General features: G+C 45.3%; 3 long non-coding RNA genes across 3 annotated transcripts; 1 reads left to right on the top strand and 2 right to left on the bottom strand.

Moving 5' to 3' along the window:
* Window positions 1-43311: 43311 nt before the first annotated feature.
* Window positions 43312-109145, bottom strand: LOC310694360. The gene is made up of 3 exons (XR_014519620.1): window positions 109038-109145; window positions 56415-56517; window positions 43312-43908 (listed from the first exon to the last, which is right to left on the bottom strand). It is a non-coding gene; the product is annotated as an uncharacterized lncRNA (long non-coding RNA).
* Window positions 109098-110342, top strand: LOC310694433. The gene is made up of 2 exons (XR_014519697.1): window positions 109098-109230; window positions 109529-110342. It is a non-coding gene; the product is annotated as an uncharacterized lncRNA (long non-coding RNA).
* Window positions 110343-120514: 10172 nt separating this feature from the next.
* LOC310694429 lies at window positions 120515-122913 on the bottom strand. Its single transcript, XR_014519693.1, has 2 exons — window positions 122794-122913; window positions 120515-121322 (listed from the first exon to the last, which is right to left on the bottom strand). It is a non-coding gene; the product is annotated as an uncharacterized lncRNA (long non-coding RNA).
* Between the last annotated feature and the right edge of the window lie 21266 nt (window positions 122914-144179).

Genomic DNA, 144179 nt, shown 5'->3' with positions numbered 1-144179 from the left:
CTATAATTCCCACTACACCTGCTCAAGGTTGACCCACCTTAAGGTAACCAGTAGGGCTGCCGTCATCCAGCATTTTGCTCTAACATGCAGCTCATGTCAGTCCTGAGGTTGAGGAAAATCATGTCCTGAAGCAGGACAGGTTATAATTCATATGACTCATCAATGGAACAAAGATAGCATCAGCTTCTCTCTCTCTCTCTCTCTCTGCATCTGTCAGGAGTGTGTGCAGGAGCCAGGCCCTGTGACTGGTAGGGCCTCACAGAACTGGGGCCTTCATGAGTTTGCACTCTGACGTGCTTTCGAATTGCTAGGTGGGCAGGAGCAGGGACTGAGCAATGGGAGCTCACCCCGTCGCGGGGATTCAAACCGCCGACCTTCTGATCGGCAAGCCCAAGAGGCTCAGTGGTTTAGACTACAGCGCCACCCGCGTCCCCGTAGAAATGGTCAAATCTGTTCATTTCTGGTTCTCAAGTTGGCGTTGTGTATAGAGAGTCAGGCTGAGAACAGGGAGGGACCAGGGTTCAGATTCCCAATCGACCCCCTTGCTGGGTAGTTTCGGGGATTAAATGAGAAAGAGGGGAGCTATGTACCTCACCTTCAGCTCCTTGGAGAGGAAATAATAATAATAATAATAATAATAATAATAATAATAATAATAAAATTTATTTATATCCCGCCCTCCCCAGCCGAAGCTGGGCTCAGGGCGGCTAACAACAATCAAAATAGCTCAACATTCTAAAACATTCATTATAAAATTAATTAAATCAAATTAAAATCAAATTAATGGCAACCATCAAGCAAAATTTTGTGCAGCTTGCCAGAGGAGGGGGTCAGGCTGTGCCCTGACCAAAGGCCTGGTGGAACAGCTCTGTCTTGCAGGCCCTGCGGAAAGATGTCAGGTCCCGCAGGGCCCTAGTCTCTTGTGACAGAGCGTTCCACCAGATTGGAGCCGCGGCCGAGAAAGCCCTGGCTCTAGTTGAGGCCAACCTAACCTCTCTGTGGCCTGGGATCTTTAGGGTGTTTTTATTTGCAGACGGTAAATTTCTCTGTGGGACATACCAGGAGAGGCGGTCCCGTAGGTACGAGGGTCCTAGGCCGTATAGGGCTTTGAAGGTTAAAACCAGCACCTTAAACCTGATCCTGTACTCCACCGGGAGCCAGTGCAGCTGGTACAGCACCGGATGGATATGATCCCGCAGCGAAGACCCTGTAAGGAGTCTCGCTGTGGCATTCAGCACCCGCTGGAGTTTCTGGATCAGTCTCAAAGGCAGCCCCACGTAGAGCGAGTTACAATAATCCAGTCTGGAGGTGAACGTCGCGTGGATCACAGTGGCGAGGTCAGGGCGAGAGAGGTAAGGAGCCAACTGCTTAGCTTGGCGGAGATGAAAAAATGCTGCCTTTGTTATAGCTGTAATCTGCGCCTCCATAGAGAGGGAGGTATTGAAGATTACACCCAAACTCTTCACGGATGATGCTGGCACTAATTGCACCCCCGCAAGAGACGGGAGTTGCCCCCTCAAACCCATATCGTCCCGTCCCAGCCAGAGGACCTCTGTCTTCGAAGGATTTAACTTCAACCGGCTCCCACGTAACCATCCAGCCACAGCTTCCAGACATCTGGTCAGTGTATCTGGGGCCGAGTCAGGATGGCCATCCATCAACAGATAGAGTTGGGTGTCATCGGCATACTGATGGCAACCCAGCCCAAAACTCCGGACAAGCTGGGCGAGGGGGCGCATAAAGATGTTAAAAAGCATCGGGGAGAGAATCTCACCATGAGGCACTCCACACACCAAGGAGTGGCGCGATGACAATTCCCCCCCAAGCGCCACCCTCGGTCCCCGATCGGAGAGAAACAAGCGCAGCCATTGAAGGACTGTGCCCTGGATCCCCACGTCGGCAAGGCGGCGGTCCAGAAGTTCGTGATCGACTATGTCGAAGGCTGCTGAAAGGTCTAGAAGAGTCAGCAGCCCCAACCCGCCTCGATGCAGCTGCCTGCAGAGATCATCTGTTAGGGCGACCAGAGCTGTCTCGGTCCCATGGCCAGCACGGAAGCCGGACTGGAATGGATCCAGAGCCGATGTTTCATCCAGAAACCTACCAAGCTGTTCAGCAACCGCTCTCTCAATCACCTTACCCAGGAATGGAAGATTCGAAACCGGGCGGTAATTGGATAGATCTAAAGGATCTAATGATGTTTTCTTTAAGAGCGGACGCACCACTGCCTCCTTCAGTTCCCCTGGCAATATCCCAGTGCCAAGGGACAAATTGATGATATCACCCAGGGGGGCCCGCACCTCGTCTGGACACGCTCTAATCAGCCAGGACGGGCACGGGTCAAGAGGACAAGTGGTGGGCTTTCCAGCTTGGAAATAGCTTGGAAAGATGCAATAAGTAATGAAATTCTATGATTCAGCTGTTCTTGCTAGGCTGTTGCAGTACTCATCCTCCCATCTGCTTTGTAGACTATGTTGCAACCGCCAAACTTCATTTACAGCAGCCACCCAAGAATGTCAGGATATGTACAATTTTATAACATGCAGAGAATAATATGTGCAGAGAAATCAGAGAGTGGAGCTGAGGGAATTCCCTGGTGGTGGGGGGAAGTGAGGGATGGAAGGGGGGTGGGAAAGGAGGGGGAATAATGTATTTGATTATTGATTTGATAATTTGTTATGTTGAAATTGCTGAATAATTTTATTTTTTTTAAAAGGACACAAGGAGGGGACCAGGCCAGAATAAACTGTAATTAAAATATGCAATAAAACAATCCAATTAAACATTAAAAAGAAAGAATGTCAGATGTTTCCAGTTGCTAGTCGGCACCAGCCATCAAGGTCATTGAGCCTTCATCAAATAAAACTGCAAGGCCATTCTGCATGTCCAGAGAGGGTGATTGTGACATCACATGAAATTAAAGGGTCCTACAAGGAGAGAAGTGCCTCTAATTTGGAAATAATGGCAGACCCAGCGGCAAAAGCAAGCTCATTGTCACCTAGCAATTATAACCCGAAGATCAGAGCTTACAGCCAACAAATCTTGGCTGGTAAACAATTGCATAAACCCTTGAGAGCATTCCTGCGCTGGCTTCCTTAGGGTATAAAAAGGGCTCCCATCAAGCAGTCCCTCCATCAGTTGCTCTCTCAGCATTCAACCACATAATCTCTCGTCTTCTGCTCTTCAGAGAACAGGTGAGCTGGAAATATTTCATTTTAATTAAATATAAAAACAAGTTCAAATGGGTTCAGAAAAGTGCAAGGGAGATCACCAAGGTTCTGGAGAACCATGAGGAAAGGTTGAAGTGACTGGGTTTGTTTCACTGGAAGAGGAGAACAGGAGGTTGGTAGGTGGAACATGGTAACATCTGAAGGTTTGTCCCATAGACAGCACTGAACATTTGTTCTCTGCTGGCCCACAAGAAAGGTCTGGATGTCAAGAGTTGTCCTACCCAGAGGTGACCCATTTAAACAATGGACACAGCTAACTACCTTGGAAGGTAGTAGATTTTGCTTCACTGGAGGTCCATTGGGCCCAGTTGGCCTACTCAGAGAAGAAATTATTTTTATACAACCCTTGGATTCCAGCTATTGTTTAGACCAGTCTCAACTTCATTGCTTCTGCTCTGAAGTCAAAACCGAAGAGTCTTCCACCCAGGCTGAGTTTGTAGGTTCCCTTCATTCAGCCTCAAATCTAATGATGTGAGAACGTTCTGCATCTAGTCTCTGTCGTGTTCCTTGCCTTTTGGTTAACCGGATTCCCTCGCTTGCTCTTTCAGACCCCGACTCATTGCAGAAAGATGACTTTCGGCTACGGACACTGCGGCTTCACTTGCGAATCGCAATGCCCCCCGCACCATGTGTGGATCCAGCCTCCCCCCTTCTGTATCTGTGTCCCAGGACCCATCATGAGCTGTGCTGATGATTCATGCGCCGTGTCAACTGATGCACCTTGCTGTGGCTATGGCAGCTATGGGGGCTATGGCAGCTATGGTGGCTGGGGAGGCCATGGGGCCTGCGGTGGTTATGGGGGCTGGGGTGGCCGTGGAAGTTGTGGCAGCTATGGGAGCTGGGGCGGCTGGGGTGGCCGTGGCTATGGCAGCTGGGGTGGATACGGAGCCTGGGGTGGCCGTGGGTGCTGTTGGTAAGATCCTGCCCAGACCAAGGCCAGATGGAGCCCATAGAAACCCAAGAAATGACCCGGCAATGAATTTTTGACAAAGTTCTGCAGCTGAGCTTCTGAGCCTGGTTCTCAGAGACGACGAGTGCTCACGATCTCCAAATGAGGTTGATCGTGGCTTCTCTGAGCACGTCTGAAATCCAGGTCTCCACACTCCCTTACCCTCCATTATTATTATTTTTTGAAAATTCTCTTTACTATGCTGTTCTTCAGATACAAACCATGGTTGCATCTAGATCTTCCTTTATGTCTCAACATATTCTGACACTCTGTGCATATGTTTCAATATCATTTAAAAAAATGTGCTTCATATCACCTGTGTTCTGGTTTTGATTTTGCTGGTGTATGGGGTAATCGCTAAATAGTAGCAAGAAGTGCTGCAAAGCAAACAAACCCACAACCACATTTATCAACAGAATTGTAAGATTTGGAAGGGATTTCATAGGCCATGTCATTCAGTCTTGTTCCTGTGACTAGTTCTTGTTCTTTTCCTTTAGTGTGCCTTGTGTTGATTCCTTAGCATGCAAATAGGTCTTAGAGGTTGATGGGGACTGATAGAATGGTTTATGATTTCAATTAATCAATCAATCAGTCAATCAATCAATCAATCAATCAATCAATCAATCAATCTGTATTATGGTCCAGAGACTCAACAAATCGTCACAAAGCAATGCAAAATTCAGACAGCCTACCTCCAGTTTAAACAAGCATTTTGTTCAGACTTAAAGATAGGGATCATTGGTTCTTGCAACCACCAATTTCAATATCATTTACAACTGAGCTTTGTGTTACCTTAGTTTTTTTAAAAAACAAAACTGGTATAGGAGCTGCTATTTAAGGTAGTAGCAATTTGCACTCCAAGATCACATATATTCATATAATCACAGAGTTGGAAATGATCTCAGAGTTCATCTCCACTGACTCCATAGACATGACTCTGCACAGCATGCTAGTCCTTTCTTGTTTCCTTTAGTGTGCAACATGTTGGTTGCTGGGCATGCATTCCAATGGGGACACATGTCAGGTTCTGCCCATAGGCAGGAAGAACCAGGTGCACCAGATGGGGGACACCTGGCTTACCAGCAGTGCATGTGAAAAGGATCGAGGGGTCTTGGTGGAGCACAAGCTGAACATGAGCCAAAAGTAAAAGTAGTTCTCAAAGTAGCTGTTTTACTACAAAGGAATTTCAGAAATAGACTGGAAAGAGAAGCTGCTGAATTGCAACTCATTACCAAACTTAAAACCATGGAGAGACCTGGTCTGAACAGAGACATTGGATTCTTATCTCATTATACATGACTAAGCCATTTTTCACCTTCTCACCCCTTGCCTTTTCCTGTAAGACCTATTGCAGTCGTTAAGAGTCGTCAACAGGCTCATCTCAGCTATCTGCCAATCTCCCATTCCCACCACCCTTCTAAGTAATACCCCTCCCCACCTTCTCACTATATAGAAGGATCTGGCAACTTCTGTTTCAGTGTATCTGAAGAAGTGTGCATGCACATGAAAGCTCATACCAAGAACTAACTTAGTTGGTCTTTAAGGTGCTACTGGAAGGAATTTTTTTATTTTGACTATGGCAGACCAACACGGCTACCTATCTGTAACATGAGCCAAAAGTGTGATGAAACAGCAAAACAACAACAATAACAACTAATGGTATTCTATTTTTTTAAAAAAATAATATTTATTACTTTTAAAGATTACAAAAAGGAAAAAAAAGGAAGGGAAAGGGAAGAAGAAAGATAAAAAAAACGAAAAAAACAATACAATACAATGTATACACAACACACAACACATCACTAACACAATAAACTAAGCAAGACATAACAAACACAATTTAAAACACACATCAAACCATTTCAATATCATACCTTACATTCACTTGTTTCAACGACCTCCTCACACCTCCCTTTTTGTATTCCACTTCTATTAATTGTTTCAGCAATTCCTTTCCATCTTCCTCTATTTTCTGTCATATAGTTATCTTAACATATCTTAACCTTATGTTCCCTTTAATACTCCAATAATCTACTTGTACTTAATTCCTTCTAACATTTCTACTAAAGCCGTATAGTTTCATTCCAACATTTTTCTAACACTCATTAATTTTACAATATTTCCATAAATGGTCTTTAAACGTTTTCCAATCTTCTTCCACCGTCTCTTCTCCCTGGACTCGGATTCTGCCAGTCAATTCCATATAGTCCATCAACCTGGTAATCTTCTATCCGAGGCTCTTAAGTCTTTTCCAAGTCCCTTCTGCAAGTCTTCTTCATATTTATACATGCACTTTACTTTGTCTTTTACTGATCTTATTTTTATTTTCCTTCCTTTGAGACTGAAGGGTAGATCTCGGGGAAACTCCCACCTAGAGATGATTTTATTCCTTCTCGACAGGGCAGCCACATCTCCGTAGTTAAAACTAAGATCCAAAAGATATTTCGGGACGTCTTTCAAAATTTCTCCAAGTCTGAAGGCCCTCACAATTTTTATCTCTTCTTGACCCAAGTCCAGGTCCCAAAAATCAACAAGTTCCTGTGTAAGGGGATCTATCAAACTTTCCTTCTCCAGTTCAAGTAGAGCTCTGGTCCTTTAAATTCAATCATAGAAGGCATCAACTTATGATCATCAAGTTGCATCCGTAAGGCTGGGACCCTCTCTCTCTCCAGTTGTGTTACTTTAGGTTCAACAACAGCAACTTTCTCCCTGGTCTTCTCCGCAGTTTGCCTTGTCAAAGTAGATTCCTGTATCAATTTCTGAATAGTTTCTGTATTGATGTTCACTTTTTGTCCCAAATTATCGAATTTGGTAGTTACCACATCCACCTTCTTGTTAAGCTGTTCCAGTGAGTCATTTATCTTACTTAATACAGCCACTAAGGCCTCTTCTGTCGACATTCTTAACCAATTCAAGGTCAGTCCCAGGATCTCACAGCTTTTTATCTTGCAGCTGGAAATTCCCCCAGCTCAACTCTTGTAACAGTTTCAAAGGCTTCCTCTAGAGGGAAACAGTTTCTATTTGTACTGGTCCTTTTAAACACAGTCCAAACAATAATATTACTTTCAATTTTCAATTACTTTTACTTCTTTTTAAACGCAGACGGAGACAATGGAAACAAAGTATTTCTCTTATTTAACTAGCTGTCAGTGAACGTTCTAATCACAGTCAATAAGCATTCTAAGGCACGTCAGTCCTACTGGCAGCCCGTTTCCAGGATCGGAGCGGTGGTATTTTAACTCTGTTCGCTCTCTCCTGCAGGTATATTCGGTCCAAAACTTCCCCCCTCTTCTCCTGCCACCAAGGGGGGTTTAGTATTTTTTACCAATGGAAATTTAGTCCTTTACGATAGACTTTCCGTGACTTCTGCTCGCATTCATTGCTTCAATCTATTTACAAAGGGGGAAGGGGGACTTCCTGTTTTGGACCTCCCCGTTTCAACACCAAATTAAGACGTTTAAAAATCCAATTCTCCGCTCTACTCACGGGTAGTTGCTTTAAGATCAAATTGTCCACAGGAAAAAGTCAGCACTCTCCGGCAACAGCTATGCGGCTTCGCTCTGTGGATGAAGCAATCAATTCGAAGCACCGCGTCGCTCACCCCAAGTCGCTCCGGATCCCCGAAACCGGGTTTCCCCGCAAGTAGGGGAGGCGCGAAAGGTGCCAGCCGAATCCCATGTTCACAGGCTTCACCCGCCTGTGATTTTTAGTGGGTCTCCGCCTTCGCCGTGGCGGCCAGACCCGAATTTCCACGAGGCAAATTCCTCCCAATCAGAGGAATTCCGCCATTACCGGAGGCGCCAACCCGGAAGTCCTAACAACTAATGGTATTCTAGGCTGCATCAACAGAGCTATAGTGTCCAGATCAAGGGAAGTCATGGTACCACTCTATTCTGCCTTGGTCAGACCATACCTGGAATACTGTGTCCAGTTCTGGGTGTCACAATTTGAGAAGGACGTTGACAAGCTGAAAGGTGTGCAAAGGAGGGCAACCAAGATGATAAATGAAACCAAGCCTGGCGAGGAATTGTTGAAGGAGCTGAGTATATTTAGCCTGAAAAAGAGGAGACTGAGAGGAAATATGAGAGCCATCTTCAAATATCTCAAGGGCTGTCCCATGGAGAAAGGAGCAAGCTTGTTTTCTCCTGCTCTGGAGGGCCAGACTTGAAGCAGCTGCTTCAAGTTACAAGGAAGAAGATTCTGACTAAACATCAGAAGGAACTTTCTGGTGGTAAGATCTGTCTGACAGTGGAACTCGGGAGGTTGTGGACTCTCCTTGCTTGGAAGTTTTTAAGCAGAGGTTAAATGGCTATTTGTCATGAACGCTTTAGCTGAGATTCCTGCATTCCAGGAGGTTGGAGTAGACAATCCAGCTCTAAGATTCTGTGATTCTATAATAAGTCTAAGAGGTCAGTGGGAATTTGTACAATGGCTGCTGGTGTCTTGATGGCACCGATGGCTGCTTAAAAGTAGAGGGGAAGTGATATTTCTCTGCAATGGAAGTGCCAGTTGGGTTTGTCCTAATCTCCTCACTATGAGACAGGGAGTGTGGGGCCGAAAGCTGGTGAAGAAACTCCTGAAGAAGTGATCAAAGTGGTTAAGATCTGGGACCACAGAAGCTGATCAAAAGAGAGATGTGAAGGTTCTTCCCATGAAAACGTCCATTAGACAGAGTGACATGTGGTGGATTTCCTCAATAAACACGTCACTGTAATGTCTGAGGAGACTTGGTCAGAACAACAGTGGTTTCAGACAAACTCACAAAAGTGGAGTCTACAGGTCTATAAACTACACAGGTTTCTATGAAGGCATTCTTCGGCTCAGCTTTCCACATGCATAGAAATTAAGTTGCGTTCTGGGAGGACAAGCATGCCTGCATTTTCAGAGCTGGATGTCTGATTCAGTGAGAGGGACAGGGTTTGTATTCTCTACCAGGCTAGCTCAAAGCTGAGCTTTTCCTGTACAAACTTTCTTAACACATTCTAATATACATTCAGAGTAAGCAGATTCCCCTACCAACATCCTTTCACACATTATTTTTTAAGTTGCTTCACGTGAAGGCAATCTATCCAAGCATATACTATAATTCCCACTACACCTGCTCAAGGTTGCCCCACCTTAAGATAACCAGTAGGGCTGCTGTCATCCAGCATTTTGCTTTAACATGCAGCTCATGTCAGTCCTGAGGTTGATGAAAAGCATGTCCTGAAGCAGGACAGGTTATAATTCATATGACTCATCAACGGAACAAAGATAGCATCAGCTTCTCTCTCTCTCTCTCTCTCTCTCTCTCTCTCTCTCTCTCTCTCTGCATCTGTCAGGAATGTGTGCAGGAGCCAGGCCCTGTGACTGGTAGGGCCTCACAGGACTTGAGCCTTCCTGAGTTTGCACTTTGATGTCCTTTCGAATTGCTAGGTGGGCAGGAGCAGGGACTGAGCAACGGGAGCTCACGCCCTCGCGGGGATTAGAACCACCGACCTTCTGATCGGCAAGCCCAAGAGGCTCATTGGTTTAGACTACAGCGCCTCCCGCGTCCCCGTAGGAATGGTCAAATCTGTTCATTTCCGGTTCTCAAGTTGGCGTTGTGGATAGAGTGTCAGGCTGATTCCAGGGAGGGACCAGGGTTCAGATTCCCAATCGACCCCCTTGCTGGGTAGTTTTGGGGATTAAATGAGAAAGAGGGGAGCCATGTACCTCACCTTCAGCTCCTTGGAGAGGACAGATGCAATAAGTAATGAAATTCTATGATTCAGCTGTTCTTGCTAGGCTGTTGCAGTACTCATGCTCCCATCTGCTTTGTAGACTATGTTGCAACCGCCAAACTTCATTTACAGCAGCCACCCAAGAATGTCAGGATATGTACAATTTTATAACATGCAGAGAATAATATGTGCAGAGAAATCAGAGAGAGGAACTGAGGGAATTCCCTGGTGGTGGGGGGAAGTGAGGGATGGATGGGGGGTGGGAAAGGAGGGGGAATAATGTATTTGATTATCGATTTGATAATTTGTTATGTTGAAATTGCTGAATAATTTTATTTTTTTAAAGGACACAAGGAGGGGACCAGGCCAGAATAAACTGTAATTAAAATATGCAATAAAACAATCCAATTAAACGTTAAAAAGAAAGAATGTCAGATGTTTCCAGTTGCTAGTCGGCACCAGCCATCAAGGTCATTGAGCCTTCATCAAATAAAACTGCAAGGCCATTCTGCGTGTCCAGAGAGGGTGATTGTGACATCACATGAAATTAAAGGGTCCTACAAGGAGAGAAGTGCCTCTAATTTGGAAATAATGGCAGACCCAGCAGCAAAGCAAGCTCATTGTCACCTAGCAATTATAACCCGAAGATCAGAGTTTACAACCAACAAATCTTGGCTGGTAAATAATTGCATAAACCTTAGAGAGCATTCCTGCGCTGGCTTCCTCAGGTATAAAAAGGGCTCCCATCAAGCAGTCCTCCATCAGTTGCTCTCCCAGCATTCAACCACATCATCTCTCGTCTTCTGCTTCTCAGAGAACAGGTGAGCTGGAATTATTTCCTTTTAATTAAATATAAAAACAAGTTCAAATGGGTTCAGAAAAGTGCAAGGGAGATCACCAAGGTTCTGGAGAACCATGAGGAAAGGTTGAAGTGACTGGGTTTGTTTCACTGGAAGAGGAGAACAGGAGGTTGGTAGGTGGAACATGGTAACATCTGAAGGGTTGTCCCATACACAGCACTGAACATTTGTTCTCTGCTGGCCCACAAGAAAGGTCTGGATGTCATGAGTTGTCCTACCCAGAGGTGACCCATTTAAACAATGGACACAGCTAACTACCTTGGAAGGTAGTAGATTTTGCTTCACTGGAGGTCCATTGCTCCCAGTGGGCCTACTCAGAGAAGAAATTATTTTTATACAACCCTTGGATTCTAGCTATTGTTTAGACCAGTCTCAACTTCATTGCTTCTGCTCTGAAGTCAAAACTGAAGAGTCTTCCACCCAGGCTGAGTTCGTAGGTTCCCTTCATTCAGCCTCAAATCTAATGATGTGAGAACATTGTGCATCTAGTCTCTGTTGTGTTCCTTGCCTTTTGGTTAACCGGATTCCCTCGCTTGCTCTTTCAGACCCCGACTCATTGCAGAAAGATGACTTTCGGCTACGGACAGTGCAGCTTCACTTGCGAATCGCAATGCCCCCCGCACCATGTGTGGATCCAGCCTCCCTCCTTCTGCATCTGCGTCCCAGGACCCATCATGAGCTGCGCTGATGATTCATGCGCCGTGTCAACTGATGCACCTTGCTGTGGCTATGGCAGCTATGGGGGCTATGGCAGCTATGGTGGCTGGGGAGGCCATGGGGGCTGCGGTGGTTATGGGGGCTGGGGTGGCCGTGGAAGTTGTGGCGGCTATGGGGGCTGGGGCGGCTGGGGTGGCCGTGGCTATGGCAGCTGGGGTGGATACGGAGCCTGGGGTGGCCGTGGGTGCTGTTGGTAAGATCCTGCCCAGACCAAGGCCAGATGGAGCCCATAGAAACCCAAGAAATGACCCGGCAATGAATTTTTGACAAAGTTCTGCAGCTGAGCTTCTGAGCCTGGTTCTCAGAGACGACGAGTGCTCACGATCTCCGAATGAGGTTGATCATGGCTTCTCTGAGCACCTCTGAAATCCAGGTCTCCACACTCCCTTACCCTCCATTATTATTATTTTTTGAAAATTCTCTTTACTATGCTGTTCTTCAGATACAAACCATGGTTGCATCTAGATCTTCCTTTATGTCTCAACATGTTCTGACACTCTGTGCATATGCTTTCAATATCATTAAAAAAAAATGTGCTTCATATCACCTGTGTTCTGGTTTTGATTTTGCTGGTGTATGGGGTAATCGCTAAATAGTAGCAAGAAGTGCTGCAAAGAAAAAAAAAACCCACAACCACATTTATCAACAGAATTGTAAGATTTGGAAGGGATTTCATAGGCCATGTCATTCAGTCTTGTTCCTGTGACTAGTTCTTGTTCTTTTCCTTTAGTGTGCCTTGTGTTGATTCCTTAGCATGCAAATAGGTCTTAGAGGTTGATGGGGACTGATAGAATGGTTTATGATTTCAATTAATCAATCAATCAGTCAATCAGTCAATCAGTCAATCAATCAATCAATCAATCAATCAATCTTTATTATGGTCCAAAGACCCAACAAATCGTCACAAAGCAATGCAAAATTCAGACAGCCTACCTCCAGGTTAAACAAGCATTTTGTTCAGACTTAAACATAGGGATCATTGGTTCTTGCAACCACCAATTTAAATATCATTTAAAACTGAGCTTTGTGTTACCTTGGTTTTAAAAAAACACAAAACTGGTATAGGAACTGCTATTTAAGGTAGTAGCAATTTGCACTCCAAGATCACATATACTCATATAATCACAGAGTTGGAAATGATCTCAGAGTTCATCTCCACTGACTCCATAGACATGACTCTGTACAACATGCTAGTCCTTTCTTGTTTCCTTTAGTGTGCAACATGTTGGTTGCTGGGCATGCATTCCAATGGGGACGAATGTCAGGTTCTGCCCTTAGGCAGGAAGAACCAGGTGCACCAGATGGGGGACACCTGGCTTACCAGCATGCATGTGAAAAGGATCAGGGGGCTTGGTGGAGCAGAAGCTGAACATGAGCCAAAAGTGTGATGAAACAGCAAAACAACAACAACAACAACAACAACCACTAATGGTATTCTAGGCTGCATCAACAGAGCTATAGTGTGCAGATCAAGGGAAGTCACGGTACCACTCTATTCTGCCTTGGTCAGACCATACCTGGAATACTGTGTCCAGTTCTGGGTGTCACAATTTAAGAAGGACATTGACAAGCTGGAAGGTGTGCAAAGGAGGGCAACCAAGATGATAAATGAAACCAAGCCTGATAAGGAATGGTTGAAGGAGCTGAGTATATTTAGCCTGGAAAAGAGGAGACTGAGAGGAAATATGAGAGCCATCTTCTAATATCTCAAGGGCTGTCCCATGGAGAAAGGAGCAAGCTTGTTTTCTCCTGCTCTGGAGGGCCAGACTTGAAGCAGCCACTTCAAGTTACAAGGAAGAAGATTCTGACTAAACATCAGAAAGAACTTTCTGATGGTAAGATCTGTCTGACAGTGGAACTCGGGAGGTTGTGGACTCTCCTTGCTTGGAAGTTTTTAAATGGCTATTTGTCGTGAATGCTTTAGCTGAGATTCCTGCATTGCAGGAGTTTGGAGTAGACAAACCAGCTTTAAGATTATACGATTCTATACTAAGTCTAAGAGGTCAGTGGGAATTTGTACAATGGCTGCTGGTGTCTTGATGGCACCGATGGCTGCTTAAAAGTAGAGGGGAAGTGATATTTCTCTGTAATGGAAGTTCCAATTGGGTTTGTCCTAATCTCATCACTACAAGACAGGGAATGTGGGGCTGAAGGCTGGTGAAGAAACTCCTGAAGAAGTGATCAAAGTGGTTAAGATCTGGGACCACAGAAGCTGATCAAAAGAGAGATGTGAAGGTTCTTCCCATGAAAACGTCCATTAGACAGAGTGAGATGTGGTGGATTTCCTCAATAAACACGTCACTGTAATGTCTGAGGAGACTTTACTTGGTCAGAACAACAGTGGTTTCAGACAAACTCACAAAAGTGGAGTCTATAGGCCTATAAACTACACAGGTTTCTATGAAGGCATTCTTTGGCTCAGCTTTGCACATGCATAGAAATTAAGTTGCGTTCTGGGAGGAAAAGCATGCCTGCATTTTCAGAGCTGGATCTCTGATTCAGTGAGAGGGACAGGGTGTGTATTCTCTACCAGGCTAGCTCAAGGCTGAGCTTTTCCTGTACAAACTTTCTTAACGCATTCTAATATACATTCAGAGTAAGCAGATTCCCCTAACAACATCCTTTCACACATTATTTTTTTAAGTTGCTTCACGTGTAGGCAATCTATCCCAGCATATACTATAATTCCCACTGCACCTGCTGAAGGTTCCCCCACCTTGAGATAACCAGTAGGGCTGCCGTCATCCAGCATTTTGCTTTAACATGCAGCTCATGTCAGTCCTGAGGTTGATGAAAAGCATGTCCTAAAGCAGGACAGGTTATAATTCATATGACTCATCAACGGAACAAAGATGGCATCAGCTTCTCTCTCTCTCTCTCTCTCTCTCTCTCTCTCTCTCTCTCTCTCTCTCTCTCTCTCTGCATCTGTCAGGAGTGTGTGCAGGAGCCAGGCCCTGTGACTGGTAGGGCCTCACAGAACTGGGGCCTTCCTGAGTTTGGCCTGGAAGGGCAAGGTGCGGCCACGCAGGTGAGGCTTGACAGGAGACTCGTAGCACCTGGTGGCAAGGGCCGGGAGGGGTGTATAAGACCAGCAGTTCCCTCTGGCTCTTTGCCACAGCAACACGCTACCCACCTAGCTGTGCTTTGGCTTCCTGACTCCTGGTTTCCTGATTTGTGGACTCTTGGCTTCCTGACCCCTGGACTGCTGACCCTGGACTGCTGATTCCTGCTTCCCAACCTCTACCCCAGTCCCAACGTACCAAGCTGGTACTCCAACGGCCTGTAACCCAGACCGTGACAGCATCTCTTAAGAAGAATCAGTGGTGGCCCATCCCATTTCACCACCTGAGAGGAAGTGGGAAGGTGCCACTCTGTGCATGTGTCATGCACCACCCACCCGCCTTGCCCCCACCCCACCAAAGCATCACTTACTGGGTCACACTGCTAAGGGTTCCAGCAAGGTCTCACGAGAGCCCTGTAAGATCTTGTGAGAGAATGCAGAGGTCTCTGGAGGTCTCCTGCGACCTTCCCGGAAAACATGACACCTCCCTCACTTCCGCCTAGCTTACCAGGGTCTCAGAAAGGTCACATGAGACCTCTGGAGGCCTCAGCACAATTTTGTGGGCCTCTCACAAGATCTCACCAGAAGTTGCTGCTTCTCTTTGTTTTTCTGGCAGTGCCAAGGGGCCTCTGTCTGTCTCATGGGTGGGATGGCCCTGAGAACACTAGATCCCACCTCCCTTTATAAAATGCAGAAAACAGAAGCACAATGCGCTCACCATACTGAAAGATACCCTGGAGGCAGTTATGACAGAGAAGAGTCAACTTTGTAGCTGGCTTGGAAGAACATGAGCCTGGCGGCGTCCTGGCTATTCTGACATTCTCATGATTGATTCATCCATCCATAACATTGACATGTCATGAACGGATGAATCATAAGAATGTTAGCTGCAGGGGAGAGTTGATGGGAAGCTATTGATTTAGTTTCCCTAATTCCCCCCTTTCCCTTACATTAAATTCAGCTCACATCATTTTCACATCTTTGCTAAAATGGCCTACATAGTTTATCCTCTTTTAATCCCCCCCCCCCCAAAACAAAACAAAACTCTGTTAGGCTGAGAGGCATTGAGCTTCACGTGGCCATGTGAGGATCAAAGTGGTCAGGAAAATTCAGCAGCAGCTTAGTGCAATTTTAACAAGCATTTCTTTTTGGATTTAATTTTGCACAATATGCACAATTCTCACAAGGTACAGTCTTCAGATAGGGCTGGAAGAGACTTCCTGGCTGAAATCATGGAGAGCAACTGCCACTCAGTGTAGACTATGCTGGAATAGATGGATCTAGGTTTTTGTTCATTCGTTTGTCAGGCAAAGCCACTTGAATAGAGCATGAGGCAGAGTATTGATAGGTATAGCCTGGGGAGAGACACAAGGGCCAGCTGGAGGGTCTGGAAGACCAGATCCAGCATCTTAGTCTATGTTCCCCCACTTCTGCTCAGAGTGGTTATTTGCCCCCTTCCCTGACTGTGGGGTCCTGGACTTTGATCCCAGGGTGCATCACTGGGAATAGGATATGGGGCTGAGGAAGATAGAGGGACAATAGGGACACACACACACATCTAATGAACAACACCACAGCATGGTTGTTAACTGGGTCTAATTGTATGGTCTATGCTTCACCCATCATGGTCAAACTGCTCTGACTGCCATTTTGCTTCCAGGCTCAATTTGTGACTCAGATTCTTGTCTATAAACCAGAGGGGTGGGACTGGATCAGACTAGTGGACCAGATTGTTATCTTCCCCACCCACCGCAGGGCTAATTTGACAGATGAGTGGCGTCACCCTCCTGTCTACCACCCGACATCACAGTGACACCAGGTGACTCTTTTTGGCCCACGTGGCTTGAGATTAAACCATGTGGACAAATGCACAAATGACCCACAAAGCACCATTCAAAATGCTCAGTATGACATGACTGTCAGCTGATTTTCAGATACACTGAAACAGAAGTTGCCAGATCCTTCTATATAGTGAGAAGGTGGGGAGGGGTATTACTCAGAAGGGTGGTGGGAATGGGAGATTGGCAGATAGCTGAGATGAGCCTGTTGACGACTCTTAACGACTGCAATAGGTCTTACAGGAAAAGGCAAGGGGTGAGAAGGTGAAAAATGGCTTAGTCATGTATAATGAGATAAGAATCCAATGTCTCTGTTCAGACCAGGTCTCTCCATGGTTTTAAGTTTGGTAATGAGTTGCAATTCAGCAGCTTCTCTTTCCAGTCTATTTCTGAAATTCCTTTGTAGTAAAACAGCTACTTTGAGATCTTGTATAGAATGTCCTGGGAGATTGAAGTGTTCTCCTACTGGTTTCTCTGTTTTGTGATTCTTGATGTCAGAATTGATGTCCGTTTATTCTTTGGCACAGCTTGTAAAAGAAGAAGAAGAAGAGTTGGGAAAGGAATCCTGGGAGAGTAGCAATTAGTGATCGCAGTCGCACTTATGACATCGTCTTGGCTGAAAGACCACGCCAAATCTGGGTTGCCAAACTTAGCATAGGAGTCTCCTTTCCTTTTTTGTGAGTGGTGGAGCAAGTAAAAGAAAGCATTTGGGTTTTTTTAAAAAAAATATTAAAATGCAAAATAAGATTGGAAGGGTTCTGATTGGGGGTGGTGGTGATGATGGTGATTAATTGATTGATTGCCTTCTACATCACCATCACCATCTCAAGGTGATTTACATATAATATTACTTTTATTTATCACATTTATAACACACTTTTTTCTCCAAGGAGTTCAAGGTGGTATATACATTGCTCTCATTTAATCCACACAGCAACCCTGTAAGGTAAACTAAGCTGAAAGGCAGTGACTGGCCCAAAGTTAAACACTGAGCTTCATGGCTGGGTGGGGATTTGAACCCAGGTCCTAGTCTCACACTTTAACCACTATGCCACACTGGCTTTCAGATGAGGCAAAACTAAAACACTAGCAAGGGACACTCATGCTAAAGACCCATTTGTCCCCCTGGGAAAGCCTATGGAACAAAAAATGTCTTCGACCAGGACTTTTTTCCAGTCGGAATGTGCTGGAACTCAGTTCCCTCATCTCTCAGGCAGGTGCCATTGCCATTATAAGAGAACAAGGGAGGTGTTCATGGTGAGTTCCGGCACCTCTTTTCCTAGAAAAATAGCTCTGTCTTCGACCATTTATGGAAAATTTACATCCAGTGGGCATCTGTTGTGATCTCGACAGGGTTGCTGTTCCACGGAACAGGGGCAGCCACAATCCAACCCAGTGTGACCCAAATGGTTGTGCTCCTCTGGATCTGCCTTGGTCATATGCTGGTGGTAGTTTGTTCTGGACCAGAGCATTGATTATCCATTCAGGAATGAACAGATCAGACTGCTGACCAATGGATCAGTCTATTTAAAGGCTTCATGGGTTCATTTGTAGCACTGTTCCACAGTTTTTCTCCACTGATCTGCAAGAAGCCCACATGAAGATTCCTATTACTGAAGTTTGCTCTATGTGGGACTACCCATGAGGTTGGTCTGGGGGCTGTTGCTGGTGTAGAACCTGGCAACTGACTTACTTGAAGGCGCTGAGGTCCAGCTCCGAGGGTCTTCTGGTGGTTCCCTTCCTGTGGGAAGTGAGGTTACAGAGAATCAGGCAGAGGGCCTTCTCAGTAGTGGCACCCGCCCTGTGGAACACCCTCCCACCAGATGTCAAGGGGCTGAACAACTATCTGACTTTTAGAAGACACCTGAAGGCAGCCCTGTTTAGGGAAGTTTTTAATGTTTGATGTTTAATTGTGTTTTTAATGTTCTGTTGGGAGCCACCCAGAGTAGCTGTGGAAACCCAGCCAGATGGGCAGGGTATAAATAATAAGCTGTTGTTGTTGTTGTTGTTGTTGTTGTTGTTCTTCTTCTTCTTCTTCTTCTTCTTCTTCTTCTTCTTCTTCTTCTTCTTCTTCTTCTTCTTCTTCTTCTTCTTCTTCTTCTTCCTCACCACCACCACCACCACCAGCATATAACACCTTGCTTGTGGGATTTGCGCTACCTGCTGATCTGCTACTGGGTCAGTTTCAAGGATTTGGTGGTAGTGTTCTTGGGAGAAAAGTGATGATAAACCTGGACAGCATCTTAAAAAGCAGAGACATCACCTTGCTAACAAAGGCCTGTATAGTTCAAGCTATGGTTTTCCCAGTAGTGATGGATGCTTTTGAGTTCTGGTGCTGGAGGAGACTCTTGAGAGTCCCATGGACTGCAAGAAGATCAAACCTCTCCATTCTGAAGGAAATCAGCCCTGAGTGCTCACTGGAAGGACAGATCGTGAAGCTGAGGCTCCAAGACTTTGGCCACCTCATGAGAAGAGAAGACTCCCTGGAAAAGACCCTGATGCTGGGAAAGATGGAGGGCACAAGGAGAAGGGGACAACAGAGGACGAGATGGCTGGACAGTGTTCTCGAAGCTACCAGCATGAGTTTGACCAAACTGCGGGAGGCAGTGGAAGACAGGAATGCCTGGCATGCTCTGATCCATGGGGTCATAAAGAGTTGGACATGACTAAATGACTAAACAACAACAACATAAGACTCTAGTCCTCAAGGTGCTGAATATTGGGCTGATTTAAGTAAGAAGCCACTGAGTCAGACCATCAGTCCATCTAGCTCAGTATTGTCGACACTGGCTGGCAGTGGTTCTGCGTGGTTTTCAGGACAGGAGTCTCTCCTGGTCATAACCTGGAGATGCCAGGGATTGAACGTGTGGGCTTCTGAATGCCAAGCAGATGCTTTGCTCGGGGGTAGACTTTGGTCTTTCAGATTTCAGCGGCGCCCTGGGAGAGCCCAAAATTTGGCACCCCCACCTCTCGCCTTCTCTTCTGCTCAATTTGCTACATTATTGTTTGGATGGCATGCGACAGCCCCTAGGCTTGGCACCCAGTACAGTGGAACCTGTTGCGCTGCCCTAAATCTGCTTCTACTCTGCTGCTGACCTGTGACACTCTTCAGAATTATTTGTTTGCTTACCAGTGCTTTACAGAAGGACAATAACTCATTTTACCAAGTGGCATGATGGGAGTGGGGAGTGCAGAAAGAGGCTGAAGGGCTGCGAGGCTTCTTCTAAATGAAAGCTTTCAACCAGCTTCATAAACAGTCATCAAACATTTATATGAGCTCAAATGCTTGGATTGTTTCATGGTTTGTTTATGGGAGATTTCTATACTCTCTGGCAGCATCATTAAGGCGGGGAAAGTAAATGCAACACTATTTTTTTTATGCATCCGCTAATTGGGTCACTGTTTATAGGCGCCTTATCTGGGTATATATTTATCCTGAAATATTCCTCTGTAATAATTGCATTGCTGTTGTTGTTTCTGCTTGTTTACAGGACCCATCTTCCACTGGTCTGAGTTGATGCAACTGAGTTGAATGGGAGAGAAACTGAATTCAGTTTGCACTGAAAGGTGAATTTTACCTAATTCGCAGTATCTGAAACAATGCACAGAACGAAAGCGCAAGGATTTTTGAAATTTGCATTTCTCTGAATTTTTCAATGCAGTTCTCCAACTCCTAAAACTAGGCCCGTTCCTGAATAAAAATGAGTATTTTGGTGAAAATAACATACACAAATACATATTGTTAGGGGATTTGCAAAAATGTGTATACTAAGCAAAATTGCATGCAAAAATGAGTATACCTGGACAATTTTGCACTCAAATTCTGATGAATTTTCATGAGAATTTTTTTTATTATTGCAATTTTTCTCCATTGAAGTCAATGTGACACACACAGTTTCCCCTCTCCTCATTCAATCCCTGCAACAACCCTGTGTGGTTAGGATAGGCTGGGATTCGTTGACCAGCCCCAGGTTACCCAGTGAGCTTCATACCTGAGTGGCGATGTGAACCCTGGTCCCCCAGGTTATAGTCTGACACTCTAACCACTACACCACATTAGCTCTCCAAAATTGTTTAAATGTTGTGGAAATGTGGAGAACTGAGCTGATGGTGGCAGGACTTTCCTGGAAGATTCAGGAAAGCTAAACGTAGGGATTTCTTCATGCAGCACATAGTTAAACTATAGACTCCCACAAGAAGCAGTGAGGACCACCAACTTGGATAACTTTAAAAGAGGAGTGGATAAATTCATGGCGGTTGTCAGGGAAGTGCTATCAGCTCAGAGGCGAGAGGTGGAAGGGCAGTTGTGTTACAGGGAGCCTCCGAAGATCTTGCGAAGCAGTTCTTCCTCTGGCGAGGAGGGAAGCCCCGCCTCCAGTGGGGAAGGAGCGCAGGGATCAGAAGATGCTAGGGAGAGCCTCAACACCTAGCCAGAGCAAAGGGGAGGGGAGGCAAGTCCCCCTTTGCCGGCGCCCAAATTTCACAGTAGGTTTGCGCGCAGAGAGAGGAGGAGAAGAATGGGGGTCACACGACTGTTAGGCTGGGGAAGGTATAAGGACTGCCCACTCCCAGATTCTGCTAGCGACTGAGCAGACACGGACTTGCGATGCTCTGCAATGTAAAATAGTGTGTACAGATAATAAAGCCTGGAAAAGACAGGTTGGAGTCTTGCCTGTTTGCTCTCGAGCAACCACACCACCACCTGACAGAGGTGAAGGCTATTGGTAGCTACTAAGATGACTACAGTGGTGCCTTGCAAGACGAAAAGAATCCGTTCTGTGATTCTCTTCATCTAGCGGTTTTTTCGTCTTGCGAAGCAAGCCCATTGACGGATTAGCGGATTAGCGCTATTAGCGGCTTTTAGCGGCTTATCGGCTTATCGGATCAGCTGATAAGTGGCTTAGCGGCTTAGAAAAAGGGGGGAAGGGGAAAAAAACGCAGGAACTTGCAAGACATTTTCGTCTTGCGAAGCAAGCCCATAGGAGATTTGTTTTGCGAAGCACCTCCAAAACGGAAAACTCTTTTGTCTAGCGAATTTTCTGTCTTGCGAGGCATTCGTCTTGCGGGGCACCACTGTATGTTCCACCTCTTCTGTCAGGGGCAAGATGCTTCTGAATACTAGTTGCTGGGAATCTCAGGTGGACAGTGCATAACTGTCAACTTTTCCCCCTTTTAAAGGGAAATTCCCTTATTCCGAATAGGATTCCTCGCAAGAAAAAGGAAAAGTTGACAGCTGTGGGACAGTGTGCTGTTAAACTCAGGTCCTGATTACAGGTTTCCAACAGTCACCTGGCTGGGCACTGTGAAAACAAGATGCTGGACTAGATGGGTGATCAATCTTATATCCTGATCCTCTTAATGTTGTAGAAATACTAAGATACTAAGAGAAGCACAAATGCATATGTTCCCTCATCCCTGGCTGTATTTCACCCATTGTGTAAAACTAATCTGGCTCTTCCTTTCAAAGGTACTATCCAGAAATAGACATAGGAGAACTGGTATAGATTGGAGGTAGAGTACATGAACCAGGATTTGATCCCTAGCATCTCCATTTAGGCCCGGGACATGCTCATTGTTTGAAATCCCGAAGAACAGCTGTAGATAATACTGGGCTTGATGTACCAGTGATCTGACTCAGATAAGGCACCTTTCTGTTTAAATCAGCCCTTTTTTCATAACCTTGAGAAATCATATTTAGAGGAAGCACCAAAGTGGTCAAGCAGCTTTTGTGTCATGCAGAAAGAACCGGGTTCAATTCCTGACATTTCTAGATAAGTTTGGGAGTGCCTGAAACCTGGGAGAGTTGCTGCCAGAAAGTGGTTCTAGATTCAGGTGGGTAGCCATGTTGGTCTGATGCAGTCGAAATAAATAAATAAATAAATAAATAAATAAATAATTGTCCAGTAGCACCAGTGGATCTAAAGAAGTGTGCATACACACAAAAGCTTATACCCACAACAAACTTAGTTGGTCTCTAATCTAAGGTGCTACTGGACAATTTTTCAATTTTTCAAATTTATTTCGACTGCCAGAAAATGAGCAGACAATAGTGATCTGTAAGGATAAAGTATAGGATTTAGAACAAGTCAATTTCTGGTGTCTATGTTCAGGTTACAGCTGCCCAGCCAAACTCTTTGTAGAAAACACTTGGATGTCCTAGCCAGTCAGGGATTCCTTAAATTCAGTTTCAGTAACAAAACTGATCCATAAAACACATCCCCACTAAATCTTAAAATAAAGAAAACCTTGTCATGGCACAGAGAAAGAGGTGGTGTATTGGTTTCGATGTCAGAATAGGACCTGGGAGGTCCTGGGCTCAAACATTCCATTTAGCCATGAAACTCAATGGGATGGAATTTGGGCCAGAGTCTGGAAGGACAGATCCTGAAGCTGAGGCTCCAATACTTTGGCCACCTCATGAGAAGAGAAGACTCCCTGGAAAAGACCCTGATGTTGGGAAAGATGGAAGGCACAAGGAGAAGGGGACGATGGAGGACGAGAGGCTTGCACAGTTCTTGAAGCTACAGACATGAGTTTGACCAAACTGCGGGAGGCAGTGGAAGACAGGAGTGCCTGGCGTGCTCTGGTCCAGGGGGTCACGAAGAGGCGGACACGACTAAACGACTAAACAGCAACAACGACTCTGTCTAGCCTAGCTCACAGGGTAGTTATGAACATAAAAAGGGGAGGGGGGGAGTCTGCATGGCACCATGAGGTCCTTGGAGGAAAGATGTGATATAAGTGTAAAGTTAAACAACTCAAATGACATCCTTACAGGAATAGGAGACAGACCCACAAACCCAAGAAGAGGTGCCCCCCCGAACTATTTCTGTCTCCAGCAACATCCATCCTGTGACCAATCTAGCTAAGCCTTTTGAGTCAATCCTGGAGCACAATGAGTAAATCTAGGGATCCAGTTACAGATAGGTAGCCGTGTTGGTCTGCCATAGTCAAAATAAAAAAATTCCTTCCAGTAGCACCTTAAAGACCAACTAAGTTAGTTCTTGGTATGAGCTTTCGTGTGCATGCACACTTCTTCAGATACACTGAAACAGAAGTTGCCAGATCCTTCTATATAGTGAGAAGGTGGGGAGGGGTATTACTCAGAAGGGTGGTGGGAATGGGAGATTGGCAGATAGCTGAGATGAGCCTGTTGACGACTCTTAACGACTGTAATAGGTCTTACAGGAAAAGGCAAGGGGTGAGAAGGTGAGAAATGGCTTAGTCATGTATAATTCTTATGGATTCTTATGGATTCTTATCTCATTATACATGAGTAAGCCATTTTTCACCTTCTCACCCCCTGCCTTTTCCTGTAAGACCTATTGCAGTCGTTAAGAGTCGTCAACAGGCTCATCTCAGCTATCTGCCAATCTCCCATTCCCACCACCCTTCTGAGTAATACCCCTCCCCACCTTCTCACTATATAGAAGGATCTGGCTACTTCTGTTTCAGTGTATCTGAAGAAGTGTGCATGCACACGAAAGCTCATACCAAGAACTAACTTAGTTGGTCTTTAAGGTGCTACTGGAAGGATTTTTTTTATTAAATCTAGGGAGTGGGGGTTTCAGATAGGGGGGAGAGAAAGAAAGGAACAGCTCATAAAAGACTTGAAAATTAAAGGATGGTGGAGGGCGGAATCCGCTTGCATTGGTTAAGTCATGCCACCAAATAATTAGCACAAACAAACAGGGTAACAATTACATTTGTTTGGGGTGACAGGAGGTATACAGCCTCTGGATGGGTCAAACACGGTGACATTGCCTGCACATTTGGCCGCCTCAAATTCAGTATAAAAAGCTCCACCGATGCTCAGATTTTCCAACAGCTCCTTTGAGGAACAATCTCTCCAGAATTCTGCTCCTTTGAGGAAGTAAGTCTAACTGAGCCTCTGCAGTGAAGTTAAAGTTTTTGCTTTGCTTTGAAGTAGGTTTTGGTAAGAATGGGATATTTAGGAAGCAAAGTTTGAAGAGGTGTAGGGTGGGCAAAAGGGCAGGACTTGATTGAATGGGCTTAATTTCTGCAGGGGGTGTTCTAGCACTGGCTTTCCAACCATGAACAGGGAGTTGACTAGATGACCCTGATATTGACAGAATCACCCATTCCATTTCAGACCTTCCTATCTCCAGGAAAGATGACCTACGGACACTGCGGCTTCACCTGCGAGTCTCAATGCCCCCCTCACCATGTGGGCATCCAGCCGCCCCCTTTCCTTATCACCATCCCAGGACCCACCATGAGCTGCGCCCGTGACTCCTGTGCTGTGTGCTGTGATGCACCCTGTTGCGGAGGCTGGGGCAGCTACAGTGGTGGCTGGGGCGGCTACGGTGGTGGCTGTGGTGGCTACGGAGGTGGCTGGGGAGGCTATGGTGGTGGCTGTGGTGGCTACGGAGGTGGCTGGGGTGGCTACGGAGGTGGCTGTTGTGGAGGCAGAGGATGGGGCTGGTGAGTTCCTTGGCCAAGGGCATTCCCACGTGGTCATTTTTGGAAAGTCTAACTAGCCGGCAATGGAAACCCACCTTGAGGATTTGTGCCTGAGCCTGTGATCGAAGGTCCCTTCCCCTCCTCTGAGATCTTCTTCCCAAACCCCCTCTTCATGTGAAAGAACCATCTTGAATTCCCTGCAAGACTTCTGGAAATTTCTAAGCAGAGTACAAGCCGAGTATCTAAAACCAGAGCCGCACTCAAAGCACAATGAGATGTGATTTGTTTATTTTTGATTTCTCCTTTGGTTCTGTTGACTCCATCTGCCCTGGAAGTCTTCCAAGCATGCAGCAAGGAGCAGGACAGATGAGGAGGTTGGAAATGTGGGTCTCAAAATCACACCCTGTAACTCAGCAGAACAACAACAACTGCTGTGTCCTTCTCCCACCAGATGCTTTGATGATCTCCCTCTGCTATTGTTGTGGTTTTGGCTGTGAACCTTTGGATTTTCTCCTCTTCAAAACAGAATTCATTCACTGTAAAATCTTGTTTCTCAATAAATTCATGTTGCATTTTACTTTTGGCATCTCGGTTTTTTATTTCAATCTGTCTCCCTCACAGACATGACAACCACACCTGCACACAAGCAAAAGGTTGTTTCCACATCTAGTTCTACTCTGAGTGGACCCTTTGAAGTCAGTGGCCATGACTAACTTAGGTCCAGTGCTTTAAATGGGTTTGCCCTCAGTACAAGACTAGGAATGCATCTGCGAGTTGCTGGATTGGTGCATAAGTGCATCTTGCCTTCAACACCATGTTCCTCCTCAGATGCCCCCAGGAATCCCACAAGGAGGTCATGGAGGGCACAGCCCTCTCCTGCTTTTGTCTGCCCATAGTATTTCGGTCACAGCCATCCCCACGCTCTTCATACTCCACATCACATCTTGGGAAGGACACATAGCTTGGTGGGACTACTTATTATTTCCGTTATAATGCCTCAATGATGCTTCCAGACCAGCATATCTGATGCTTCTGTACCAACCTGAAGGGCAGCACCACATAGAGCACATTTAAGCAATCCAACTTGGAGGTTACCCTTAGTCAGGACGGCTGGAGTTGGTGGCTGCTGTAGCCCCACTCCATAATATCATTCCTGATATTATGAAATCTCAGGAAGCAGGAAATGATATCTGCCAGACACCCTGAGGACCAGCTGCTGGTGGGTGCAATTCAGGGATGTTGAATCTCAGGCCTGGGATTCTCTCATGCCATAATCCTTATCAAAACATCCAGAAAAAATACACAAGGAAGGAGCAGGATGGAACAGGTCCGCATACTCTGGTCCCCATCTTCTTGTGTAGATGGTGGATAGAGAGAGTGTGAAGAAGGAAGCCTTAATTCACAAATGTGACATCCATCTTTGCTGTTCTTCCCTGTTTTGCCTCCTGCCAATGCCTTGCCAATGAGAGTTGTCCAGAAGGGAATACGGCTTTCAAGTTGAAAAGTGTTCTCCACTCGTGGGGAGGGGCTGGTGGCTGCGGTGAAGGGGTGATGAGTGGCACACAAAAGGGCTCCGGAGAGGGGCTGCTTAAAATGGCGGTCACTCAAGCACTGCTGCTGCTGGCACCAACCCCCTTCCTCCTCTAGACAGGGCAGGGAGAAGCCAGGAGAAAGGAGGCGCCGCTGGCGCCGCCGTGTGAGGGAGAAGGAAAGAATGTGTGTGCTGGTGATCCACGCGGCGATTCCTGGACCCTCCATGGACCGGATCCAGAAGGCAGTTGGGCCTGATCCGTCCCGCGGGCCTTAGTTTGCTTACCCATGATCTAAGGCTTCCATATAAAACCAAGACATTTGCTGGTATGGTATTGTTTGCGACTCCTCTTGGTAACATCCATCAGGGCAGCTTGGCCAGCCCTGCCCTTTTCCTGTATTCCATCGTCAGCGTGCAAATATTGGAGGCGGGGGTCACTGATGTAGAATAGAATGTTCTTATTTTCATCTGAGGAATGCTGGAGGGTATCCAGTTGCTCACCAGGTGTCGCTTCGTTCTGGAGCTGACAGAGGCTGGGAATGAGGACAGATGATGAAGAAGAGTTTGGATTTGATATCCCGCTTTATCACTACCCGAAAGAGTCTCAAAGCAGGTAACATTCTCCTTTCCCTTCCTCCCCCACAACAAACACTCTGTGAGGTGAGTGGTGCTGAGAGACTTCAAAGACGTGTGAATAGCCAAAGGTCACCCAGCAGCTGCATGTGGAGGAGCGGGGAAGCGAACCCAGTTCACCAGATTACGAATCTACAGCTCTTAACCACTACACTATACTGGCTCTCAAAGAGAGATAAGAATGCTGGAATGTGAGGGGCAAGGAGGAAGAGCCTAGCTGCCTGACTTCAGAGAACAGAAAACAGGCAGCAGATGGCAACGGTAACCTGATCCCTGAGCATAGTGGGCAAGGAAAGCGGGGCCCGAGCAGAGATACACAGACTGGCAGTTTGAGCTCAGACGCAGGGGAAGGGAAGCCAGGAATAGCCTGCCCCAAAACTCAAAGGCGCGAAAGGGTATGTGAGAGGCGGGAAAAAAACGAAAGTGAAAGGGCTTTTTGCCCTGTTAGAAGAAGACGAAGGGGCAGAGTTTAGATCCGGCAACTGCGAACTTGGAGTCAGACACGGAGTGACGGAGCTCTGGAATGATTTGTGTGTTTAAGCAATAAACCTGAGATAATTACTGCTGGTGCCTCGCTTCTGTGGGAGAGCCAAGCCATTACACCAGGGTGGGATGGCTTGAACATATTACACTGTCAGGGACTGAACAGCAGAGGAGGAATGGTGGAGACCACCTCCCTCTCCTCCTGGGCCTTCCAGAGAAGAGGAAGACAGTGTAGATTTACAACAGTGGTTTGCGGGAGGTCATAGCCCTGAGGCTGAAGAGGGGGAAAGCTGGGAAATAATGAGAGAGGAGCAGCAAGACGAAGAAGCACCAGTTTTGTATAACTCCTGTTATACAAAAATCTCCAAATGGGTCCGAACTCCAATGTCTAAAACTCCTGGTAGAGGACAAGGATCTAGAGATCATGGTAAGGGCGACCAAATTCTGTGCAACTGCCATAAAACTTAGGGAACAAGCTGCACTACCAAAATGATTAAGGTTTTAAATGACAATTTTAGGTTATATTTTAGTGATCAAGATTTAATGTATATTTTTAACTGCTGTTAAATCTGAATTGTCTCCATTGAATGCAATTGCAACTCAATGTATTCCTGTTGTGTTTTATGATTTTCCTGATATTGTAAGTGAGCCAGAACTGGTCTGTGACCGTAATAATAAAATTCAAATTCACCAGGGGAGAGACAAGTGACAGACTCAGTGTCTTGTCTTTAGGAGAGCAGAGAGCTCAGGGGCGGAAGGCGCAGATCAACCATCGTAGGGATGACGTATAATGGGATTTCACTCTGAGCAACACCATTACTACAAGAGGCTGCTTTTCTAAGCCTCTCTGTGAATATTAAATAAAAGACCTTGGTAAGAACTCTCTTTGTTTATCTATTCCTGGCAGCCTACTGAGGTGGGGGTGGAGAATCGGATTCCCTGACTCCTGAGATACACTGATCCTGGCTCAACTGCCCTGGCCAGTTAGTTTCCAGGCCCAATTCACAGTGCTGGTTTTGACCTTAAATGGCTCAGGAGTGCAATTTCTCAAGCACCACCTCTCCCCGAATAAAACAACCCAGACTCTACAATCATCAACTGAGGTCTTTCTTGGTATGCCTCCTTCACAAGAGGTCTGGAGGGCAACAACATGATAATTTGCCTTTTTGGTAGTGGCTCCTTGTTTGTGGAATGCTCTTAACACAGAGGTCCATTGGGCACCTTCATCATAGGTCTTTAGGCACTAGATGAAAACTTTCCTCTTCATCCGGGCTTTGGGCTAACTACCAGCCTACAGTTCAGTGGTACCTCGGGTTACATACGCTTCAGTTTACAGATGCTTCAGGTTAAAGACTCCGCTAACCCAGAAATAGTACCTCGGGCTAAGAACTTTGTTTCAGGATGAGAACAGAAATCGTGCTCCGGTGGTGCGGCAGCAGTGGGAGGCCCCATTAGCTAAAGTGTTTAAGAACAGTTTCAGGTTAAGAATGGACCTCCGGAACGAATTAAGTACTTAACCCGAGGTACCACTGTATATCCTTTTAAATGTCTCTATGAGGAGTGGTGTGGGGGGAGTGAGATTATTGGTAGGTTCCACCCCCCTTTTTTATGTTGTGCTTTGTGGTTTTCTTCTGCATTTTATGCCATGGACCTCCCTGAAATCTTTGGATGAAGGGCAGTGTACTTTTGAGAGCCAGCGTGGTGTAGTGGTTAAGAGTGGTGGACTCGTAATCTGGTGAACTGGGTTCGCTTCCCCACTCCTCCACATGCAGCTGCTGGGTGACATTGGACTAGTCACACTTCTCTGAAGTCTCTCAGCCTCACTCACCTCACAGAGTGTTTGTTGTGGGGGACGAGGGAAAGGAGATTGTTAGCCACTTTGAGACTTCTTAAGGGGAGTGAAAGGCGGGATATCAAGTCCAAACTCTCCTCCTCCTCCTCCTCCTCCTCCTCCTGGTTCTTCTTCTCCTTCTTCTACTACCACTACTAATAATAAATGTAACTGGGGGCTTGCATCATGGAAAGCATGGGTTGCCCCTCTGAGCTTTGCATCCTCCCTCGGTTAGGATGTGGATAATGAAAGCTGGGGGGATGGCTGTGTCCCAGGTACCACACAGGGAGAGCCAAAGGTTCGCACACCCAGGATTCACATGAAGATGGGACCTGAGTGCTTCAACATGGAAAACATGGGTTACCCATCAACCTATGGCTCCTCCTCAATGTTCGGAATGAAAGTGGGGGAAGGGTCCTGAACCAAATACTAGAGGAGTGGGGCTACAGCAGCCACCAACTCCAGCCGTCCTGACTAAGGGTAACCTCCAGGTTGGATTGCTTAAATGTGCTCTGTGTGGTGCTGCCCTTGAGGTTGGTACAGAAGCATCAGATATGCTGGTCTGGAAGCACCATTGAGCCATTAAAATGGAAATAATAGGTAGTCCCAACAAGCTATGTGTCCTTCCCAAGATGTGATGTGGAGAACGAAGAGCGTGGGGATGGCTGTGACCCAAATACTATGGGCAGGCAACAGCAGGAGAGGGCTGTGCCCTCCATGATCTCCTTGTGGGATTCTGGGGGGCATCTGAGGAGGAACATGGCGTTGAAGGCAAGATGCACTTATGCACCAATCCAGCAACTCCCAGATGCATTCTTAGGCTTGTACTGAGGGCAAACCCATTTAAAGCAATGGACCTAAGTTAGCCATGGCTACTGACTTCAAAGGGTCGAATCAGAGTAGGACTAGATTTGGAAACAACCTTTTGCTTGTGTGCATGTGTGATTGTCATGTCTGTGAGGGTCAGATTGCAAATCAAAAACTGAGATGCCAAAAGTAAGGTGCAACAGAATTTTATTGAGAAACAAGATTTTACCATGAATGAATTCTGATTCGAGGAGGATAAAATGCAAAGGTTCACATGCAAAATCACAACAATAGCAGAGAGAGATCATGAAAGCATCTGATGGGAGGGCACAGTTGTTCTGCTGAGTTACAGGGTGTGATTTTGAAACCCTCATTTCCACCATCCTCATCTGCCCTGCTCCTTGCTGCATGCCTGGAAAACTACCAGGGCAGATGGAGTCAACAGAAGCTAACGAGAAATCAAAAATAAACAAATCACATCTCATTGTGCTTTGAGCACGGCTCTGGTTTTAGATACTCGATTTTTACTCTGCTTAGAAATTTCCAGAAGTCTTGCAGGAAATTCAAGATGGTTCTTTCACATGAAGAGTAGGTGGGGGAAGAAGATCTCAGAGGAGGGGAAGGGAAGACAACAGAGTAATGGAGAAAAGAAAATACAAGGCCCAGGACCCAGGTTTCCCAAGGGAACTCAATGAAGAACGTTAGTTCAACAAATGAGATTTTGGGGACCTTCGATCACAGGCTCAGGCACAAATCCTCAAGGTGGGTTTCCATTGCTGGATGGTTCTACTTTCCAAAAATGACCACGTGGGAATGCCCTTGGCCAAGGACCTCACCAGCCCCATCCTCTGCCTCCACAACAGCCACCTCCGTAGCCACCCCAGCCACCTCCGTAGCCACCACAGCCACCACCATAGCCTCCCCAGCCACCTCCGTAGCCACCACAGCCACCACCGTAGCCTCCCCAGCCACCACTGTAGCCGCCCCAGCCTCCGCAACAGGGTGCATCACAGGACACAGCACAGGAGTCACGGGCGCAGCTCATGATGGGTCCTGGGATGGAGATGAGGAAAGGGGGCGGCTGGATCCCCACATGGTGTGGGGGACATTGAGACTCGCAGGTGAAGCAGCAGTTTCCGTAGGTCATCTTTCCTGGAGATAGGAAGATCTGAAATGGAATGGGTAGAATGAGTCAATTTTAGGGTCTCTCAATTTCTGATTCTTTAAGGTTTCCAGTGCGCCACATTCCTTTATCAGTTTATGGGTTTATTTTATCTTTTTTCAAAATAATATTATTAATAATTACACCCACCCTTATGAAAATGTATCTGCATTCACATTCTTGCAAACCCATTTCCCTTAAAAAATAATATATGCATATGCTTCTTATAGTCACTAATATATGAATTTCTTCTATAAAAGCTTTAATTCTTTGTATATACATTTGTGTATTCAGTAATTGACTGGAGAAAAGCATTGCAAGATTTGGAGCACTCTAAATTTCAAACAATGGATGTGTTTTAGTTCACATGCCCCCCCCCCCCGAAAACGATAATTGAGTAGGTTTGCCTTTGAATATGGACTGTAGTGGATTTCTCCACCATTCCTAATCTGAGACCATCAAAGTGAGCATGTCATTCAAGAGATGGCACCATTGCTAGTTATAACAGACGACTGGAAAACAGTGAACACTGAAGTTGTCTCTTTTCCCTACCCTCCCAAAATGCAAATAAGATAGCTGATTGGGTGCTAAAGAACTGAACTATGCCCCATGCACTAAATCCAGAACTGCAGAACAAATACCCGACCAGCCATAGGGAAGTAGATGGACCTTCTAAGGTCATCTAGTTCAGGTATCTTCAACGTTCTCAGACCCAGGATTCACTTTTAAATCCAACATGCATTTGGGAATACATTTCTTAATTTGTTACTATATACAGTGGTACCTCGGGTTACAGACGCTTCAGGTTACAGACGCTTCAGGTTACAGACTCCGCTAACCCAGAAATAGTACCTCAGGTTAAGAACTTTGCTTCAGGATGAGAACAGAAATCATGCTCTGGCAGCACGGTGGCAGCTGGAGGCCCCATTAGCTAAAGTGGTGCTTCAGGTTAAGAACAGTTTTGAGGTTAAGAATGGACCTCTGGAACGAATTAAGTACTTAACCTGAGGTACCACTGTATTTGTACAATGCTGATGGGGTGAGCTCCCGTTGCTCGGTCCCAGCTCCTGCCAACCTAGCAGTTCGAAAGCACGTCAAAGTGCAAGTAGATCAATAGGTACCGCTCCAGCGGGAAGGTAAACGGCGTTTCCGTGCACTGTTCTGGTTCACAAGAAGCGGCTTAGTCCTGCTGGCCACATGACCCGGAAGCTGTACGCTGGCTCCCTCAGCCAATAAAGCGAGATGAGTGCCGCAACCCCAGAGTTATTTGTGACTGGACTTAACTGTCAGGGGTCCTTTACCTCTATCCAGCTTGCAACAGGTCACAAGCTACTAGTGGGTCCTGACCCACCAGTTAATCACCAGTGATCTAGTCAATGCCTGAGCTCTCTGCAAGGGATCCATTGTTTGAACAGCCCCTGCAGATGTCTGCCCAGCCTCCACTTGAATCCCCCCAATGTGGGACCGGACATCCACACTCAAGGTACGTCTAGTTCCACTGTCAAATCACTCTTTCCTTCAAGAGGGGTTCACCCACCAATGCTCGATCCAAGACTACCCTCATGTCACTTAAGCCCACGATACACCTCCTACTTCAAACATTGCTTCCTAAATGCCCAATTCTTACCAAAGCCCACTCCAAATCAAAGCAAAGACTTTAGCTTCGCCGCAGAGGCTCAGTTAGACTTACTTCCTCAAAGGAGAAGGAATCTGGAGAAGTTGTTCCTCGAGGGAGCTGTTGGAAAATCTGAGCATCGGTGGAGCTTTTTATACTTAATTTGAGGTGGCCGAATGGGCAGACAAAGCCACTGCGGTTGACCCATTCAGAGGCTGTATACCTCCTGTCACGCCAGACAAATGTAAATGCCACCCTATTTGTTTGTTTGTGCTAATTATTTGGTGGCATGACATAACCAATGCAAGCAGATTCCGCCCTGCACCATCCTTTAATTTTCACATCCTTTATGAGCTCTTCTTTTCCCTCTCTCCTTCTTCCCCATTTATGATTATTGTCATAATGTCCTACTGTGCTCTGGAATTGACCCGAAAGCTTTGGGTAGATTCCTAACACTATGGATAGCTCTGGAGATACAACTGCGTCACTGGGATCGTCTTTTGGTGGGATTGTCTAACTGTCCAATGGTCAGATTGTGTGATTTTTCACCACCCACCAGGTATAACCACCAACTGGTGCAGCTTTAAAAGAGAATTAGAAAAATTTGTATAAATTCATATCAGTGGCGGCTAGCGATGATGGAGCCTATGCTCTGTCTTCATGGACCATAGAGATGATGAACGGCCTCGGTCCAGTATATCTGAAGGAGTGTCTCCACCCCCATTGTTCTCCCTCAGGTCCAGCGCTGAGGGCCTTCTGGCTGTTCCCTCCTGGTGAGAAGTCAAGTTACAGGGAACCTGGCAGAGGGCCTTCTCAGCGGTGGCACCCGCCCTGTGGAACGCCCTCCCATCAGATGTCAAGGAAATAAACAACTATCTGACTTTTAAAAGAAATCTGAAGGCAGCCCTGTTTAGGGAAGTTTTTAATATTTGAGGTTTTATTGTGTTTTTAATATTCTGTGGGGAGCTGCCCAAAAGGGCTGGGGAAACCCAGCCAGATGGGTGGGGTATAAATAATAAATTATATTATTATTATTATTATTATTATTATTATTATTATTATTATTATTATTGACTGCATTTGTGCATCTCTCCCCTAGTCAGGTTCAGAATCTGAGCCGGTGTGTTGGATCAGGTCCAATCCAGTCCAGGATAACACAGACCTGAGCAGAGCTGGTTTGCAGAACCTTAAGAATTTTAAATCCTAATTTAACATCTGGCTGGGTTTCCGCAGACACTCTGGGCAGCTTACAGCACATATAAAAATACAGCAAATGTCAAACATTAAAAACTTCCTGATACAGGGCTGCCTTCAGATGTCTTCTAAAAGTTCTTTATCTGCTTGTCATCTGGTGGGAAGGTGTTCCACAGGGTGGGAGCCATAGCTGAGAAGGTCCTCTCCCTGGTTTCCTGTACCCTCACCCTGAGAAGGCCCTCTATGTCTGGGCTGAGTGATGGAGGTGGAGACGCTCCTTCTGGTACCCAGGGCCAAGGCGATTTAGGGCTTTAAAGGTCCGCACCAACACTTTGAATTGTGCTTAGAAATGTATGGAGATGAAGAAGGAGACCACAGTTCAAGAAGGACACTGACAAACTGGAACGTGTCCAGAGGAGGGCAACCAAAATGGTCAAAGGCCTGGAAACGATGCCTTATGAGGAACGGCTAAGGGAGCTGGGCATGTTTAGCCTGGAGAAGAGGAGGTTAAGGGGTGATATGATAGCCATGTTCAAATATATCAAAGGATGTCACATAGAGGAGGGAGAAAGGTTGTTTTCTGCTGCTCCAGAGAAGCAGACATGGAGCCATGGATCCAAACTACAAGAAAGAAGATTCCACCTAAACATTAGGAAGAACTTCCTGACAGTAAGAGCTGTTTGACAGTGGAATTTGCTGCCAAGGAGTGTGGTGGAGTCTCCTACTTTGGAGGTCTTTAAGCAGAGGCTTGACAACCATATGTCAGGAGTGCTCTGATGGTGTTTCCTGCTTGGCAGGGGGTTGGACTCGATGGCCCTTGTGGTCTCTTCCAACTCTACGATTCTATGATTCTATGATTCTATGATTCTATGAGCCAGGCTGAGACCCCCCCCCCCAAAAAAAAGTCCAAAGGCAGGTTTATTCAAGGTTAAAAGCCCTAATTAAACATGTGATCAGCTCCAAGGTGTGGTGGGAGGTCAAATGGTAGTCCATGCCTACATTCACACTATACATCTAAAGCACTATGATACCACTTTGAACAGTCATGAATTTCCCTGAAGAATTCTGGGAGCTGCAGTTTGTTGTGGGTGCTGGGAGGTGTTAGGTGGACACCCCCTGCCGCCACCGCCCAATTCCTCTCCCAGAACTGCATTTCCCAGATTTCCCTGGGAAGAGGGATTGGTTGTTAAACCTCTCTGCCATTCCCCTAAAAAACAACATTCCAGTTTTCATGGTTCTGAATTAAATCTCAATTTACATAGAGACGGAGTTGTTACGGAGTTAGTCCATTTGTCTATCTAGGCCTGCAGTTCTCCATTCAAATCATATGCTCTGCAAAATCTTCCACCCAAAGATGATCCCACTGTCTCCAGTGCCTTCCATCATGTTAACAAACTAAGCTAAGGCTTTCAGGTTAATCCCAGAATAGGAGATTCTGAAATAATAATAATAATAATTGGGGAGAGGGAGAGAGAAAGGAACAGCTCATAAAAGACTTGAAAATTAAAGGATGGTGCAGGGCGGAATCTGCTTGCATTGGTTATGTCATGCCATCAAATAATTAGCACAAACAAATAGGGTAACAATTACATTTGTTTGGAGCGACAGAAGGTAGACAGCCTCTGGATGGGCTGTCAAACGCGGTGGCTTTGCCTGCTCATTCGGCCGCCTCAGACTCAGTATAAAAAGCTCCACCGATGCTCAGATTCTCCAACAGCTCCTCTGAGGAACAACCTCTCCAGACTCCTTCTCCTTTGAGAAAGTAAGTCCAATTGAATCTTTGCAGTGAAGCTAAAGACTCTTTGTTGATTTGAAGTGGATCTTGGTAAGAATTGAATATTTGGGAAGCAATGTTTGCAGTAAAAGGTTGTGTCTGTCTGTTTGTGTCTATGTGCATTGGGAGGGCAGAACTCAATCCAATGGGTTTACGTGACAGGAGATAGATTTTGGTTGAACATGAAGCGGGGAAATGCTTTTGATGCTAGTAGGAATTTAACAGTGGAACCAAGCATACCTAGAAGAGTGGTGGACTCTCTCTTCTCACTGGGGGTTTCAAGCAGAGGCTGAACAGACTTTTGCAGGGGACATTCTGCTGCTGGATGACCTGCAGTGTGGAGAAGGGTGGACTAGATTTACCTTACAAGGATGATACTTCATCTCCGAATTTACTATGCTAAGTATAGCTTGCATTTTCTGAGCACATTATCTTTAGCACATGTTAAACTTTCTAGTTAGTCCATTGATTTTTTTGAAGTTGGGAATAAGTCTAGGGATGGGGGAATCTGTCCATTTTGGTTTCTCTCATTGTCTTAGCTTATCAATCTTTATTCAGTTCTCTACATCACACACACAGAGAGAGAGAGGGGGGGAGGGAGGGAGGGAGGGAGGGAGGGAGGAAGGAAGGAAGGAAGGAAGGAAGGAAGGAAGGAAGGAAGGAAGGAAGGAAGGAAATTAAAAAATTGTCCAGTAGCACCTTAGAGATCAACTAAGTTTGTTCTGGGTATAAGCTTTCGTGTGCTTGCACACTTCTTCAGATATGCGAGAGAGAAGGAGGGAGGGAGGGAGAAAAAAAAAGAGAGAGAGAGAGAGAGAGAGAGAGAGATCAGCATTTTAGTAGGGAGCACCCCAACATTTGCATGCAATTTTGCCTAATATGCACAATTTTGGAAAGCTATTCCTCTTTACACAATACATTGTTGAATGTTATTTTAGGAAATGTATACATTCATAAGCACACCTTACCTTACCTTACCTTAGTACATGCATTCTTGTACACAATACTTTGCAGCAGTAATGCATTGCAAAATTCAGGGAAGTGAGAATTGTAAAGGACAGCTGCATTTCCATTCACCTATTGATTAAGAAACTGCAAATTAAGTAGGTCTTCCTTTAAATGTGAACTGAATTGAATTTCTCCCCCAACCCTATAAAATAATAATTACTCCAGGATTGCTGTTCACCAGTCATCCACACCAATGCCAAATGTTGTCCCTAGACTTATTCACACACCCTTTCCATTTCAGACCTTGCCATCTCCAGGAAAGATGACCTACGGAAACTGCTGCTTCACCTGCGAGTCTCAATGCCCCCCTCACCATGTGGGGATCCAGCCGCCCCCTTTCCTTATCACCATCCCAGGACCCACCATGAGCTGCGCCCGTGACTCCTGTGCTGTGTGCTGTGATGCACCCTGTTGCGGTGGCTACGGAGGAAGCTGGGGCAGCTATGGAGGTGGCTGGGGTGGCTACGGAGGAGGCTGGGGTGGCTATGGAGGTGGTTGCTGTGGAGGCAGAGGATGGGGCTGGTGAGGTCCTTGGCCAAGGGCATCCCCACATGGTCATTTTCAGAAAGTAGAGCTATCCAGCAATGGAAACCCACCATGACAACTTGTGCCTGAGCCTCTGGGCCAAAGTTTCCAGGAACTCACATGCTGAATCATTTTTAAATTTCCTCACTGAGTTCCCTTTAGGAAAGTTGGGTCTTGGGTCTTTCAAGTTATTGCATTTTTTTCCTGTGTTCTCTTCCCTTCCTCTCCTCTGAGGTCTTCCTCCCTTACCTTCTCACTCAGGGCTGCTCTATGCTTGATCAATTTTGGTTTGGTTCTTTTGTCCCAATCTGTCTTGGTAGTCCTACCAACATGCAGGTAGGAACTGGGTCAGATGAAGGTAAAGGAATAATAGACTCTGGTATCAAGCTCTAAAGCTGAGCAGAAGAAGGAGAAGTGTGTCCCTCTCTCCTTTGAAGTTTTTGTGATGTCTCTCTGCTATTGTTGATGTGATCTTGGCTATTCATTTTCTCCCTGAAAGCAAGAGCTTTCATTGGAAACTCCTGTTTTCTTTCTCAATAAAGTGTTATTGCATCTAAACTTCAGCCTCTCGCGTTTTACTTTTCTTCCTCAATTGCATGAAATCCACACATGCACTCAAGGTTAGGATACAAAGGAGATTGCTGGATCAGAGCAAAAGTTCAGTTGAGTTCAACGTCTTGCTCACCCTGATGGCCAACCAGATGGAGCCAGGATGTCCACGAACAGATTATGTAGGCTAGAGCTCTCTTCCCATCTTGTTTGCCCCTTATATTTATTTAAGGTAAAGGTAAAGGGACCTCTGACCGTTAGGTCCAGTCGCCGATGACTCTGGGTTGTGGCGCTCTGGGTTGCGGCGCTTCCGGGTCATGTGGCCAGCATGACTAAGCCACTTCTGGCGAACCAGAGCAGTGCACAGAAACGCCGTTTACCTTCCCGCCAGAGCGGTACCTATTTATCTACTTGCACTTGGACGTGCTTTCGAACTGCTAGGTTGGCAGGAGCAGGGACCGAGCAACGGGAGCTCACCCTGTCACGGGGATTTGAACCGCCAACCTTCCGATCAGCAAGCCCTAGGCTCTGTAGTTTAACCCACAGCGCCACCCGTGTCCCTTACATTTATTTACTTATTATTTATTTGTAGCATCTGCACCCTGCTCTTCAGCAGAAAGAGCAGTCTACACACAATCTGTACAAGACAGTCCCTGCCCAGAGGCTTACGATCTAAAAAACAAAGTACCACAGAGAAGGTGGAAATAACAGGGAGGGGAGAGGAAAATCAAAATCAAAACCCAATTTCTAATCAATTGTTCCCTGTAATGAGAAACTGGCATATTTCAAGTGCCTGGTGGAGCTAGGCTTTTGGAACAACTGATGAGTTAAGAAGGGTATGGAATGGATGCTCCCAGACGATGGTTGAGGGCTGTGCTATTTTTCTAGAAAAAGAGGTGCCAGAACTCACCATGAATGCCTCCCTTGCTTTCTTATAATGTCAATGGAGCCCACCTGAGAGGGGCCGGAACTGAGTTCCAACGAGTTCCAGCTGAGAAAACCCCACCCTAGTTGATGGGAGAGGAAGTCTACTAGAGCCTGATTTGGACCACAGACCTCCCCTCACTTGCCATTATCCCCATCCCAACTGAAAGGAGATCCATAGATGGATGGTATGGCCCATGATTTGCGTGGACAGGCAGAGTCCCCCCAACCCCAGGCGACCCCCGGGCGGAATAATGACTCGAGACACTATGTTATGGGATTAAAATTGGCCACAACTTTATTAAAACTTCAGATGTAGGGAGACCTTGGTTTAGGCACTGGGTGTTTTTCCCTCCCAGTCCCCAGCCGGGGAGCTGGGGAACATCAGGGTTATCCAGAATGTGTGGGGATTGAGCTGGCTCTGGAGAACGTCTGTTCAAGCAGAGAGCCTGCCCCACATTTCGCCGCCGTTGAAGGGGAGAGCAATGACAACCTCTTGGCATATGGCCAATGCCTCCCCTCAACCAACCCCTTTAATGGGGAACCCTGGGATCACTACCTCGGGGGGGGGGTCACTTCTTCATGCCCTTCCCATTTAGGGAAGATAGACTAAAGGATTCCACCTAAGGCCTGAAACCGCCAAAGTTGTGACGTTTTGCTACGGGGAAGGCAAAACCTGCCAGTGCAGGAAAATTCATTTCCAGCCCTTGAGAAACGTAGAAAATAACAGGATATATTTATCCAAAAGTCTTCCAACTTTAAAAATTAGGTAAGGAACCAAATGTTATATAATACTGTTTTATAAATTATAATTTATGATCATTTAGAATTTAAATGTATTTTCATGTAATATTTGAGACTTCCAGCTGATGAAGGTGAATACATCGAAACAGGGCCCTGTCCTGATTTCTAATCCATAATTGACTTCTGACTTCTGCTCAATGATTGAGACTAAGACCTCCACGTCGAATCTGGACTAACATGAACTTATCTCTACTCATAAACTCTTATCTCTAATTCTGTAATGAATTATTGTGTTACGAGTTTGAGTTTGTAATCTCTGTTAGAGTTTGTAATCTCTATTTGAGTTTGTAATCCTTGTCAGAATACATACTTTTGAATGGATTAGTTTTTGTTACTATTGGCTATTGATTTTCGAGTAGGGACCACTCCCACTATTGAAACTTACATTGGCCTGAGTTCTGGGTGTGCTTTTTCTTGGTATATTTAATAACAAGAACTCCAACTTGTTTAGGGATAGGATAACTGGAAGAGGTAGGCGGAGACCTCCAGGTGTCCGGCTTGGGGGTGTGTGAAGCCCAGCTGTACTGCCGGGAGCCACATAAGTCCAGGGGGGCTGCATGCAACCATGCCAAAGGCGCCCCCCATTTGATGTGGGGAGCGGTCATTCCCTGATGAAGCCCCCATGTAGCACCTTCCATATAAAGCATGGACAAGGGGGGTCTGTGGACCCACAGATGCTGTTTGACAACAACTCCCATCATTTATTGATTTATTCAATTTATACCCTCCCCGTCTTCCCTAATAATAATAATAATAATAATAATAATATATTTTTATTTATATCCCACCCTCCCCAGCCGAAGCCAGGCTCAGAGTGGCTAACAACAATAAAAGTAACACAATTTGCATAAAATCTCAATCAATTAATTGAAATGCATTCTAAAATCAACTCATTCTAAAATCAATTCAAAATCAAATTAATGGCAACCATTGGGCTAGAGTTCTGTGAGGATTGCCAAAGGAGGGGGTCAGACTGTGCCCTGGCCAAAGGCCAGGCGGAACAGCTCCGTCTTGCAGGCCCTGCGGAAAGATGTCAAGTCCCGCAGGGCCCTTGTCTCTTGGGACAGAGCGTTCCGCCAGATCGGGGCCACAGCCGAAAAAGCCCTGGCTCTAGTTGAGGCCAACCTAACCTCTCTGTGGCCTGGGACCTTCAAGATGTTTTTATTTGAAGACCGTAAGTTTCTCTGTGGGACATACCAGGAGAGGCGGTCCCGTCGGTACGAGGGTCCTAGGCTGTATAGGGCTTTAAAGGTCAAAACCAGCACCTTAAACCTGACCCTGTACTCCACTGGGAGCCAGTGCAGCTGGTAGAGCACTGGGTGAATGTGATCTCACAGCAAAGACCCCTTGAGGAGTCTCGCCATGGCATTCTGCACCCGCTGGGTGACAAACACACAAGCTGAGAAACAACTGAAATATCTAAATAGAGTCACAAACAATTCCATTACAGGTGCAGGCTGGGGAAGATATTTAGGTACTTAAAAGGCTTGCTAAAAGGGGAAGGTCTTCAGTAGGTGTTGGAAAGGCAACAGTCAGCCTCTGGCTATTACTTCACAGAAACAAATTCCCGTGCGTAGGTGGCACAACACTAAAGGAAAGATTCCAGTTATGTGTGAAACAGACCCTTCAAAAGAAGTGGGAGGCTCTGTCTGCTGCATAGCACAGGGACCAATATGGTATATAAGGGAGGCGATGATATTGTTATAAAAATTTCAAGACACACACACATGCAATGGCAGAAACACACTCCACAGAAAACCAATCCTTCACCCTTCAAAAATTAGGAAATATTCCCTGAGGGGAAAATAACCACTTTAGTTGAGTAAACAGAGCAATCTCAAAACAATCTTGGCTCTCTTAATGATACCAAATAGTCTCTCCACACCATGTTTAGTTTTAGATACCTATATCATGTGCTATCATATTCACCTTTTCTCTCTCCCACTGGGAGTATCAGAGCCTGACAGAGTGGCCAATTCCCAAGAGACTGCAATCTACTTACAGAATTAAAAAACTGGCAGTGATCTATCTCCATTTTGGGGGGTTCAGGGGGGTTGCAAATATGCCTCCTGCACGGATCACGTTCGCGACCCGAGCGTCCACTGTAATGGCATTTGGATTTGAGGATGGAAGATAATGTTTGTTTATAGAAAGTGGTTTTGCAGGGTGTTATATTGGAGTGGATGAAGTGAATATTGTTTATATAGAGCGGTCAGGCGAAGAATCAGAAGTTCTTTAATTTCTGAACTTTATTCCCCCCCCCTCTAAATCTCTTGTCTGCTTCTTCCTTATTTCTCTCTCTTGAAATTTTTCCTGGTCTCTCTCTCTCTTTCCCTACGTTTTTATTGTATTTAGATCAATGTTTCAGTTTTGGACAAAAGAGAGAGAGATCTGATATTTGAATTTCTCTTTATGAATCCTAATAAAACTTTTTTTTTTTTTAACAGCTTCAGTTAGGACTGGGAGAGACTCCCTGCCCGAAACCCCTGAGTGTGACTTCCAGTAAGCATATAGACAAATACGGAATTAGGTGGAGCAATGGACAGACTCTTTATATGAGAGCTCCCTGTGATATTGATATATTATGAAGTAGTTCATTTCGCTGTCAAGCAGCTTTGACAAGAGCTCTTTGACAGCGGAACAGACTATTGTTGGCAGTATTTAAACAGAGGTTGGAGGGACATCTGTCAGGGATTCTTAACCTGTCATCCCTGCATTGCAGGGGGCTGGACGAGATTATTCCCGGAGGTTTCTTCCAACTCTACAATTGGATTCTATGAGTTGTATGTAATTCTATGAATTCCATGCAATTCCGTGAGTTCTAGCATAGCCACTTCTGCCCTATGGAGGAGGTGGGGTGGTGGGCTTCATGGCCCCTGCATGCGCACAGAGGCTGGAGCCCAGCCCCCGCGCGATTGGGGGAATCCCCGGCCGTGTCACCCCCCCCAGTCGGCCAATTGGCTGGCTCAGGGAGCGTGGCCTGCCCTATTTAAAGCAGGATGCGGCTGGGGATCTCCTTCTTTGCCACCCATCAGCTGTTCCTGTTTCCCACCCTCCCACCTTATAAGGTTTTCGTTCCTTGACCTTGCTATGGACCTCGGTTGGTCGTCGTTGAGGGGCCTGGTAGGAATTTTCCCACTTGGCAAATTGGCACCAGCCACTTGGTTTTCGCCTACCTTGTAGCAATCTTCACAACTTTCTGGGTATTGGCGGTTAGGCATTGGTATAGTTCTGTAGATGGAAGAGGGGAGGAAGCGCCATCGCCTGCCCCGAATATTGAAGGGTAGTCCGGTAAAGGATTCTAGGGGGCGTGGCCCTGTCCGAAGCCTGGGGAGGTGAGGGCCTAAGGCACACCCCCAGTCGGTGCTCCCGGGGGAGTTCCTAGTTGATGTGCATCAACAGGACTCCCCCTACTGGTGGTTAACCCTTCCCAGACTTCTAGCGGATGGGCTGAAGTCGGATATAGTTGGTTAGGACCAATGCCTAAGCCAATACCGCTCATCACCTGTAACCAATAAAGTTGTGGCCTTATTTAGCCAATTAACATTAATAATTGTGTCACGTGTCATTATTTCCACTGGGGGGACAGCGGGAACTCGCCACGCAAGTGGATATGCAAGAAACATCCTTAGGGTTAGCCCCTCCTGTGCAAAGTTGTCGCTCAAAGCTACTCAGGCAAGGAATGAAAAACCATCATTTTCAAATGTAACCTTTTATTGTTTTGATAACTCAAGCACATTCATGTACAAAATCAAAAGCTGGCTTGTTTGCCAAGGTTTGTTTTAAAGAGAGGTTGGGGGTGTCTCCTCCATATTTAAACCTGACTGCTGCTTACAATTTGTCAGAAGGAATCTGGGAATGAGTGAATGTATGGCTTAAATTCTGTCCATCGCTGATGAACCACATCTACTCCCAGGGGCCTTGGGGAGATTTCAGTTTCCCCAGCCAGACCCCCAGGGGGAAGAAGCGCAGGGTCTCGGGTTGCCCCATCCACCGTAGCCCCCTTGGCCGCCACATCTGCCGAAACTAGCGAAACTGCCGAAACCGCTATGGCCACCCATCCGGCCAGAGCCACCATAGCCACCTCCACAGCTTCCACAACCTCCGAAGCCACCAGAGCTGGCATACGATCCATAGCTGCTTGGCTCATAGCATCTGGGCCGAGACGTCGTCGAACCAAACCAGTGACCGGAGCCTTGGCTAGATGGTTCCCGGCCTGATTGGTTGCCGCTGCATGATGACAGTCCGCACGTCCCGTAGTTACTCATCCCTGGGAGAGCAAACAAAGGCCTGGAACAGACAAAGAAAAGACAAATCCAATGCAGGGAATGTGATGTGAGGCAGGCAGAGAGAGACAGAGAGAGACATACACAGAAAGAAGCATAATAAGAGACATGTGTGAAAAGAATTAGAGAAATGGGGTAAGCAGGTCGGGACAAGCGTGTCCTTAATTCACTTAGACCAGGGGTGTGAGTGCCAACTTGAATAAAATATAGACAATACTGAGGACTCAGCTGTACATCGGCAAATAAAATGTTTTAATTGTGTTGTAAAGTGCAATATACAAATTCAACACTAGATGGCGGCAGTGAGCTATGGGAAATTCAATATTTCCCCCCCCCCAAAATGTTTTAAAAACAAAACAAATGCCAACTAAAGAACAATGGCAAAAGAAGTTGATGAACTATGCAGAACTGGCAAAAATGACAGACAAACTAAGAAAAAGACAATCGTGACTTTGATAAACAATGGGAACCGTTTATATTATACTTGCAGAAACAAAGTCGATAGACTTGATGGCAGGATTTAAATAAACATTCACACTGTTAGTATTAGAAAATGTTCAGAAGACAGAGAAATATGATGGTGCATTTACTTTTACTTTTATGTTTTTAGGTTTGATGTTATGTTATTAATAACTTTTTCTGTTAGGAGGTAGCAAAGTGGGTGAAAGGAGAAATAAACCAGAAGCGGAAGTTGGGGGAAGTCTTGGAGGGGAGGGAGGAATACAGTGGTACCTTGGGTTACAGACGCTTCAGGTTACAGACTCCGCTAACCCAGAAATATTACCTTGGGTTAAGAACTTTGCTTCAGGATGAGAACAGAAATTGTGCAGTGACGGCGGGAGGCCCCATTAGCTAAAGTGGTGCTTCAGGTTAAGAACACTTTCAGGTTAAGAACGGACCTCCGGAACGAATTAAGTACTTAACCCGAGGTACCTCTGTACATAATAAAAGTTAAGACTCTGAGATGTATGTAATGAATGAAAAAGAAAAATGAATATTTTTTTTTATAAAGCAAAGCAAAACAAAACATTCCAACAGCTTTTTTAAATATTTGTGTAGATTCCCCCTGAGCTTGCAGGACCAATGTTCTGGTTTGCTACGATTTCTCGCCAAAGCAGAGAAGGCCCTATGGCTTCTTGGCGATGTAAACATCTCAGTGCCTCATAAAGTTGCTCTTTTTGCTCTGGCGGCCCAAAAGATGAGAAAGAAGACCCTGGACATTATAGCATTGAACTGTAAGGGAGACAGAGAGATCTAAACAGAGAATATGATTTGAGGCACAGCAGCCTTTACTTGTATTTGTTAATAATAATAATAATAATAATAATAATAATAATAATAATAATAATAATTTATACCCCACCCATCTGGCTGAGTTTCCCCAGCCAATCAAGTGTTAAAAACAATACAGCATCAGACATTAAAAACTTCCCTAAACAGGGCTGCCTTCAGGTGTCTTTTAAAAAGAAGATAGCTGCTTATTTCCTTCACATCTGAAGGGAGGGTGTTCCACAGGGTGGGCGCCACCACCGAGAAGGCCCTCTGCCTGGTTCCCTGTAACCTCACTTCTCGCAGGGAGGGAACCGCCAGAAGGCCCTCGGCGCTGGACCTCAGTGTCCGGGCTGAACGATGGGGGTGGAGACGCTCCTTCAGGTATACAGGATTTATTCGGATTTGCCATGGCCAATGGCTAGCACAATAAAGTTATTTTGATTGGGTTTGCTAAGAAGTCGCTTCCCAACTCCTTGTTTAAATTGCCTCTTTAATCAGAAACATAAGGACTACAACCTTGCCATTATTATCTTTAAGGAAAAGGTCAGAGGCAGAGTGGCTGCCTTGCTTGCAGAAGGCTCCAGCCTCAACCTCCAATAGCATCTGCAGGTTCAGCTGGGATATATTCCCTGAAAATCCCTAAATAATAATAATAATAATAATAATAATAATAATAATAATTTATTATTTCTACCCCGCCCATCTAGCTGGGTTTCCCCAGCCACTCTGGGCGGCTTTCATAGAAACCAAAAAACACTAAAATATCATACATTAAAAACTTCCCTAAAGAGGGCTGCCTTCAGATGTCTTCTAAAAGTCTGGTAGTTGTTGTTCTCTTTGACATCTGATGGGAGGGCGTTCCACAGGGCGGGTGCCACCACCGAGAAGGCCCTTTGCCTGGTTCCCTGTAACTTTACTTCTCACAGTGAGGGAACCGCCAGAAGGCCCTCGGAGCTGGACCTCAGTGTCCGGGCAGAATGATGGGGGTGGAGACGCTCCTTCAGGTATACTGGACCGAGGCTGTTTAGGGCTTTAAAGGTCAGCACCAACACTTTGAATTGTGCTCAGAAACGTGCTGGGAGCCAATGTAGGTCTCTCAAGACAGGTGTTATGTGGTGTTATGTTACGAGAAGTGATCGACTAGAAATATTATCTTGTGGAAATAAACTAAATAATAAGAATAAAAAAAAATCAAAAAACCTAAAATTGAAGAAAGCCTTAATGGGATGCCGGTTACAAACCTTGTTTCACTGAACTGTTCAGTTTCCTCAGAAGGAAATAGAAAAATCATAAACCTTAAATGACCAAAATTCAAAAAAGGGGGTAGAACTCCCAAAAATTCTGAAGTATTATAATCCTAGCTTGACCTAGGAGAAGCAAAGCACAGTAATAAAGGATTGAGGACTGAAAGGTACAGTTTCTAATACTGAATTTACAAAAAAGGGTTTGAAAACCTAAATGGCAAGTTTTAGACAAAGCCCAACTTAAAGGAAGCAAAGCACAGTAATAAAGAGTTGAGGATTCAGCTGTGAAAATTCTAGTGTTGCCTTTACAAAAAGCTTTGAAAAACCTAAATGGCACAAATTCAAAGAAAGGAATACAAAATAAGCTGTTTTAGATTTTAAACAAACTCAAGAACAGGTTTGAGACACTCCCGTGGTTCTAGATGTTACTGCTGATGTTAAACACTGTTCAGTTTTAGGTTTTTATATTTTTTCCCTTAAACTTTTTGATTTTTATTATTTAGATTATTTCAACAAGATAATATTTCTGGATGATTACTTCTCGTTTCAGGGATTTTCACGGTATTTCATTTGTTTTGTGCAATTTCTCGGTTCCATGACTGTCTTTTTTCTACTGGGATATACCGTATTTTTCACTCTATAGGACACACTTTTCCCCCTCCAAAAATGAAGGGGAAATGTGTGTGCGTCTTATGGAGCGAATGCAGGCTTTCGCTGAAGCCTGGAGAGCGAGAGGGGTCGGTGCACACCGACCCCTCTCACTCTCCAGGCTTCAGGGATAGCCGCTTGAAGCCTTTGGAGCACAGCGGGAACTCGCGCTGTGCTCCGAAGGCTTCGGGTTCCTTTTGCTGAAGCTGGGGGAGCAAGACTCTCCTGGCTTCAGCAAAGAGGGAGAGCTGTGCAGCGCCCCTTCAGCGAAGCGGGAGGAGAAATGGAAGGGGCTCCGTTTCTCCTGGTGCTTCGCTGAAGGGGCGCTGAGCAGAGAGGGGAGAATTTTTTTTCTTGTTCTCCCCTTCTATTACAAGGTGCGTCCTATGGTCCGGTGCGTCCTATAGAGTGAAAAATACAGTATTCCCTGCCTGAATCCCTGAAGAGCCACTGCCTGTCAGTGTAGATAGATCGATGGTGTGACTCAGTACAAGACAGCTTCCTAAGTCTCTCTCTCTCTCTCTCTCTCTCTCTCTCTCTCTCTCTCTCTCTCTCTCTCTGTAATGCTCAGCTGAAAAATCAAATAGCTCAAGCAAGCACTCCTAGGGTTTTAAAGGCAGATTTAGTCAAGCTGGACTCACCCAAGTCTTCCTCAGAATGCAAAACGAGAGAAGCCAAGAAAATGCGTTTAGCAAATGCCTTGATTCTTGGACACTTTTATACTCTTGCCATGGACAGCTGTGCCCTTACAAAACACCTTCATTGTGCAACTTTCAGGGTAATTATAGGCCCAGGATTGTTGAAGGCTTTGCAGCCAGAAGTATCTCGTTGTCGCCCCCCCCCCTTGTCGCCTCAATGTTTGTATGTGCTTATTAGCTTTTGAACTTTCTTGCTTTGTAGACTTAGCAGACTGCATTCAACGTGCATTTTCTTTACACATTGTGGGGAAGAGAGGAGAGTCCCTTTCCACCACACCCTGGAATAATGAACTGATGCTCGAGTGAACTTGGGCTACGGTTTATTAGCTCCCACAAGATGTGCAATTCAAGACACACGGGCTTCAACGCCAACTCTCTGTTGCCCCTTCAAACGCAAAAACAAAAAGAGCAGTGAGATGTTCAGACCATGTTCAGGACTTCTTATGAGGGAGGCTGCTGAGTCATTAGGAAATCCCCATCCCTCTTCACAGAACGACAGTTCCCAAAGCTGTTCATCAGTCAGTCCCAGAAACTCTGAGATTTGTAGCCCTGTGAGAGGAAGAGGAGGGTCTCCTCTCAGAGCTGTCAACTGTTCCTTTTTTAAAAAGGAAATTCCCTTATTCCAAATAGGATTCCTCGCAAGAAAAGGGAAAAGTTGACAGCTATGTCTCCTCTTAACAAGTCCCAGCACATTTAAGAAATCACACTTCCCATGGTTCTTTGTGGGAAGCCATGACTGTTGAAGGCATGAAAACACTCTTCACCAGGGGTCAGCAAACCTTTTCAGCGGGGGGCCGGTCCACTGTCCCTCAGATCTTGTGGGGGGCCAGACTATATTTTGAAGAAGAAGAAGAAGAAATGAACGGATTCCTATTGAAATATACTCGGAGACGAGTGCGGATTTCATGCTCTTTATTCAGCTCATAGTAGTGAGGAATGAAAGTGTGCTATTTTGGTTAGCCGTGACCCCCGCTAATTGATTTACGAACCTCAATTAGCGATTTATTGATGCCCGGCACGCTTCCACTCCGGCACCTCTCCGTCACGGTTCAGCAGAGCTTCGCACAGCGGTGTAAAACTGTCACCAACTTGATTCAGCTTTCAGACAAACACACGGAGTCCCGTTTGTCTATTTACAGCATTTATTCCAATATTCCCCAGGATCCCCCTGGACTAGTTGCAGCCATCACAGCGCTGCGTCTGTTCCCCACAGCTCACATAGTGGGACTGGCAAACTTTGCCCCAAGCTCCTCCCAGCTTCTAAAGCTGACGTCAGAATGGTGTAGCATCCTGGGAGAAACTTAACCCGTTAAGTTCCAGCTCCAACACCCCCCCCTTGCTGCACCTTCTGACAAGACCTTTTTGAGTTCAACACCTTTCCCTTTGCCTTGTGCTCCTTCCCAGCATCTTTCCCAGGCACCTGTTGAACCCCTTCAACACTCCCAGAATCACACTGTGCGACACTTTTCCACGCACCCGTGACCTGATACCCTACTGACCCATTAGGGCCAGCAGTTGTGTCTTCTCCGTCAGACTCTTCCCCCTCTGACTTGACAACCCTTCCGTGAGCTTTCTCCATTACCGGAGATGAAGCCTCACACCTGGACACTCCTTTCACAACCCTTGGAGATGCCCAAACCTGCCCTGAACCCTGACCCCGGACCTGGTCCCCATCACCGGGATCTGAACCCTGATTCTGGACCTTATCCCCATCACTGGGTTCAGCCACAGCCTCCCTTCTCCCTTGAGAAGACTTTGCACCCGTCACCTGGTGACGTATTTCCTTTTCCTTGAAAAGTTCCTCCAGAGCAGACCCAGTAAACTGTGACCCTCGGTCGCTCTTGAACCCTTGCACCCTGGTGGAGAACCTTAGTTCCACCCCCGCAACCCAATCCTGGATCAGTTGCGCCACCTCCCCCTGTGATTTGAGAGAGAAACTCCAGCCAACCTGGCTGTGGTTACCTGTCAGCGACAGCACATACCTGGCCCCACCCAGACTCTCAGACCTCTTGGGTCCTGACAGATCTGTGTAAACCAGCTCAAAGGGCTCCTTGGTAACCCTCCCAAACCCGGGAAAACCAAGCACCTTTGCACCTTTGCATGCCTTGCACCTTTGGGACCTCCTCCCACCTTGTGTGATTTTACACCCTTTTGTGCACCTGTGCAACTTTTGCACATGACTGGGAACCTTAGCACACTGCGCCTGTGCTTTTTCAGCATTCCCACAACCCTCCAGAGGTGACTCCAGAACAAAGACGTTGTTCTCCCTCTGCATGTTGACCCGTTGTCTCCCTCCTCTGAAAATGAAACAGGTGTCATTTTCAAACCGAGCATTGTATCCCTGCTTCATTAGAGCTGATACAGATAAAAGACAACAATTCAGTCCCGGCACAACGTTGATCTCTCGCTTCTCCTGTGAAGTAGAGAAAAACACGTTAGCCATACCACAGACTGGCTTTTGTGTTCCGTCTGTGAACCTTACAGTCATCCCTGTTAAAGCAGCCCTGCATTTCCGCAGCTTCCCAGCAGATGTCTCTGGAATCAAATTGCAATTAGCAGCAGAGCCAATAACAAAACTTTGCTCTGTCCTTGTCTCTTCCTGGCACCTGGCACGTACACCAGCCTCAGTCCCGCGCCTGGCTGTTTTTCCAGGCCGGTTGCCATGGTAACCCGACTGGTTCCCATGAGAGTTCAACAGTTTGACCTTGGCAACATCCTGCCTTTTCTCTCTGCTCCGGTGGGGGCAATCTCGCCGCAGATGTCCCGGAGCTTTGCACACGTAGCAACGACGAACTCCAGTGGAAAAACACTGCCTGGGGCTCCCAGCTGGCTTGGCCTTCCTCCTTCTGGAACGGCGCCTCCCACCAGCCTCGCCCCCCCTGAAGCCGCTCTTCGCTCCAGCAGGTTTAGTGGAAAACCTTTCAAGCTTGCCTTTGGAACTTTCCGCCCCCCCGGCTTGCTCACTAGCACTCCTTGAGGCTAAATCATCAGAAACAGGGGCTCCAGCCATCTCTAGGCTTCCAGCTTCAATCTGCCCTTGGCCTCCTGCTGAGCCTTCACAGCAAACACAGCAGTACATTTCCAAGCGCCAATAGTCCCTTTGCCCCCCCTCTGGGGCCCACAGCCTTTCCCAGCTGTGCACCGGCTCTCACGTAGGTGATCAGTGCCATCTTGTCTTTCTGTTCTGAAGCAGCCATCTCCCGGCCCTTGCTTTCCGCCTCCAGCCTTACAAACACCCTGGAGCGCTGAACGGCCTCTGGCTTCCTGGCACCCAGAACAGTAGACTTCAGATCAGCAGCCAGGTTGCCCAACTTCTTAAAGTGAGCCTCCCACAGTCCTCCAAGACCTGGCAGCCAGCCATCTTCCCCCGGGGCCCAGCGTACTCACGTAAACAACCAGCCGCTCTTCGGCTCCCGGTTTAGCAGATCAGCTCTCCTGCCTCTCACAATGCCAGGCAGAACTTCAAGCTGGCATCAGCATCGTCGTCAGCTTGCCTTCAAACGTTAGGCACAGCCCCAAGCTCTTTGCAGCGTCTTTCAGCTTGCTTGCCTGCTTGCCTCAGATTCCGGCCTCCCGTTCTCCAAAGGCGCCCCAAGCTGTACTTACAAACGCACCAGCTCCTCCGGCTCCTCAGCTCCATGGAGAAACGATACTGCAGCTGCCCTCGGCTCTTGGCAGTTCTCAGCAACACAGGCACTTCTCTGCGTCTCGCTGCTTGCTTGTTTGCTTCTGTCTGCACCTTCTGCCGCCTCTGCTTGACACCGCAGATTTACAGCTCCCGCGACAGTTTTACAAGCGGTAATTTAGGACCCATAACCTGTGCTATTTTGGTTAGCCGTGACCCCCGCTAATTGATTTACGAACCTCAATTAGCGATTTATTGATGCCCGGCACGCTTCCACTCCGGCACCTCTCCGTCACGGTTCAGCAGAGCTTCGCACAGCGGTGTAAAACTGTCACCAACTTGATTCAGCTTTCAGACAAACACACGGAGTCCCGTTTGTCTATTTACAGCATTTATTCCAATATTCCCCAGGATCCCCCTGGACTAGTTGCAGCCATCACAGCGCTGCGTCTGTTCCCCACAGCTCACATAGTGGGACTGGCAAACTTTGCCCCAAGCTCCTCCCAGCTTCTAAAGCTGACGTCAGAATGGTGTAGCATCCTGGGAGAAACTTAACCCGTTAAGTTCCAGCTCCAACAGAAAGTTCCCCCAAAATATCTGTTTTATATACATTATTTACACAATGGGCTGCATGTGATTGGCTAATTCTGGGATTCTGCTGTAGGCCAATCAGGTTGCGGATTCACTTCCACCCGGAGTTGGATTGGGTGGCTCCTGCGGACCAATCAGACTGCTGCATTCTGGATCCTGTTGTTCTAGGACCAATCAGACTGCTGCATTTTGGATCCTATTCAACTCAGTACGTAACACCTATGCCCCACAAAGAACCCAGAGATGCATTTTAAATCAAAGGACACATTCTACTCATGTAAAAACACGCTGATTCCCGGACTGCCCACGGACCGGATTTAGAAGGCGATTGGGCTGGATCTGGCCCCCGGGCCTTATTTTGCCTGCCCATGCTCTTTACCTTACAGGTACCTCTAGGAAGCCTCTGGGTGGTATTTCATTTCACAACCCAGGACAGAATTTATATCCAAGTTGGCACCTCAGGACAGAACTGTGCACATGCTTGGGAGAACACATCTTTGTTTGAGACTCTCTCCTGCCATGTGATGCCCCAAATCTTCCTGGTGCAATGCACATTGAAAGGCATGGTTTATGGCAGGGGTCAGCAAAATTACTGTGCCTTGGGCCAGTATCTCCAGTGCTGATTGCACAGCGGGAGTGCGTGCGCACACGCTATTTCCAGCACACTTCCAGGTTGGAGGAGCACCAGAAATGGCTTGTGCGCATGTGCACAGGCCTCCTCCGACCTGGATGTGCACTGGAAATAATGCTTGCGCATGCACACAAGCTATTTCCGGTGCTCCTCCGACCCAGAAGTGGGCAGTCATTCAGCGCCGGTAAGAGCGGACGGCGGCTGCGGGGGGTGGGGGGCACTGTGGGCTGGATAAATGAATCCCTTGGACCTTATCTGGCCTGTGGGCCTTAGTTTGGTGACCCCTGGTTTATGGCTTCATGCTCCACTGACTTGGAGGACTTTTATGGAGAGGATTGGACAAATTCATGCAGGAGAAGACTATTGGTGGCTGCTAGTCAACATCTTAAAAAGGAGAGACATCACCTTGCCAACAAAGGTCCATATAGTTCAAGCTCTGGTTTTCCCAGTAGTGATGTATGGAAGTGAGAGCTGGACCATAAAGAAGGCTGACCGCCGAAGAACTGACGCTTTTGAATTTCGGTGCTGGAGGAGACTCTTGAGAGTCCCATGGACTGCAAGAAGATCCAACCTCTCCATTCTGAAGGAAACCAGCCCTGAGCGCTCACTGGAAGGACAGATCGTGAAGCTGAGGCTCCAAGACTTTGGCCACCTCAAGAGAAGAGAAGACTCCCTGGAAAGGACCCTGATGTTGGGAAAGATGGAGGGCGCAAGGAGAAGGGGACGACAGAGGACGAGATGGTGGGACAGTGTTCTCAAACAGACCAGCATGAGTTTGACCAAACTGCGGGAGGCAGTGGAAGACAGGAGGGCCTGGCGTGCTCTGGTCCAGGGGGTCACGAGAGTCGGACACGACTAAACGACTAAACAACAACAACAAAGTCACAATGGCTCGGCTTTGCTTCTGCTACTGGGGCAGTGATGCTTCTGTGCAGGAGAAGAGAGATGCTCATGTTCTTGGGTCTTGCTTGTGCATTTCCCACAGGCATCTTGTTTTGCCTTGTGAGAGCATGACCATGGACCAGGTGAGCCACTGGTCTGATACAGCAGCTGGGCTTTTCTTAGGCTCTTAGGCACGGCATTCAAACAAAACACGGCACAGCCAAGCTCTTAGGTGTGTTTCATGGTAGGTTTCGGGATCTCAGCTACGATGTACATATATTTATCCACCTATAAAACTGAAACATTAACAATGGGGAGCGAGAGGGAGATTTCCTCTGAAGGGAGTCTGTTGAGGAAAGCTTCCAGACTTACTGTAATTAGCTCTTCAGATGTGGGTAGGGTTGTGAAATGTGGGTTTTCCTACAAAACGAAAGTTATACGCTTGGGAAACAAAGAGTGAGGCTGGATCGCTAGACACATCAAAGAAGCATTTTGGTTTCAGCTTTGTAAATATAAACAGGGAAAACAGGTAAAGAAAAACGCGACTCCGCGTCGCCATCTGGTGGCACAATGTTGCCTCGCACATATAACACATATAAATCTGTGTTTGAATTTATAACACTTTAAGTTGAAACACTTCTTTGATGTGTCCAGATCCAGCATAGCTGAATCCTAGGGTTGTTTTTTTAAAAAACCAAACCAAACCAAAAACAAGTCAGTTAGGGAGATCCCTTCCCCATCAACTAATCAAGTAGAGAATTTATCACACTGGTTATTCCACAAGAAGGAGGTGAAAGGTCTGAGACTGCCCCCTGCTGGAATTTAAAGGAACATACATGAGACCAATAGATGCCCTCTCAGATTCTGGCATCTGTCCTCCACTGCCTCATATGTAGCCTCCCTCCATCTGTCATTTGCTCCGGCTTTTAGCTAGGATTTTTTTTTTTAAAAAAATTGGAATTTTATTTACAACATAACATAACCCCCCCATCCCCCAATACACAAATTCACCCTCATTAAATGTGAACGTAACATACAGTGAGCATAACATACAACAATAAAGGTAAAGGTAAAGGGACCCCTCACCATTAGGTCCAGTCGTGACCGACTCTGGGGTTGCGGCGCTCATCTCGCTTTACTGGCCGAGGGAGCCGGCGTACAGCTTCTGGGTCATGTGGCCAGCATGACTGAGCCGCTTCTGGCAAACCAGAGCAGCGCACGGAAACGCCGTTTACCCTCCTGCCGGAGTGGTACCTATTTATCTACTTGCACTTTGACATGCTTTCAAACTGCTAGGTTGGCAGGAGCAGGGACCGAGCAACGGGAGCTCACCCCATCATGGGGATTCGAACTGCCGATCTTCTGATTGGCAAGTCATAGACTCTGTGGTTTAACCCACAGCGCCACCCACGTACCAACATACAACAATACAAACAACCAAATAAAAGACTTCCTTTATCCTGTATCTGGCCTCCATATTTACTTCTTATAAGCTGTTTCCTTTATGAATAATTATTAAGATTTTTCTAATTTTAACTTAAATATCCACAAAGTCTCCTGCAGACATTAATCGAAACAAGTCTAGGCATGTATTTTAGGGCATTGTTTTGTGATTTTCCCCATGCTTTTTGAAACTCTTGTCTAGTGTGATCTCTAATTGCCTCTCTTAACACATCCTTCACTGGGTTTGTGAGTTTCTTCTTTTCCTTAGAAGAATCTTCCCCCTCCAGAGCATATTTGAGTCCCAAGGAGGCTGTTCCTTCCCATCTCCTACTTCTCCTGGCTCAGCCTCTGCCTCCCAGTAAGATTCCAGTCTATTCCTCCTACAGGACACCACACTCTGTCCTTCACAATACGCTTAGAGTGGAAGTTGTCTTTCCAGAACCAACTCTTTCTCCCATTCACTCTTTATACCTCAGCCTGTCTTCTAACTTGTCTCCCTTCTATCTCCCAACCTCTCCAACCCATAACTGTCAACGTTTCCCCTTTTTAAAGGGAAATCCCTTTATTCCGAATAGGATTCCTCGCAAGAAAAGGGAAAAGTTGACAGCTATGCTCCAACCTCAATTCCAACCCACTTCAACCAACCCTCTCAACTCCCTGACTCTCTTCAAATCCTCTCCTTTTAAACCCTCCCTCCTGGAATCACGGCCAATCAGAGGCTGCCGTTCATTAACCATTTGCCGGCAGGGAAAGACAGAAAGTCAGTGGCGAAGCCGCATGCTCCACTACCAGGGGTGGAGAACATGCGGGGATGTGGCTTGCGCTCCCTGGAGGTGTGCCTGTGGGAGTGTGGTGTCCAGTGAGTGCAGGGGGGTGCGTGGAGCGTGCCCGGGGTGGCCGCTGCGATGGCACCCTACCGGAATAGTGGTGCCGGGAGCGGTCCACTCCCTCCGGACTCCCGTTCCTCCGCCAGTGCTTGTTGTTCCAACCAGTCCAGCAAAACCAACCATTTCACCACAGTGTGCAGCACTGGTGTGCACTGAGACATTCTCACTGAAGCCTTAAATACTATCTGGGAGTGCTGAGAACACCTCATCACCTGTGGTTGGGGTCACCTCCCCATGGCCTTGTCTATGTCCTGCAAGGTCATAACAAAGGTCATAGCAAATGTCAGGCTGCAAAGGGATGGCACAGCCTTAATATTCCCAGGCTGCTCTGCTGTCTTATGACCCACATGGGTCTGAGAATACATCACCCCACGTCTTCACTCCTTTCATCAGGTGACCTTTCTATAATAAGCGTTGATTCCAGCAAGCTGTGATTAACTCTTAGAGAGCGCTAATTGACAGAGTGGCATTATTTACTGCGAAATCTAGGTCTCAGCCTAGATGCAGCTTTGAGAGCATCAAAAGGGGAAATTTGCAGGGCATCTCACCTAACTCCTCATAATACAATAGTCTTCTGGATATTCCCTACCTTAATTTTTTGATGAATTAAAGTATCTCTGCATAGATCCAGTCGTATGGTTAAAACTGTGATAGGTTTTGCCAGTGTTCGAGAGGCAGTGTGACCTCCATGGCTAGATAAGATTTTTTAAAAAAGAAAAGCTTATTTAAAAAACGAAAAACCTCTTCTACATAACAACATATAATCTAGAAATGTTATGCTTGCATAGATGGTATCGCTATCCCCGAAATTCAAAGCCAGTCCCTTGGAAAGGCAAGGGGGGAAACCCCGATGGTTAATGTGTTCATAAAAAGAATTAATTACTGTTTCATCTTCATTCAGATCGGGTGCAACCATCGAACCGAGAGTCACGAATCATTGCCGTTTGGGGGGAAATGACCTGTGAAGCAATTACTGCATTTTTTGTTGTTGCTGTTTTCCAAACGAGTCTGTTATTAAATCTGGGGTTATATAATTGCAAGAACAAATTAGGGGCATAACCCAAGATCGCTTGACATGTGCAACCACTAATGAATGCTTGCAAGAAGCACTGAAATCCTTTGCAACAAAAGAACCTCATGAAATCCCCTCCACCACAATGATATCACGATGATTTCTTTCTAACAGATGCACTCTGACAGGGGGCTGGAATCACCAGAATAGGATCACTCCGGTGACCTAAAAGTAGATCCCATTAAACTCAATGGGTTGTCTTCAGAGTTACTACTATTTAGAGCAGATCCACTGAAATTCATGGGCATGAGTAACGCAAGTCTGTTAATTTTAGTGGGTCTACTCTGAGTAGGACTGATTTTGGATAGAACCCACTGACATTTCTGCATAGACCATTATTGAACTGTGCTGTTAGACACCCCCCTCTTATTTCTTTTAAAAGACTAATACAGTGGTACCTCGGGTTAAGTACTTAATTTGTTCCGGAGGTCCGTACTTAACCTGAAACTGTTCTTAACCTGAAGCACCACTTTAGCTAATGGGGCCTCCCGCTGCTGCCGCGCCGCCGGAGCACAATTTCTGTTCTCATCCTGAAGCAAAGTTCTTAACCTGAAGCACTATTTCAGGGTTAGCGGATTGTGTAACCTGAAGCGTATGTAACATGAAGCGTATGTAACCCGAGGTGCCACTGTATTGATTGCAATGATTCTCAAAATAACTGGTGCTGGATATGCCTCATCAAACTCCTTTCTTACATTTGTGTTCTTCTTGGGTAAAAGACATGGCGGGTTTGAAAGAGATGCATAAACTGCTCTCACTCAGGGGGGCCAGCCGCGCCGCCGGAGCACAATTTCTGTTCTCATCCTGAAGCAAAGTTCTTAACCTGAAGCACTATTTCAGGGTTAGCGGAGTGTGTAACCTTTCTTACATTTGTGTTCTTGGGTAAAAGACATGGCGGGTTTGAAAGAGATGCAATGCAATGTTGCAGCATAAACTGCTCTCGCTCAGGGGGCCAGCCAGCTAGCCAAGACTTTTCCAATGGCATGGCAGCGCCTTTGGAACTCCCTGCCTATTGATAGCAAGCAGCCACCCCTACTGTACTCTTTTTGGCAGCTGCTAAAACATTTGTTCGCTTTGACAAAGTTACCCAGCTCTTTAAAAAGTTGGTGCAAGTTTCATTCTGTTTCTAGCCTGTTGTTACGCTAACTTTTCAAAAGTCTTAAATTACTGTTGTTAATTTTTATGGGTGATAATTTTATTGCTTTATCTTTTTTGTAAACTGCTTTGAGTTGTTTTTTTTAAAAAAATCAATTGGTGTATAAAATGTTATGAATTTAAATAAATAGATAACCCACATGGTCGTTTTCCAACCTTCAGACTGTTTTCTCCCTTCCCTTTAACAATTTAAATACTGTTTTTATTTATTTTCATGGTACAGAAGATACATTTTGAGAAAACAGTTGTTACAAAAGTAAATACCAATAACTTGTCTGGATAAAATTACAGAAATTTTTATCATGCCATGTGTTAAAGCTTCATTTGATTAGTTGAAGAGATCACGTCACATTTTCCTGTGAGTGCTGCCACAGTCTGAACAATTTATATATTCAATAATACATTTGCCATGAATAAAAGGAATATGAATATTTCTCAGCCAATGGTGAAGAATCAATGCTTAGCCCAACACTGGTTTTCCAACATCTGGCTAGCTCCATACGGACATCAGTCAAAAGAAAGGCTAAGAGGTCATCTTTAGGATAATCCTGAGCAGACGGGATCCTAAGCCAAAGTAGGGTCCAGAGTTCACCTCCCCATTCCACTAGGACCCTCCTTGAGTCGCTTAGCCCCAATTTACCAACTGCACTGGCTCCCGGTGGAGTACAGGGTCAGGTTTAAGGTGCTGGTTTTGACCTTTAAAGCCCTATACGGCATAGGACCCTCGGACCTACGGGACGGCCTCTCCTGGTCTGCCCTACAGAGGACCTTAAGGTCCTCAAATGACATCACTTTGGAGGTCCCAGGTCGCAAGGTGGTTAGATTGGTCTCAACTAGGGCCAGGGCCTTTTCAGCACTGGCCCCGACTTGGTGGAACGCTCTGTCCCAAGAGACCAGGGCCCTGCGGGACTTGACATCTTTCCGCAGGGCCTGCAAGACAGAGCTGTTCCACCTGGCCTTTGGTTTGGACTCAGTATGACCCTTATGTTTCCCTCCCCTTATGGTTTTGATCTATGGGCTACTATTAAAATGAGGCTGCATTTTAAATTGTATTTTAACCTGTATTTTAAATTGGGTTTTTCCCTCTCTATTATGTTTTTACTGTAATTTTACTGGTGTTAGCCGCCCTGAGCCCATAGCTGTCAACTTTTCCCTTATTCCGAATAGGATTCCTCGCAAGAAAAGGGGAAAGTTGACAGCTATGCCTGAGCCCGGCACTGGCTGGGGAGGTTGGGGTATAAATTATTATTATTATTATTATTATTATTATTATTATTATTATTATTATTATTATCCCCCCAGCTCCTCCCATTCCTCTTCAGGATTTGACCATCCCCTTTCTGACCGCACCATAGGGCTCAGGATGAGACGGTCAGCAAACTGATGCCATCTATTTGCGTCTTCATTCGATGGTGGTGCTGGGAAGCCAGGAAGCAGACAATAGGCTTCCAGATCTCTCCACAAACAGTCATTAGTGTTTTATATGCTTGAAATATGTTGCTGTTATTATTATTATTATTGCCTCTATGGCTTGACACCCAATCTTAATGGGCTCTGATGTTATTTTGGTATAATAGCCTCGCAAGAGGTCATCAACCACAGCAGAATGTGTCACAAGTCTCCCCAGTTTATGTCGTGATGGGTTGGAGGTTGTGGGAAGCTGGAAGGTGGACTTCTTCTGCACTATTTTTCCCAATTTATCTGTGACAGACCTAGCTGGCTAGTAAAAAATGCTAATTTTGTGTGGCAGTTGGGAGGTCCACTTTTTTTTAAAAAAAAACCCTAAAACCAAAAGGTATTAGCATCTCCCCTCCATGTCCATTTCAAGTCCATTCCTGTGTGTTGTCTGAAAGATAATCCTTTGTTTGTGGGGAGCCTTCAGCAAGTATTCCTGTCAATGAACGCCCATTGCCACCAAGGACAGGCTCCAGACAATTTCAGGGGTCAGCAAACTTTTTCAGCTGGGGTCCGGTCGACTGTCCCTCAGACCTTGTGGGGGGCCGGACTATATTTTGAAAAAAAATAATGAACGGATTCCTATGCCCCACAAATAACCCAGAGATGCATTTCAAATAAAAGGACACATTCTACTCATGTAAAAACACGCTGATTCCCGGACCGTCCACGGGCCGGATTGAGATTGGGCCGGATTCGGCTGGATTCGGCCCACGGGCCTTAGGTTGCCTACCCATGATTTAAATGTTGCAGCAGGTGAGCTTCATGCTATCTTCAAGATAGCATGATTACACGTTTCTCAGTAGCGGATTACATGTTTCTCAGTAGCGGATTACACGTTTCTCAGTAGCGATAGTATCCAGTCATGAGAACTGGATTGCACAGCTGACAAGGATCATATATTTAAAACATGGGTAGGCAACCTAAGGCCCGGGGACCAGATGCGGCCCAATCACCTTCTCAATCCTGCCTGTGGATGGTCCGGGAATCAGCGTTCTCTGGGTTATTTGTGGGGCATAGTTCATTTCTTTTCTTCCAAAATATAGTCCGGCCCCCCACAAGGTCTGAGGGACAGTGGACCGGCCCCCTGCTGAAAACATTTGCTGGCCCCTGATTTAAAACGAAAAGAGAATGGAGGTCTTATATGTGTTTAGCTTCTATATGCTTTGGAGTCCATATCTCCCAACATTTCTCTGATGAAAATAGGGACATCCTAGGGAAAAGCGGGACTTTCCTGAATCAAATCAGAAACCAGGGCGGTTTCTGTAGATCTAGGACTGTCCCTGGAAAATAGGGAGACTGGGAGATTCTCAGAGTCTCTGGTTTTGTTAACGCTTCTCTCCCACCTCCACTGGAACACAATTGTTTTCGATTCAAACCATTCTGAGGTGAGGGTTTGGCTGTTAGTTAGTTAGTTTCTTTTACAGTTAGGCAGTATATAATTTTAGCAACCAAGGGGGCGCAAAGGAAAAGACTTGGCGAGGGTTGTAGCTGAGGTGTGAATACATTTCTAAGCTTCATACCCCATGAGGACTGGAATCTTGTTTTGAAATGAAACAAAAATGGGGAACCTCTCGCCAGCCCACCGCACATTCCTAGCTCTGTGTCATATGCTTCGTAAACCTCCGAATTTGCAAGCCAGTTGGTTCTTCCTGCTGGGTTTATGCCTTGGTGATGTTTCTTTCAAATCATCATTGATGTTTCGGCCTTCGTGGTTTGAAACATCACAAAAGCAGCATTTGAACAACTTCAGCAGGAGTTTTAAATCTGATGGAAAACCTAGGATAGAATAAATAATATTAAAGCCAAAATATGCTATAATATGGCGGTTAATAATGGATGAGAAGTAGAAGTAAGGAGTAGACGGGAAGTCAGCTATATAGGAAAAAGTCATTTTAATGTCAAATGTATTGTGAGTAATATTTAATGTTTTGGTGTTGGTGTTTATTTTTATTTCCTTCTTCCTTTTTAGTTGTCAGGAGGTGATATTTGTGTATCTTCATATTTTCTTTTTGTATGTGGTGTATTTTTGTTGTTGTTGTTGTTTAGTTGTTTAGTTGTGTCCGCCTCTTCGTGACCCCCTGGACCAGAGCACACCAGGCATTCCTGTCTTCCACTGCCTCCCACAGTTTGGTCAAACTCATGCTGGTCTCTTCGAGAACGCTGTCCCACCATCTCGTCCTCTGGCGTCCCCTTCTCCTTGTGCCCTCCATCTTTCCCAACATCAGGGTCTTTTCCAGGGAGTCTTCTCTTCTCATGAGGTGGCCAAAGTCTTGGAGCCTCAGCTTCAGGATCTGTCCTTCCAGTGAGCACTCAGGGCTGATTTCCTTCAGAATGGAGAGGTTGGATCTTCTTGCAGTCCATGGGACTCTCAAGAGTCTCCTCCAGCACCAGAATTCAAAAGCATCAATTCTTCGGCAATCAGCCTTCTTGATGGTCCAGCTCTCACTTCCATACATCACTAATGTGGTGTATTAAAATGAAATAAAAACTTTATAAAAGAAAGAAAAGAAACACCACAAAATCGGAACACACACACACACACACAAACACACACACGTGGCATCTGGCCTAGCGTCTTGAGCATATTTTTTCTACATTTGGATGCTAAGCACGTGCCTTTGCCATGTTTTGCTTGTCCCTCAGTGGTGGACCATTTGGGCAGCAGCTTCGGAAGCAAACCAGTCCAACTGCCTGCACTCCCGGTTTGAGTCCGATGGAAACAGTTGATTAAATGGGAAGGAATGAGGCCCATAAATTTATGGAGCAAGCGGAACCATTGGAAACGGATGAGGACGTCCTCATTTTTATTTTTATTTTTAACTCTGGTGTTCCTAAACAGGAGCGCTGTTCCCATACAGCAATTGGAGCTGAGATGCATGTGTGAGTTAAGTATGAGTTAGCTGCTAACAGGTGTCATGCCACGCACATTCCTCCCCATGAGGTGGCTCGGGAAATGGGTATAAAAGCCCTCAACTCTCGGGGTTCCTCCAAACACTCTTCTGGACTTCAGCTCCTCAGAGATCAAGGTAACGTAGTCCTGCTAGAAAACATTCTGGATCTGGATCTGTGCTGTTAGAATTGCAGTTTTAAGAATGTGTTCGCTAGGAGAAAAATAGTTCTAGGAGAAGGGCCACAGGACATAGAGCTATTCTATATACAATAGAGGACTATTCTTATTCTTATTCTTAACAGAGTACTTCCACTGTTAGAGACAATATGCTTCTGTATACCAGTTGCAGGAAACTGTAGGGATGGAGAGTTGCTGTTGCACTCAAAATGCTTGCAGTTTTCTCACTGGCAACTGGTTGTCCACTGTGAGGGCGCAATGCTGAACTAAATGGGGCCCCTTTGGCCTCATCCAACTGGCTCTTCTCATGTTCTTATGGATAAGGCTCCAGGTTCAATTCCCAGTATGAGGACTAGAATCTTTCTCTTAGGGGATGGGACGTGGTGTGTGCTTTTTCATGCAGAAGGCATCCCCAGTAGAGCTGGAAACCCCCCCCCCTATCTGAAGCTCTGGAGAGCCACCATCAGCTGGCATAGACAATGCTGAGCTGGATGACCAAAGTTCTGACTCAGTAGAAGATCTTATGTCAAAGGCTGGGGATAAACCATTAGTGAGCACCATGAGTTCATTTCATTACTTCAGGAAGTAATGGCGGCCACCAACTTGGATGGCTTGAGAAGGGGATTCAGCATATTGGTGGGAAATCAGGCTATCAGGGGCTATTAGCCATGGTGGTGGCTATGTTCTGCCTTCACCATCAAAAGCAGCGTTTCAGGACTCACAAGAGGGAAGGGTGCTGTTGTGCTGAGACTCTGCTTGTGGTCTCCCCGCTGGAACCAGGTTGTCCCTTGTGAGAGCACGACACTGAACTAGACAGGGCTCTTTTCATGTCCTGGTGGTGGAAGTTTAAGATTTTGTGGGTGTTTACTTGGCTTCTCAAGCCATGCCTTGTTTAGCTTGTGCTCCCAGCCTGCTCTGCTTATAAAGCAGAACTAATGACAAGGCATCTCTGGGATTTATAGCCATGCACATCAAGATGAAAGCACAAAAACTGGTTCCTTAAATGTCAGCCTGGGCTTTCATGAGTGTTTGTGGAGTGGGTAGGAGGTTGGGGTAAGAACTTCCTCTTTGGGGTGAGAGGCAACTCAATTGGTTGATGATAATTCAAGGACAGAGATGGTGCAGAGGTCTGACAGTGAACGACTAAAGCCTCGCATACCCAAACACGGCTTCCTACCAGAAACATCCTCCCAGGGGATGTGATTGGCAGAGAGGGTCCTCTTGATAGTTCCTCCACCCCAGAGGCTCAGAGGGTGGCAGCCCAGGAGAGGGCTTTTTCTGTGGTGGCCCCTAAGCTGTGGGACTCCCTCACCACAGAGGTGTGTCTTGCATCTTCATGAAACAGCTTTTGCAGAAGGCTGAAGATGTGCCTCGTTACCCTGGCTTGTGACACTCGAGGTGCACATTTTTAGGAAACACCTTCTATTTTGTTGAAAATCATTTCTAATATTATGTTTTAATGTTGTAACCTGCCCCGGGATCTTAATGTGGAGGGGAGATAAATCATCACCATCACCATAATCACCATGGATTTTCTAGAAAGGGTGAGGAGCTTTCCATGGGCTCCTTTCAAGCATACAGCCATTTCCATGAGTGCTAGAAGCATTATTTATCAGTTTGGTGGCCGAGATGCTTGAATGATCTCTGAACTTTGTATGTGCTCCTTTCAGAAGGCTCACAAAACCCAAACCCTGTGCCTTAGACACCCATAACCACTGGGACCTGGAAGGCCGCAATCTCATTCTCCCTTTAGGCCTGAGGTTCCCCACTGTGGTGTTTGCCCGTTCGTTTGAAAATGTCTGTACAGGGGGAGAGAAAGGGTTAATATGTAGACCAATTAGAAAGCCGGAGGCGGAGCCTACCTTTTTATAAAAGGGCTTAGCCTGAGGTTTGGGTAGTGGGTAGCTGGTTGGTTTTAGTGGGTTGATTGGTTGGGAAAGGCAGTTGGAAAAGCAGTTGGCAGGCAGCTGGGATTAGAGAGACAGTTAGTTCAGCTGGTTCTTGTTTGAGGGGAGGTAGAAGAGTTAGAGACAGGATAAAAATAAGACTAAGAAGGTAAAGAGTAACAAGGTTTGGAATGCAGTTAAAGTTCATTTGTGTCTGCAATAAACTACACTCTTCTTTGTTAACTTAAGAACCTGACTGAAACTAAATGATTTATCTGGAGGACCTGGTTGGTGGCAGCGGATTAGTGGTGTACGGGTCAATAGCCCGTGAGACGACTGGGGGCTCCATACGAACGCCACACCCACCCTTTATTGAGACCCTGCATTGACCCAGGAGCTTTGGGCTACTTGGCCTTTGAAATCCCTTGCGATGCCACAATTCTAATCAGGCTCCTTTTGCTTCCCAGTGCTTTGCTTTCCAAATCCAGCACCACTACCTGCACGATGACTTGTGGCTACGGAAACTGCTGCAGCCCCTGTGGCTCCGGAGGATGGGGCTATGGAGGCTACGGAGGCAACTGCTGTGGTAACAGATCTTGCGGCGGCTATGGAGGCTACGGAAGCTATGGAGGCTACGGAGGTTATGGTGGCAACTGCTGCAGCAACAGATGTGGCGGCTATGGAGGTTACGGCGGCTACGGCGGCTACGGCGGCAACTGCTGTGGTAACAGATGTTGTGGCGGCTACGGAGGCTACGGAAGCTACGGAGGCTACGGAGGTTATGGTGGCAACTGCTGCAGCAACAGATGTGGCGGCTATGGAGGCTACGGAGGTTATGGAGGCTACGGTGGCAACTGCTGCAGCAGCAGATGTTGTGGCGGCTGGGGATGGTAATTCTCCCTCACCTACGTGAGAAGCATCTGAGCAAAGGACTTGCCTCCAACACTAGCCCTACTCAGAGTAAGCCCAATGAAGTGAACGGACATGGCCAACTTAGGCTCATTCATGCCAGTGGGTCTACTATGAGCAGGACTTGGTTGGACACAACAGAAGGTTTTCCTCCAAGTTGAGTTTCCTGGAAGCTCCCTGAATAGGGTCTTCAAGGATCTCAGTCTCCAGCTCAGATGCCTGCTTTTCCCCTGCTGTTCCTCACTGTTGCTTCCTCATCACTCCACCCTGTATGGTTTGGTCTTCTCCAGAAGAGGACATCCATCCCCTTCCTCATCCCCTTTGTACCTTCCTTCCTACATGTTCCAAATTAAATACCATACTGCATCAGAACCAATGTCTACTGAGTTTTCATTTCCATTCTGTTTGAATCTGGCTGAAATTCCCCATTTTCAGCAGTTGGGTTTCATGGAATTCTATTTAGTATTGATCCAGAGCAGATTCCAGTGTGTTGTTAGCAGAGTAACAACTTAAACACATTGCAGGATTCCCCCCAAAATAGACCAGAGGCAATTATTATTTCATCCAGCAGAGCTTTACTGCGACTGAAGGCAAATGAGCATACTGATCACAAATCCATATACATTCAGGATTGGCCCTGTCCGCAAGAAATCAAGTTGCAGCAGACTTCACTTAAACTTACAATAAGTTATAATAAGTCTAAACCTTAACACTAAGCATACTATGTACAGAACACCACACCGGAAGGAAGAGAGAGAGAAAGAGTAAGTGAAACCCAGGTTCCTGACAGTAAGAGCTGTTTGACAGTGGAATTTGCTGCCAGGGAGTGTGGTGGAGTCTCCTTCTTTGGAGGTCTTTAAGCAGAGGCTTGACAACCATATGTCAGGAGTGCTCTGATGGTGTTTCCTGCTTGGCAGGGGGTTGGACTCGATGGCCCTTGTGGTCTCTTCCAACTCTAGGATTCTATGATTCTATGATTCCTTCTAACCCTACTTTTATAGTCAGCATGACCTTGACAGAAAGAGATAATGTAGCAAACCAGCATTGGCTGAAAGAAATAACTCCACGCCACTATGGAGAAACTCAGAAAGTTGATTGTAAAGTACGGTACTTGCTAGCAAGTTGACTCAGAGGAATAATTTCCAAAGTCTGAGCCCTGAGCTCAGCAAAAATTTATAGGACTTTTTACGTCATAACATGTAAGAGAACATTCAGCAAATTAGAATCTCACAGCACCCTTCTTTGCCTGGATAAAAACCATAAGGCACATGTCAAATACCATTATCTCCTTTTATGGCTCATCCTCTACCGTGATGACTATGCAAGCAATTCAAGGAATTGGCAGGTCTTTGATCTATGCAAGAAATACTAAGAAATGGCAGGGTGTTGCCCTTATCACAAAAATGCATCCATCCCACTATTCCATCCCACAATTTCCCAAACTGTTGATTTCTATCTTCTATTTGTTTGAAACAAAATTTAAGAAGAAGAAGAAGAAGAGCTTGGATTTGATATCCCGCCTTTCACTCCCTTTAAGGAGTCTCAAAGCGGCTAACATTCTCCTTTCGCTTCCTCCCCCACAACAAACACTCTGTGGGGTGAGTGGGGCTGAGAGACTTCAGAGAAGTGTGACTGGCCCAAGGTCACCCAGCAGCTGCATGTGGAGGAGCGGAGACGCGAACCCGGTTACCCAGATTACGTGACTACCGCTCTTAACCACTACACCACACTGGCTCTCGATTTTAAAAATCCTTCCAGTAGCACCTTAGAGACCAACTAAGATTGTTATTGGTATGATCTTTCATGTCCATGCACACTTCTTCAGATATTTATTTGTTTGTTCATTAAAACTATTAGTCACTTGCTACCTGATGAGCTCTAGCTTTAGGGTTGCCATACGTCTGGTTTTTCAACCTCAACTTTGATGTTGATTTCCCAAACCTTTTGTGTCTGGGCTTTTACTTCTTGAAATATGGCAACCCTATCTAAACAAAACCTCTATCCCTTACCTAGACCAAAAACCTTTCACACTGAACCAACAATTTCCCAACCCCACTCAAAAGTCTGACATGGGCCCAGGTGGGTCCAGCATTCTCTTCCATGGATGGTCCAGCATCTTGCCTCTCCCTTCAAGGAGGAACAAGAGCAAAGAAATGGTGTCAGAAGTTTTACCTGATGTGCAGTTGTCCTGGTTAGTGCTTCTCTCCTGCAGCTGAGAACTGCTTGTGAGGATCCTGATGCCTTCAAAGTTGTGGCTACCATAAGATGGGACCAAGTGCCTCTATCAGAAAACTGTATCCATACCTAATTAAAGTGCCTCACTTGCTAAATTATTTGACCATCTAGGAGCCATTTGTGTTTATAAGGACTTGCTCCAAACACTACAGCTTTTCTATTGGCATGATTTACGCTCAAATATTCATTGTGGCAAATCATCGCCCCCAAATTTTAATAATCGCCTCATATCCACTTGTGATTGTGATAATGAAACCATATCACCAGCATGCAGGGGTATCCAGACTTTTTCCAAAGAGGCCCAGATTTGATGAAGTGAACATGTGTGAGGGCCAACCAAAGTTGTTGACCTTTTTTATGGGTTGAAGTTGTTGATTAGGCCCCCAAAACGGACTTTGGACATGCCTGCCATATAACAAAATGGGTACAGTGGTACCTCAGGTTACATACGCTTCAGGTTACAGACTCCGCTAACCCAGATATAGTGCTTCAGGTTAAGAACTTTGCTTCAGGATGAGAACAGAAATCGTGCTCCGGCAGTGGGAGGCCCCATTAGCTAAAGTGGTGCTTCAGGTTAAGAACAGTTTCAGGTTAAGTACAGACCTCTGGAAAGAATTAAGTACTTAACCCAAGGTACCACTGTACTTTATGGAATAAAACCAAGGAAGGAAAGTAGTTTGATCGTATAAGTTCAGGTATGACATCATTTACATATATATTATACAAAAGGGGAGCTAATACACAGACTTGTCATACTCTCTTTGATGTTAGAATTTGAACTTAGAATACCTGTTCTAGCTAATGGCTTACTGTTTAAACAATGGCCAAAAATATTTATCCAGGTTTTTATGGCAAGGGGTGGGAGAAACCACGTGTTAAACAAATTACTACAAGATGCAAAGGAAAGGGGGAGATTGGGTGTACCAAATCTGAAATTGCAATTTGTAGCCTGTTGTTTAATGTGGATGAAGGAGTGGTTGACATTGAGAAGTGAAAAGCTCTTGGGGATAGGACCGGACCTAATCTTTGGATAGCATAGTTATTTGTGGTATGATAAAGTTAAAGTTCATGCGGACTTTAATAAATCACTTTAATAGAAGTGCCATATTAAGAATCTGGAATAAATACAGACCTAGGCTGTGACAAAGGAGACCTCTATGGATTTCACAGCAAGCATATTTCTACAAAAAAAAAGATGACAGGCAAAGAGAAATGGAAAACATACCAAGAACTGAGAGAATTCTATCAAGGAGATTAGAAAATTTAAAAAAGGGAGCAATTAACAAGGGAATCTCATTATCTTATTGTACAGCGCCCTCTCCGATTGCATGGAGCCCGGACAGCCCCGTGGTTTTCTTCGGAGCTGAGGGCGATGAAACAATCGCTGAGACGGCTAGAGCGTCGGTGGCAGAAAACTCACTCCGAATCTGACCGGACACAGGTTAGAGCTCAACGTCGAGCCTACCAAGTGGCGATAGCGACGGCGAAGAGGACTTTCTTCACCGCCTCTATTGCATCTGCAGAAAATAGTAGCAGGAGACTCTTTCAGGTGGTCCGCAATTTAACGGAACCACCTTTACCATCGGGGCCTTGTAAAGACCCCAAGATCTCCTGCAACGATTTTGCAAAGTTTTTTGCAGATAAAATCACTCATATTCGGAAGGAGCTAGACACCACCGTGGGAGCAGGGCTGGGGCGGGAGAGTGCTAGAGCCCTGTCTGGTCAAGTTGCATGGAATCAATTTCAATCCGTTACCCCCGAGGATGTGGACAGGCTGCTTGGGCGAGTGAAACCAACCACCTGTCTCCTTGATCCTTGCCCATCCTGGCTTATAAAAGCTAGCCGGGAAGGGCTGGGCGATGGGCTCTGCGGGGTGGTGAATGCTTCCCTCTGTGAGGGAACATTCCCAGATCCGCTGAAAGAGGCGGTCATTAAACCGCTTCTTAAAAAACCATCTTTAGACCCGGCCAGTATGGCCAACTATCGCCCAGTCTCAAATCTTCCATTCTTGGGCAAGGTGATTGAGCGTGTGGTTGCTGAACAACTCCAGGCACGCCTGGAGGATGCGGACCATTTGGATCCCTTCCAATCAGGGTTCAGGCCTCATCATGGGACTGAAACTGCCTTGGTCGCACTGGTTGATGATCTCCGGCGAGCTAGGGACAAAGGTGAGAGTTGTTTCCTAGTTCTGCTGGATCTCTCAGCGGCCTTTGATACAATCGACCATAACATCCTTCTGGACCGTCTAGAGGGGTTGGGAGCTGGGGGCACTGTTATACAGTGGTTTCGCTCCTTTCTCCTGGGCCGTGTTCAGAAAGTGGTGGTGGGGGATGAGTGTTCAGACCCTTGGGCCCTCACTTGTGGGGTGCCTCAGGGTTCCGTCCTCTCCCCCATGCTTTTTAACATCTATATGAAGCCGCTGGGAGAGATCATCAGGGGGTTTGGACTGGGTGTCCATCAATATGCAGATGATACCCAGCTCTACCTTTCTTTCAAATCAGAACCAGTGAAGGCGGTGAAGGTCCTGTGTGAGTGCCTGGAGGCGGTTGGAGGATGGATGGCGGCTAATGGATTGAAGTTGAATCCTGACAAGACAGAAGTACTGTTTTTGGGGGACAGGGGGCGGGCTGGTGTGGAGGACTCCCTGGTCCTGAATGGGGTAACTGTGCCCCTGAAGGACCAGGTGCGTAGCCTGGGAGTCATTTTGGACTCACAGCTGTCCATGGAGGCACAGGTCAATTCTGTATCCAGGGCAGCTGTCTACCAACTCCACCTGGTACGCAGGCTGAGACCCTACCTGCCCGCTGACTGTCTGGCCAGAGTGGTGCATGCTCTAGTTATCTCCCGCTTGGACTACTGCAATGCGCTCTACGTGGGGCTACCTTTGAAGGTGACTCGGAAACTACAACTAATCCAGAATGCGGCAGCTAGACTGGTGACTGGGGGCGGCCGCCGAGACCACATAACACCGGTCTTGAAAGACCTACATTGGCTCCCAGTACGTTTCCGAGCACAATTCAAAGTGTTGGTGTTGACCTTTAAAGCCCTAAACGGCTTCGGCCCAGTATACCTGAAGGAGCGTCTCCACCCCCATCGTTCTGCCCGGACACTGAGGTCCAGCGCCGAGGGCCTTCTGGCGGTTCCCTCATTGCGAGAAGCGAAGCTACAGGGAACCAGGCAGAGGGCCTTTTCGGTGGTGGCGCCCGCCCTGTGGAATGCCCTCCCATCGGATGTCAAGGTGATGGACAACTACCTGACATTCAGAAAACATCTTAAGGCGGCCCTATTCAGGGAAGCTTTTAATGTATGATATTTTAGTGTTTTTTGGTTTCTGTGGAAGCCGCCCAGAGTGGCTGGGGAAACCCAGCCAGATGGGCGGGGTACAAATAATAAATTATTATTATTATTATTATTATTATTATTACATGATAAAGCTGTTTTTGGCCATCTCACCCCTTGCTTTTCCCTGTAACACCAATTACAGTCATTAACAGTCATCAACAGGTTTACCACACCTATCAGCCAATCACCCATTCCCTCCCTTCTGAGTAATACCCCTCCCCACCCTCTCACTATATATAAGGGTCTGGTGACTTCTGTTTCAGCGTATCTGAAGAAGTGTGCATGCACATGAAAGCTCATGCCAATAACAAACTTTGTTGTTATTGTTTAGTCATTTAGTTGTGTCTGACTCTTCGTGACCCCCTGGACCAGAGCACACCAGGCTCTCCTGTCTTCCACTGCCTCCCGCAGTTTGAATCATAGAATCATAGAATCACAGAGTTGGAAGAGACCACAAGGGCCATCGAGTCCAACCCCCTGCCAAGCAGGAAACACCATCAGAGCACTCCTGACATATGGTTGTCAAGCCTCTGCTTAAAGACCTCCAAAGCAGGAGACTCCACCACACTCCTTGGCAGCAAATTCCACTGTCAAACAGCTCTTACTGTCAGGAAGTTCTTCCTAATGTTTAAGTGGAATCTTCTTTCTTGTAGTCTGGATCCATTGCTCCGTGTCCGCTTCTCTGGAGCAGCAGAAAACAACCCTTCTCCCTCCTCTATGTGACATCCTTTTATATATTTGAACATGGCTATCATATCACCCCTTAACCTCCTCTTCTCCAGGCTAAACATGCCCAGCTCCCTTAGCCATTCCTCATAAGGCATCGTTTCTAGGCCTTTGACCATTTTGGTTGCCCTCCTCTGGACATGTTCCAGTTTGTCAGTGTCCTTCTTGAACTGTGGTGCCCAGAACTGGTCAAACTCAAGCTGGGACTTCCGGAGGCGGCGCCAACAGCAATGGCGGTCTCCTTCTGAGTAGGAGGAGAAGCTCCGCGGAATTTTGGGGGTCTCGCCGCTACGGCGCAGCGGAGACCCGAAAAAACTGCAGGTGGGAGAAGCCTGCAGCCGTGGGACCCGGCGAGCGCCAGAATCACTTCCCCATTTAGCGAGGGAACCCCGCAAGGGGCTCCGGAGCCGAGCGGGGGTAGCGCGGCGCTGATGGACGATCGCTACTTCCGTGGAGTGAAGCCGTGCAGCTGTTGCCAGAGAGCGCTGTACTCTTTCCTTTGAAATTCAGATTACAAACTGCAACCCGTGAGTAAGACTTTGAAATTAAGTGATCAAAGGATTGGATCACCTTTGATCAGGAAAAAAGACTTTAAATTTGGCACTGAAGCAGGAAAGACGCAAAAAGGAAGTCCGTCTTCCGCTCCTGTAGATAGAAATAATGCAAAGACTTTCAAAGCTAGAGCTATAGAAACCAAATTGAAAAGCTTCGGATTTCAATGTCTGATGTAAGGACCCCCCCCCCCGGAGTGAGGGGGAGAGGGGAATTCTGTGAATCTGAGATTGAGATTGAAAAGAAGAGGGGGGAAAGAAACCACTGCCTAACCCCTGATCTTGGACTGCCAGAGACAATAAGAAAGTGTTGCACCGTTTATAAAGATTTGTAACTGTTTGAGGTTACTCTGCTTGTGAACTGGAAGGGACTCTTTGTAACAGTTGGAGTTGGAACTAGAAGAACTCCCTGGAACTGGAAGAACTCCCTGTAATTGTTGCCTTTAATTGAAAAGTGAAAGTAGGGCAGGACTGCCTTTGGAAAACTGCTTTGAAAGTAACATTGTTGCAAAAATACTCCCCTAGAGGAGGTTTGGAATATAGCTGGGGACTTTCCATTACAAGGTCTGAAATTTTTCCCATCGGAAAAGAATTTGAACTGCGCAAGTGACCTTGAACTGTTGAAATAACAAAGCAATGGATCAGGATAAGCCCCAGCTACAGTCAACAAGAAGCAAAACTAAATTACAACAATTACAACAAAGAAGACTATCAGTAGTAGCACCGCCTGTTGTTGAAAAAGAGGATACTGGACAAATTGCTGCAAAAAGCACAGGTGTGGGGGAAAATCTAAGTGCATCATTAGATAAAATATTTGAAGCTTTGGAGAAACTGTCAGCTAAAATTGATTTGAACACCACGACCATTAGCTCCAATACGCAGGCTATTGACAGGCTGGTTCAGGAATCCAAATTGACAAAGAAAATTGCTGAGGAAGCTAGAGAAAAGGTGTTGGTGGTAGAAGGAAAATTGCAACCAATCAACAAGTAAATAGAAGAACACAAGGCACAACTGTCCTTACTGGAATTGAAAGATAAACAAGCTAATTTGAGGATCAGAGCTGTACCGGAATCGGAAGAAGGCAACTTGAATGAATTTCTTACGCAGGAACTAGGGGACTTTTGGGACCTCGACCCAGAGAAAGATTTCAAGATAGTGACAGCCTTCAGACTTGTCAGAGGGAATAAGGAGGGAAGGAAGAACAAGGTAAGAGATTGCCTGATTACACTTGGATCTAAAGAAGAGAGAGACAAAATATTGAGCCTACACTATCAGAAACCATTGGAAATAGAGGGATCCAGGATAGAGATTTACAAAGATATCCCGAAACATCTATTGGACCTTAGAGTGAAATACGGAGACCTGGTGACCCTGCTAAGAAGAAACAACATTGTTTTCCAGTGGGAATTTCCTCAGGGATTGTCTTTTACTTACAAAGGGGGAAAGGTTAAGATAAAATCGGAAGAGGACAAAGCGAAGTTTTTGAAAGTTCACGAGGAAGACTTATACAAGGAAGTGGATAACAGAGAATCAAGGCCGAAGCCAGGAATTTTGGGCCTAACAAAACCAACATTGGAGGATAAAACAAAAGTGATACCACCCACAGATCAAGAACAAGCACTGGGAGCAGTTGGAGGAGAAGCAGAATAACTTCACAATGTCTCTGCAAGTATTGACTTGGAATCTTAGAGGCCTAAATTCCCCGGACAAGAGGAAATTTTTGAGGTTGAAAAACCAGACGTATGGCAACCCTAAACCTAGAGCTCCTCAGATGGCAAGTGACTAATAGTGTTAATAAACAAACAAATAAATACCTGAAGAAGTGTGCATGCACATGAAAGCTCATACCAGTAACAAACTTAGTTGTTCCAGCTCTACTAGAAGGATTTTTTTTTATTTTGTTTCAAACAAATAAGAGATAGAAATCAACAGTTTGGGAAATGGTGGATGGAATAGTGGGATGGTCAGACCACAACTGGAATTCTGTGTCCAATTCTGGGCGCTACAATTTAGGAAGGATGTTGACAATCTGGATCGTGTGCAGAGGAGGGCGACCAAGATGACCCAGGGTCTGGAAACCAAGCCTGATGAGGAACAGTTGAAGAAGCTGGGTATGTTTAGCCTGGGAAAGAGGAGACTGAGAGGAGATAGGATAGTCATCTTCCAATATCTCAAAGGCTGTCACATGGAAGAGGGAACTACTCTGGAGCTTAGGACTTAAGGCAATGGCCTCATGTTGCAAGAAAGGAGATTCTGAGTAAACATCAGGAAGAACTTTGACAGCGGAAGGTGGTGGACTCTCCCTCCTTGGAGGGTTTTAAGCAGAGGTTGGATGGCCATCGGTCATGGAGGCTTTAGCTGAGATTCCTGCATTGCAGGGGGCTGGACTAGATCAGTGGTCCCCAGATGTTGTTGGACTACAACTCCCATCATCCCTGAGCTCTGGCCTTGCTAGCTAGGAGTGCTGGGAGTTCTAGTTCAACAACATCTGGGGACCCACAGGTTGAGAAAGGCTGGACTAGATGAACCTTGGGGAACCTTCCAACTCTACAATTCTATGATTCTATTAATGACCTGCTGTGGTCTGGGATAGTCACTTCACTCATCGCTTGGTGACTTTTTGTCATCTGGTGGAAGAGAGAGGTTGCAGCTCAGTGGTGGAGAATCTGCCTTGCATGTAGAAGTTCCCAGGTACAATCCCTGCCTAAAACCCCAATGCAACCGCTGCCTGTCAGAGCAGAAAAGAAGGGAATCTGGCGCCCTGCAGATGTTTCTGCAATGCAACACTCATCAAGCTTGAACGCTGGCCATGATGGTTCCTTCATAGCTGGAGCTGCCGTGTGTGTTGTATTCAGAGCTGGACGTAGCGGAGCCTGGCCAGTTTGATTGCACTGGGCACAGGGATGCTGCAGGGGGGACCACAACTATGATGCATAGTGAAAGATGAGAGTTATAAGGGCAAATTGTGGCCTCCATGGGGCGTCGCTGAAATTTAAGACCCCACGGTCCACGACTGCTATATTTCATTCTATTTCCAGAAGTGGCTTTTATGTCATGTGAATTCTGGAAATGTAGAGTTGGAAGGGATCCCAAGCCCCATCTTGTCAGTTTGCATTTCTTAGCACAGAAAGTATTGATAAGATGTGTAGAGATCTTTTCTATTCTACTTAATTCAAGAGGGTTCTGGAAGCTTCTCTGTGTGAAAGAAGCAAGCAGAAGGTTCCTGATGTTTGGGTTATTCCTTCAGAGAAGCTGAGTACAGCTGGCTTAAACTGGTTCTGTTATTGAGGCATCTAACTTAGACTCATGGCGTGCATTTTTGTGATAAGGGCAACACCCTGCCATTTCTTAGTATTTCTTGCAGAGATCAAAGACCTGCCAATTCCTTGAATTGCTTGCATAGTCATCACGGTACAGGATGAGCCATAAAAGGAGTTAACGGTATTTGACATGTGCCTTATGGCTTTTATCCAGGTAAAGAAGGGTGCTGTGAGATTCTAATTTGCTGAATGTTCTCTTACATGTTATGACGTTAAAAGTCCTATAAATCTTTGCTGAGTTCAGGGCTCAGACTTTGGAAATTATTCCTCTGAGTCAACTTGCTAGCAAGTACCGTACTTTACAATCAACTTTCTGAGTTTCTCCATAGCGGCGTGGAGTTATTTCATTCAGCCAGTGCTGGTTTGCTACATTATCTCTTTCTGTCAAGGTCATACTGACTATAAAAGTAGGGTCAGAAGGAATCATAGAATCCTAGAGTTGGAAGAGACCACAAGGGCCATCGAGTCCAACCCCCTGCCAAGCAGGAAACACCATCAGAGCACTCCTGACATATGGTTGTCAAGCCTCTGCTTAAAGAGCTCCAAAGAAGGAGACTCCACCACACTCCTTGGCAGCAAATTCCACTGTCCAACAGCTCTTACTGTCAGGAACCTGGGTTTCACTTTCTCTTTCTATCTCTTTTCCTTCTATTCTGGTGTTCTGTACATAGTATGCTTAGTGTTAAGGTTTAGACTTATTATAACTTATTGTAAGTTTAAGTGAAGTCTTCTGCAACTGGATTTCTTGTGGACAGTGCCAATCCTGAATGTATATGGATTTGTGATCAGTTTGCTCATTTGCCTTCAGTCGCAGTAAAGCTCTGCTGGATGAAATACTAATTGCCTCTGGTCTATTTTTTGGGGGGGATCCTGCAATGTGTTTAAGTTATTACTCTGCTAACAACACACTAGAATCTGCTCTGGATCAATACTAAATAGAATTCCATGAAACCCAACCGCTGCAAATCAGGAATTTTAGCCAGATTCAAACAGAATGGAAATGAAAACTCAGTAGACATTGGTTCTGATGCAGTATGGTATTTAATTTGGAACAGGTAGGAAGGAAGGTACAAAGGGGATGAGGAAGGGGGTGGGTGTCCTCTTGTGGAGAAGACCAAACCATACAGGGTGGAGTGATGAGGAAGCAACAGTGAGGAACAGCAGGGGAAAGGCAGGCATCTGAGCTGGAGACTGAGGCCCTTGAAGACCCTATTCAGGGAGCTTCCAGGAAACTCAACTGGGAGGAAAACCTTTTGTTGTGTCCAACCAAGTCCTGATCATAGTAGACCCACTGGCATGAAAGAGCCTAAGTTGGTCGTGTCTGTTCACTTCATTGGGCTTACTCTGAGTAGGGCTAGTGATGGAGGTAAGTCCTTTGCTCAGATGCTTCTCACGTAGGTGAGGGAGAATTACCATCCCCAGCCGCCACAACATCTGCTGCTGCAGCAGTTGCCACCGTAGCCGCCATAACCTCCGTAGCCTCCATAGCCGCCACAACATCTGTTGCCGCCACAGTTGCCACCATAACCTCTGTAGCCTCCGTAGCTTCCATAGCCTCCATAGCCGCCACAACATCTGTTGCCGCCGCAGTTGCCACCATAACCTCCGTAGCTTCCATAGCTTCCGTAGCCTCCATAGCCGCCACAACATCTGTTACCACAGCAGTTGCCGCCATAGCCACCATAACCTCCGTAACCTCCGTAGCCGCCACATGTGTTGCCGCAGCAGTTGCCACCATAACCTCCGTAGCCTCCGTAGCTTCCGTAGCCTCCATAGCCGCCGTAACATCTGTTACCACAGCAGTTGCCTCCGGAGCCTCCATAGCCCCATCCTCCGGAGCCACAGGGGCTGCAGCAGTTTCCGTAGCCACAAGTCATCGTGCGGGTAGTGGTGGTGGATTTGGAAAGCAAAGCACTGGGAAGCAAAAGGAGCCTGATTAGAATTGTGGCATCGCAAGGGATTTCAAAGGCCAAGTAGCCCAACATCCTCACTCAATGCAGGGTCTCAACAAAGGGTGGGTGGGTGTTCGTATGGAGCCCCCGGTTGTCTCACGGATCATTGACCCGTACACCACTAATATGGTGCCTCCAACCAGGTCCTCCCTGGTAAATCTCTTAGTCAGGTTCTTAAGTTAACGAAGAGTGTAGTTTATTGCAGACACAAATGAACTTTAACTGCATTCCAAACCTTGTTACTCTTTACCTTCTTAGCCTTATTTTTATCCTGTCTCAAACTCTTCTACCTCCCCTCAAACAAGAACCAACTGAACTGTCTCTCTAATTCCAGCTGCCTGCCAACTGCTTTTCCAACTGCCTTTCCCAACCAACCAACCCACTAAAACCAACCAGCTACCCACTACCCAAACCTCAGGCTAAGCCCTTTTATAAACAGGTAGGCTCCGCCTCCGGCTTTCCTATTGGTCTACATATTAACCCTTTCTCTCCCCCTGCACAGACATTTTCAAACGAACGGGCAAACACCACAGTGGGGAACCTCAGGCCTAAGGGGAGAATGAGATTGCGGCCTTCCAGGTCCCAGTGGTTATGGGTGTCTAAGGCACAGGGTTTGGGTTTTGTGAGCCTTCTGAAAGGAGCACATAAAAAGTTCAGAGATCGTTAAAGCATCTCCGCCACCAAACTGATAAATAATGCTTCTAGCCCTCATGGAAATTGCTGTATGCTTGAAAGGAGCCCATGGGAAGCTCCTGACCCTTTCTAGAAAATCCATGGTGATTATGGTGATGGTGATGATTTATCCGCCCTCCACATTAAGATCCCAGGGCAGGTTACAACATTAAAACATAATATTAGAAATGATTTTCAACAAAAAAGAAGGTGTTTCCTAAAAATGTGCACCTCAAGTGTCACAAGCCAGGGTAAAGAGGCACATCTTCAGCCTTCTGCAAAAGCTGTTTCATGAAGATGCAAGACACACCTCTGTGGTGAGGGAGTCCCACAGCTTAGGGGCCACCACAGAAAAAGCCCTCTCCTGGGCTGCCACCCTCTGAACCTCTGAGGTCGAGGAACTATCAAGAGGACCCTCTCTGCCAATCACACCCGCTGAGAGGATGTTTCTGGTAGGAAGCCGTGCTTGGGTATGCGAGGCTTTAGTTGTTCGCTGCCAGACCTCTGCACCATCTCTGTCCTTGAATTATCATCAACCAATTGAGTTGCCTCTCATCCCAAAGAGGAAGTTCTTACCCCAACCTCCTACCCACTCCACAAAAACTCATGAAAGCCCAGGCTGACATTTAAGGAACCAGTTTTTGTGCTTTCATCTTGATGTGCATGGCTATAAATCCCAGAGATGCCTTGTCATTAGTTCTGCTTTATAAGCAGAGCAGGCTGGGAGCACAAGCTAAACAAGGCATGGCTTGAGAAATCAAGTAAACACCAACAAAACATCAAACTTCCACCACCAGGACATGAAAAGAGCCCTGTCTAGTTCAGTGTCATGCTCTCACAAGGGACAACCTGGTTCCAGCGGGGAACCCACAAGCAGAGTCTCAGCACAACAGCACCCTTCCCTCTTGTGAGTCCTGAAACGCTGCTCCTGAAGGTGAAGGCAGAACATAGCCACCACCATGGCTAATAGCCCCTGATAGCCTGATTTCCCACCGATATGCTGAATCCCCTTCTCAAGCCATCCAAGTTGGTGGCCGCCATTACTTCCTGAAGTAATGAAATGAACTCATGGTGCTCACTAATGGTTTATCCCCAGCCTTTGACATAAGATCTTCTACTGAGTCAGAACTTTGGTCATCCAGCTCAGCATTGTCTATGCCAGCTGATGGTGGCTCTCCAGAGCTTCAGATAGGGGGGGGGGTTTCCAGCTCTACTGGGGATGCCTTCTGCATGAAAAAGCACACACCACGTCCCATCCCCTAAGAGAAAGATTCTAGTCCTCATACTGGGAATTGAACCTGGAGCCTTATCCATAAGAACATGAGAAGAGCCAGTTGGATGAGGCCAAAGGGGCCCCATTTAGTTCAGCATTGCGCCCTCACAGTGGACAACCAGTTGCCAGTGAGAAAGCTGCAAGCAGGACTTGAATGCAACAGCAACTCCCTACAGTTTCCTGCAACTGGTATACAGAAGCATATTGTCTCTAACAGTGGAGGTACTCTGTTAAGAATAAGAATAGTATTATTTATACCCCACTCATCTGGTTGGATAGTCCAAGCTGCTCTATGTCCTGTGGCCCTTCTCCTAGAACTATTTTTCTCCTAGCGAACACATTCTTAAAACTGCAATTCTAACAGCACAGATCCAGATTCAGAATGTTTCCCAGCAGGACTACGTTACCTTGATCTCTGAGGAGCTGAAGTCCAGAAGAGTGTTTGGAGGAACTCCGAGAGTTGAGGGCTTTTATACCCATTTCCCGAGCCACCTCATGGGGAGGAATGTGCGTGGCATGACACCTGTTAGCAGCTAACTCATACTTAACTCACACATGCATCTCAGCTCCAATTGCTGTATGGGAACAGCGCTCCTGTTTAGGAACACCAGAGTTAAAAATAAAAATAAAAATGAGGACGTCCTCATCCGTTTCCAATGGTTCCGCTTGCTCCATAAATTTATGGGCCTCATTCCTTCCCATTTAATCAACTGTTTCCATCGGACTCAAACCGGGAGTGCAGGCAGTTGGACTGGTTTGCTTCCGAAGCGCCTGCCCAAATGGTCCACCACTGAGGGACAAGCAAATCATGGCAAAGGCATGTGCTTAGCATCCAAATGTAGAAAAAATATGCTCAAGACGCTGAAGTCTAGGCCAGATGCCACGTGTGTGTGTTTGTGTTTGTGTGTGTGTGTTCTGATTTTGTGGTGTTTCTTTTCTTTCTTTTATAAAGTTTTTTTTTCATTTTAATACACCACATTAGTGATGTATGGAAGTGAGAGCTGGACCATCAAGAAGGCTGATCGCCGAAGAATGGATCCTTTTGAATTCTGGTGCTGCAGGAGACTCTTGAGAGTCCCATGGACTGCAAGAAGATCCAACCTCTCCATTCTGAAGGAAATCAGCCCTGAGTGCTCACTGGAAGGACAGATCCTGAAGCTGAGGCTCCAAGACTTTGGCCACCTCATGAGAAGAGAAGACTCCCTGGAAAAAGACCCTGATTTTGGGAAAGATGGAAGGCACAAGGAGAAGGGGACGACAGAGGATGAGATGGTGGGACAGTGTTCTCGAAGCTACCAGCATGAGTTTTCTTTTTTTTTATAAATATTTTATTCAGTTTTCACAATAAAAAGCATACAAAGACAAAGAAAGTACAAAATCACAAAAAACAATACAATACAAAATACAAACATTAAGCACATCAACAGAAAGAAAAAAAGAAAAAAAACACATATAGTAACAAAAAACACAAAAATTCCCTCTTTCTTAGTTTCTCATCTTCAATTAACTTATTTTCCCGACTTCCTCACGTCTCCCGTTCTTGTATCCCTTTTTAAAAATTAATTTAGCAAATTCATATCCTATTAATTTATCTGTTGTTAGTCCAATCTTACATTTTACTTTGTTGCTAAAGCCCCTGCAATTCATTTCAATGTCCTTAACATTCAAAAATTTTACAGTGTTTCTGCAAATAAATTTTAAATTTCTTCCAATCTTCCTCCACTGTCTCCTCTCCCTGGTCTCAGATTCTACCAGTCATTTCCGCCATCTCCATATAGTCCATTAGTTGCATCTGCCGATCTTCCAAGGTGGGTAGATCTTGTGTCTTCCAATGCTTTGCGATGAGAATTCTTGCTGCTGCTGTAGCATACATAAAAAAAGTTCTATCCTTCTTTAACACCGATTGGTCCACTATGCCCAGGAGGAAGGCCTCTGGTTTCTTCGGGAAAGTATATTTAAATACCTTTTTCGGTTCATTATATATCATTTCCCAGAAGGCCTTGATCCTTGGGCACGTCCACCAAAGGTGAAAGAATGTACCTTCAATCTCTTTGCATTTCCAACATTTGTTATCGGGCAAATGATATATTTTTGCAAGCTTGACTGGGGTCATGTACCACCTGTAAATCATTTTCATAATATTCTCTCTTAAGGCATTACATGCCGTGAATTTAATCCCGGTGGTCCACAACTTCTCCCAGTCAGCAAACATAATGTTATGACCTATGTCTTGTGCCCATTTTATCATTGCCGATTTTACTGTTTCTTCCTCAGTATTCCATTTCAACAGCAGATTATACATTCTCGAAAGTGTCTTTACATTGGGTTCTAACAGTTCTGTTTCCAGCTTTGATTTTTTCACCTGAAAGCCAATTTTTTTATCCAAGTTATAAACCTCTCTTATTTGAAAATAGTATAACCAGTCTCGCACCTTCTCTTTGAGTTTTTCATAACTCTGCAATTTCAATTTATCACCTTCCTGTTCTAGAATTTCCCAATATTTTGGCCAATTAGCTTCCATATTGAGTTTTTTCAAGGCCTTCGCCTCCATAGGTGATAACCACCTTGGAGTTTTGTTCTCCAAAAGGTCTTTATACCTTATCCAGACATTAAACAGTGCTTTTCTGACAATATGGTTTTTAAATGCCTTATGTGCTTTTATCTTGCCGTACCATAGATATGCATGCCACCCGAATACATTACCATACCCTTCAAGGTCCAAAACATCAGTATTCTCAAGAAGCAGCCATTCCTTCAGCCAGCAAAAGGCAGCTGACTCGTAATAAAGTTTTAAGTCCGGCAGGGCAAACCCCCCTCTGTCTTTAGCATCAGTAAGAATTTTAAGTTTTATTCTGGGCTTTTTGCCCTGCCAGACAAACCTAGATATGTCTCTTTGCCACTTCTTGAAACAGTCCATCTTATCAATAATTTGCAATGATTGGAATAAAAATAACATCCTCGGCAATACATTCATCTTAATAACAGCAATTCGACCCAGCAAGGAAAGCTTCAAGTTCGTCCATATTTCTAAATCTTTTTTCACCTCTGACCAGCATTTCTCATAGTTGTCTTTAAAAAGGTTTACATTCTTAGATGTCATGTTCACCCCCAGGTATTTTACCTTCTTTGCTATTGTTAGCTCTGTCTCATTCTGAAACCTCTCTCTTTCTATCGGTGTCAATTTTTTCTCCAAAACCTTAGTTTTTAACTTATTTAATTTAAAACCTGCCACTTGACCAAATTCCTGGATCACTTCTAAGACCCTCTTGGTACTAGGTATCGGCTCCTGTAATGTCATAACCAGGTCATCTGCAAAAGCTTTAAGTTTGTATTGTTTGGCTCTGACCTGAATACCCTGAATCAAATGATCCCTTCTAATCATGTTTAGGAGAACCTCCAGGACAGAAATAAAAAGCAATGGGGAGATTGGGCAACCTTGTCGTGTCCCTTTCTCTATTTTAAACTCTTCAGTAACCATATTATTCACTATCAATTTAGCTTTTTGTTCAGAGTATATCGCACCTATACCGTTTTCAAAGTTTTGTCCAACCCCCATCCCCTGAAGATTTTTTTTCATAAAACACCAAGAAATGTTGTCAAAGGCTTTCTCCGCATCCACAAAAATCAAAACTGCTTTTGTGTTGATGTTCACCTGCAACTTTTCTAGAATATTAATAATATTCCTCGTGTTGTCCGATAAATGTCTTCCAGGGAGAAAGCCTGTCTGGTCTTTATGTATTATTCCTACCAAAACTTTTTTCAATCTTCTAGCCAAAATGTCAGCAAAAATTTTGTAATCCACATTGAGTAGGGATATGGGGCGATAGTTCTTAAGTTGTGTCTTTTCAGACTCAGTTTTCGGTATGATATAGGCTTCTTTCCACGTCTCAGGTGCCTTTTTCCCTTCCATAATTTCATTGCAAACCTCCTTCAATGGTTGGATTAAACAGTCTTTCGAAGTTCTACAATACTTGGAGGTTAGTCCATCGGGTCCTGGAGATTTACCTAGTTGCATATTTTGAATTGCGCCTTCCACTTCCATTTTCTTGAGAAATTTTTTGTAATCTATTGGTGTTCAAAAATTTGTCAATTTTCGAGTCCATCTGCGGCCCTTACACACAAGGGCCGCAGATGGACTCGAAAATTGACAAATTTTTGAACACCAATGGATTACAAAAAAATTCTCAAGAAAATAAAGATTTATTGAACTATAAAATATCTGAACAAGAAGTGGAAGGCGCAATTCAAAATATGCAACTAGGTAAATCTCCAGGACCTAGTGGACCAATCGGTGTTAAAGAAGGATAGAACTTTTTTTATGTATGCTACAGCAGCAGCAAGAATTCTCATCGCAAAGCATTGGAAGACACAAGATCTACCCACCTTGGAAGATTGGCAGATGCAACTAATGGACTATATGGAGATGGCGGAAATGACTGGCAGAATCCGAGACCAGGGAGAGGAGACAGTGGAGGAAGATTGGAAGAAATTTAAAATTTATTTGCAGAAACACTGTAAAAATTTTGAATGTTAAGGACATTGAAATGAATTGCAGGGGCTTTAGCAACAAAGTAAAATGTAAGATTGGACTAACAACAGATAAATTAATAGGATATGAATTTGCTAAATTAATTTTTAAAAAGGGATACAAGAACGGGAGACGTGAGGAAGTCGGGAAAATAAGTTAATTGAAGATGAGAAACTAAGAAAGAGGGAATTTTTGTGTTTTTTGTTACTATATGTGTTTTTTTTCTTTTTTTCTTTCTGTTGATGTGCTTAATGTTTGTATTTTGTATTGTATTGTTTTTTGTGATTTTGTACTTTCTTTTTCTTTGTATGCTTTTTATTGTGAAAACTGAATAAAATATTTAAAAAAAAACCAAAACTCATGCTGGTAGCTTCGAGAACACTGTCCCACCATCTCATCCTCTGTCGTCCCCTTCTCCTTGTGCCTTCCATCTTTCCCAGCATCAGGGTCTTTTTCCAGGGAGTCTTCTCTTCTCATGAGGTGGCCAAAGTATTGGAGCCTCAGCTTCAGGATCTGTCCTTCCAGTGAGCACTCAGGGCTGATTTCCTTCAGAATGGAGAGGTTGGATCTTCTTGCAGTCCATGGGACTCTCAAGAGTCTCCTCCAGCACCAGAATTCAAAAGCATCAATTCTTCGGCAATCAGCCTTCTTGATGGTCCAGCTCTCACTTCCATACATCACTAATGTGGTGTATTAAAATGAAATAAAAACTTTATAAAAGAAAGAAAAGAAACACCACAAAATCGGAACACACACACACACACACAAACACACACACGTGGCATCTGGCCTAGCGTCTTGAGCATATTTTTTCTACATTTGGATGCTAAGCACGTGCCTTTGCCATGTTTTGCTTGTCCCTCAGTGGTGGACCATTTGGGCAGCAGCTTCGGAAGCAAACCAGTCCAACTGCCTGCACTCCCGGTTTGAGTCCGATGGAAACAGTTGATTAAATGGGAAGGAATGAGGCCCATAAATTTATGGAGCAAGCGGAACCATTGGAAACGGATGAGGACGTCCTCATTTTTATTTTTATTTTTAACTCTGGTGTTCCTAAACAGGAGCGCTGTTCCCATACAGCAATTGGAGCTGAGATGCATGTGTGAGTTAAGTATGAGTTAGCTGCTAACAGGTGTCATGCCACGCACATTCCTCCCCATGAGGTGGCTCGGGAAATGGGTATAAAAGCCCTCAACTCTCGGAGTTCCTCCAAACACTCTTCTGGACTTCAGCTCCTCAGAGATCAAGGTAACGTAGTCCTGCTGGGAAACATTCTGAATCTGGATCTGTGCTGTTAGAATTGCAGTTTTAAGAATGTGTTCGCTAGGAGAAAAATAGTTCTAGGAGAAGGGCCACAGGACATAGAGCAGCTTGGACTATCCAACCAGATGAGTGGGGTATAAATAATACTATTCTTATTCTTAACAGAGTACCTCCACTGTTAGAGACAATATGCTTCTGTATACCAGTTGCAGGAAACTGTAGGGAGTTGCTGTTGCATTCAAGTCCTGCTTGCAGCTTTCTCACTGGCAACTGGTTGTCCACTGTGAGGGCGCAATGCTGAACTAAATGGGGCCCCTTTGGCCTCATCCAACTGGCTCTTCTCATGTTCTTATGGATAAGGCTCCAGGTTCAATTCCCAGTATGAGGACTAGAATCTTTCTCTTAGGGGATGGGACGTGGTGTGTGCTTTTTCATGCAGAAGGCATCCCCAGTAGAGCTGGAAACCCCCCCCCCCTATCTGAAGCTCTGGAGAGCCACCATCAGCTGGCATAGACAATGCTGAGCTGGATGACCAAAGTTCTGACTCAGTAGAAGATCTTATGTCAAAGGCTGGGGATAAACCATTAGTGAGCACCATGAGTTCATTTCATTACTTCAGGAAGTAATGGCGGCCACCAACTTGGATGGCTTGAGAAGGGGATTCAGCATATTGGTGGGAAATCAGGCTATCAGGGGCTATTAGCCATGGTGGTGGCTATGTTCTGCCTTCACCATCAAAAGCAGCGTTTCAGGACTCACAAGAGGGAAGGGTGCTGTTGTGCTGAGACTCTGCTTGTGGTCTCCCCGCTGGAACCAGGTTGTCCCTTGTGAGAGCACGACACTGAACTAGACAGGGCTCTTTTCATGTCCTGGTGGTGGAAGTTTAAGATTTTGTGGGTGTTTACTTGGCTTCTCAAGCCATGCCTTGTTTAGCTTGTGCTCCCAGCCTGCTCTGCTTATAAAGCAGAACTAATGACAAGGCATCTCTGGGATTTATAGCCATGCACATCAAGATGAAAGCACAAAAACTGGTTCCTTAAATGTCAGCCTGGGCTTTCATGAGTGTTTGTGGAGTGGGTAGGAGGTTGGGGTAAGAACTTCCTCTTTGGGGTGAGAGGCAACTCAATTGGTTGATGATAATTCAAGGACAGAGATGGTGCAGAGGTCTGACAGTGAACGACTAAAGCCTCGCATACCCAAACACGGCTTCCTACCAGAAACATCCTCCCAGGGGATGTGATTGGCAGAGAGGGTCCTCTTGATAGTTCCTCCACCCCAGAGGCTCAGAGGGTGGCAGCCCAGGAGAGGGCTTTTTCTGTGGTGGCCCCTAAGCTGTGGGACTCCCTCACCACAGAGGTGTGTCTTGCATCTTCATGAAACAGCTTTTGCAGAAGGCTGAAGATGTGCCTCGTTACCCTGGCTTGTGACACTCGAGGTGCACATTTTTAGGAAACACCTTCTATTTTGTTGAAAATCATTTCTAATATTATGTTTTAATGTTGTAACCTGCCCCGGGATCTTAATGTGGAGGGGAGATAAATCATCACCATCACCATAATCACCATGGATTTTCTAGAAAGGGTGAGGAGCTTTCCATGGGCTCCTTTCAAGCATACAGCCATTTCCATGAGTGCTAGAAGCATTATTTATCAGTTTGGTGGCCGAGATGCTTGAATGATCTCTGAACTTTGTATGTGCTCCTTTCAGAAGGCTCACAAAACCCAAACCCTGTGCCTTAGACACCCATAACCACTGGGACCTGGAAGGCCGCAATCTCATTCTCCCTTTAGGCCTGAGGTTCCCCACTGTGGTGTTTGCCCGTTCGTTTGAAAATGTCTGTACAGGGGGAGAGAAAGGGTTAATATGTAGACCAATTAGAAAGCCGGAGGCGGAGCCTACCTTTTTATAAAAGGGCTTAGCCTGAGGTTTGGGTAGTGGGTAGCTGGTTGGTTTTAGTGGGTTGATTGGTTGGGAAAGGCAGTTGGAAAAGCAGTTGGCAGGCAGCTGGGATTAGAGAGACAGTTAGTTCAGCTGGTTCTTGTTTGAGGGGAGGTAGAAGAGTTAGAGACAGGATAAAAATAAGACTAAGAAGGTAAAGAGTAACAAGGTTTGGAATGCAGTTAAAGTTCATTTGTGTCTGCAATAAACTACACTCTTCTTTGTTAACTTAAGAACCTGACTGAAACTAAATGATTTATCTGGAGGACCTGGTTGGTGGCAGCGGATTAGTGGTGTACGGGTCAATAGCCCGTGAGACGACTGGGGGCTCCATACGAACGCCACACCCACCCTTTATTGAGACCCTGCATTGACCCAGGAGCTTTGGGCTACTTGGCCTTTGAAATCCCTTGCGATGCCACAATTCTAATCAGGCTCCTTTTGCTTCCCAGTGCTTTGCTTTCCAAATCCAGCACCACTACCTGCACGATGACTTGTGGCTACGGAAACTGCTGCAGCCCCTGTGGCTCCGGAGGATGGGGCTATGGAGGCTACGGAGGCAACTGCTGTGGTAACAGATCTTGCGGCGGCTATGGAGGCTACGGAAGCTATGGAGGCTACGGAGGTTATGGTGGCAACTGCTGCAGCAACAGATGTGGCGGCTATGGAGGTTACGGCGGCTACGGCGGCTACGGCGGCAACTGCTGTGGTAACAGATGTTGTGGCGGCTACGGAGGCTACGGAAGCTACGGAGGCTACGGAGGTTATGGTGGCAACTGCTGCAGCAACAGATGTGGCGGCTATGGAGGCTACGGAGGTTATGGAGGCTACGGTGGCAACTGCTGCAGCAGCAGATGTTGTGGCGGCTGGGGATGGTAATTCTCCCTCACCTACGTGAGAAGCATCTGAGCAAAGGACTTGCCTCCAACACTAGCCCTACTCAGAGTAAGCCCAATGAAGTGAACGGACATGGCCAACTTAGGCTCATTCATGCCAGTGGGTCTACTATGAGCAGGACTTGGTTGGACACAACACAAGGTTTTCCTCCAAGTTGAGTTTCCTGGAAGCTCCCTGAATAGGGTCTTCAAGGGTCTCAGTCTCCAGCTCAGATGCCTGCCTTTCCCCTGCTGTTCCTCACTGTTGCTTCCTCATCACTCCACCCTGTATGGTTTGGTCTTCTCCACAAGAGGACATCCATCCCCTTCCTCATCCCCTTTGTACCTTCCTTCCTACCTGTTCCAAATTAAATACCATATTGCATCAGAACTAATGTCTACTGAGTTTTCATTTCCATTCTGTTTGAATCTGGCTGAAATTCCCCATTTTCAGCAGTTGGGTTTCATGGAATTCTATTTAGTATTGATCCAGAGCAGATTCCAGTGTGTTGTTAGCAGAGTAATAACTTAAACACATTGCAGGATTCCCCCCAAAATAGACCAGAGGCAATTATTATTTCATCCAGCAGAGCTTTACTGCGACTGAAGGCAAATGAGCATACTGATCACAAATCCATATACATTCAGGATTGGCCCTGTCCGCAAGAAATCAAGTTGCAGCAGACTTCACTTAAACTTACAATAAGTTATAATAAGTCTAAACCTTAACACTAAGCATACTATGTACAGAACACCACACCGGAAGGAAGAGAGAGAGAAAGAGTAAGTGAAACCCAGGTTCCTGACAGTAAGAGCTGTTTGACAGTGGAATTTGCTGCCAGGGAGTGTGGTGGAGTCTCCTTCTTTGGAGGTCTTTAAGCAGAGGCTTGACAACCATATGTCAGGAGTGCTCTGATGGTGTTTCCTGCTTGGCAGGGGGTTGGACTCGATGGCCCTTGTGGTCTCTTCCAACTCTAGGATTCTATGATTCTATGATTCCTTCTAACCCTACTTTTATAGTCAGCATGACCTTGACAGAAAGAGATAATGTAGCAAACCAGCATTGGCTGAAAGAAATAACTCCACGCCACTATGGAGAAACTCAGAAAGTTGATTGTAAAGTACGGTACTTGCTAGCAAGTTGACTCAGAGGAATAATTTCCAAAGTCTGAGCCCTGAGCTCAGCAAAAATTTATAGGACTTTTTACGTCATAACATGTAAGAGAACATTCAGCAAATTAGAATCTCACAGCACCCTTCTTTGCCTGGATAAAAACCATAAGGCACATGTCAAATACCATTATCTCCTTTTATGGCTCATCCTCTACCGTGATGACTATGCAAGCAATTCAAGGAATTGGCAGGTCTTTGATCTATGCAAGAAATACTAAGAAATGGCAGGGTGTTGCCCTTATCACAAAAATGCATCCATCCCACTATTCCATCCCACAATTTCCCAAACTGTTGATTTCTATCTTCTATTTGTTTGAAACAAAATTTAAGAAGAAGAAGAAGAAGAGCTTGGATTTGATATCCCGCCTTTCACTCCCTTTAAGGAGTCTCAAAGCGGCTAACATTCTCCTTTCGCTTCCTCCCCCACAACAAACACTCTGTGGGGTGAGTGGGGCTGAGAGACTTCAGAGAAGTGTGACTGGCCCAAGGTCACCCAGCAGCTGCATGTGGAGGAGCGGAGACGCGAACCCGGTTACCCAGATTACGTGACTACCGCTCTTAACCACTACACCACACTGGCTCTCGATTTTAAAAATCCTTCCAGTAGCACCTTAGAGACCAACTAAGATTGTTATTGGTATGATCTTTCATGTCCATGCACACTTCTTCAGATATTTATTTGTTTGTTCATTAAAACTATTAGTCACTTGCTACCTGATGAGCTCTAGCTTTAGGGTTGCCATACGTCTGGTTTTTCAACCTCAACTTTGATGTTGATTTCCCAAACCTTTTGTGTCTGGGCTTTTACTTCTTGAAATATGGCAACCCTATCTAAACAAAACCTCTATCCCTTACCTAGACCAAAAACCTTTCACACTGAACCAACAATTTCCCAACCCCACTCAAAAGTCTGACATGGGCCCAGGTGGGTCCAGCATTCTCTTCCATGGATGGTCCAGCATCTTGCCTCTCCCTTCAAGGAGGAACAAGAGCAAAGAAATGGTGTCAGAAGTTTTACCTGATGTGCAGTTGTCCTGGTTAGTGCTTCTCTCCTGCAGCTGAGAACTGCTTGTGAGGATCCTGATGCCTTCAAAGTTGTGGCTACCATAAGATGGGACCAAGTGCCTCTATCAGAAAACTGTATCCATACCTAATTAAAGTGCCTCACTTGCTAAATTATTTGACCATCTAGGAGCCATTTGTGTTTATAAGGACTTGCTCCAAACACTACAGCTTTTCTATTGGCATGATTTACGCTCAAATATTCATTGTGGCAAATCATCGCCCCCAAATTTTAATAATCGCCTCATATCCACTTGTGATTGTGATAATGAAACCATATCACCAGCATGCAGGGGTATCCAGACTTTTTCCAAAGAGGCCCAGATTTGATGAAGTGAACATGTGTGAGGGCCAACCAAAGTTGTTGACCTTTTTTATGGGTTGAAGTTGTTGATTAGGCCCCCAAAACGGACTTTGGACATGCCTGCCATATAACAAAATGGGTACAGTGGTACCTCAGGTTACATACGCTTCAGGTTACAGACTCCGCTAACCCAGATATAGTGCTTCAGGTTAAGAACTTTGCTTCAGGATGAGAACAGAAATCGTGCTCCGGCAGTGGGAGGCCCCATTAGCTAAAGTGGTGCTTCAGGTTAAGAACAGTTTCAGGTTAAGTACAGACCTCTGGAAAGAATTAAGTACTTAACCCAAGGTACCACTGTACTTTATGGAATAAAACCAAGGAAGGAAAGTAGTTTGATCGTATAAGTTCAGGTATGACATCATTTACATATATATTATACAAAAGGGGAGCTAATACACAGACTTGTCATACTCTCTTTGATGTTAGAATTTGAACTTAGAATACCTGTTCTAGCTAATGGCTTACTGTTTAAACAATGGCCAAAAATATTTATCCAGGTTTTTATGGCAAGGGGTGGGAGAAACCACGTGTTAAACAAATTACTACAAGATGCAAAGGAAAGGGGGAGATTGGGTGTACCAAATCTGAAATTGCAATTTGTAGCCTGTTGTTTAATGTGGATGAAGGAGTGGTTGACATTGAGAAGTGAAAAGCTCTTGGGGATAGGACCGGACCTAATCTTTGGATAGCATAGTTATTTGTGGTATGATAAAGTTAAAGTTCATGCGGACTTTAATAAATCACTTTAATAGAAGTGCCATATTAAGAATCTGGAATAAATACAGACCTAGGCTGTGACAAAGGAGACCTCTATGGATTTCACAGCAAGCATATTTCTACAAAAAAAAAGATGACAGGCAAAGAGAAATGGAAAACATACCAAGAACTGAGAGAATTCTATCAAGGAGATTAGAAAATTTAAAAAAGGGAGCAATTAACAAGGGAATCTCATTATCTTATTGTACAGCGCCCTCTCCGATTGCATGGAGCCCGGACAGCCCCGTGGTTTTCTTCGGAGCTGAGGGCGATGAAACAATCGCTGAGACGGCTAGAGCGTCGGTGGCAGAAAACTCACTCCGAATCTGACCGGACACAGGTTAGAGCTCAACGTCGAGCCTACCAAGTGGCGATAGCGACGGCGAAGAGGACTTTCTTCACCGCCTCTATTGCATCTGCAGAAAATAGTAGCAGGAGACTCTTTCAGGTGGTCCGCAATTTAACGGAACCACCTTTACCATCGGGGCCTTGTAAAGACCCCAAGATCTCCTGCAACGATTTTGCAAAGTTTTTTGCAGATAAAATCACTCATATTCGGAAGGAGCTAGACACCACCGTGGGAGCAGGGCTGGGGCGGGAGAGTGCTAGAGCCCTGTCTGGTCAAGTTGCATGGAATCAATTTCAATCCGTTACCCCCGAGGATGTGGACAGGCTGCTTGGGCGAGTGAAACCAACCACCTGTCTCCTTGATCCTTGCCCATCCTGGCTTATAAAAGCTAGCCGGGAAGGGCTGGGCGATGGGCTCTGCGGGGTGGTGAATGCTTCCCTCTGTGAGGGAACATTCCCAGATCCGCTGAAAGAGGCGGTCATTAAACCGCTTCTTAAAAAACCATCTTTAGACCCGGCCAGTATGGCCAACTATCGCCCAGTCTCAAATCTTCCATTCTTGGGCAAGGTGATTGAGCGTGTGGTTGCTGAACAACTCCAGGCACGCCTGGAGGATGCGGACCATTTGGATCCCTTCCAATCAGGGTTCAGGCCTCATCATGGGACTGAAACTGCCTTGGTCGCACTGGTTGATGATCTCCGGCGAGCTAGGGACAAAGGTGAGAGTTGTTTCCTAGTTCTGCTGGATCTCTCAGCGGCCTTTGATACAATCGACCATAACATCCTTCTGGACCGTCTAGAGGGGTTGGGAGCTGGGGGCACTGTTATACAGTGGTTTCGCTCCTTTCTCCTGGGCCGTGTTCAGAAAGTGGTGGTGGGGGATGAGTGTTCAGACCCTTGGGCCCTCACTTGTGGGGTGCCTCAGGGTTCCGTCCTCTCCCCCATGCTTTTTAACATCTATATGAAGCCGCTGGGAGAGATCATCAGGGGGTTTGGACTGGGTGTCCATCAATATGCAGATGATACCCAGCTCTACCTTTCTTTCAAATCAGAACCAGTGAAGGCGGTGAAGGTCCTGTGTGAGTGCCTGGAGGCGGTTGGAGGATGGATGGCGGCTAATGGATTGAAGTTGAATCCTGACAAGACAGAAGTACTGTTTTTGGGGGACAGGGGGCGGGCTGGTGTGGAGGACTCCCTGGTCCTGAATGGGGTAACTGTGCCCCTGAAGGACCAGGTGCGTAGCCTGGGAGTCATTTTGGACTCACAGCTGTCCATGGAGGCACAGGTCAATTCTGTATCCAGGGCAGCTGTCTACCAACTCCACCTGGTACGCAGGCTGAGACCCTACCTGCCCGCTGACTGTCTGGCCAGAGTGGTGCATGCTCTAGTTATCTCCCGCTTGGACTACTGCAATGCGCTCTACGTGGGGCTACCTTTGAAGGTGACTCGGAAACTACAACTAATCCAGAATGCGGCAGCTAGACTGGTGACTGGGGGCGGCCGCCGAGACCACATAACACCGGTCTTGAAAGACCTACATTGGCTCCCAGTACGTTTCCGAGCACAATTCAAAGTGTTGGTGTTGACCTTTAAAGCCCTAAACGGCTTCGGCCCAGTATACCTGAAGGAGCGTCTCCACCCCCATCGTTCTGCCCGGACACTGAGGTCCAGCGCCGAGGGCCTTCTGGCGGTTCCCTCATTGCGAGAAGCGAAGCTACAGGGAACCAGGCAGAGGGCCTTTTCGGTGGTGGCGCCCGCCCTGTGGAATGCCCTCCCATCGGATGTCAAGGTGATGGACAACTACCTGACATTCAGAAAACATCTTAAGGCGGCCCTATTCAGGGAAGCTTTTAATGTATGATATTTTAGTGTTTTTTGGTTTCTGTGGAAGCCGCCCAGAGTGGCTGGGGAAACCCAGCCAGATGGGCGGGGTACAAATAATAAATTATTATTATTATTATTATTATTATTATTACATGATAAAGCTGTTTTTGGCCATCTCACCCCTTGCTTTTCCCTGTAACACCAATTACAGTCATTAACAGTCATCAACAGGTTTACCACACCTATCAGCCAATCACCCATTCCCTCCCTTCTGAGTAATACCCCTCCCCACCCTCTCACTATATATAAGGGTCTGGTGACTTCTGTTTCAGCGTATCTGAAGAAGTGTGCATGCACATGAAAGCTCATGCCAATAACAAACTTTGTTGTTATTGTTTAGTCATTTAGTTGTGTCTGACTCTTCGTGACCCCCTGGACCAGAGCACACCAGGCTCTCCTGTCTTCCACTGCCTCCCGCAGTTTGAATCATAGAATCATAGAATCACAGAGTTGGAAGAGACCACAAGGGCCATCGAGTCCAACCCCCTGCCAAGCAGGAAACACCATCAGAGCACTCCTGACATATGGTTGTCAAGCCTCTGCTTAAAGACCTCCAAAGCAGGAGACTCCACCACACTCCTTGGCAGCAAATTCCACTGTCAAACAGCTCTTACTGTCAGGAAGTTCTTCCTAATGTTTAAGTGGAATCTTCTTTCTTGTAGTCTGGATCCATTGCTCCGTGTCCGCTTCTCTGGAGCAGCAGAAAACAACCCTTCTCCCTCCTCTATGTGACATCCTTTTATATATTTGAACATGGCTATCATATCACCCCTTAACCTCCTCTTCTCCAGGCTAAACATGCCCAGCTCCCTTAGCCATTCCTCATAAGGCATCGTTTCTAGGCCTTTGACCATTTTGGTTGCCCTCCTCTGGACATGTTCCAGTTTGTCAGTGTCCTTCTTGAACTGTGGTGCCCAGAACTGGTCAAACTCAAGCTGGGACTTCCGGAGGCGGCGCCAACAGCAATGGCGGTCTCCTTCTGAGTAGGAGGAGAAGCTCCGCGGAATTTTGGGGGTCTCGCCGCTACGGCGCAGCGGAGACCCGAAAAAACTGCAGGTGGGAGAAGCCTGCAGCCGTGGGACCCGGCGAGCGCCAGAATCACTTCCCCATTTAGCGAGGGAACCCCGCAAGGGGCTCCGGAGCCGAGCGGGGGTAGCGCGGCGCTGATGGACGATCGCTACTTCCGTGGAGTGAAGCCGTGCAGCTGTTGCCAGAGAGCGCTGTACTCTTTCCTTTGAAATTCAGATTACAAACTGCAACCCGTGAGTAAGACTTTGAAATTAAGTGATCAAAGGATTGGATCACCTTTGATCAGGAAAAAAGACTTTAAATTTGGCACTGAAGCAGGAAAGACGCAAAAAGGAAGTCCGTCTTCCGCTCCTGTAGATAGAAATAATGCAAAGACTTTCAAAGCTAGAGCTATAGAAACCAAATTGAAAAGCTTCGGATTTCAATGTCTGATGTAAGGACCCCCCCCCCCCGGAGTGAGGGGGAGAGGGGAATTCTGTGAATCTGAGATTGAGATTGAAAAGAAGAGGGGGGAAAGAAACCACTGCCTAACCCCTGATCTTGGACTGCCAGAGACAATAAGAAAGTGTTACACCGTTTATAAAGATTTGTAACTGTTTGAGGTTACTCTGCTTGTGAACTGGAAGGGACTCTTTGTAACAGTTGGAGTTGGAACTAGAAGAACTCCCTGGAACTGGAAGAACTCCCTGTAATTGTTGCCTTTAATTGAAAAGTGAAAGTAGGGCAGGACTGCCTTTGGAAAACTGCTTTGAAAGTAACATTGTTGCAAAAATACTCCCCTAGAGGAGGTTTGGAATATAGCTGGGGACTTTCCATTACAAGGTCTGAAATTTTTCCCATCGGAAAAGAATTTGAACTGCGCAAGTGACCTTGAACTGTTGAAATAACAAAGCAATGGATCAGGATAAGCCCCAGCTACAGTCAACAAGAAGCAAAACTAAATTACAACAATTACAACAAAGAAGACTATCAGTAGTAGCACCGCCTGTTGTTGAAAAAGAGGATACTGGACAAATTGCTGCAAAAAGCACAGGTGTGGGGGAAAATCTAAGTGCATCATTAGATAAAATATTTGAAGCTTTGGAGAAACTGTCAGCTAAAATTGATTTGAACACCACGACCATTAGCTCCAATACGCAGGCTATTGACAGGCTGGTTCAGGAATCCAAATTGACAAAGAAAATTGCTGAGGAAGCTAGAGAAAAGGTGTTGGTGGTAGAAGGAAAATTGCAACCAATCAACAAGTAAATAGAAGAACACAAGGCACAACTGTCCTTACTGGAATTGAAAGATAAACAAGCTAATTTGAGGATCAGAGCTGTACCGGAATCGGAAGAAGGCAACTTGAATGAATTTCTTACGCAGGAACTAGGGGACTTTTGGGACCTCGACCCAGAGAAAGATTTCAAGATAGTGACAGCCTTCAGACTTGTCAGAGGGAATAAGGAGGGAAGGAAGAACAAGGTAAGAGATTGCCTGATTACACTTGGATCTAAAGAAGAGAGAGACAAAATATTGAGCCTACACTATCAGAAACCATTGGAAATAGAGGGATCCAGGATAGAGATTTACAAAGATATCCCGAAACATCTATTGGACCTTAGAGTGAAATACGGAGACCTGGTGACCCTGCTAAGAAGAAACAACATTGTTTTCCAGTGGGAATTTCCTCAGGGATTGTCTTTTACTTACAAAGGGGGAAAGGTTAAGATAAAATCGGAAGAGGACAAAGCGAAGTTTTTGAAAGTTCACGAGGAAGACTTATACAAGGAAGTGGATAACAGAGAATCAAGGCCGAAGCCAGGAATTTTGGGCCTAACAAAACCAACATTGGAGGATAAAACAAAAGTGATACCACCCACAGATCAAGAACAAGCACTGGGAGCAGTTGGAGGAGAAGCAGAATAACTTCACAATGTCTCTGCAAGTATTGACTTGGAATCTTAGAGGCCTAAATTCCCCGGACAAGAGGAAATTTTTGAGGTTGAAAAACCAGACGTATGGCAACCCTAAACCTAGAGCTCCTCAGATGGCAAGTGACTAATAGTGTTAATAAACAAACAAATAAATACCTGAAGAAGTGTGCATGCACATGAAAGCTCATACCAGTAACAAACTTAGTTGTTCCAGCTCTACTAGAAGGATTTTTTTTTATTTTGTTTCAAACAAATAAGAGATAGAAATCAACAGTTTGGGAAATGGTGGATGGAATAGTGGGATGGTCAGACCACAACTGGAATTCTGTGTCCAATTCTGGGCGCTACAATTTAGGAAGGATGTTGACAATCTGGATCGTGTGCAGAGGAGGGCGACCAAGATGACCCAGGGTCTGGAAACCAAGCCTGATGAGGAACAGTTGAAGAAGCTGGGTATGTTTAGCCTGGGAAAGAGGAGACTGAGAGGAGATAGGATAGTCATCTTCCAATATCTCAAAGGCTGTCACATGGAAGAGGGAACTACTCTGGAGCTTAGGACTTAAGGCAATGGCCTCATGTTGCAAGAAAGGAGATTCTGAGTAAACATCAGGAAGAACTTTGACAGCGGAAGGTGGTGGACTCTCCCTCCTTGGAGGGTTTTAAGCAGAGGTTGGATGGCCATCGGTCATGGAGGCTTTAGCTGAGATTCCTGCATTGCAGGGGGCTGGACTAGATCAGTGGTCCCCAGATGTTGTTGGACTACAACTCCCATCATCCCTGAGCTCTGGCCTTGCTAGCTAGGAGTGCTGGGAGTTCTAGTTCAACAACATCTGGGGACCCACAGGTTGAGAAAGGCTGGACTAGATGAACCTTGGGGAACCTTCCAACTCTACAATTCTATGATTCTATTAATGACCTGCTGTGGTCTGGGATAGTCACTTCACTCATCGCTTGGTGACTTTTTGTCATCTGGTGGAAGAGAGAGGTTGCAGCTCAGTGGTGGAGAATCTGCCTTGCATGTAGAAGTTCCCAGGTACAATCCCTGCCTAAAACCCCAATGCAACCGCTGCCTGTCAGAGCAGAAAAGAAGGGAATCTGGCGCCCTGCAGATGTTTCTGCAATGCAACACTCATCAAGCTTGAACGCTGGCCATGATGGTTCCTTCATAGCTGGAGCTGCCGTGTGTGTTGTATTCAGAGCTGGACGTAGCGGAGCCTGGCCAGTTTGATTGCACTGGGCACAGGGATGCTGCAGGGGGGACCACAACTATGATGCATAGTGAAAGATGAGAGTTATAAGGGCAAATTGTGGCCTCCATGGGGCGTCGCTGAAATTTAAGACCCCACGGTCCACGACTGCTATATTTCATTCTATTTCCAGAAGTGGCTTTTATGTCATGTGAATTCTGGAAATGTAGAGTTGGAAGGGATCCCAAGCCCCATCTTGTCAGTTTGCATTTCTTAGCACAGAAAGTATTGATAAGATGTGTAGAGATCTTTTCTATTCTACTTAATTCAAGAGGGTTCTGGAAGCTTCTCTGTGTGAAAGAAGCAAGCAGAAGGTTCCTGATGTTTGGGTTATTCCTTCAGAGAAGCTGAGTACAGCTGGCTTAAACTGGTTCTGTTATTGAGGCATCTAACTTAGACTCATGGCGTGCATTTTTGTGATAAGGGCAACACCCTGCCATTTCTTAGTATTTCTTGCAGAGATCAAAGACCTGCCAATTCCTTGAATTGCTTGCATAGTCATCACGGTACAGGATGAGCCATAAAAGGAGTTAACGGTATTTGACATGTGCCTTATGGCTTTTATCCAGGTAAAGAAGGGTGCTGTGAGATTCTAATTTGCTGAATGTTCTCTTACATGTTATGACGTTAAAAGTCCTATAAATCTTTGCTGAGTTCAGGGCTCAGACTTTGGAAATTATTCCTCTGAGTCAACTTGCTAGCAAGTACCGTACTTTACAATCAACTTTCTGAGTTTCTCCATAGCGGCGTGGAGTTATTTCATTCAGCCAGTGCTGGTTTGCTACATTATCTCTTTCTGTCAAGGTCATACTGACTATAAAAGTAGGGTCAGAAGGAATCATAGAATCCTAGAGTTGGAAGAGACCACAAGGGCCATCGAGTCCAACCCCCTGCCAAGCAGGAAACACCATCAGAGCACTCCTGACATATGGTTGTCAAGCCTCTGCTTAAAGAGCTCCAAAGAAGGAGACTCCACCACACTCCTTGGCAGCAAATTCCACTGTCCAACAGCTCTTACTGTCAGGAACCTGGGTTTCACTTTCTCTTTCTATCTCTTTTCCTTCTATTCTGGTGTTCTGTACATAGTATGCTTAGTGTTAAGGTTTAGACTTATTATAACTTATTGTAAGTTTAAGTGAAGTCTGCTGCAACTGGATTTCTTGTGGACAGTGCCAATCCTGAATGTATATGGATTTGTGATCAGTATGCTCATTTGCCTTCAGTCGCAGTAAAGCTCTGCTGGATGAAATAATAATTGCCTCTGGTCTATTTTGGGGGGAATCCTGCAATGTGTTTAAGTTATTACTCTGCTAACAACACACTGGAATCTGCTCTGGATCAATACTAAATAGAATTCCATGAAACCCAACTGCTGCAAATAGGGAATTTCAGCCAGATTCAAACAGAATGGAAATGAAAACTCAGTAGACATTGGTTCTGATGCAGTATGGTATTTAATTTGGAACATGTAGGAAGGAAGGTACAAAGGGGATGAGGAAGGGGATGGATGTCCTCTTCTGGAGAAGACCAAACCATACAGGGTGGAGTGATGAGGAAGCAACAGTGAGGAACAGCAGGGGAAAGGCAGGCATCTGAGCTGGAGACTGAGACCCTTGAAGACCCTATTCAGGGAGCTTCCAGGAAACTCAACTTGGAGGAAAACCTTCTGTTGTCTCCAACCAAGTCCTGCTCATAGTAGACCCACTGGCATGAATGAGCCTAAGTTGGCCGTGTCCGTTCACTTCATTGGGCTTACTCTGAGTAGGGCTAGTGTTGGAGGCAAGTCCTTTGCTCAGATGCTTCTCGTGTAGGTGAGGGAGAATTACCATCCCCAGCCACCACAACATCTGCTGCTGCAGCAGTTGCCACCGTAGCCGCCATAACCTCCGTAGCCTCCATAGCCGCCATAACATCTGTTGCCGCAGCAGTTGCTACCATAACCTCCGTAGCCTCCGTAGCTTCCGTAGCCTCCGTAGCTGCCACAACATCTGTTACCACAGCAGTTGCCGCCGTAGCCGCCGTAACCTCCATAGCTGCCACATCTGTTGCTGCAGCAGTTGCCACCATAACCTCCGTAGCCTCCGTAGCTTCCGTAGCCTCCATAGCCGCCGTAACATCTGTTACCACAGCAGTTGCCTCCGTAGCCTCCATAGCCCCATCCTCCGGAGCCACAGGGGCTGCAGCAGTTTCCGTAGCCACAAGTCATCGTGCGGGTAGTGGTGGTGGATTTGGAAAGCAAAGTACTGGGAAGCAAAAGAAGCCTGATTAGAATTGTGGCATCACAAGGGATTTCAAAGGCCAAGTAGCCCAACATCCTCACTCAATGCAGGGTCTCAACAAAGGGTGGGTGGGTGTTCGTATGGAGCCCCCGGTTGTCTCACAGATCATTGACCCATACACCAGTAATACGGTGCCTCCAACCAGGTCCTCCCTGGTAAATCTCTTAGTCAGGTTCTTAAGTTAACAAAGAGTTTAGTTTATTGCGGACACAAATGAACATTAACTGCATTCCAAACCTTGTTACTCTTTACCTTCTTAGTCTTATTTTTATCCTGTCTCTAACTCTTCTACCTCCCCTCAAACAAGAACTAACTGAACTAACTCTCTCTCTAATCCCAGCTGTCTGCCAACTGCTTTTCCAACTGCCTTTCCCAACCAATCAACCCACTAAAACCAACCAGCTACCCACTACCCAAACCTCAGGCTAAGCCCTTTTATAAACAGGGAGGCTCCGCCTCTGGCTTTCCTATTGGTCTACATATTAACCCTTTCTCTCCCCCTGTACAGACATTTTCAAATGAACGGGCAAACACCACAGTGGGGAACCTCAGGCCTAAGGGGAGAATGAGATTGCGGCCTTCCAGTTCCCAGTGGTTATGGGTGTCTAAGGCACAGGGTTTGGGTTTTGTGAGCCTTCTGAAAGGAGCACATAAAGTGTTCAGAGATCGTTAAAGCATCTCAGCCACCAAACTGATAAATAATGCTTCTAGCCCTCATGGAAATGGCTGTATGCTTGAAAAGAGCCCATGGAAAGCTCCTCACCCTTTCTAGAAAATCCATGGTGATTATGGTGATGGTGATGATTTATCTGCCCTCCACATTAAGATCCCAGGGCAGGTTACAACATTAAAACATAATATTAGGAATGATTTTCAACAAAAAAGAAGGTGTGTCCTAAAAATGTGCACCTCCAGTGTCACAAGCCAGGGGAAAGAGGCACATCTTCAGCCTTCTGCAAAAGCTGTTTCATGAAGATGCAAGACACACCTCTGTGGTGAGGGAGTCCCACAGCTTAGGGGCCACCACAGAAAAACCCCTCTCCTGGGCTGCCACCCTCTGAACCTCTGGGGTAGAGGAACTATCAAGAGGACCCTCTCTGCCAATCACACCCGCTGAGAGGATGTTTCTGGTAGGAAGCCGTGCTTAGGTATGTGAGGCTTCAGTTGTTCGCTGCCAGACCTCTGCACCATCTCTGTCCTTGAATTATCATCAACCAATTGAGTTCCCTCTCACCCCAAAGAGGAAGTTCTTACCCCAACCTCCTACCCACTCCACAAACACTCATGAAAGCCCAGGCTGACATTTAAGGAACCAGTTTTTGTGCTTTCATCTTGATGTGCATGGCTATAAATCCCAGAGATGCCTTGTCATTAGTTCTGCTTTATAAGGAGGGCAGGCTGGGAGCCAAAGCTAAACAAGGCATGGCTTGAGAAGCCAAGTAAACACCCACAAAACCTCAAACTTCCATCACCAGGACATGAAAAGAGCCCTGTCTAGTTCAGTGTCGTGCTCTCACAAGGGACAACCTGGTTCCAGCGGGGAACCCACATCTCAGCACAACAGCACCCTTCTCTCTTGTGAGTCCTGAAACGCTGCTTCTGAAGGTGAAGGCAGAACATAGCCACCACCATGGCTAATAGCCCCTGATAGCCTGATTTCCCACCGATATGCTGAATCCCCTTCTCAAGCCATCCAAGTTGGTGGCCGCCATTACTTCCTGAAGTAATGAAATGAACTCATGGTGCTCACTAATGGTTTATCCCCAGCCTTTGACATAAGATCTTCTACTGAGTTTGGTCATCCAGCTCAGCATTGTCTATGCCAGCTGATGTGGCTCTCCAGAGCTTCAGATAGGGTTTTCCCCCCAGCTCTACTGGGGATGCCTTCTGCATGAAAAAGCACACACCACGTCCCATCCCCTAAGAGAAAGATTCTAGTCCTCATACTGGGAACTGAACCTGGAGCCTTATCCATAGGAACATGAGAAGAGCCAGTTGGATGAGGCCAAAGGGGCCCCATTTAGTTCAGCATTGTGTCCTCACAGTGGACAACCAGTTGCCAGTCAGAAAGCTGCAAGCATTTTGAGTGCAACAGCAACTCTCCCTCCCTACAGTTTCCTGCTACTGGTATTCAGAAGCATATTGTCTCTAACAGTGGAGGTACTCTCTTAAGATTAAGAATAGTATTATTTATACTCCGCTCATCTGGTTGGGTTGCCCAAGCTGCTCTATGCCCCTTCTCCTAGAACTATTTTTCTCCTAGTGAACACATTCTTAAAACTGCAATTCTAACAGCACAGATCCAGATTCAGAATGTTTCCCAGCAGGACTACGTTACCTTGATCTCTGAGGAGCTGAACTCCAGAAGAGTGTTTGGAGGAACCCCGAGAGTTGAGGGCTTTTATACCCATTTCCCGAGCCACCTCATGGGGAGGAATGTGCGTGGCATGACACCTGTTAGCAGCTAACTCATACTTAACTCACACATGCATCTCAGCTCCAATTGCTGTATGGGAACAGCGCTCCTGTTTAGGAACACCAGAGTTAAAAATAAAAATGAGGACGTCCTCGTCCGTTCCCAATGGTTCCGCTTGCTCCATAAATTTATGGGCCTCATTCCTTCCCATTTAATCAACTGTTTCCATCGGACTCAAACCGGGAGTGCAGGCAGTTGGACTAGTTTGCTTCCGAAGCGCCTGCCCAAATGGTCCACCACTGAGGGACAAGCAAAACATGGCAAAGGCATGTGCTTAGCATCCAAATGTAGAAAAAATATGCTCAAGACGCTAGGCCAGATGCCACGTGTGTGTGTTTGTGTGTGTGTGTTCTGATTTTGTGGTGTTTCTTTTCTTTCTTTTATAAAGTTTTTATTTCATTTTAATACACCACATTAGTGATGTATGGAAGTGAGAGCTGGACCACCTGAAGGCTGATCGCCGAAGAATGGATGCTTTTGAATTCTGGTGCTGGAGGAGACTCTGGAGAGTTCCATGGACTGCAAGAAGATCCAACCTCTCCATTCTGAAGGAAATCAGCCCTGAGTGCTCACTGGAAGGACAGGTCCTGAAGCTGAGGCTCCAGTACTTTGGCCACCTCATGAGAAGAGAAGACTCCCTGGAAAAAGACCCTGATGCTGGGAAAGATGGAAGGCACAAGGAGAAGGGGACGACAGAGGATGAGATGGTGGGACAGTGTTCTCGAAGCTACCAGCATGAGTTTTGTTTTTTTTAATAAATATTTTATTCAGTTTTCACAATAAAAAGCATACAAAGACAAAGAAAGTACAAAATCACAAAAAACAATACAATACAAAATACAAACATTAAGCACATCAACAGAAAGAAAAAAAGAAAAAACACACATATAGTAACAAAAAACACAAAAATTCCCTCTTTCTTAGTTTCTCATCTTCAATTAACTTATTTTCCCGACTTCCTCACATCTCCCGTTCTTGTATCCCTTTTTAAAAAATTAATTTAGCAAATTCATATCCTATTAATTTATCTGTTGTTAGTCCAATCTTACATTTTACTTTGTTGCTAAAGCTCCTGCAATTCATTTCAATGTCCTTAACATTCAAAAATTTTACAGTGTTTCTGCAAATAAATTTTAAATTTCTTCCAATCTTCCTCCACTGTCTCCTCTCCCTGGTCTCGGATTCTGCCAGTCATTTCCGCCATCTCCATATAGTCCATTAGTTGCATCTGCCAATCTTCCAAGGTTGGTAGATCTTGTGTCTTCCAATGCTTTGCGATGGGAATTCTTGCTGCTGCTGTAGCATACATAAAAAAAGTTATATCCTTCTTTAACACCGATTGGTCCACTATGCCCAGGAGGAAGGCCTCTGGTTTCTTCGGGAAGTATATTTAAATACCTTTTTCAGTTCATTATATATCATTTCCCAGAAGGCCTTGATCCTTGGGCACGTCCACCAAAGGTGAAAGAATGTACCTTCAATCTCTTTGCATTTCCAACATTTGTTATCGGGCAAATGATATATTTTTGCAAGCTTGACTGGGGTCATGTACCACCTGTAAATCATTTTCATAATATTCTCTCTTAAGGCATTACATGCCATGAATTTAATCCCGGTGGTCCACAACTTCTCCCAGTCAGCAAACAATGTTATGACCTATGTCTTGTGCCCATTTTATCATTGCCGATTTTACTGTTTCTTCCTCAGTATTCCATTTCAACAGCAGATTATACATTCTCGAAAGTGTCTTTACATTGGGTTCTAACAGTTCTGTTTCCAGCTTTGATTTTTCCACCTGAAAGCCATTTTTTAAAATCCAAGTTATAAACCTCTCTTATTTGAAAATAGTGTAACCAGTCTCGCACCTTCTCTTTGAGTTTTTCATAACTCTGCAATTTCAATTTATCACCTTCCTGTTCTAGAATTTCCCAATATTTTGGCCAATTAGCTTCCATATTGAGTTTTTTCAAGGCCTTCGCCTCCATAGGTGATAACCACCTTGGAGTTTTGTTCTCCAAAAGGTCTTTATACCTTATCCAGACATTAAACAGTGCTTTTCTGACAATATGGTTTTTAAATGCCTTATGTGCTTTTATCTTGCCATACCATAGATATGCATGCCACCCGAATACATTACCATACCCTTCAAGGTCCAAAACATCAGTATTCTCAAGAAGCAGCCATTCCTTCAGCCAGCAAAAGGCAGCTGACTCATAATAAAGTTTTAAGTCCGGCAGGGCAAACCCCCCTCTGTCTTTAGCATCAGTAAGAATTTTAAGTTTTATTCTGGGCTTTTTGCCCTGCCAGACAAACCTAGATATGTCTCTTTGCCACTTCGTCCATATTTCTAAATCTTTTTTCACCTCTGACCAGCATTTCTCATAGTTGTCTTTAAAAAGGTATACATTCTTAGATGTCATGTTCACCCCCAGGTATTTTACCTTCTTTGCTATTGTTAGCTCTGTCTCATTCTGAAACCTCTCTCTATCGGTGTCAAATTTTTCTCCAAAACCTTAGTTTTTAACTTATTTAATTTCAGAGGTGAAAAAAGATTTAGAAATTTGGACGAACTTGAAGCTTTCCTTGCTGGGTCGAATCGCTGTTATTAAGATGAATGTATTGCCTAGAATGTTATTTTTATTCCAATCATTGCAAATTATTGATAAGATGGACTGTTTCAAGAAGTGGCAAAGAGACATATCTAGGTTTGTCTGGCAGGGCAAAAAGCCCAGAATAAAACTTAAAATTCTTACTGATGCTAAAGACAGAGGGGGGTTTGCCCTGCCTTAAGAGAGAATATTATGAAAATGATTTACAGGTGGTACATGACCCCAGTCAAGCTTGCAAAAATCTATCACTTGCCCAATAATAAATGTTGGAAATGCAAAGAGATTGAAGGTACATTCTTTCACCTTTGGTGGACGTGCCCAAGGATCAAGGCCTTCTGGGAAATGATATATAATGAACTGAAAAAGGTATTTAAATATACTTTCCCGAAGAAACCAGAGGCCTTCCTCCTGGGCATAGTGGACCAATCGGTGTTAAAGAAGGATAGAACTTTTTTTATGTATGCTACAGCAGCAGCAAGAATTCTCATCGCAAAGCATTGGAAGACACAAGATCTACCCACCTTGGAAGATTGGCAGATGCAACTAATGGACTATATGGAGATGGCGGAAATGACTGGCAGAATCCGAGACCAGGGAGAGGAGACAGTGGAGGAAGATTGGAAGAAATTTAAAATTTATTTGCAGAAACACTGTAAAATTTTTGAATGTTAAGGACATTGAAATGAATTGCAGGAGCTTTAGCAACAAAGTAAAATGTAAGATTGGACTAACAACAGATAAATTAATAGGATATGAATTTGCTAAATTAATTTTTTAAAAAGGGATACAAGAACGGGAGACGTGAGGAAGTTGGGAAAATAAGTTAATTGAAGATGAGAAACTAAGAAAGAGGGAATTTTTGTGTTTTTTGTTACTATATGTGTGTTTTTTCTTTTTTTCTTTCTGTTGATGTGCTTAATGTTTGTATTTTGTATTGTATTGTTTTTTGTGATTTTGTACTTTCTTTGTCTTTGTATGCTTTTTATTGTGAAAACTGAATAAAATATTTATTAAAAAAAACAAAACTCATGCTGGTAGCTTCGAGAACACTGTCCCACCATCTTGACCTCTGTTGTCCCCTTCTCCTTGCGCCCTCCATCTTTCCCAACATCAGGGTCTTTTCCAGGGAGTCTTCTCTTCTCATGAGGTGGCCAAAGTCTTGGAGCCTCAGCTTCAGGATCTGTCCTTCCAGGGAGCACTCAGGGCTGATTTTCTTCAGAATAGAGAGGTTTGATCTTCTTGCAGTCCATGGGACTCTCAAGAGTCTCCTCCAGCACCAGAATTCAAAAGCATCCATTCTTCGGCGATCAGCCTTCTTGATGGTCCAGCTCTCACTTCCATACATCACTAATGTGGTGTATTAAAATGAAATAAAAACTTTATAAAAGAAAGAAAAGAAACACCACAAAATCAGAACACACACACACAAACACAAACACACACACACACGTGGCATCTGGCCTAGACTTCAGCATCTTGAGCATATTTTTTCTACATCTGGATGCTAAGCACGTGCCTTTGCCATGATTTGCTTGTCCCTCAGTGGTGGACCATTTGGGCAGGCGCTTCGGAAGCAAACTAGTCCAACTGCCTGCACTCCCGGTTTGAGTCTGATGGAAACAGTTGATTATATGGGAAGGAATGAGGCCCATAAATTTATGGAGCAAGCGGAACTATTGGGAACGGACGATGACGTCCTCATTTTTATTTTTAACTCTGGTGTTCCTAAACAGGAGCGCTGTTCCCATACAGCAATTGGAGCTGAGATGCATGTGTGAGTTAAGTATGAGTTAGCTGCTAACAGGTGTCATGCCACGCACATTCCTCCCCATGAGGTGGCTCGGGAAACGGGTATAAAAGCCCTCAACTCTTGGGGTTCCTCCAAACACTCTTCTGGACTTCAGCTCCTCAGAGATCAAGGTAACGTAGTCCTGCTGGGAAACATTCTGAATCTGGATCTGTGCTGTTAGAATTGCAGTTTTAAGAATGTGTTCGCTAGGAGAAAAATAGTTCTAGGAGAAGGGCCACAGGACATAGAGCGGCTTGGGCAACCCAACCAGATGAGTGGGGTATAAATAATACTATTCTTATTCTTAACAGTGTACCTCCACTGTTAGAGACAATATGCTTCTGAATACCAGTAGCAGGAAACTGTAGGGAGGGAGAGTTGCTGTTGCACTCAAAATGCTTGCAGCTTTCTGACTGGCAACTGGTTGTCCACTGTGAGGACACAATGCTGAACTAAATGGGGCCCCTTTGGCCTCATCCAACTGGCTCTTCTCATGATCTTATGGATAAGGCTCCAGGTTCAGTTCCCAGTATGAGGACTAGAATCTTTCTCTTGGGGGGGGGGATGTGGTGTGTGCTTTTTCATGCAGAAGGCATCCCCAGTAGAGCTGGAACCCCCCCCCCCTATCTGAAGCTCTGGAGAGCCACCATCAGCTGGCATAGACAATGCTGAGCTGGATGGACCAAAGTTCTGACTCAGTAGAAGATCTTATGTCAAAGCCTGGGAATAAACCATTAGTGAGCACCATGAGTTCATTTCATTGCTTCAGGAAGTAATGACGGCCACCAACTTGGATGGCTTGAGAAGGGGATTCAGCATATTGGTGGGAAATCAGGCTATCAGGGGCTATTAGCCATGGTGGTGGCTATGTTCTGCCTTCACCTTCAGAAGCAGCGTTTCAGGACTCACAAGAGAGAAGGGTGCTGTTGTGCTGAGACTCTGCTTGTGGGTTCCCCGCTGGAACCAGGTTGTCCCTTGTGAGAGCACGACACTGAACTAGACAGGGCTCTTTTCATGTCCTGGTGGTGGAAGTTTGAGGTTTTGTGGGTGTTTACTTGGCTTCTCAAGCCATGCCTTGTTTAGCTTGTGCTCCCAGCCTGCTCTGCTTATAAAGCAGAACTAATGACAAGGCATCTCTGGGATTTATAGCCATGCACATCAAGATGAAAGCACAAAAACTGGTTCCTTAAATGTCAGCCTGGGCTTTCATGAGTGTTTGTGGAGTGGGTAGGAGGTTGGGGTAAAAACTTCCTTTTTGGGGTGAGAGGGAACTCAATTGGTTGGTGATAATTCAAGGACAGAGATGGTGCAGAGGTCTGGCAGCGAACAACTAAAGCCTAACATACTCAAGCACAGCTTCCTACCAGAAACATCCTCTCAGCGGGTATGATTGGCAGAGAGGGTCCTCTTGATAGTTCCTCCACCCCAGAGGCTCAGAGGGTGGCAGCCCAGGAGAGGGCTTTTTCTGTGGTGGCCCCTAAGCTGTGGGACTCCCTCACCACAGAGGTGTGTCTTGCAGCTTCATGAAACAGCTTTTGAGGAAGGCTGAAGATGTGCCTCTTTCCCCTGGCTTGTGACACTCGAGGTGCCCATTTTTAGGACACACCTTCTTTTTTGTTGAAAATCATTTCTAATATTATGTTTTAATGTTGTAACCTGCCCTGGGATCTTAATGTGGAGGGCGGATAAATCATCACCATCACCATAATCACCATGGATTTTCTAGAAAGGGTCAGGGGCTTTCCATGGGCTCCTTTTAAGCATGCAGCCACTTCCATGAGGTCTAGAAGCATTATTTATCAGTTTGGTTCCTGAAGTGGCTAAGATGCTTTAACGATCTCTGAACTTTGTATGTGCTCCTTTCAGAAGGCTCACAAAACCCAAACCCTGTGCCTTAGACACCCATAACCACCGGGACCTGGAAGGCCACAATCTCATTCTCCCCTTAGGCCTGAGGTTCCCCACTGTGGCGTTTGCCCGTTCGTTTGAAAATGTCTGTACAGGGGGAGAGAGAGGGTTAATATGTAGACCAATAGGAAAGCCGGAGGCGGAGCCTACCTGTTTATAAAAGGGCTTAGCCTGAGGTTTGGGTAGTGGGTAGCTGGTTGGTTTTAGTGGGTTGGTTGGTTGGGAAAGGCAGTTGGAAAAGCATTTGGCAGGCAGCTGGGATTAGAGAGACAGTTAGTTCAGTTAGTTCTTGTTTGAGGGGAGGTAGAAGAGTTAGAGACAAGATAAAAATAAGGCTAAGAAGGTAAAGAGTAGCAACGTTTGGAATGCAGTTAAAGTTCATTTGTGTCTGCAATAAACTACACTCTTCTTTGTTAACTTAAGAACCTGACTGAAACTAAATGATTTATCTGGAGGACCTGGTTGGTGGCCGCGGATTAATGGTGTACGGGTCAATAGTCCGTGAGATAACTGGGGGCTCCATACGAACGCCACACCCACCCTTTATTGAGACCCTGCAGTGACCCAGGAGCTTTGGGCTGCTTGGCCTTTGAAATCCCTTGCGATGCCACAATTCTAATCAGGCTCCTTTTGCTTCCCAGTACTTTGCTTTCCAAATCCACCACCACTACCCGCACGATGACTTGTGGCTACGGAAACTGCTGCAGCCCTTGTGGCTCCGGAGGATGGGGCTATGGAGGCTACGGCAGCAACTGCTGTGGTAACAGATGTTACGGCGGCTATGGAGGCTACGGAAGCTACGGAGGCTACGGAGGTTATGGTGGCAACTGCTGCAGCAACAGATGTGGCGGCTATGGAGGTTACGGAGGTTACGGCGGCTACGGCGGCAACTGCTGTGGTAACAGATGTTGTGGCGGCTACGGAGGCTACGGAAGCTACGGAGGCTACGGAGGTTATGGTGGCAACTGCTGTGGCAACAGATGTGGCGGGTATGGAGGCTACGGAGGTTATGGCGGCTACGGTGGCAACTGCTGCAGCAGCAGATGTTGTGGTGGCTGGGGATGGTAATTCTCCCTCACCTACGTGAGAAGCATCTGAGCAAAGGACTTGCCTTCAACACTAGCCCTACTCAGAGTAAACCCAATGAAGTGAACGGACACGGCCAACTTAGGCTCATTCATGCCAGTGGGTCTACTATGAGCAGGACTTTGTTGGACACAACAGAAGGTTTTCCTCCAAGTTGAGTTTCCTGGAAGCTCCCTGAATAGGGTCTTCAAGGGTCTCAGTCTCCAGCTCAGATGCCTGCCTTTCCCCTGCTGTTCCTCACTGTTGCTTCCTCATCACTCCACCCTGTATGGTTTGGTCTTCTCCACAAGAGGACATCCATCCCCTTCCTCATCCCCTTTGTACCTTCCTTCCTACCTGTTCCAAATTAAATACCATAGTGCATCAGAACCAATGTCTACTGAGTTTTCATTTCCATTCTGTTTGAATCTGGCTGAAATTCCCGATTTTCAGCAGTTGGGTTTCAGGGAATTCTATTTAGTATTGATCCAGAGCAGATTCCAGTGTGTTGTTAGCAGAGTAATAACTTAAACACATTGCAGGATTCCCCCAAAATAGATCCAGAGGCAATTATTATTTCATCCAGCAGAGCTTTACTGCGACTGAAGGCAAATGAGCATACTGATCACAAATCCATATACATTCAGGATTGGCACTGTCCACAAGAAATCCAGTTGCAGCAGACTTCACTTAAACTTACAATAAGTTATAATAAGTCTAAACCTTAACACTAAGCATACTATGTACAGAAGACCACAACAGAAGGGAAAGAGACAGAAAGAGAAAGTGATACCCAGGCTCCTTCTGACCCTACTTTTATAGTCAGCATGACCTTGACAGAAAGAGATAATGTAGTAAAACCAGCATTGGCTGAAAGAAAGAACTCCACGCCGCTATCGAGAAACTCAGAAAGTTGATTGTAAAGTACGGTACAGTGGTGCCTCGCAAGACGGAAAACTCGCTAGACGAAAGAGTTTTCCGTTTTGGAGGTGCTTCGCAAAACGAATTTCAAATGGGCTTGCTTCGCAAGACGACAATGTCTTGCGAGTTCCTGCGGGTTCCCCCCCTTTTTCTAAGCCGCTAAGCCGTTTATCAGCTGATCCGATAAGCCGATAAGCCGCTAAAAGCCGCTAATAGCGCTAATCCGCTAATCCGTCAATGGGCTTGCTTCGCAAGACGAAAAAACCACTAGACGAAGAGACTCACAGAACGGATTCTTTTCGTCTTGCGAGGCACCACTGTACTTGTAGCAAGTTGACTCAGAGGAATAATTTCCAAAGTCTGAGCCCTGAACTCAGCAAAAATTTATAGGACTTTTAACGTCATAACATGTAAGAGAACATTCAGCGAATTAGAATCTCACAGCACCCTTCTTTACCTGGATAAAAACCATAAGGCACATATCAAATACCATTATCTCCTTTTATGGCTCATCTTGTACCGTGATGACTATGCAAGCAATTCAAGGAATTGGCAGGTCTTTGATCTATGCAAGAAATACTAAGAAATGGCAGGGTGTTGCCCTTATCACAAAAATGCACGCCATGAGTCTAATTTAGATGCCTCAATAACATAACCAGTCTAAGCCAGCTGTACTCAGCTTCTCTGAAGGAATAACCCAAACATCAGGAACCTTCTGCTTGCTTCTTTCACATAGAGAAGCTTCCAGAACCCTCTTGAATTAAGTAGAATAGAAAAGATCTCTACACATCTTATCAATACTTTCTGCACTAAGAAATGCAAACTGACAAGATGGGGCTTGGGATCCCTTCCAACTCTGCATTTCTATAATTCACATGACATAAAAGCCACTTCTGGAAATAGAATGAAATATAGCAGTCATGGACCGTGGGGTCTTAAATTTCAGCGACGCCCCATGGAGGCCACAATTTGCCCTTATAACTCTCATCTTTCACTATGCATCATAGTTGTGGTCCCCCCTGCAGCATCCCTGTGCCCAGTGCAATGAAACTGGCCAGGCTCCTCTAAGTCCACCTCTGAATACAACACACACGGCAGCTCCAGCTATGAAGGAACCATCATGGCCAGCGTTCAAGCTTGATGAGTGTTGCAGTGCAGAAACATCTGCAGGGTGCCAGATTCCCTTCTCTTCTGCTCTGACAGGCAGCGGTTGCATTGGGTTTTTAGGCAGGGATTGAACCTGGGAACTTCTACAACACACCCGGCAGCTCCAGCTATGAAGGAACCGTCATGGCCAGCGTTCAAGCTTGATGAGTGTTGCATTGCAGAAATATCTGCAGGGCTCCAGATTCCCTTCTCTTCTGCTCTGACAGGCAGCGGTTGCATTGGGTTTTTAGGCAGGGATTGAACCTGGGAACTTCTACAACACACACGGCAGCTCCAGCTATGAAGGAACCATCATGGCCAGCGTTCAAGCTTGATGAGTGTTGCAGTGCAGAAACATCTGCAGGGTGCCAGATTCCTTTCTCTTCTGCTCTGACAGGCAGCGGTTGCATTGGGTTTTTAGGCGGGGATCGAACCTGGGAACTTCTACATGCAAGGCAGATTCTCCACCACTGAGCTGCAACCTCTCTCTTCCACCAGATGACAAAAAGTCACCAAGAGATGAGTGAAGTGACTGTCCCAGACCACAGCAGTTCATTAATAGAATCATAGAATTGTAGAGTTGGAAGGTTCCCCAAGGTTCATCTAGTCCTTTCTCAACCTGTGGGTCCCCAGATGTTGTTGGACTACAACTCCCATCACTCCTAGCTAGCAAGGCCAGAGCTCAGGGATGATGGGAGTTGTAGTCCAACAAAATCTGGGGACCCACAGGTTGAGAACCACTGATCTAGTCCAACCCCCTACAATGCAGGAATCTCAGCTAAAGCCTCCATGACCGATGGCCATCCAACCTCTGCTTAAAACCCTCCAAGGACGGAGAGTCCACCACCTTCCACTGTCAAAGTTCTTCCTGATGTTTACTCAGAATCTCCTTTCTTGCAACATGAAGCTATTGCCTTAAGTCCTAAGCTCCAGAGTAGTTCCCTCTTCCATGTGACAGCCTTTGAGATCCTGGAAGATGACTATCCTATCTCCTCTCAGTCTCCTCTTTCCCAGGCTTAACATACCCAGCTTCTTCAACCGTTCCTCATCAGGCTTGGTTTCCAGACCCTGGGTCATCTTGGTCACCCTCCTCTGCACACGATCCAGATTGTCAACATCCTTCCTTAATCGTAGCGCACAGAATTGGACACAGAATTCCAGTTGTGGTCTGACCATCCCACTATTCCATCCACCATTTCCCAAACTGTTGATTTCTATCTTTTATTTGTTTGAAACAAAATTTAAAAAAAATCCTTCCAGTAGCGCTGGAACAACTAAGTTTGTTACTGGTATGAGCTTTCATGTGCATGCACACTTCTTCAGGTATTTATTTGTTTGTTTATTAAAACTATTAGTCACTTGCCATCTGAAGAGCTCTAGGTTTAGGGTTGCTATACGTCTGGTTTTTCAACCTCAACTTTGGTGTTGATTTCCCATTTTTTTTGTGTGGACTTTTACTTCTTGAAATATGGCAACTATATCTAAGTGACTTGTCAAAATAAAAAAATTCCTTCCTGTAGCACCTTAAAGACCAACTAAGTTAGTTCTTGGTATAAGCTTTCATGTACACTGTGTATCTGAAGAAGTGTGCATGCACATGAAAGCTCATACCAAGAACTAACTTAGTTGGTCTTTAAGGTGCTACTGAAAGGAATTTTTTTATTTTGACTATGGCAGACCAACACGGCTACCCATCTGTAAGTGACTTGTATTAAATAAAAATATATGCACATGCATAATAACATAGGAGGAAGAGCTGGGGATCATATAATACATAAGCATTTCATATAGAAGACTGTGGTGTTGTTTCTCCATAAGCTGTATTTCATATACAGCTTATGGAAAAACAACACCACAGCCTTGTAAACAGTAGTAAGCAACAACAGATATATCAAAAAAATAGACAAAGCAATTCCGCTCTCCCACTAATTAGCAAATAAACAAAACTTCTATCCCTTACAGAGACCAAAAACCTTTCACACTGAACCAACAATTTCCCCACCCCACTCAAAAGTCTGACATGGGCCCAGGTGGGTCCAGTGTTCTCTTCCATGGATGGTCCAGCATCTTGCCTCTCCCTTCAAGGAGGAACAAGAGCAAAGAAATGGTGCCAGAAGTTTTACCTGATGTGCAGTTGTCCTGGTTAGTGCTTCTCTCCTGCAGCTGAGAACTGCTTGTGAGGATCCTGAGGCCTTCAAAGTTGTTGATTAGGCCCCCAAAACGGACTTTGGACATGCCTGCCATATAGCAAAATGGGAATAAAACCAAGGAAGGAAAGTATTTTGATCGTATGAGTTCAAGTATGACATCATTTACATATATATTATACAAAAGGGGAGCTAATACACAGACTTGTCATACTCTCTTTGATGTTAGAATTTGAACTTAGAATACCTGTTCTAGCTAATGACTTACTGTTTGAACAATGGCCAAAAATATTTATCAAGGTTTTTATGGCAAGGGGTGGGAGAAACCACATGTTAAACAAATTACTACAAGATGCAAAGGAAAGGGGGAGATTGGGTGTACCAAATCTGAAATTGCAATTTGTAGCCTGTTGTTTAATGTGGATGAAGGAGTGGTTGACATTGAGAAGTGAAAAGCTCTTGGAGATAGGACAGGACCTAATGTTTGGATAGCATAGTTATTTGTGGTATGATAAAGTTAAAGTTCATGCGGACTTTAAGAAATCACTTTCATAGAAGTGCCATATTAAGTATCTGGAATAAACCTAGGCTGTGACAAAGGAGACCTCTATGGATTTCACAGCAAGCATCTTTCTGCAAAAACAGAAATGTGTTTGGGGTTGTCTGATCATGTTCAAGAGCACCTCCAGGACCGAAATAAATAACAGTGGGGAGATAGAGCAACCCTGTCGTGTTCCTTTCTCAATCTTAAACTCTTCTGTCACCACATTATTAACTATCAATTTTGCCTTTTGTTCTGAATAAATTGCTTCTATACCGTTTTCAAACCCCCGTCCCACTCCCATCCCTTTAAGATTTTTCTTCATAAAATTCCATGAGATATTGTCAAAGGCCTTCTCCGCATCAATGAAAATCAATACTGCTTTTGTATTGGTGTTAATTTGCAAAAGTTCCAAAATGTCAATAATGTTCCTTGTATTGTCAGACAAATGTCTACCTGGGAGAAAGCCTGCCTGGTCTTTGTGAATCACTTCATTTAACACTCTTTTTAATCTATTTGCTAGAATATCTGCAAAAATTTTGTAATCCACATTTAAAAGGGAGATGGGACGGTAGTTCTTGAGCTGTGTCTTTTCAGTTTCAGATTTAGGTATCAGTGTGATGAAAGCTTCCTTCCACGACTCCGGTGCCTTCTTCCCCTGCATAATCTCATTGCAAACCTCTTTCAATGGTTGAATCAAATAGTCTTTCAAAGTCTTATAATACTTAGAGGTAAGCCCATCCGGCCCTGGAGATTTGCCCAATTGCATATTCTGAATGGCACCTTCAATCTCTTGTTCTGTTATTTTATAGTTCAATATTGTCTTATTTTCTTGAGATAGTTTTGGTAATCCGTTGTTTCTTAGAAATTGGTCTATCTCAGTCTCTTTTTGCGGCCCTTGGGCATAAAGTTGTTTAAAGTATCTCTGGAAACATTTTCTGATCTCCACAGGGTTCTGAATATTTCTCCCTTCAACCTCTAGGTTGGTAACCGTATTCAATTTTTGCCTCTTTTTCAACTGCCATGCTAGCAGTTTTCCACATTTATTTGCTGATTCAAAAGTCCTTTGTTTCATTTGTTTGATTTTCCATTCAACTTCCTGATTTATCAATTTTGAATATTGTGCTTGATAGAGTTTAATTTCTCTCAGAATCTCCTGTGACTTTGGTTTCAATCTCAACTTTTTCTCTCCTTCTTTTATTTTCTCCAAGATCTTATCTTTTTTCTCATTCTGAGCTCTTTTCTTTATCGTATTCTGTTGTATCAGAAACCCCCTCATAACCACCTTACTTGCGTCCCAGATTACTCTTTTATCCACTGTAGTTTTCAAATTTATTTCAAAATAGTCACTCAGAGTCTTTTGGGCCTTCTTAACAATCTCCTGGTTTCTTAATAAGGTGTCATTCATCTTCCATCTAAAGGAGCCGGTTGTAGTTAGTCTCATTTCCATCTTTACTGCGTTATGGTCGGAGCAGGTTTTTGGGCAGATTTCCACCTTTCTAGTCTTAGGTGCCAGTCCTCTAGTTATCCAGATTTGGTCGATTCTTGTCCATGTCATTTTGGCTTCAGAGAAGAATGTCCCCTCTCTTCCCAAGGGGTTCTTTGTCCTCCAAATGTCCACCAAGTCCATATTGTCAGTTAATTCAAAAAAAGTTTTTGGCAGTCTGCCCTCTTTTGTTATACTTTGACTTTGGGCTTTGTCCATGTTCGTAGACACCACCCCATTCATATCTCCGGTTTCATTTCCATCTTTACAGGGTTATGGTCGGAACATGTTTTTGGGCAGATTTCCGTTCTGCGGATCTTGGGAGCCATTCCTCTAGTTATCCAGATTTGGTCAATCCTTGTCCAGGTCTTTTGGGCTTCAGAAAAGAAAGTCCCTTCTTTTCCAAGGGGGTTCTTAGTTCTCCAAATATCAATTAAGTCCATATTGTCTGTCATTTCAAAAAAAGGTTTTCGGTAGTCTTCCATCTTTGGTCACCACTTGTCTTTCTGACTTATCCATATTTGTCGATACCACTCCGTTCATGTCTCCAAGCATAATAATGTTTAAGTCCATATAGTCCAACAATGTCTCATGCAATTTCTTGTAAAATTCTGATTTCCCCTAATATCAAAAATTTATCACCCTGAAATTGTATTTCAATAGCTACATATCTTCCTTGGTCATCTTTAAATACAAATTTAGGTGATAGACTTTCTTTTGCATAAATCACCACTCCTCTCTTTTTAACTTTATCTGATGAGATAAATTCTTGTCCTAATCTTTTGTTAATTAACACTTTTCTATGTGTTCTGGTCACATGGGTTTCTTGTAAACATATCAAGTCCAATTTTTCCTTTCTCAACAAATGAAAAAAAAATTTCCTCTTGTCCGGGGAATTTAGGCCTCTAAGATTCCAAGTCAATACTTGCAGAGACATTGTGAAGTTATTCTGCTTCTCCTCCAACTGCTCCCAGTGCTTGTTCTTGATCTGTGGGTGGTATCACTTTTGTTTTATCCTCCAATGTTGATTTTGTTAGGTCCAAAATTCCTGGCTTCGGCCTTGATTCTCTGTTATCCACTTCCTTGTATAAGTCTTCCTCGTGAACTTTCAAAAACTTCTCTTTGTCCTCTTCCAATTTTATCTTAACCTTTTCCCCTTTGTAAGTAAAAGACAATCCCTGAGGAAATTCCCACCGGAAAACGATGTTGTTTCTTCTTAGCAGGGTCACCAGGTCTCCGTATTTCACTCTAAGGTCCAATAGATGTTTCGGGATATCTTTGTAAATCTCTATCCTGGATCCCTCTATTTCCAATGGTTTCTGATAGTGTAGGCTCAATATTTTGTCTCTCTCTTCTTTAGATCCAAGTGTAATCAGGCAATCTCTTACCTTGTTCTTCCTTCCCTCCTTATTCCCTCTGCCAAGTCTGAAGGCTGTCACTATCTTGAAATCTTTCTCTGGGTCGAGGTCCCAAAAGTCTCCTAGTTCCTGCGTAAGAAATTCATTCAAGTTGCCTTCTTCCGATTCCGGTACAGCTCTGATCCTCAAATTAGCTTGTTTATCTTTCAATTCCAGTAAGGACAGTTGTGCCTTGTGTTCTTCTATTTACTTGTTGATTGGTTGCAATTTTCCTTCTACCACCAACACCTTTTCTCTAGCTTCCTCAGCAATTTTCTTTGTCAATTTGGATTCCTGAACCAGCCTGTCAATAGCCTGCGTATTGGAGCTAATGGTTGTGGTGTTCAAATCAATTTTAGCTGACAGTTTCTCCAAAGCTTCAAATATTTTATCTAATGATGCACTTAGATTTTCCTCCACACCTGTGCTTTTTGCAGCAATTTGTCCAGTATCCTCTTTTTCAACAACAGGCGGTGCTACTACTGATAGTCTTCTTTGTTGTAATTGTTGTAATTTAGTTTTGCTTCTTGTTGACTGTAGCTGGGGCTTATCCTGATCCATTGCTTTGTTATTTCAACAGTTCAAGGTCACTTGCGCAGTTCAAATTCCTTTCCGATGGGAAAAATTTCAGACCTTGTAATGGAAAGTCCCCAGCTATATTCCAAACCTCATCTAGGGGAGTATTTTTGCAACAATGTTACTTTCAAAGCAGTTTTCCAAAGGCAGTCCTGCCCTACTTTCACTTTTCAATTAAAGGCAACAATTACAGGGAGTTCTTCCAGTTCCAGGGAGTTCTTCTAGTTCCAACTCCAACTGTTACAAAGAGTCCCTTCCAGTTCACAAGCAGAGTAACCTCAAACAGTTACAAATCTTTATAAACGGTGCAACACTTTCTTATTGTCTCTGGCAGTCCAAGATCAGGGGTTAGGCAGTGGTTTCTTTCCCCCCTCTTCTTTTCAATCTCAATCTCAGATTCACAGAATTCCCCTCTCCCCCTCACTCCGGGGGGGGGGGTCTTACATCAGACATTGAAATCTGAAGCTTTTCAATTTGGTTTCTATAGCTCTAGCTTTGAAAGTCTTTGCGTTATTTCTATCTACAGGAGCGGAAGACGAACTTCCTTTTTGCGTCTTTCCTGCTTCAGTGCCAAATTTAAAGTCTTTTTTCCCGATCAAAGGTAATCCAATCCTTTGATCACTTAATTTCAAAGTCTTACTCACGGGTTGCAGTTTGTAATCCGAATTTCAAAGGAAAGAGTACAGCGCTCTCCGGCAACAGCTGCGCGGCTTCACTCCACGGAAGTAGCGATCGTCCCTCAGCACCGCGCTACCCCCGCTCGGCTCCGGAGCCCCGGAGTTAGCAGGGTTCCCTCGCTAAATGGGGAAGTGCTTCTGGCGCCCGCCGGGTCCCACGGCTGCAGGCTTCTCCCACCTGCAGTTTTTTCGGGTCTCCGCTGCACCGTTGCGGCGCGACCCCCAAAATTCCGTGGAGCTTCTCCTCCTACTCAGAAGGAGACCGCCATTGCTGTTGGCGACGCCTCCGGAAGTCCCAGCATGAGTTTGACCAGTTCTGGGCACCACAGTTCACTGGCAAACTGTAACTGACAAACTGGAACATGTCCAGAGGAGGGCAACCAAAATGGTCAAAGGCCTGGAAACGATGCCTTATGAGGAATGGCTAAGGGAGCTGAGCATGTTTAGCCTGGAGAAGAGGAGGTTAAGGGGTGATAGGATAGCCATGTTCAAATATATAAAAGGATGTCACATAAAGGAGGGAGAAAGGTTGTTTTCTGCTGCTCCAGAGAAGCGGACACAGAGCAATGGATCCAAACTACAAGAAAGAAGATTCCACCTAAACATTAGGAAGAACTTCCTGACAGTAAGAGCTGTTCGACAGTGGAATTTGCTGCCAAGGAGTGTGGTGGAGTCTCCTCCTTTGGAGGTCTTAAAGCAGAGGCTTGACAACCATATGTCAGGAGTGCTCTGATGGTGTTTCCTGCTTGGCAGGGGGTTGGACTCGATGGCCCTTGTGGTCTCTTCCAACTCTGTGATTCTATGATTCTATGATTCAAACTGCGGGAGGCAGTGGAAGACAGGAGAGCCTGGTGTGCTCTGCTCCAGGGGGTCACGAAGAATTGGACACAACTAAATGACTAAACAATAACAACAAAGTTTGTTATTGGCATGAGCTTTCATGTGCATGCACACTTCTTCAGATATGCTGAAACAGAAGTCACCAGACCCTTATATATAGTGAGAGGGTGGGGAGGCGTATTACTCAGAAGGGGGGGGAATGGGTGATTGGCTAATAGGTGTGGTAAACCTGTTGATGACTGTTAATGACTGTAATTGGTGTTACAGGGAAAAGCAAGGGATGAGATGGCTAAAAACAGCTTTATCATGTATAATAAGATAATGAGATTCCCTTGTTGATTGCTCCCTTGTTTTAATTTTCTAATCTCCGTGATAGAATTCTCTCAGTTCTTGGTATGTTTTCCATTTCTCTTTGCCTGTCATCTTTTTTTTTTTGTAGAAATATGCTTACTGTCAGGAACCTGGGTTTCACTTTCTCTTTCTATCTCTTTCCCTTCTATTGTGGTGTTCTGTACATAGTATGCTTAGTGTTAAGGTTTAGACTTATTATAACTTATTGCAAGTTTAAGTGAAGTCTGCTGCAACTGGATTTCTTGTGGACACTGCCAATCCTGAATGTATATGGATTTGTGACCAGTTTGCTCATTTGCCTTCAGTCGCAGTAAAGCTCTGCTTGATGAAATAATAATTGCCTCTGGTCTATTTTGGGGGGAATCCGGCAATGTGTTTAAGTTATTACTCTGCTAACAACACACTGGAATCTGCTCTGGAATTCCATGAAACCCAACTGCTGAAGATCGGGAATGGAAATGAAAACTCAGTAGGCGTTGGTTCTGATGCAGTATGGTATTTAATTTGGAACAGGTAGGAAGGAAGGTACAAAGGGGATGAGGAAGGGGATGGATGTCCTCTTGTGGAGAAGACCAAACCATTCAGGGTGGAGTGATGAGGAAGCAACAGTGAGGAACAGCAGGGGAAAAGCAGGCATCTGAGCTGGAGACTGAGACCCTTGAAGACCCTATTCAGGGAGCTTCCAGGAAACTCAACTTGGAGGAAAACCTTCTGTTGTGTCCAACCAAGTCCTGCTCATAGTAGACCCACTGGCATGAATGAGCCTAAGTTGGTCGTGTGTGTTCACTTCATTGGGCTTACTCTGAGTAGGGCTAGTGTTGGAGGCAAGTCCTTTGCTCAGATGCTTCTCGTGTAGGTGAGGGAGAATTACCATCCCCAGCCGCCACAACATCTGCTGCTGCAGCAGTTGCCACCGTAGCCGCCATAACCTCCGTAGCCTCCATAGCCGCCACAACATCTGTTGCCGCAGCAGTTGCTACCATAACCTCCGTAGCCTCCGTAGCTTCCGTAGCCGCCACAACATCTGTTACCACAGCAGTTGCTGCCGTAGCCGCCGTAACCTCCATAACCTCCATAGCCGCCACATCTGTTGCCGCAGCAGTTGCCACCATAACCTCCATAGCCTCCGTAGCTTCCGTAGCCTCCATAGCCACCGCAACATCTGTTACCATAGCAGTTGCCTCCGTAGCCTCCATAGCCCCATCCTCCGGAGCTACAGGGGCTGCAGCAGTTTCCGTAGCCACAAGTCATCGTGCGGGTAGTGGTGGTGGATTTGGAAAGCAAAGCACTGGGAAGCAAAAGGAGCCTGATTAGAATTGTGGCATCACAAGGGATTTCAAAGGCCAAGTAGCCCAACATTCTCACTCAATGCAGGGTCTCAACAAAGCGTGGGTGGGCGTTCGTATGGAGCCCCCGGTTGTCTCACGGATCATTGACCCGTACACCACTAATAGAATAGAATAGAATAGATTCTTTATTGTCATTACACAAGTGCAACATTGCACAAAGTGCAACGAAATTGGATGCCATCCCTTAAAACAACAAAAGCAAAACAACAACAACAACCAAACAAACCACATTCCAGCCACACCCACACCACACCCATCAAACTCCCAGGTCACACTATCGAGTTACAGCATTCAAAAAGGCCACAGCTCTTGGATAGAAACTGTTTTTCAGTCTATTTGTCTTTGACTTGATGTTTCTATATCTCCTGCCAGAAGGCAGTAGTGCAAACAGACAGTGTCCCGGGTGAGATGAATCCTGCAGGATGTTATTTGCTTTCCTAAGACAACGGGAACCGTACAGTTCTTCCAAAGATGGGAGAGGATGACCAATAATCCTTTGGGCTGTGGTTATGACCTTCTGGAGCACCTTCCTCTCCCTAGCTGTACAACTGGAGAACCAAGCACAAATACAGTATGTAAGAATGCTCTCTATGGAGCCTCGGTAGAAGGACACCAGCAGTCTCTCACTCAGATTGTTCTTCTTTAAAAGTCTGAGGAAATAAATTCTCTGCTGGGCCTTCTTCACCAGAGCAGTGGTATGTGCGCTCCAAGTCATGCCCTGATCGATAGCTACTCCCAAAAACCTGAATTCCGCCACCCTCTCCACCCGTTCCCCGTTGATATACAAGGGCTGAATGTCCGCCTTTTTTTTCCTGTAATCCACCACCAATTCCTTGGTCTTAGCCGTATTAAGAGCCAGATTGTTCTCTCCACACCAAACACAGAGCCGCTCCACCTCGTCCCGATAGGTGGACTCATCCCCTCCTGAAATGAGCCCTACCACCGTAGTGTCATCAGCAAACTTGATGATTTTGTTGCTGGAATAGATGGCTGTACAGTCATACGTATAGAGAGTGTAGAGCAGGGGACTCAACACACAACCCTGTGGTGAGCCGGTGTTAAGGCTAAGGGCTGTGGACATGTGTGACCCTACTCTAACCCTCTGGGAACGTTCTGACAAAAAATCCAAAACCCAGAGACAGGTGGAGTTGGAGAGTCCAATCGCCTCTAGCTTGGACACCAGTCTATGGGGGAGGATAGTGTTAAAAGCAGAGCTAAAATCCACAAACAGCAGCCTCACATAACTCCCCGGCTGCTCCAGATGGGACAGAGCAGCATGGAGAGTGGTATTGATGGCGGTGCCTCCAACCAGGTCCTCCCTGGTAAATCTCTTAGTCAGTTAACGAAGAGTGTAGTTTATTGCAGACACATATGAACTTTAACTGCATACCAAACCTTCTTACTCTTTACCTTCTTAGTCTTATTTTTATCCTGTCTCAAACTCTTCTACCTCCCCTCAAACAAGAACCAACTGAACTAACTGTCTCTCTAATCCCAGCTGTCTGCCAACTGCTTTTCCAACTGCCTTTCCCAACCAATCAACCCACTAAACCAATCAACTACCCACTACCCAAACCTCTGGCTAAGCCCTTTTATAAACAGGGAGGCTCCGCCTCCGGCTTTCCTATTGATCTACATATTAACCCTTTCTCTCCCCCTGTACAGACATTTTCAAACGAACGGGCAAACACCACAGTGGGGAACCTCAGGCCTAAGGGGAGAATGAGATTGCGGCCTTCCAGGTCCCAGTGGTTATGGGTGTCTAAGGCACAGGGTTTGGGTTTTGTGAGCCTTCTGAAAGGAGCACATAAAAAGTTCAGAGATCGTTAAAGCATCTCGGCCACCAAACTGATAAATCATGCTTCTAGCCCGCATGGAAATGGCTGTATGCTTAAAAGGAGCCCATGGAGAGCTCCTGACCCTTTCTAGAAAATCCATGGTGATTATGGTGATGGTGATGATTTATCCGCCCTCCACATTAAGATCCCAGGGCGGGTTACAACATTAAAACATAATATTAGAAATTATTTTCAACAAAAAAGGTGTGTCCTAAAAATGAGCACCTCGAGTGTCACAAGCCAGGGGAAAGAGGCACATCTTCAGCCTTCTGCAAATGTTGTTTCATGAAGATGCAAGACACACCTCTGTGGTGAGGGAGTCCCACAGCTTAGGGGCCACCACAGAAAAAGCCCTCTCCTGGGCTGCCACCCTCTGAACCTCTGGGGTGGAGGAACTATCAAGAGGACCCTCTCTGCCAATCACACCCGCTGAGAGGATGTTTCTGGTAGGGTATGTGAGGCTTTAATTGTTCGCTGCCAGACCTCTGCACCATCTCTGTCCTTGAATTATCATCAACCAATTGAGTTGCCTCTCACCCCAAAGAGGAAGTTCTTACCCCAACCTCCTACCCACTCCACAAACACTCATGAAAGCCCAGGCTGACATTTAAGGAACCAGTTTTTGTGCCTTCATCTTGATGTGCATGGCTATAAATCCCAGAGATGCCTTGTCATTAGTTCTGCTTTATAAGCAGAGCAGGCTGGGAGCACAAGCTAAACAAGGCATGGCTGAGAAGCCAAGTAAACACCCACAAAACCTCAAACTTCCACCACCAGGACATGAAAAGAGCCCTGTCTAGTTCAGTGTCGTGCTCTCACAAGGGACAGCCTGGTTCCAGCAGGGAACCCACAAGCAGAGTCTCAGCACAACAGCACCCTTCCCTCTTGTGAGTCCTGAAACGCTGCTTCTGAAGGTGAAGGCAGAACATAGCCACCACCATGGCTAATAGCCCCTGATAGCCTGATTTCCCACCAATATGCTGAATCCCCTTCTCAAGCCATCCAAGTTGGTGGCCGCCATTACTTCCTGAAGTAATGAAATGAACTCATGGTGCTCACTAATGGTTTATCCCCAGCCTTTGACATAAGATCTTCTACTGAGTTTGGTCATCCAGCTCAGCATTGTCTATGCCAGCTGATGTGGCTCTCCAGAGCTTCAGATAGGGTTTTCCCCCCAGCTCTACTGGGGATGCCTTCTGCATGAAAAAGCACACACCATGTCCCATCCCCTAAGAGAAAGATTCTAGTCCTCATGCTGGGAGTTGAACCTGGAGCCTTATGCATAAGAACATGAGAAGAGCCAGTTGGATGAGGCCAAAGGGGCCCCATTTAGTTCAGCATTGTGTCCTCACAGTGGACAACCAGTTGCCAGTGAGAAAGCTGCAAGCAGTTTGAGTGCAACAGCAACTCCCTACAGTTTCCTGCTACTGGTATTCAGAAGCATATTGTCTCTAACAGTGGAGGTACTCTGTTAAGAATAAGAATAGTATTATTTATACCCCACTCATCTGGTTGGATTGTCCAAGCTGCTCCATGTCCTGTGGCCCTTCTCCTAGAACTATATTTCTCCTAGCGAACACATTCTTAAAACTGCAATTCTAACAGCACAGATCCAGATTCAGAATATTTCCCAGCAGGACTACGTTACCTTGATCTCTGAGGAGCTGAAGTCCAGAAGAGTGTTTGGAGGAACTCCGAGAGTTGAGGGCTTTTATACCCATTTCCCGAGCCACCTCATGGGGAGGAATGTGCGTGGCATGACACCTGTTAGCAGCTAACTCATACTTAACTCACACATGCATCACGGCTCCAATTGCTGTATGGGAACAGCGCTCCTGTTTAGGAACACCAGAGTTAAAAATAAAAATGAGGACGTCATCGTCCGTTCCCAATGGTTCCGCTTGCTCCATAAATTTATGGGCCTCATTCCTTCCCATATAATCAACTGTTTCCATCGGACTCAAACCGGGAGTGCAGGCAGTTGGACTAGTTTGCTTCCGAAGCGCCTGCCCAAATGGTCCACCACTGAGGGACAAGCAAATCATGGCAAAGGCATGTGCTTAGCATCCAAATGTAGAAAAAATATGCTCAAGACACTGAAGTCTAGGCCAGATGCCACGTATGTGTGTTTGTGTGTGTTTTGATTTTGTGGTGTTTCTTTTCTTTCTTTTATAAAGTTTTTATTTCATTTTAATACACCACATTAGTGATGTATGGAAGTGAGAGCTGGACCATCAAGAAGGCTGATCGCCGAAGAATGGATCCTTTTGAATTCTGGTGCTGGAGGAGACTCTTGAGAGTCCCATGGACTGCAAGAAGATCAAACCTCTCCATTCTGAAGGAAATCAGCCCTGAGTGCTCACTGGAAGGACAGATCCTGAAGCTGAGGCTCCAGTACTTTGGCCACCTCATGAGAAGAGAAGACTCCCTGGAAAAAGACCCTGATGCTGGGAAAGATGGAAGGCACAAGGAGAAGGGGACGACAGAGAGTTATAAACCTCTCTTATTTGAAAATAGTGTAACCAGTCTCACACCTTCTCTTTGAGTTTTTCATAACTCTGCAATTTCAATTTATCACCTTCCTGTTCTAGAATTTCCCAATATTTTGGCCAATTAGCTTCCATATTGAGTTTTTTCAAGGCCTTCGCCTCCATATGTGATAACCACCTTGGAGTTTTGTTCTCCAAAAGGTCTTTATACCTTATCCAGACATTAAACAGTGCTTTTCTGACAATATGGTTTTTAAATGCCTTATGTGCTTTTATCTTGCCGTACCATAGATATGCATGCCACCCGAATACATTACCATACCCTTCAAAGTCCAAAACATCAGTATTCTCAAGAAGCAGCCATTCCTTCAGCCAGCAAAAGGCAGCTGACTCGTAATAAAGTTTTAAGTCCGGCAGGGCAAACCCCCCTCTGTCTTTAGCATCAGTAAGAATTTTAATAGTAGATAGGTAGCCGTGTTGGTCTGCCATAGTCAAAATAAAAAAAATCACTATATACACTATTTTCAAATAAGAGAGGTTTATAACTTGGATAAAAAAAAAATGGCTTTCAGGTGGAAAAATCAAAGCTGGAAACAGAACTGTTAGAACCCAATGTAAAGACACTTTCGAGAATGTATAATCTGCTGTTGAAATGGAATACTGAGGAAGAAACAGTAAAATCGGCAATGATAAAATGGGCACAAGACATAGGTCATAACATTATGTTTGCTGACTGGGAGAAGTTGTGGACCACCGGGATTAAATTCACGGCATGTAATGCCTTCTATCACTGTGCCATTGAGAGCATGCTCACTTATGGCTTATGTGTGTGGTACGGAAGATGTACTACCCGGGACAGGTTGGGGTTGTGCAGAGTTATTAAGGCAGCAGAGAGCATTGTTGGCTGCCCACTCTCCACCTTAGAGCAGATTTATGCCACAAGGTGCCATAGGAAGGCACTGGACATAGTAAAAGATCCATCGCATCCTGGTCACTGTCTCTTCGAGCTCCTGCCGTCGGGACGGAGATACAGGACGATGAAGACAAGAACGAGCCGTCTTAAGAACAGCTTCTTCCCCAGAGCGATCTCGGCCCTGAATGGGAAGCCTGGACTTTGAAAGTCATCCAATCTTCCTTGCTGTATTATACTGTATTGTTTTAATTAGTGTTTTTATAGTTGTTTTGATTTTGTGTGGAGTGCCCTACCTGGGTGGATGGAGCAGCCAAGTAATTTCGTTGTCCCCGAGAGGGGGCAATGACAATAAAGATATTATTATTATTATTATTATGAAAATGATTTACAGGTGGTACATGACCCCAGTCAAGCTTGCAAAAATATATCATTTGCCCGATAACAAATGTTGGAAATGCAAAGAGATTGAAGGTACATTCTTTCACCTTTGGTGGACGTGCCCAAGGATCAAGGCCTTCTGGGAAATGATATATAATGAACTGAAAAAGGTATTTAAATATACTTTCCCGAAGAAACCAGAGGCCTTCCTCCTGGGCATAGTGGACCAATCGGTGTTAAAGAAGGATAGAACTTTTTTTATGTATGCTACAGCAGCAGCAAGAATTCTCATCGCAAAGCATTGGAAGACACAAGATCTACCCACCTTGGAAGATTGGCAGATGCAACTAATGGACTATATGGAGATGGCGGAAATGACTGGCAGAATCCGAGACCAGGGAGAGGAGACAGTGGAGGAAGATTGGAAGAAATTTAAAATTTATTTGCAGAAACACTGTAAAATTTTTGAATGTTAAGGACATTGAAATGAATTGCAGGGGCTTTAGCAACAAAGTAAAATGTAAGATTGGACTAACAACAGATAAATTAATAGGATATGAATTTGCTAAATTAATTTTTAAAAAGGGATACAAGAACGGGAGACGTGAGGAAGTTGGGAAAATAAGTTAATTGAAGATGGGAAACTAAGAAAGAGGGAATTTTTGTGTTTTTTGTTACTATATGTGTTTTTTTCTTTTTTTCTTTCTGTTGATGTGCTTAATGTTTGTATTTTGTATTGTATTGTTTTTTGTGATTTTGTACTTTCTTTGTCTTTGTATGCATTTTACTGTGAAAACTGAATAAAATATTTATAAAAAAAACAAAACTCATGCTGGTAGCTTCGAGAACACCGTCCCACCATCTCATCCTCTGTCGTCCCCTTCTCCTTGTGCCTTCCATCTTTCCCAGCATCAGGGTCTTTTTCCAGGGAGTCTTCTCTTCTCCTGAGGTGGCCAAAGTCTTGGAGCCTCAGCTTCAGGATCTGTCCTTCCAGTGAGCACTCAGGGCTGGTTTCCTTCAGAATGGAGAGGTTTGATCTTCTTGCAGTCCATGGGACTCTCAAGAGTCTCCTCCAGCACCAGAATTCAAAAGCATCAATTCTTCGGTAATCAGCCTTCTTAATGGTCCAGCTCTCACTTCCATACATCACTAATGTGGTGTATTAAAATGAAATAAAAACTTTATAAAAGAAAGAAAAGAAACACCACAAAATCAAAACACACACAAACACACATACGTGGCATCTGGCCTAGACTTCGGTGTCTTGAGCTTATTTTTTGTACATTTGGATGCTAAGCACGTGGCTTTGCCATGTTTTGCTTGTCCCTCAGTGGTGGACCATTTGGGCAGGCGCTTCGGAAGCAAACCAGTCCAACTGCCTGCACTCCCGGTTTGAGTCCGATGGAAACAGTTGATTAAATGGGAAGGAATGAGGCCCATAAATTTATGGAGCAACCGGAACCATTGGAAACGGATGAGGACGTCCTCATTTTTATTTTTATTTTTAACTCTGGTGTTCCTAAACAGGAGCGCTGTTCCCATACAGCAATTGGAGCCGTGATGCATGTGTGAGTTAAGTATGAGTTAGCTGCTAACAGGTGTCATGCCACGCACATTCCTCCCCATGAGGTGGCTCGGGAAATGGGTATAAAAGCCCTCAACTCTCGGAGTTCCTCCAAACACTCTTCTGGACTTCAGCTCCTCAGAGATCAAGGTAACGTAGTCCTGCTGGGAAATATTCTGAATCTGGATCTGTGCTGTTAGAATTGCAGTTTTAAGAATGTGTTTGCTAGGAGAAAAATAGTTCTAGGAGAAGGGCCATAGAGCAGCTTGGGCAACCCAACCAGATGAGCGGAGTATAAATAATACTATTTTTATTCTTATTCTTAACAGAGTACCTCCACTGTTAGAGACAATATGCTTCTGAATACCAGTAGCAGGAAACTGTAGGGAGGGAGAGTTGCTGTTGCACTCAAAATGCTTGCAGTTTTCTCACTGGCAACTGGTTGTCCACTGTGAGGGCGCAATGCTGAACTAAATGGGGCCCCTTTGGCCTCATCCAACTGGCTCTTCTCATGTTCCTATGGATAAGGCTCCAGGTTCAATTCCCAGTATGAGGACTAGAATCTTTCTCTTAGGGGATGGGACGTGGTGTGTGCTTTTTCATGCAGAAGGCATCCCCAGTAGAGCTGGAAAACCCCCCTATCTGAAGCTCTGGAGAGCCACCATCAGCTGGCATAGACAATGCTGAGCTGGATGGACCAAAGTTCTGACTCAGTAGAAGATCTTATGTCAAAGGCTGGGGATAAACCATTAGTGAGCACCATGAGTTCATTTCATTACTTCAGGAAGTAATGGCGGCCACCAACTTGGATGGCTTGAGAAGGGGATTCAGCATATTGGTGGGAAATCAGGCTATCAGGGGCTATTAGCCATGGTGGGTATGTTCTGCCTTCACCATCAGAAGCGGCATTTCGGGACTCACAAGAGAGAAGGGTGCTGTTGTGCTGAGACTCTGCTTGTGGGTTCCCCGCTGGAACCAGGTTGTCCCTTGTGAGAGCATGACACTGAACTAGACAGGGCTCTTTTCATGTCCTGGTGGTGGAAGTTTAAGATTTTGTGGGTGTTTACTTGTCTTCTCAAGCCATGCCTTGTTTAGCTTGTGCTCCCAGCCTGCTCTGCTTATAAAGCAGAACTAATGACAAGGCATCTCTGGGATTTATAGTCATGCACATCAAGATGAAAGCACAAAAACTGGTTCCTTAAATGTCAGCCTGGGCTTTCATGAGTGTTTGTGGAGTGGGTAGGAGGTTGGGGTAAGAACTTCCTCTTTGGGGTGAGAGGGAACTCAATTGGTTGATAATAATTCAAGGACAGAGATGGTGCAGAGGTCTGACAGTGAACAACTGAAGCCTCACATACCCAAGCACGGCTTCCTACCAGAAACATCCTCTCAGCGGGTGTGATTGGCAGAGAGGGTCCTCTTGATAGTTCCTCCACCTCAGAGGCTCAGAGGGTGGCAGCCCAGGAGAGGGCTTTTTCTGTGCTGGCCCCTAAGCTGTGGGACTCCCTCACCACAGAGGTGTGTCTTGCATCTTCATGAAACAACATTTGCAGAAGGCTGAAGATGTGCCTCTTTCCCCTGGCTTGTGACACTTGAGGTGCTCATTTTTAGGACACACCTTCTTTTTTGTTTAAAATCATTTCTTATATTATGTTTTAATGTTGTAACCTGCCCCGGGATCTTAATGTGGAGGGCGGATAAATCATCACCATCACCGTAATCACCATGGATTTTCTAGAAAGGGTCAGGGGCTTTCCATGGGCTCCTTTCAAGCATACAGCCATTTCCATGAGGGCTAGAAGCATTATTTATCAGTTTGGTGGCCGAGATGCTTTAACGATCTCTGAACTTTGTATGTGCTCCTTTCAGAATGCTCACAAAACCCAAACCCTGTGCCTTAGACACCCATAACCACTGGGACCTGGAAGGCTGCAATCTCATTCTCCCCTTAGGCCTGAGGTTCCCCACTGTGGTGTTTGCCCGTTCGTTTGAAAATGTCTGTACAGGGGGAGAGAAAGGGTTAATATGTAGACCAACAGGAAAGCCGGAGGCGGAGCCTACCTGTTTATAAAAGGGCTTAGCCTGAGGTTTGGGTAGTGGGTAGTTGGTTGGTTTTTGTGGGTTGATTGGTTGGGAAAGGCAGTTGGAAAAGCAGTTGGCAGGCAGCTGGAATTAGAGAGACAGTTAGTTATTGTTTGAGGGGAGGTAGAAGAGTTTGAGACAGGATAAAAATAAGACTAAGAAGTAACAAGGTTTGGAATGCAGTTAAAGTTCATTTGTGTCTGCAATAAACTACACTCTTCTTCGTTAACTTAAGAACCTGACTGAAACTAAATGATTTATCTGGAGGACCTGGTTGGTGGCAGCGGATTAGTGGTGTATACGGGTCAATAGTCCGTGAGATGACTGGGGGCTCCATACGAACGCCACACCCACCCTTTATTGAGACCCTGCATTGACCCAGGAGGTTTGGGCTGCTTGGCCTTTGAAATCCCTTGCAATGCCACAATTCTAATCAGGCTCCTTTTGCTTCCCAGTACTTTGCTTTCCAAATCCACCACCACTACCTGCACGATGACTTGTGGCTACGGAAACTGCTGCAGCCCCTGTGGCTCTGGAGGATGGGGCTATGGAGGCTACGGAGGCAACTACTGTGGTAACAGATGTTACGGCGGCTATGGAGGCTACGGAAGCTACGGAGGCTACGGAGGTTATGGTGGCAACTGCTGCAGCAACAGATGTGGCGGCTATGGAGGTTACGGAGGTTACGGCGGCTACGGCGGCTACGGCGGCAACTGCTGTGGTAACAGATGTTGTGGCGGCTACGGAGGCTACGGAAGCTACGGAGGCTATGGAGGTTATGGTGGCAACTGCTGCAGCAACAGATGTGGCGGCTATGGAGGCTACGGAGGTTATGGCGGCTACGGTGGCAACTGCTGCAGCAGCAGATGTTGTGGCGGCTGGGGATGGTAATTCTCCCTCACCTACACGAGAAGCATCTGAGCAAAGGACTTGCCTCCAACACTAGCCCTACTCAGAGTAAACCCAATGAAGTGAACGGACACGGCCAACTTAGGCTCATTCATGCCAGTGGGTCTACTATGAGCAGGACTTGGTTGGACACAACAGAAGGTTTTCCTCCAAGTTGAGTTTCCTGGAAGCTCCCTGAATAGGGTCTTCAAGGGTCTCAGTCTCCAGCTCAGATGCCTGCCTTTCCCCTGCTGTTCCTCACTGTTGCTTCCTCATCACTCCACCCTGTATGGTTTGGTCTTCTCCACAAGAGGACATCCATCCCCTTCCTCATCCCCTTTGTACCTTCCTTCCTACCTGTTCCAAATTAAATACCATATTGCATCAGAACTAATGTCTACTGAGTTTTCATTTCCATTCTGTTTGAATCTGGCTGAAATTCCCGATTTTCAGCAGTTGGGTTTCATAGAATTCTATTTAGTATTGATCCAGAGCAGATTCCAGTGTGTTGTTAGCAGAGTAATAAATTAAACACATTGCAGGATTCCTCCCAAAATAGACCAGAGGCAATTATTATTTCATCCAGCAGAGCTTTACTGCGACTGAAGGCAAATGAGCATACTGATCACAAATCCATATACATTCAGGATTGGCACTGTCCACAAGAAATCCAGCGGCAGCAGACTTCACTTAAACATACAATAAGTTATCATAATTCTAAACCTTAACACTAATCATACTATGTACAGAACACCACAATAGAAGGGAAAGAGATAGAAAGAGAAAGTGAAACCCAGGGTCCTTCTGACCCTACTTTTATAGTCAGCATGACCTTGACAGAAAGAAATAATGTAGCAAAACCAGCATTGGCTGAAATAAAGAACTCCACGCCGCTATGGAGAAACTCAGAAAGTTGATTGTAAAGTACGGTACTTGCTAGCAAGTTGACTCAGAGGAATAATTTCCAAAGTCTGAGCCCTGAGCTCAGCAAAAATTTATAGGACTTTTAACGTCATAACATGTAAGAGAACATTCAGCAAATTAGAATCTCACAGCACCCTTCTTTACCTGGATAAAAACCATAAGCCACATGTCAAATACCATTATCTCCTTTTATGGCTCATCCTCTACCGTGATGACTATGCAAGCAATTCAAGGAATTGGCAGATCTTTGATCTATGCAAGAAATACTAAGAAATGGCAGGGTGTTGCCCTTATCACAAAAATGCATGCCATTAGTCTAATTTAGATGCCTCAATAACAGAACCAGTCTAAGCCAGCTGTACTCAGCTTCTCTGAAGGAATAACCCAAACATCAGGAACCTTCTGCTTGCTTCTTTCACATAGAGAAGCTTCCAGAACCCTCTTGAATTAAGTAGAATAGAAAAGAGCTCTACACATCTTATCAATACTTTCTGCACTAAGAAATGCAAACTGACAAGATGGGGCTTGGGATCCCTTCCAACTCTACATTTCCATAATTCACGTGACATAAAAGCCACTTCTGGAATTAGAATGAAATACAGCAGTCGTGGACCGTGGGGTCTTAAATTTCATCGACGCCCCATGGAGGCCACAATTTGCCCTTATAACTCTCATCTTTCACTATACATCATAGTTGTGGTCCCCCCTGCAGCATCCCTGTGCCCAGTGCAATCAAACTGGCCAGGCTCCGCTAAATCCACCTCTGAATACAACACACACGGCAGCTCCAGCTATGAAGGAAGAAGAGTTTGGATTTGATATCCCACTTTATCACTACCCTAGGGAGTCTCAAAGCGGGTAACATTCTCCTTTCCCTTCCTCCCCCACAACAAAGACTCTGTGAGGTGAGTGGGGCTGAGAGACTTCAAAAAGTGTGACTAGCCCAAGGTCATCCAGCAGCTGCATGTGGAGGAGCAGAGAAGCGAACCTGGTTCCCCAGATTACGAGACTACCGCTCTTAACCACTACACCACGCTGGAGCCGTCATGGCCAGCGTTCAAGCTTGATGAGTGTTGCAGTGCAGAAATATCTGCAGGGCACCAGAATCCCTTCTTCTCTTCTCCTCTGAGAGACAATGGTTTCATTGAGTTTTTAGGCAGGGATCGAACCTGGGAACTTCTACATGCAAGGCAGATTCTCCACCATGGAGCTGCAACCTCTCTCTTCCACCAGATGACAAAAAGTCACCAAGCGATGAGTGAAGTGACTGTCCCAGACCACAGCAGGTCATTAATAGAATCATAGAATTGTAGAGTTGGAAGGTTCCCCAAGGTTCATCTAGTCCAGCCTTTCTCAACCTGTGAGTCCCCAGATGTTGTTGGACTACAACTCCCATCACCCCTAGCTAGCAAGGCCAGAGCTCAGGGATGATGGGAGTTGTAGTCCAACAACATCTGGGGACCCACAGGTTGAGAACCACTGATCTAGTCCAACCCCCTGAAATGCAGGAATCTCAGCTAAAGCCTCCATGACAGATGGCCATCCAACCTCTGCTTAAAACCCTCCAAGGAGGGAGAGTCCACCACCTTCCACTCTCAAAGTTCTTCCTGATGTTTACTCAGAATCTCCTTTCTTGCAACATGAAGCCATTGCCTTAAGTCCTAAGCTCCAGAGCAGTTCCCTCTTCCATGTGACAGCCTTTGAGATATGATATTGGAAGATGACTATCCTATCTCCTCTCAGTCTCCTCTTTCCCAGGCTAAACATACCCAGCTTCTTCAACCGTTCCTCATCAGGCTTGGTTTCCAGACCCTGGGTCATCTTGGTCGCCCTCCTCTGCACACGATCCAGATTGTCAACATCCTTCCTAAATTGTAGCACCCAGAATTGGACACAGAATTCCAGTTGTGGTCTGACCATCCCACTATTCCATCCACCATTTCCCAAACTGTTGATTTCTATCTTTTATTTGTTTGAAACAAAATAAAAAAAAAATATCCTTCCAGTAGCGCTGGAACAACTAAGATTGTTATTGGTATGATCTTTCATGTCTATGCACACTTCTTCAGGTATTTATTTGTTTGTTTATTAAAACTATTAGTCACTTGCCATCTGAAGAGCTCTAGGTTTAGGGTTGACATACGTCTGGTTTTTCAACCTCAACTTTGATGTTGATTTCCCAAACCTTTTGTGTCTGGACTTTTACTTCTTGAAATATGGCAACCCTATCTAAACAAATCCTCTATCCCTTACCGAGACCAAAAACCTTTCACACTGAACCAACAATTTCCCCACCCCACTCAAAAGTCTGACAACGGACCAGCTGCTGAAAATCAGTGCCAGGTGGGTCCAGCATTCTTTTTTTTTAAAATAGTATTTATTAAGATTTTAAGTTTAGAAAAAGGCAAAAGAAAACAGAAAAAACACAAAATTAAACAATAGCAAAACAACACATCACAATAAAAAACAGGAAAATAAAAACACTTAAAAACAACATACAAAAACAAAAAACAAACAAAACAAAAAAACAAATGGAGCCTTCCCATAACTTATTTTTCATATGCTTGTTTCCCTGACCTCCTCACACCTCCCTTTTTTGTATTCTAAGTCAATTATCCATTTCAGCAAATCCTCTCTTCAAAATTCTTATCCTGAAAATTTATCTTGATCTTAATATACGTTTACTTTCCCTCTTTTCACCAATTAACAGTCTATTTTTCTTAAATCTTTGATACATTTTTGCTAAGATCACATAGATTCATTCCAACATCATTCTAACATTCATTAATTTTACAATGTTTCTGTAAATAGTCTTTAAATTTCTTCCAATCTTCCTCCTTCCAATCTATCACCTTCATCTGCCATTCTTTCAGAGTGGGTAGATCTTGTGTCTTCCAATACTTTGCAGTAAGTATTCTTGCTGCTGTTGTGGCATACATAAAAAAGTTCAAGTATGACATCATTTACATATATATTATACAAAAGGGGAGCTAATACACAGACTTGTCATACTCCCTTTGATGTTAGAATTTGAACTTAGAATACCTGTTCTAGCTAATGACTTACTGTTTAAACAATGGCCAAAAATATTTATCCAGGTTTTTATGGCAAGGGGTGGGAGAAACCACGTGTTAAACAAATTACTACAAGATGCAAAGGAAAGGGGGAGATTGGGTGTACCAAATCTGAAATTGCAATTTGTGGCCTGTTGTTTAATGTGGATGAAGGAGTGGTTGACATTGAGAAGTGAAAAGCTCTTGGAGATAGGAAAGGACCTAACGTTTGGATAGCATAGTTATTTGTGGTATGATAAAGTTAAAGTTCATGCGGACTTTAAAAAATCACTTTAATAAAAGTGCCATATTAAGAATCTGGAATAAATACAGACCTAGGCTGTGACAAAGGAGACCTCTATGGATTTCACAGCAAGCATATTTCTGCAAAAAAAAAAGATGACAGGCAAAGAGAAATGGAAAACATACCAAGAACTGAGAGAATTCTATCAAGGAGATTAGAAAATTAAAACAAGGGAGCAATTAACAAAGGAATCTCATTATCTCATTATACATGATAAAGCTGTTTTTAGCCATCTCACCCCTTGCTTTTCCCTGTAACACCAACTACAGTCATTAACAGTCATCAACAGGTTTACCACACCTATCAACCAATCACCCATTCCCCCCCCCTTCTGAGTAATAGCCCTCCCCACCATCTCACTATATATAAGGGTCTGGTGACTTCTGTTTCAGAGTATCTGAAGAAGTGTGCATGCACCTGAAAGCTCATGCCAAGAACTAACTTAGTTGTTATTGTTTAGTCATTTAGTTGTGTCCGACTCTTTGTGACCCCCTGGACCAGAGCATAAGTTCATAGAGATAAGTTCATGTTAGTCGAGATTCATCGTGGAGGTCTTACTTTCAATCACTGAGCAGAAGTCAGAAGTGAATTATGGATTAGAAACCAGGACAGGTCCCTGTTTCGATGTATTCACCTTCATCAGCTGGACGTATCAAATATTACATGAAGATACATTTAAATTCTAAATTATCATAAATTATAATTTATAAAACAGTATTATATAACATTTGGTTCCTTACCTAATTTTTAAAGGGTTGTGTAAGTTGGAAGACTTTTGGATAAATATATCCTGTTATTTTCTACGTTCCTCAAGGGCCGGAAATGAATTTTTCCGACTTCCGGTCAGCGCCATCGTTTAATGGCGGACATCCCCCCGAGCTCTGGAGGGTGTCTGCTTCGCGGGTTCGGGTCCTGTCGCTACGGCAAAGCGGGGACCCTCTAAAATCGCAGGTGGTGAAGCCTGGGAGCGAGGAGACTCGGCGGGTACCATTGTGCCCCCCCGAAGCCAGGAAGAAGCCTTTTTAAAGGCTCCGGAGCGGCAGCGGGTGAGCGGCGCGGTACTGAGAGTCGTCACCCAGTCCGCGGAGCGAAGCCGCATCGCCATTGATGGAGAGCGCTGATTCCTTCCTTCAAATTGGACTTAAAAGCAACTACCCGTGAGTAGGACTAAAAGACATTATTGGATTTTCAAACAAATTTAAAAGAATTGGGAACCGAGACGGGAAAGGCATAAAAGGGATGTCTGCCATACAGACAGAGTAAAACAAAGTGACTGTAAAGCTGTAATACTGAAAGAGTCATTTTTGAGTGGAACTAAGTAAATCCAACGTCAAAGTGAAAACCCCCTCCTGCCTGCAGGAGCAGGGGGGGAAGGATAAATTACCTTATTTACCTGCTAGAAAAGGGAGAGCAAATTTACATCTGCTGTCTTAAACCCTGGGACAGACTGCCTTGACAGGGGAAGCCGGCTAGGGACTGCCAAATGTATTGAACTTTTTGAAGGGACATTTGAAATTACTCTGCTAAAGGATATAAAGTTTCTGGACTGTTGGTATATAAACAAGACAGGAAAATTGGCTTTCAGGTGGAGAAGTCAAAACTAGAAACAGAGCTGTTGGAATCCAAAACTAAAAATTTGTCAAAGATGTATAACTTGCTGTTGAAATGGAATACGCAGGATGAAACAGTTAAGTCAGCTATGATAAAGTGGGCACAATATATTGGTCATAACATTATGTTTGCTGCCTGGGAACAGTTGTGGACCACCGGTATGAAATTTACGGCATGTAATGCCTTAAAGGAAAATATTATGAAAATGATTTATAGGTGGTACATGACCCCAGTCAAGCTTGCAAAAATTTACCACTTGCCTGATAATAAATGTTGGAAATGTAAAGAAACTGAAGGTACATTATTTCACCTTTGGTGGACATGCCCAAAGATTAAGGCTTTCTGGGAAATGATATATAATGAAATGAAAAAGGTATTTAAATATACCTTTCCTAAGAAAACAGAGGCCTTCCTCCTGGGCATTGTCGGCCAATTGGTACCAAAGAAAGACAGAACTTTCTTTATGTATGTTACAACAGCAGCAAGAATACTCATCGCAAAGTATTGGAAGACACAAGATCTACCCACCTTGGAAGAATGGCAGATGAAGGTGATTGACTTTATGGGACTGGCGGAAATGACTGGCAGAATCCAAGACCAGGGAAGAGAGACGGCGGAAGAAGATTGGAAGGAATTTAAGGACTATCTTAAGAAATACTGTAAAATTTATGAATGTTAGAATGACGTTGGTTCTAAAAAGTGCGGTTTACAGCTGTAAGGGTTAAGTTAAAGAAAAAGAAGGGTTATAAATTAGATAAAATTAAGAATAAGGATTTGTTGAGTTAAATTTTGAAATTGGAATGTAGAAAGGGGAGGTATGGGGAAGTGGGTGAACTAAGGTATAAGAAAATATGGCTTTCAAGTTATACTTGTTTATTTTGTTTGTCTTTGTGCTATATGTTTATAAAAATTTGTGAAACTTTAATAAAAATTTATATATAAAAAAAAGAAATGAATTTTCCTGCATTGGCAGGTTTTGCCTTCCCTGTAGCAAAACGTCACAACTTTGGTGGTTTCAGGCCTTGGGTGGAATACTTTAGTCTATCTTCCCTAAATGAGGGGGCATGAAGCGGTGACCCCCCCCCTTGTGGCAGCAATCCCAGGGTTCCCCGTTAAAGGGGTTGTTTCAGGGGAGGCATTGACCATACGCCGAGAGGTTGTCATTGCTCTTCCCTTCAACGGCGGTGGCAAAACCTCATAAGGCATCGTTTCCAGGCCTTTGACCATTTTGGTTGCCCTCCTCTGGACACGTTCCAGTTTGTCAGTGTCCTTCTTGAACTGTGGTGCCCAGAACTGGTCAAACTCATGCTGGTAGCTTCGAGAACACTGTCCCACCATCTCATCCTCTGTCGTCCCCTTCTCCTTGCGCCCTCCATCTTTCCCAACATCAGGGTCTTTCCCAGGGAGTCTTCTCTTCTCATGAGGTGGCCAAAGTCTTGGAGCCTCAGCTTCAGGATCTGTCCTTCCAGTGAGCACTCAGGGCTGATTTCCTTCAGAATGGAGAGGTTTGATCTTCTTGCAGTCCATGGGACTCTCCAGAGTCTCCTCCAGCACCAGAATTCAAAAGCATCCATTCTTCGGCAGTCAGCCTTCTTGATGGTCCAGCTCTCACTTCCATACATCACTAATGTGGTGTATTAAAATGAAATAAAAACTTTATAAAAGAAAGAAAAGAATCACCACAAAATCGGAACACACACACACAAACAAACACAAACACACACACGTGGCATCTGGCCTAGACTTCGGCGTCTTGAGCATATTTTTTCTACATTTGGATGCTAAGCACATGCCTTTGCCATGATTTGCTTGTCCCTCAGTGGTGGACCATTTGGGCAGGCGCTTCGGAAGCAAACTAGTCCAACTGCCTGCACTCCCGGTTTGAGTCCGATGGAAACAGTTGATTATATGGGAAGGAATGAGGCCCATAAATTTATGGAGCAAGCGGAACCATTGGGAACGGACGAGGATGTCCTCATTTTTATTTTTATTTTTAACTCTGGTGTTCCTAAACAGGAGCGCTGTTCCCATACAGCAATTTGAGCCGTGATGCATGTGTGAGTTAAGTATGAGTTAGCTGCTAACAGGTGTCATGCCACGCACATTCCTCCCCATGAGGTGGCTCGGGAAATGGGTATAAAAGCCCTCAACTCTCGGAGTTCCTCCAAACACTCTTCTGGACTTCAGCTCCTCAGAGATCAAGGTAACGTAGTCCTGCTGGGAAATATTCTGAATCTGGATCTGTGCTGTTAGAATTGCAGTTTTAAGAATGTGTTCGCTAGGAGAAATATAGTTCTAGGAGAAGGGCCACAGGACATAGAGCAGCTTGGGCAACCCAACCAGATGAGCGGAGTATAAATAATACTATTCTTATTCTTATTCTTATTCTTATTCTTATTCTTATTCTTATTCTTATTCTTATTCTTATTCTTATTCTTATTCTTATTCTTAACAGAGTACCTCCACTGTTAGAGACAATATGCTTCTGAATACCAGTAGCAGGAAACTGTAGGGAGGGAGAGTTGCTGTTGCACTCAAACTGCTTGCAGTTTTCTCACTGGCAACTGGTTGTCCACTGTGAGGACACAATGCTGAACTAAATGGGGCCCCTTTGGCCTCATCCAATTGGCTCTTCTCATGTTCTTATGGATAAGGCTCCAGGTTCAACTCCCAGCATGAGGACTAGAATCTTTCTCTTAGGGGATGGGACGTGGTGTGTGCTTTTTCATGCAGAAGGCATCCCCAGTAGAGCTGGAAAACCCCCCTATCTGAAGCTCTGGAGAGCCACCATCAGCTGGCATAGACAATGCTGAGCTGGATGGACCAAAGTTCTGACTCAGTAGAAGATCTTATGTCAAAGGCTGGGGATAAACCATTAGTGAGCACCATGAGTTCATTTCATTACTTCAGGAAATAATGGCGGCCACCAACTTGGATGGCTTGAGAAGGGGATTCAGCATATCGGTGGGAAATAAGGCTATCAGGGGCTATTAGCCATGGTGGCTATGTTCTGCCTTCACCTTCAGAAGCAGCGTTTTGGGACTCACAAGAGGGAAGGGTGCTGTTGTGCTGAGACTCTGCTTGTGGGTTCCCCGCTGGAACCAGGTTGTCCCTTGTGAGAGCACGACACTGAACTAGACAGGGCTCTTTTCATGTCCTGGTGGTGGAAGTTTAAGATTTTGTGGGTGTTTACTTGGCTTCTCAAGCCATGCCTTGTTTAGCTTGTGCTCCCAGCCTGCTCTGCTTATAAAGCAGAACTAATGACAAGGCATCTCTGGGATTTATAGCCATGCACATCAAGATGAAAGCACAAAAACTGGTTCCTTAAATGTCAGCCTGGGCTTTCATGAGTGTTTGTGGAGTGGGTAGGAGGTTGGGGTAAGAACTTCCTCTTTGGGATGAGAGGCAACTCAATTGGTTGATGATAATTCAAGGACAGAGATGGTGCAGAGGTCTGGCAGCGAACAACTAAAGCCTCACATACCCAAGCACGGCTTCCTACCAGAAACATCCTCTCAGCGGGTGTGATTGGCAGAGAGGGTCCTCTTGATAGTTCCTCCACCTCAGAGGCTCAGAGGGTGGCAGCCCAGGAGAGGGCTTTTTCTGTGGTGGCCCCTAAGCTGTGGGACTCCCTCACCACAGAGGTGTGTCTTGCATCTTCATGAAACAACATTTGCAGAAGGCTGAAGATGTGCCTCTTTACCCTGGCTTGTGACACTTGAGGTGCTCATTTTTAGGACACACCTTCTTTTTTGTTGAAAATCATTTCTAATATTATGTTTTAATGTTGTAACCTGCCCTTGGATCTTAAGGTGGAGGGCGGATAAATCATCACCATCACCATAATCACCATGGATTTTCTAGAAAGGGTGAGGAGCTTTCCATGGGCTCCTTTCAAGCATACAGCCATTTCCATGAGGGCTAGAAGCATTATTTATCAGTTTGGTGGCCGAGATGCTTTAACGATCTCTGAACTTTGTATGTGCTCCTTTCAGAATGCTCACAAAACCCAAACCCTGTGCCTTAGACACCCATAACCACTGGGACCTGGAAGGCCGCAATCTCATTCTCCCCTTAGTCCTGAGGTTCCCCACTGTGGGGTTTGCCCGTTCGTTTGAAAATGTCTGTACAGTTGGAAAAGCAGTTGGCAGGCAGCTGGAATTAGAGAGACAGTTAGTTCAGTTAGTTCTTGTTTGAGGGGAGGTAGAAGAGTTAGAGACAGGATAAAAATAAGGCTAAGAAGGTAAAGAGTAACAACGTTTGGAATGCAGTTAAAATTCATTTGTGTCTGCAATAAACTACACTCTTCTTCGTTAACTTAAGAACCTGACTGAAACTAAATGATTTATCTGGAGGAGCTGGTTGGTGGCAGCGGATTAGTGGTGTACGGGTCAATAGTCCGTGAGATGACTGGGGGCTCCATACGAACGCCACACCCACCCTTTATTGAGACCCTGCATTGACCCAGGAGGTTTGGGCTACTTGGCCTTTGAAATCCCTTGCGATGCCACAATTCTAATCAGGCTCCTTTTGCTTCCCAGTACTTTGCTTTCCAAATCCACCACCACTACCCGCACGATGACTTGTGGCTACGGAAACTGCTGCAGCCCCTGTGGCTCCGGAGGATGGGGCTATGGAGGCTACGGTAACAGATGCTGCGGCAGCTATGGAGGCTACGGAAGCTACGGAGGCTACGGAGGTTATGGTGGCAACTGCTGTGGCAACAGATGTGGCGGCTACGGAGGTTACGGAGGTTACGGAGGTTATGGTGGCAACTGCTGCGGCAACAGATGTTTTGGCGGCTATGGAGGCTACGGAGGTTATGGCGGCTACGGTGGCAACTGCTGCAGCAGCAGATGTTGTGGTGGCTGGGGATGGTAATTCTCCCTCACCTACATGAGAAGCATCTGAGCAAAGGACTTGCCTCCAACACTAGCCCTACTCAGAGTAAGCCCAATGAAGTGAACGGACACGGCCAACTTAGGCTCATTCATGCCAGTGGGTCTACTATGAGCAGGACTTGGTTGGACACAACAGAAGGTTTTCCTCCAAGTTGAGTTTCCTGGAAGCTCCCTGAATAGGGTCTTCAAGGGTCTCAGTCTCCAGCTCAGATGCCTGCCTTTCCCCTGCTGTTCCTCACTGTTGCTTCCTCATCACTCCACCCTGTATGGTTTGGTCTTCTCCAGAAGAGGACATCCATCCCCTTCCTCATCCCCTTTGTACCTTCCTTCCTACATGTTCCAAATTAAATACCATACTGCATCAGAACCAATGTCTACTGAGTTTTCATTTCCATTCTGTTTGAATCTGGCTGAAATTCCCTATTTTCAGCAGTTGGGTTTCATGGAATTCTATTTAGTATTGATCCAGAGCAGATTCCAGTGTGTTGTTAGCAGAGTAATAACTTAAACACATTGCAGGATTCCCCCCAAAATAGACCAGAGGCAATTATTATTTCATCCAGCAGAGCTTTACTGCGACTGAAGGCAAATGAGCATACTGATCACAAATCCATATACATTCAGGATTGGCCCTGTCCGCAAGAAATCAAGTTGCAGCAGACTTCACTTAAACTTACAATAAGTTATAATAAGTCTAAACCTTAACACTAAGCATACTATGTACAGAACACCACACCGGAAGGAAGAGAGAGAGAAAGAGTAAGTGAAACCCAGGTTCCTGACAGTAAGAGCTGTTTGACAGTGGAATTTGCTGCCAGGGAGTGTGGTGGAGTCTCCTTCTTTGGAGGTCTTTAAGCAGAGGCTTGACAACCATATGTCAGGAGTGCTCTGATGGTGTTTCCTGCTTGGCAGGGGGTTGGACTCGATGGCCCTTGTGGTCTCTTCCAACTCTAGGATTCTATGATTCTATGATTCCTTCTAACCCTACTTTTATAGTCAGCATGACCTTGACAGAAAGAGATAATGTAGCAAACCAGCACTGGCTGAATGAAATAACTCCACGCCGCTATGGAGAAACTCAGAAAGTTGATTGTAAAGTACGGTACTTGCTAGCAAGTTGACTCAGAGGAATAATTTCCAAAGTCTGAGCCCTGAGCTCAGCAAAAATTTATAGGACTTTTAACGTCATAAGATGTAAGAGAACATTCAGCAAATTAGAATCTCACAGCACCCTTCTTTGCCTGGATAAAAACCATAAGGCACATGTCAAATACCATTATCTCCTTTTATGGCTCATCCTGTACTGTGATGACTATGCAAGCAATTCAAGGAATTGGCAGGTCTTTGATCTCTGCAAGAAATACTAAGAAATGGCATGGTGTTGACCTTATCACAAAAATGCACGCCATGAGTCTAAGTTAGATGCCTCGATAACAGAACCAGTCTAAGCTAGCTGTACTCAGCTTCTCTGAAGGAATAACCCAAACATCAGGAACCTTCTGCTTGCTTCTTTTACATAGAGAAGCTTCCAGAACCTTCTTGAATTAAATAGAATAGAAAAGATCTCTACACATCTTATCAATACTTTCTGCGCTAAGAAATGCAAACTGACAAGATGGGGCTTGGGATCCCTTCCAACTCTGCATTTCCATAATTCACGTGACATAAAAGCCACTTCTGGAAATAGAATGAAATATAGCAGTCGTGGACCGTGGGGTCTTAAATTTCAGCGGCGCCCCGTGGAGGCCACAATTTGCCCTTATAACTCTCACCTTTCACTATACATCATAGTTGTGGTCCCCCCTGCAGCATCCCTGTGCCCAGTGCAATCAAACTGGCCAGGCTCCGCTA

This window comes from Podarcis liolepis, assembly GCF_965112155.1.
Source record: "Podarcis liolepis genome assembly, chromosome: 15".
Taxonomy (NCBI): domain Eukaryota; kingdom Metazoa; phylum Chordata; class Lepidosauria; order Squamata; family Lacertidae; genus Podarcis; species Podarcis liolepis.
This window is presented reverse-complemented; position numbering and strand designations above follow the sequence as displayed.